At 39.5% G+C, this 127,330-nt stretch overlaps 6 protein-coding genes and 1 non-coding gene across 7 annotated transcripts; all 7 read right to left on the reverse strand.

The window, feature by feature from the left end:
• Nucleotides 1-31,029: 31,029 nt before the first annotated feature.
• asb13a.2 (ankyrin repeat and SOCS box containing 13a, tandem duplicate 2) lies at nt 31,030-35,175 on the reverse strand. Its single transcript, XM_056748043.1, has 6 exons — nt 35,039-35,175; nt 34,386-34,573; nt 34,136-34,292; nt 33,893-34,027; nt 33,474-33,665; nt 31,030-32,605 (listed from the first exon to the last, which is right to left on the reverse strand). Exons 1-6 carry the CDS (start codon nt 35,079-35,081, stop codon nt 32,478-32,480), a joined length of 843 nt encoding a protein of 280 aa, XP_056604021.1. The 5' UTR covers nt 35,082-35,175; the 3' UTR covers nt 31,030-32,477.
• A 694-nt stretch (nt 35,176-35,869) lies between these two features.
• asb13a.1 (ankyrin repeat and SOCS box containing 13a, tandem duplicate 1) lies at nt 35,870-37,492 on the reverse strand. The gene is made up of 5 exons (XM_056748042.1): nt 37,243-37,492; nt 36,893-37,080; nt 36,432-36,723; nt 36,122-36,313; nt 35,870-36,015 (listed from the first exon to the last, which is right to left on the reverse strand). The coding sequence occupies exons 1-5, from the start codon at nt 37,283-37,285 to the stop codon at nt 35,885-35,887; spliced, it is 846 nt and encodes a 281-aa protein (XP_056604020.1). The 5' UTR covers nt 37,286-37,492; the 3' UTR covers nt 35,870-35,884.
• A 273-nt stretch (nt 37,493-37,765) lies between these two features.
• gdi2 (GDP dissociation inhibitor 2) lies at nt 37,766-45,562 on the reverse strand. Its single transcript, XM_056748041.1, has 11 exons — nt 45,405-45,562; nt 41,924-42,031; nt 41,346-41,445; nt 40,953-41,087; nt 40,484-40,682; nt 40,208-40,339; nt 39,997-40,096; nt 39,747-39,918; nt 39,502-39,646; nt 39,345-39,399; nt 37,766-39,016 (listed from the first exon to the last, which is right to left on the reverse strand). The coding sequence occupies exons 1-11, from the start codon at nt 45,447-45,449 to the stop codon at nt 38,861-38,863; spliced, it is 1,347 nt and encodes a 448-aa protein (XP_056604019.1). The 5' UTR covers nt 45,450-45,562; the 3' UTR covers nt 37,766-38,860.
• Nucleotides 45,563-46,006: 444 nt separating this feature from the next.
• On the reverse strand, nt 46,007-48,127 carry ankrd16 (ankyrin repeat domain 16). The gene is made up of 7 exons (XM_056748805.1): nt 47,706-48,127; nt 47,104-47,324; nt 46,962-47,004; nt 46,793-46,901; nt 46,551-46,712; nt 46,383-46,461; nt 46,007-46,284 (listed from the first exon to the last, which is right to left on the reverse strand). Exons 1-7 carry the CDS (start codon nt 48,038-48,040, stop codon nt 46,130-46,132), a joined length of 1,104 nt encoding a protein of 367 aa, XP_056604783.1. The 5' UTR covers nt 48,041-48,127; the 3' UTR covers nt 46,007-46,129.
• Nucleotides 47,540-47,627, reverse strand: trnay-gua (transfer RNA tyrosine (anticodon GUA)). Its single transcript is given in 2 exon segments — nt 47,540-47,575; nt 47,591-47,627. It is a non-coding gene; the product is annotated as a tRNA-Tyr (tRNA).
• A 317-nt stretch (nt 48,128-48,444) lies between the features above and the next one.
• On the reverse strand, nt 48,445-93,163 carry pcloa (piccolo presynaptic cytomatrix protein a). Its single transcript, XM_056747816.1, has 27 exons — nt 92,826-93,163; nt 90,391-91,327; nt 88,046-89,134; nt 76,971-77,282; nt 70,320-74,526; nt 68,502-70,048; nt 65,898-67,920; nt 64,603-64,671; nt 63,468-63,556; nt 63,209-63,284; nt 61,577-61,702; nt 59,951-60,059; nt 59,755-59,816; nt 59,475-59,662; nt 59,334-59,384; nt 58,780-58,910; nt 58,151-58,177; nt 57,737-57,830; nt 56,925-56,996; nt 56,477-56,726; nt 55,185-55,370; nt 53,790-53,951; nt 52,909-53,050; nt 52,658-52,713; nt 52,026-52,160; nt 51,703-51,848; nt 48,445-51,303 (listed from the first exon to the last, which is right to left on the reverse strand). Exons 1-27 carry the CDS (start codon nt 93,005-93,007, stop codon nt 51,160-51,162), a joined length of 12,612 nt encoding a protein of 4,203 aa, XP_056603794.1. The 5' UTR covers nt 93,008-93,163; the 3' UTR covers nt 48,445-51,159.
• An 8,292-nt stretch (nt 93,164-101,455) lies between these two features.
• On the reverse strand, nt 101,456-119,937 carry LOC130420893 (semaphorin-3aa-like). The gene is given in 17 exon segments (XM_056748423.1): nt 101,456-103,920; nt 105,209-105,354; nt 105,440-105,507; nt 107,021-107,178; nt 107,297-107,338; nt 107,499-107,590; nt 107,841-108,060; nt 108,518-108,662; nt 110,558-110,627; nt 110,733-110,847; nt 111,218-111,360; nt 112,566-112,685; nt 112,775-112,873; nt 113,927-114,041; nt 117,955-118,017; nt 119,780-119,844; nt 119,847-119,937. Coding segments are annotated over 17 exon segments (2,511 nt in total). The 3' UTR covers nt 101,456-103,161.
• Between the last annotated feature and the right edge of the window lie 7,393 nt (nt 119,938-127,330).

Here is a 127,330-nt window from a genome sequence, read left to right on the forward strand (position 1 = left end):
GATGCGTTTACTCTTTTGGGCAACAAAGATACATCACTACTGTCAATCCACAATCTTTTTTTACGGTTGTGGAAACAATACACATTTTTGCATTAATTTCTCATGAGAATATGCATTGTGGTCATTAAATAACGGTTTGGCTATGTCTTCTGACATCCGTTTTATATATTCATCCATAAAAGATCTCAAAATAGGAAAATATAATTGAGTCAAATTACTGATGGGCTGACACATGCTTACATGCACTCACTCAGTGACAGGCATGTTTTTTCTCTACATAAAGACTTAAAATAAGGGGCACACAAGGGGAGCCGCTTTAAAACGTTTCTGTAAATAGAATGAAACTTTATTAACCGAGACGCGCCATCGAAAATAATAGCTTGATGAGAAAAACTATAGCTTCCTTGCTGAAGTTTAGAAGTGTTGAGATGTTTCAGAGGAGCTATAAATCACATACTAACAGTGAAAGATTAAGACGCTCTCTCTTAAATGTAATGTTCACCCTTCTCTACTCTATTAGTTGAATAAAGAGGCAAAACATTTGACATTTTCCTTTTCAATTTTAGACTTCATTCCGTCTCTCATTTTGTTACCAACTATTTGGTGTCAGGAGGGCACTGACCTCCCACCCTTCTGTAACTCAAACTTGTTACATGTCAATCATACAACCAGATTTATCTAGACTAAGAGTCAGATCACCGTGAAGGGTCTCTGAAAAGATTGAATGGAGATTCTTATCAGATGTATTCTATTTGAAACAAGTTGTTCCCAAATTTCCCATATTGCAGAAATGTAATATTCATTTACGGGTTGTGTTGACCAACAAAGAGAAGTTCACACAGAGAGTGAATTTTTCAGTTTATGCAATAAGATCTAATCCTGACAGGAGAATTTACGGTCAACACTGTCAGCGAGGGGAACACATTTGTCAGAAATCCAGGGAATCTCGTTTTTTTTTATTCTGTTTTTTAAACGATTACAAAACTGCACATGGGTTTCTTATGTGCTAAACCCTCATACTGGATTACTTCATTTGGCTACTTTCAGTTCTGTGTGTCTCTAATGCATACTGCACAAGAAAACTAAAACCACACCCACCGTGCTTGCAACACACATCTAGATGAATAAGGCCATTGTAATGTAATAGTCACCGTAAAAACTCAACAGTAAATATGTGCATGTTAGCTAGCCAATCTCACACACGTAGGCCCGGTTTCACAGACACGGCTTATCTTAAACCAGGACTACGCCTTAGTTGAATTAAGATATTTATGACGCTTTTATAAAAATGCCTTTTACATTAATGGTTTGCATCTTGAGACAAAACAAAAGCAGTCATATATTTTAAGATATTTCTGGGCAACTTATATTCAGTTAACCGGGGCCTTAGTCCCCTAATGAATGTGCATGTAGATACACGATTTGTAAAGATGTGAAACCGAGCAGTTTGCCGGACAGTTAAGGGATGAGTTTCGCTTGACAATTTGAAATGTGTTAAATGTGTCATATCAATTTATGCCAATGAAAGTGCTTTTGAGTTGATGAAACATTTGTTTTGACATTTAGTTTATTTTATTTAGAGGTAAAATAATTACTTTCAAACTTTAACAAGTGAGATTTTTGTATGAACAAGGACAGTAGATGTTATGACCCACACAGAAACGAAAAGACAACTTATTATTCGCAGCAACAACTCCAAGATTCCCGGAGATCTCTTTATTCAATCAGTCCACCGTTTTCCCAATTGAGGCGTCCTCACAGATATGGAAACACAATAACATATTTCCATTTGAAAAGGATTTTATTACCAATTGAGATTTTTTCCCTCTATTCTTCTCCAACATGTCAAAAGTTTTCATAAGAGAGATAACTTTTTTAATAAAGCAAATATCATTGACTCCATGTTGGAAAACACATGTACGCTCACAAAATACAACAGACTTGACCATTACGGTTAGTTTAAACAGAGTTGACGTATTATTCAAAATGATATATTGAAATGACATGAAATACTTTCAAGAAACGTTATAGCAAAAAATGCGTTCTAGTTGTGATTTAATTAAAGCATAAATACCATTTAACCAAAAGAAATCTCCTCCGACTCAAAATTCCTGCTTTAATAGGTAATACATTAGCGCAGAATATAAACTGCTCATCGAGCCATTACAAAGGGTCTTGAAACCATTCCCCAGATACATTTTGATTGATACTATGAACTGAAACATACTGATGTAACTTGTATAAAATAAATCTTTGTGATGTCATGCTACTAAAATTGCTTCAACCAGAACAAAATTCATTTTCTCTCAGCTTAACACTAAACACAATGTTCTGTCGTTTCTGTCGAGTGAATTATGGCTTTTATTGCAAAAGAAACCAGGCAAAGCTGTGTTTTCCTTTCCTCCCTGCAGGCCTAAAGGCTATCGGCCAAAGATAAAGCCCAATACTGATGCTGTCCCTTTAAATTTTCTGTGTTGTTTTCATTAAACATCAGAGATCTGAGGATGACTAACGCTCTCAATCCAGGACAACAGAACCTGCACGTAGCACCCGTTCTGCGCACCACATCTTCCTGACTGTCAGCCTTACCTTTAACGTGCCGTGTGCGTTTGGATTGCGTTACCTTTTTAACAAACTGATGTGTGGGTAGACCATTTGCGCACATACATAAAATATATACAAAATATAACAACGCTTTTGTGAAATAAAATTGATCTGAGGTGATCTTGGACTGTAAACAAAGACCGTATTGGCGTGGACAAGTGAAAATCTATGCAAAGCGTGGGTTAAAAGTACATCTTGTAGGTGAAAGTCACAACGCTGTTTTGTTGTTTTCTACTATTTAAACATACATACGTATTGATGGATAAAATGGGCTATTGACTTTAGGCCTTTACTGCTATCTGTGCAAGATTTCTGGGTAGCTTGAGACAAACTCTCCACATGTTCAATAAGTGTCTCAACTAGACTTTCACTTCTTAGAAAAGACATTTTGATCTGGCCATCAACGAGTAACTTTGTGGTTCTCTGATGCTAGTGTTTACCTGAATTCTTTCTTAAATAAATAAAAATTGTGCGTAAAAGTGAATGCACTAAACAACAGAAATCCTGTGTGCGTTTGTGCACATGGAAAGAGTTTGATGCAAGCGATTTCTTGATTGTTTAAATTTAAGAAAGGATTTCAAAGCATCAATTTATAAACAAGAGATCAATCCCATTTGCAGCTGTAGCCTTTTTGCGTCTCCTAAATGCACATCTGGCACAAAAAACATGCACACAAATCCCCTACGATACACAGTTTCTTAAACATCCTCGGCAAGCCAAAAAACTTCTACTTGCATCCGATGTTTACTCTCCAAAAGTATGCACGTGATGCCAAGATCACTGCTGGACCACCCATCCTTGTTCCTGTATTCCTTAATATTCACAACTAAGAATACTTTCATGAATTGAAATTAAAGCCAAATATAGAAAACGAAGATGAAGCACTTGAGATTGTTGTTGTGTATGGTAATGTGGGGGAACCAGCGGCAGGGTGGAGCTGGATTGGGAGATAGTTGTTGAGTCAACCAGGTCCAAACCAAACACACGCAGCACTGGGGGGTCTGTTTTCCCAGTAAGAGAATCATTTTCTCTTCCTGTTGAAACAGATTTAAAGCTTTAGATAGTGATGAAGGCCACTGGTCTATTGTTCTCCTGCGACCCCGGTGTCCATCGACTCCATACTGTCTGTTCCGAGGCCCTCAGGGGCCCGCAAAATCCCAGAAAATGAAGATCTCGCACAGAGAACCGTACGCAGTCTGGGAGTTTTTCCGTGAAGGTAGACGGATAGCAACCTCAAAGGAAACTCTTTTAAAGCCGTTCCCCCACTAAGGAAAGGTGCGTTACACAAATTATCTGAAGCCTCTTCCAGGCCAGCGCTTTCAATCTGCATCTCTCGGAGAACATCAAAGAGGGAAGAATTAGTCTTGAAGCTCAAATTATGTGTTTCTGACATGAGCGCGGTACACAGACAAGAGTCTACATCTCTAAATAGTTTTGGCCCTGCTGTGTCTCAATGTCATTCTCTGCTCTTCATATTTCTACTTTATCGAACATTCTTTTCAATCATAAATCTAATGAGATTCAAATCTCTAACATCTTCAAATATTTACACCCTGAAAAAATCTTCAGCATCTTCTCATGGTATTGAATTTCATTCTTTGTAAACGAAATACTCCGTATCAAGTACGTAATGGAAAACCTGATGCTACCGGATATGTTCTTGCTGAATCTCTTCATTTATCTTCACCAAAATGCTATCTTTTATTTAAAATCTCAATGCTGACTTATTTAATTTTTGTGGCCTCAGCATTGGTAGTCCAGCTCAATATTTCTCTCTGTATGTGTGTGTATGGAATGGGAAGAGAGAAACGGTGTGTTCATCTGTCAGTGTGCTGAGGTGTGGACTCATTTTATCATTGTGTTGATGTATTTGTGTGAAAGTGAGTATTGTTCGAGGTTGTGGTCAACGGTCGGCGAGAGCTGACGTGCAGACTTATTTGCTGTCCTCTGAAAAGGTTGTGGCCTACAGCAGTGATTCCCAGAAAACCTCCCATTATGCATTACTGTATGATTGGGAAGGCAGATAAGATTTGAGATTTATGTTCCTGGATCACCATAAAAGAGAAGTGAAAGAGTGACTAAAGATAACAGAGAAACGCACAGAGACAATACGGTAATAATGACAATATAGAAAAGCAGAAGAATTGTATGACAAAGTGGAGGTATCACAGAAATAGGCAAATCAGTGAATGTACAAATGTGGAAATAACAGTAAACGCACCTTGTCAATAATAATAATAACAATAATATACACGGTTATAATAATGTAATCATTTAAAAAATATGTTTAAATAATGTTTTATTTCAGACTAAAAGACATTTCTGATAACTATGCAATAAAAAATAAATTAATACTAATAATAAATAAATAATCAAATAGCCTAAACAAACAAATAAACAAATAAATAATTTCAACAAACTAAACAAATCAAGAACAAACATATATTATAATCAATAGTTATGTTATTCTTAAGTTACATTTTATGTTTTTCATTGTTATATTCTTTTGTAAATTTGCCTCCAGAGAACGTTATGCTTTTTGAACACAAGTACAGTAAAAATAAAGGTGCTTAAAAGGTTCTTTTAAGAGCCATCTCTTTCTTACGGTTTTTTAATCTGAAGAACCTTCTTTGTCACAAAGAACCTTTTGTGAAACAGAAAGGTTCTTTGGATGTTAAAGGTACTTCATGGAACCATTGGCACCTTTATTTTGAAGAGTGTAAGGGAGTTTCCATCTATGCTGGCCTCTTATTAGCTGCCCGTGTCATCAGTTTATAAAAATGTTTTAAATGTTTTATTATTTTTTATTATTTTAGTTTAGTTTTTTATAAAATGAATTATTTTTTTCTGAACTTAATTTGTCCCCTTAGATCAAAGGATTTAAGTATCATGAGAAACATCAGTCGAGATCTAAACACTATCTCTCTGGTTTTTATCTCTGCTGGTTAAAACGTCACGCAAGGGAAGAACAGCGTTGTACAAAACTGCATCATACACTAGTGCTGCTCTACATTGTTGCGTGTGAAAGGTCCCCCTCACTGGACCGCTGCCATGGCCTGCGGCTCAATTCAGCCTTACTCACCTGTTGAGTCAGCCAGCCAGCCACCCTGAATCTCCAATTTCACCGCACACTGACACCAGACAGAAGAAAAACAGACACACAGAGAGAGAGACACAGAGAGGGAGAGACAAAGAGAGAGAGACATGAGTGAGCTGACGCAAAAGAGTGTGAAAGTTTAAGGAAGAGTGACTCTGCTTTAGGGAGCAAGCTTAGAAAACCGGTAGATAATCACGGCCGAACTATAAAACCGTTGCGTAACGCCTTCAACGGTCATACACACGTGGCAACGCATGCAAACAGTTTACACAAACTCTCCATCATGTCTGCACAGTAGTGCTTAGCGTAAACTTCTGCAGAAGAGCGTGTTATCTAACTCCTACAAAAACAACGTCCATCTCTGCCGTTCCAACAACATGACAGAGACCTTCTCTGCAACCTTCGGATGTTAGCAGACGCCAAAACAGTCTGGAAGGCAACAAACCATCTGTGCTTTCTCTGGGAAAAAAACATGTTTGTGAAGACCTTTAGCATGCTAATGTCATGACACGTGAGCAGTGGCCTTTATAAAACATCACCTGGAGATGATTACTGGAAAAAACTGCTTCAGACTGCCTGAAATTGTTTGTGTCCCAGATAGGCCAAGCAGGTTACCCAAACAATCTCATAACCGCAACCGCTAACCAGCTCCTAAAACCAGCAAACAAGAACTAGCAATCGCCTTTAGTCTGGTCTAAGCTGACACACAACAGTCATTTCAGACTTTTTCAGTTCTTATTTTTTTCTGTCAAATTCCCTATTTTGTTGGCTTCAGTTACAGGGATAGTTCACCCAAAATGGATCATTCTGTCATGAATTACTCTCTCTCTAGTTGTGCCAAACTTCTGTAAATGTCCTTGTTTGGTTGAACACATAAAAATATTTGCTTGTAACCAAACAGTTATTGGACCCCATTGACTAGCATAATAGGAAAAAATAACAAAGGTCCCCCTAAACTGTTTGCTGTCTTACATTCAACAACTTAAAGATCAGTAAATGACAGAATTTTTTGTTTTTGGGGAACTGTTCCTTTAATAATGCAGCCGTTTTGCTTTCACATGGAGCACAGAATGAGGTTATATGACATCAGCTCTATTGTAAACACAGAGGGCTTTTGCACAGGCCACGCTGCTGAACTATCCACATAACAGTAGCCATGACATTGAGAATTATTCCCACCTGTAAGTTTAGTCGGGTGTAATTTCAGCTGAAGGGACTTTTACCCTGCGTGCTAACAGGGCTTTGACCCTCATTCGCAGAGAACAGACCGCGGATGCTTTGACCTGATTTCTCTGCTCTCAGTTTCAAGAGCGATTGCACAACTTGAACTGATTTCAGGTTTGTTTGTGCAGCAAAGTGACCCTTTGTGTCTTCACGATGCAGCGTCTGTAAGATCTCACAAATTTGTAAACAACCGTCTTCTGTCAACAACAATCTGTTATGGTCTGTTACAACAAAAGTTTAGAAAACCCTTGTGTCTCATCAATAAGAGGTTCATTTTAACCGGGTGATATTTCACAATGTGACTTCGGATGAAAGACATTTACATTTAGCAGACGCTTTTATCCAAAACAATTTACAGAGAGTGCAGGGAGCAATAAGCGATAAGGAGCCATAATACAAAGTTAATAGTTTCAACAAATGCTAGCACACTACCTAATAAAAGACTACCGAAGACTCCCACATCGGATGGACATCGTTTTTCTCAGGAATACAACATATCAGTGCACAAACCGTAAATGCTTATGGTGATTCATGAAAGAGATCCCTATCGGTTTGAAGAATTCTTTATCGTAATTGACCAAGTGAAGTTCCTCCGAAACGAGAAAACCAAACCAGTGTTGACATCCCAAATAGCAACAATGTTTAAATATTGTAGCCTGGCTGTTTTTAGCCAAGCTGATTGTATCTGTTGACAACAGATCTGCCACTTGCTTCCTGCGTGTCCACTTCGATGTTTAGACTTGCTTCCGTATTTTACTCACTAAACTAAACAAAAACTAGATGAAATCTAGACGAAAACAGAAAAAGGGAGGATGTTTCCGTTTATAAAAAGCTATAAATGTATTAAAAGTTGTGTGTATCAGAAAATGCAGAAAAAAGACAAGCACATTTTATGTTGTATAACCCCAGTAAGTATCTGCATTTTACAAACCAGCAACATAAGAATACATGAAATTGATTAAAAGATTAATATTGACAAAATGGGTAATGAACCCCAAAAAAAATCAAAGGTCTCAAGTTGAGTTCCAAGTAGCGACCCAAAAACTAAAAACAAACGCCTACAAAATAATCTACGAATGATTAACTTAGATAAAAAATGGTCTGTTTAACTAAAAGTATGTTTAAATAACATAAGGCCCTGTGCAGATAACTCGTTCTTCCCGCAAACACATATGTAAACACCTGGAACAATACGTCAGTCTCTGGGCGTTCAGACTTATCAGAGTTTCAATAATCTAAAGTTTAAACAGCCTTCCACTGTCCTTGATGGGTGCAACACTTTGCCCTGTGCTAGTTGAATAAAAACAATAACAATGTGTCACCATGGACACCAGACTAACAATGGAGACGTCCTCCATGAGTCACACATTTTTAGAAAGGTCCTTGCATTACAAACACGTACATACCTTTGCAATCTCGGTGTCGATCATTCATTATCAATACCTTTAGTGAAGACGTGGAGGAGATTTTTAAGAGTTTGATACAAATTATCAAGTTGGTGATCAAGTTTTGATCTTGGGTCTTTGGGTTTGAGACCTCGCTGGACCATATAAACAATAATTGGTCTGAATCTCATTACTCAGTGACCGGTTTCAGCATTAAAACATACATTTTGGGTTAGGTCTTGGTGTACAGTCTCTGACAAGACCACAGGCCATTTCCAATGTATTTAAGGTTATTACCTCCAAAACCAGTCAGCATGTTTTTTTGACCCAAGTCATGGGAAGAAAGTTATACTCCTGATATCCATTTTCTGTTCATTAGGAACATTTTACATTGCCAATAAAAACTCTGTTTTCAGAATAAGGGGAAACGTCAAAATTGAGGAAATTGTGCATTGAATCAATCACGTTCCTGAACCAACAAGTCTTGGTTTGGGTCTAGACATTGAGGCATTTAGTGTTGGTCTGGCATTTATTCCAATGATCTATCTATGTGATGTAGTGCCTAAAGCTATTTATTTATTATTTTTGAATGAGTTTTATATTTATTTTTTATTTAATGCTATGTATTTTTTATTTACAATGGTTTAACTATAGTAACCATTTGTATGTGGTAAAACCAAGGTTAATTTTGGTAAGGGGTGGGTAGATTCAGAAAATGTCCACTAAATGACTGCTTGTACATTGAAACCTGAAGCATTAAAATTATGCTAAATTTAGAAACCAATACGTTGCATTCATTACCATTTGTTTGAATATCTGAAAGAAAATCGCACCATTCCCCATCTTTGTAATCTCGTTCAACCAGTTTAAGAAAATTCAACTGTTTGCGACCTGGGTGTGGAACTCAAAACGTTGACAAAAACAACCCACTTTTACCATTTCACCATCTTGCCATACCTTTAACTAAAAACAACACAACCACAGATTCACTTAATAGGACTAGTTGTTATGAAGCCACTATTTCAGAAATAATAAACGATCAAGCATTCGGGTACACATAATTACAATCATTACCACAGAAGGGTGATTATGATGTATCTAGATTTAAAAATCTTGTATCGGTTTCAACATTCAGGCAGTCAGGAGCGGTGGATCACTATCATTAAGATAACAATGGATGGATGAGTAACGCCATCTTTAAACATCTCCACAGACGTTGCCAAGACTGAGAAGTCTGAACATCATGCAGCAATAATGACAGAGAGCATAGTATAAACCCTCCAGCGGTTTATAGTGGGAGTCAATGTCTCTCACACACACACTCAACCCCCTCACACACACTTCATCTGGTTCCAGCTGTTGCAAGAACAGCTGCAGAGTGCATTACTGCCTTCACAGACACAACAAGCCTCTCACAGTGAGCCATACAGGAACCTCTTGATTAAAGCACTTCCTGTCTCGCTGCCCGGAGCACGAGGGAGCATTGTGGTATCTGTGGTGTCGTTTTTCTTCATGTGTGTGAGCGTATCACCACATCACCATCCTGATGTAGTTTATTAGCAGAATACGAAACCAGTGTTGCTTAGACCAGGGGTTCTTAAAACTGGGTTTCGGGGACCCCAGGGGGGCTGCAAGGGAGTGAAAGGGGGTCAACGGAAAAGTTTAGAGAACAACTGAGTATGTACAAAAAGGCATAAATAAACAAAGATTGAAACAGAAAAGTAAATAAATTAGATTAAAATGTAATAATTAAAATCAATTATTATTAATCTATTGAATAGATTACATTATGTTACATTTATTAATATGGACTAAAGTGTTGAGGAGTTTTAATGTAGTTTTATAGACAAAAATTAATCATATAGAGGTTGAGTAGTTTTAATGTAATTTAATAAACAAAATATGAGTGTAAAATATATTCATAGAAATTAAATCTAAAACAAATTATATTGTGCACAGGCATGTGTCTGATAAAACCGCCTATAATTAAAAAGATATACACAAGTTATACATTTAATAGTACATTATTACAATGAGAAGAACATTTATTAAAAATGATAAAATCATTAAAAAAAACATTTATATTACATTTTCAGTATTTACATTTGGAGTTTTAAAAAATGAAATGCCTATTACATTTTAGAATGGGGACCCTCTCAAGAGGGATCATACTTGGGGGTCCATGGCATCTAAAAGATTGCAAACCCCTGGCTTAGACCACAAAGCAGCAGTCACAGATACACTGAGTTTGTTCATAGAATCAGAGAACAATTTCAAGCAAATATCTTCTCTGAAGGTCTCAGAAGTATATAGTCAGAATTTGTTGCTCCGGGTTTTGAATAGCTGCCAATGTGCGTCTACACTATTTTGTTGACTGTACGGTGAGAACATTCACAGATTCTCTGTCTGGTCTCTTGATAGGCACGTCTGTTTTAAATCGAGTCACGCTGGGATTAGCCGCAGATGTTCTCGCAGCAGCAGTGACTCAAAATCTATATCATAACGTCTGCCAGGCCGGAAAACTCCTTCGATTTTACACGAAAAGGAAGAGTCACGGATGAAATGACTTATCCCCGTCTCTCTCTCCTTCAACACATTATATGCAGACGGCGGATGACACAGCGTGTGACTGTACAAAGCTCATGAATATTTAATGAAGCGAGCACAGTTTACGATTGGTTGTCTGTTGAACAATGGATATTTGATGTGGTTAAATTTGTGAAATTGTGTGCAAATCTGATGTGATTTCATAACTTATGTTTCACAGAGGTTCCAATCATCTTTTAACAAAAATAAACCTTACCCATGGCTAAAAGTTACTTTAGATTAATGTTTAAAAAGTGCAGTGTAAAAAGACATGACATAAGGGTAGGCAGTATAAATATTGACAATGCTGGAACACAAAAGCCCAGCCTGTCAGAACCAGACCGCCGGCTATGCCTTTGACTGTTTTTGTGCACTTGTGCTTAACAGGACTCAAACGCTGTTGATTAATAGATCTAACCCCGAGGATCCAGAGCGCAGTGTACTAGATCCTTTTCATACCCTTCCTGCGCAGAGAGAGAGAGAAGGATGGAATTTGCCCGAAAGAAACAAAAATATTGATGTATTGGTATTTCGAGCGGTCTCGTATTGGATATGAGGTCACATTTATATTTTTAGACGTGCATTACATGACCATGTCTGACTCTGTGGCGGGATGCGCCAAAGGCCTAATTGTAGCCGTCCGAACAGCGCAGTACGTCATCTAAGGTGAATCAAAAATACGTTCCGAACCAATCCCAGGGCTCACCCTAAACTTGGCGTGGATCTCCAAGCAGGCAGCCCTCAAGGGAAAAAAGTTACCCAATGAGAATAGATTTGATATTTTTAGAGTAGCAATGGGCAACCTGGGGACAAGTGCTTTATCTATTTTGACAGTTCGGCTGTCGATGACATCACAGGTTGTTCTCGGCCAGCCGGGTCACCCGACAGGATGTACTACTGGATTTTCCTTTCAACTTGTTAGTCTTTCTGTCTATTTACTATCGCTGAATCTTTCTGCTGTCTGGCAAACTACAATGAGCTGTTCTTGTCTGTATATTCGCACATGCCAGCGGGCAGACCCGTGCCTCGCTTTGTTTTAGGTTTAACCCCCATTATTGCACGTTCAAAAAGATACAACGAACAATAGGGCTAGTTGGAGTACAGATTGACTATTGTAAACTAGTCTAGGAGACATTTGTTCGATTATGATGGTTAGATACTGCGCTGACTGAAGTGTACAAACGGTAACTGTTTTACAACCTGCTTTGCCTGTTTGGGGTACGCTGATAAGCCTGAAGAAACTAAGTTACATGTTTGTCTACGCTTGGTTTCTAGGGCGGTGAAACCCACTCTTAAAAAAGATGCTTAAAAGGTTCTTCACAGAGATGCCATAGAAGAACCACGTTTGGTTCCACAAAGAACCATTCAGTCAAAGTTTCTTTAAAGAACCATCTCTTTCTTACTTTTTAAGAACCTTTTTTAATAGAAAGAACTGTTCAGATGTTGAAGGTTCTTTGTGGAATCAAGACATTCTTCTATGGCATCAAATAAACTTTTGAAGCACCTTTTGTATAAAGCGCACCTAGCAGCTAAGGTTGACATGACAATTTTCCAGCTTTACTAAAAAACGCATGTTTTGTCTTGTGCTTTTGTTGCACGACTTGCGATACAACAACAGAATAACACGTTCTTACAAACATAAATAGCAGTGAATAAAAACATTTGCGCATGTTATTACTATTTGAAAAATGGCGATCCCCAAACTGCCTGTTATGTCAAGCCATCTAAAGGTGCAAAGCTACTTGTGTACGAAACAGCACAACACATGAACTGAACCGCAGTTTTACTATGTCAAAATTATCTCCATAATGTTTGAATACATCTGTTGTGGTCATACAATGTTATGTAGTGTACACATGGAGTGAAAAGAGAACAATTGTGGGTTGTTTACTGGGCTGGAACATACTGTAATATAAAGAGTGTGTTGTTAGCTCAGGTGAGACAACATGGACACAATAGCCAGGGCCAAAGGAAAGACTTATGAAGGAGAGTTTAGATATGAAGCGGACAAAAGACCGAGCTGTGTAGCGGTTTGTTGCCATGTGACGGTCATGTGATGAGTTGGAGTTTACAGTAACCGCAGAGTACACACTCGCAGCTATTTCAATGAACACACAGGTTCATTTTCGGTTTATCTTCAATCCTTTTTATTTACTAAAAATCACGTGTTGTCAAACCTGTCCGCATGCATACAAATAATCACTGACACATCTGGGAGACTCGGTGCATTTAAGCTGTGCATTTTTTAATAAGTTCATGTAATTCCTGGAAATCAAAACCACAATTTTTTTGCGCTTCTTATGCAATGCATGAACAGCTGAGCTTGAACACAAGAACAGGAACTATCATGTATTGCAGAACACATACGCGGCTCTAATATCCAGAAAAGGCCATAAAAATACGCGCGCGTACACACAGCAAACATTTGAAAAGAAGTTGAATTGACAAAAGCAAAGTGATTATGTTTGCGGTTAGACATCATCAGAGCTCAGATCACAAGTGTCACCCGCTGTGAAACACTACAGTCATACGGATCACAGATCTCGTGTTTGCCCCAGCCACCCTGTCGTCAGAAACCCAATCCATCCACTGGTCTGCATATGGAAAACACACATGCCAGACATCTGAATGTTTGCCTTTCATCTTTTGTGCATTTGTTTGTCAGGATGCTGTTCGTGCACAAATGTTTTGGTTACACCATTCTCCGTACACTTTTGAAATCATAGCAGGAAATGGAGAGAAAATTGAATATTTTAGAAAAAAAGGGTTTTCATATGGATCGGTTATATGTATTTGTATGCGCAGTTGCGCTTTAAGACCTGATTCTCGGGTCGACAGCAGTATTGAGTAATGGAAGACCTACTTGCGTATAATTTGTGAAATAGAGAATACAGTCAAGATGAAGTAAAAGTTTTCAAATCTCAGAAGAATATTCGATACCCATTGAGGTATGGCTTTAGTCCATCGGGTCACACACACAGACCCACACATACACAGAAAGGGTTTAATCCTGATTCGCTGCAGTCACACTCATAAGAATGATGTCATTCACGTGTGGTGTGTGTTTACTGGAACAAAGCCCCTTTTGTGCTTCTGCAAAACACACACTCGCTTTGAAAGTTCACGTGGGCAAAGACAAGAATAAAGAAGTGTTCAAATCAAAACAAGAGTTTTTATTACTTCATGAGGAACTTTAGAGTGTTTTATTTCCTACATTCTTCGTTTTATGATCATAGTTTATCAATTAATTTTAAAGCCGTTATTGTAACTAGATCCTGATACATTCAAGAATTTGTTGTACTTTCATCCAAAGCATCACAAGGTGTCCTTTAAATGATAACTATATCATATTTTAATAATGATTATGCCTGTGATGATGATGTATGTAAATATACAGTCATGCTAAATAATTGTATCATGTTTTATTTTTCAAGTGTCGATAGTAGAAAAACTTGAAATACTTGTTTTTTGAAGAAACACTCTGACAATGATGCAAGTTCAAGTGCACACTATCATTAAAGCAACACAGTAACGTTTCAATGACCGTCCTCAGACTTTTGGAGCCTATTGTATACAAACACACACATGTCTTCATACCATTGTAAGTCGCCCAGCTTCCAACCTCTAACCTACTTCACAGCACTCAGCTCATGTGTAAATCTGCGATTCACTTTGGCGTTATCATCATAAAGCAGAGCGATATCTTGATTATTGCGTACTCTGTGTTACGTGACCTCAAGCACACAGAAACTCAATGTATCCGGGTATTTGTTTTAACACACTGATTCATCATGTGTTGTACTGGTTCTAGAAGTCACTTCAGATAAGTGCAGAAAGAACGTTCCAGAATATGAAGTGAAGTAGTGAGGTGCATGATTGTTATAGGATGTGCTTCTCGGTTTAAATTCTGTAAGGTTATTAAAACAACACTTACGAGGTAAGATGTGAAGTCTCCTCGCATGTGAAACAAACACTGTGTTACTACACCAACACTTACCAGAGCCGTCTATAGGAGGGGCAACTGGAAACAATATCCTCGGCCCCATCAAAACAAATCTGATGCCAACCACCTTATTCTCACTACGGGATGATTTCATTATATCCCAATGTCATTTAATTGTATTCTTTTGTAAACAGATGAGAACATGAACTTCGAGGGAGATTGGATGCAGTACAGCGTTGTGTACAGATATTTCCAGCATTACCTTATGAGGCCTCCTAAAAGGAACACATCATGTCATAGCTGTCGCGGCTTCGGGAGAACAAGACCGAGGCGGCGTCGCTGTGTGAGAATGTGAAAGTGCATGCGTGTCAAACTGTGTAAATCAAGACGAGATTACCCAGGCTTCATTGCATGCTCATTTAACCTAACCTGCAGCTCGGGCGAGGACGGAAGTGAGCTGTAGGAAGTAAACTAAGACTAGATGCATTGTACACCTTTATGAAATGGGCCAAGGTGAAATTCAAACTATTGTTTAGTTTATCTACAATGGTTATACAAAACACTCCTTTGTTTTTCTTAAAAGCGTGCAATGGGTTCAAACCCGAACAAATAATAATTTAAAAAGTTGATCAGAAACATTTTGTTTTTTCCCCTCAATTTGAATGGCTATATGCTGATCTACGCTGCATGTACACGTATAACAACAGCTTTTCTAGTAAACACTACGATAGTAAACACTAACATTATATTAAAAACCAACATCCTCTTGAGTCTGAACCGCAATAACATGAGTGCCACTGTTTCTTTAAGGGTAAGATGATGTCACAGAATTACCCAAACAACCTCAAACATCTGACACTGAGATCATTTGTTTACAAACGGATTGTTTATTAACTCGACATATTTACACGCCCACATTAAGCGTGACACACCGGCCACAGATCCTCACTCAAATCATCAGTCACCTCTAAAACCACATCCCATACAGACACATTTTTTTGGCATGATCACAGGCATCATTTTCTTTTTATCAATTACAATATTTGTATATAAAAGATTTTATGGCTATGCTTGTTTTGAAGCCATAAACATTTTATGACTTTCAGAGTGTCCTCACATCTCCTGTACATATTTTGTCATAAATGGGACATCAATAGCACCATGAAAGTGTGTGCAAGCGGCTCAGGGGCACTAAAAGCATAGGTCGTCTCCAAATAAGAACGGCCTGTTTGTCAGCAGACCAAAACTGTAAGCTATTCACAGACAAGTCTTCAAAGCAAAGTGGTTTGCCTTGAGGCGAGAGAATAAATTGCCATTTAACTCTAACCTTAAACTACAGTTCTACTTCACCCAACCAACAACCAACATGTGACTTCTAAACAAATTGATCACCGCTCGCAAGGAATCATGGGAGATGCACGTCTAAATGCGTGTCCTGACAGCAGTGGGAACTGTGCGTGTGATGGACTATGTGCTTATTTAGGTGTCATATCGTATTGCTGTCGCTTACCGTTTTTAGGGTTCCCCTGGCGCTCCTCTTAAGCCTGCTCTTTGTCATGTCCGGCAGCACCGCCTCCAACGGAACACCCCTTCCGTCCCTCGTGTTCAGAGTCTAAACAGGGACGATATAGAGAGAAGCAGAAAGGAGATTTTCATGTTAAACCTTTGAAACTCAAGCTCCCCTTGAGGCACAAGGCCAGACTCAACTGCGGCTGAATTTAAACATCGCGTTTTTGTTTTCTGTCAAGTACAAAGCCACCCGTAAAGCACGGCTTACTTTGGGTTAATCATAAAGACAGGCGATCGAATGCTTCTTTTTAGATCCACTTCTGCTCACGAAACAGACCAGACGCTGTCACGAGAAGAGTTTTTATATTTTAGTGTTTTCTGTCAAAAGAACAAGACCACTGGCCAAACAGTATGAAGATTTCCTTCTGTTTTTTGTTGTGCTACAATATTTCACACTTTTACACAAAATGACTTCAGATTTGATGCGGCATTCTAGATTTAACCAGAATTTGACCATTCAGATGGCCCAGATTTGGGCCATCTGAAACATCAGGAGGAAAAACGTTTTCCTTCACGAGTCGAAAAAAAAGTATGCTGAAGCTGAACTGTAGGAAAACTCTCCTCAGCCATCTTTACAACTCCCATTCTCCCACAAACGCTCTCGTATTTTCTGTCGTTCTTCCTAACATACTGTACATAAATCTCACAGGTTTGCAGTAACCTGCCTTTATTTCAACCTCCAGATACATTCGCAGTAGAGGTTAAGAGCTGATGAAGCGTTTCATGAGGAAAAGGCCCATCCCTCTGCAACCCATCTGTCACGGCCACTATTAACACTTCATCTCTGTCCTCTGCCCTCGTTCTTTCATTCCCTCGTTCAGCAGTCTTTTCCCTTAACTGAGCCGTTTCCTCAGGATAGGAGGGGTGAGTTTTTTCCCCACTTTCTTTCCTGGCACGTTAATGAGGCTATATGAGGCCCGAGTACTCTTCTTAGATTACGATATTCCAGACAGACCCAATACTGGCCAGACAGAGAACCACTTCTTTTGAAAGAATAATCTTTTTTTATTTCAATGTGTCGCACTCGTTTTTTTTTACTGTCAGAACTAAACATTACGTTTCATATTTCTTCCTTTGTTATTTTATTTGTCAACCGCTTACATCACCAAATAGGAAAGATAATGATTGTTTTGACACGTTTAAGATTCAATCTGCTATTGGTCAGCCCTACAAATTGTCCCATCGCCAAATGCCAGCCATTGGTCGAGTAAACTTTGCTTTGACAGACTCATTGGGATGCTCAAACATGACAATGTTTTGCTGAAAACAGAGACCCAGTGATTACACGTCTTAGGGGAGTCAACCCTCAAATCGCTTACTTGGCAGTCTGTGTATATTAAGCTGGAATACTAAAAAGTACTTTGGCATCAAAAAAATTGCACACTTCAGCTTCTCTCAAAACATGTCAACACGTTTCTGCTTATTCTCGTCCATTACGTAGCTCATGGAAACTGCGTTTAATCTCCGTTCATAATGTGCTTTCTTTTAAAGACTGAAACACGTGTTTTATGCAGTCTGTGACCTCATGCTCGATACTTCATTTATAAATGCGAAGGTTGTGACCTTTTATGTATTCTTTTAATGATGCCTGGATAATCTCTGATGCCATTTAAAGTAGGATGATATGAACAGTCAACGTTGTACAGCCGTGCCGATCAGACCTGTAGGACAGGAATGAGGTCTGATCATAACGTCATTCTCCGCTCCGTTGGCCATAAGTGTAATTGCCTGTCAATCAAACGCCAAACTCTGTTTCGCTTAATCTAACACACACGCATGCGATTTCAGTATTTAATGGGATCGCTGACATGCATTTTTTCAGATGTTCTTTTTAAAAGAAAGTATTTGTGGCCGGATTACTGCGCCCTGTAATGCTCGATTTGATTTCCATGTCGAGAATCAATGTCAGACATTAACAGATGTCCATATCAGTCCTGGTTTCTTATTAGGTAAAGGTGCGCAACATCAAAACCATAGGTTTGCTTAATAACATGCAGCTTATCTCTTGCAGAGTGGTTTGCTGCCATTCAAAAACTTGGCAAAACTTCATGCGACTTCTGAGAACAACCCGCATGTCAAACATACTTGACAAAACATCAAAACGGTGCAAAAACACATTGCAAACAACGTGTAAAATTACTTTTAGATGCATGGAATCGATCTCATGAGCATGCTGTTGAAAGCATTTTATCCATTACCAGTACCATCAAAAAACTGTGAACTAACATAAAGGGTGTGCATTACGTAAATTTAAAGGGACAGTTCACTCAAAAATTAAAATCTGGGTATGACGTTTGTTCTTCTATAGAACACAAAAGAAGATATTTTGAAGAACGTTGTAACCGAACAGTGGTACCCATTGACTTGAATTGGTTTGGTGTCCACATGGAAGTCAATGGGAGCCATTGTTGTTCGGTTGCCAACATTCTTCAAAATGTCTTTTGTGGTCTGCAGAAGACAAGAGGGTGAGTGAATGAGAACACAATTTTCATTTTGGGGGAACTATCCCTTTAAAGTGTAAAACTCTTTCATTGACTTGCATCTGAAGCTGTTTTGTTTAAAACCCCATTAAAACTACTTTCTGAATCACCCTTCCTACAGCAATAGTCTTTCGTTCTATATCATCACACCTTCAGTAAAAAGTTCACCCGAATACCATTGGCTTTATGCCCAGTCCCCTGCTGTACAGCTCATGGAACAATAACTGGCCTCCATCTCTCTCTCGTTTATTGGACCCGACGCTAACCGGGTGTGAAACGTGTCTACAGGCACTCCAAGGCTACCGTTTACTGCCGTCCAGACAGGAAACAGGAGGCTTTGGTGAGAAAAGAATGGAAAATAGTCCAACAGCCTCCCGCAGCTAATGTTAATGAACAGGCTTATAATGATCACGCCGGCACGCCATTCACACATAAGGCTTGGATTTTAACATCTGCACGGACAGAGAAAGTAAAATGTCTGAATATAACATGCACACACAGATGCACACGGGTTTCTGTATGCTGGTTGGTTTAGTTCTGCAGCCGCTGGGCCGCTCGGTTTGATTGGCGGGTTGCCTGAGCGTTGTGCTGTGTTTGCCGCTGATGGCTGCAGTTTTTCCCAGCGTGCTTTGTTTTCTTTAGCACCGATTCACCCGCTGTGCAAACAACACTAACACGGCCCACTTTAATTACTCCTCATTTCCTCTGCTGCACCCACAAAAGAGATTCATCCTGTTTATGAACACAGACACACAAACTTGTACACAAATATATTTGTGGGGACCTCACATAGACTTCCTATCTTTTATATGGAAATTTTTTCACCTAAACAACATACTTGTAGAATTTTCCAATTTTATCACGGGAACTCAAATGTGGAACTAAGTGAGGATTTGAGCTCATTGTCTGCAATGAAAAGTCAAAAATGTGAAAATTTGTCATTATTTATTCACCATCATGTCATTCATGACTTTCTGTCGTCTGCAGATCACAAAGTAAGATATTTTGAAGAACATTTGACCCTATTTCTTCCATTGACTGGACACAAGACAATTCTCTAAATATCTTCTTTTGCGTTCCACAGAAGAAGAGTCATATACTGGTTTTGAACAACATGGGAGTGAAAAATGACAGAAGATAAAATTTTAGGTTCGTAAAAAAAATTGTGCCTGTGCATACACATACGATTTTCTCATTAAGACGCAGCCATTACATACGTGTTCTGAACATGAGATAGTGGCATCACCTAGCTCAAGTCTGTAATGTGTCTAACAGACCCTTTTTAAATTGTAGCCACAAGTGGTTTGGCCTTACGGGCAGACATTAAAAGAGCGATCCAAGAGAACGCTCGGTTTTCCGGCCTGCTCTCCTCATACAGGCAAAGACGGGTAACTGGGCTCTGTGCGCTGGCACATCAAGCGGGCTGATCAGCTCCCTCCCCTCTTAACAGCGTCCATCATGTTCCCTTCTCTTCCATATTTTCCGAGAAGCGGTTAACCCCAGACTGTTGGCCCAGGAGTGTTTCTTCCTTTGAGCGGCTTGGATTTAGACCTCCGAAGGCTCACGTGCACGCTTGTGCTCGGCCGGTGAGCAGACCTGCTCTTTCTTCTGATCTGTTTTTTTACTCTTTATTCTGACATTTCTAAAACGTTCATGTTTCACGCAAACTCGCCAGTTGACCAAGGTACAAAAAGCAAGGTGTTTTGAGAAACTGAGTTTTATACTTTGTTCCTATAGATCGTGTTGAATAAGATAAATAGGGCGGGAAAAAGAGTGCCACTTTGTTTCAATTGATCTTGGGTTCTGTTAATGGTTAACTGGTACGTCTACATTCTTCTGGCAATGCAAACATGGGATTAAACACTATTAAAATACTTTGACAGTGTCCCTTGAACTTCTGTATTAATACATGGCGTAGATAAAAAAACAATTCACAACTGTAATGATTTTTAGGTTGAGCTTTTGGGTACGATTTCACAGTTTGACATCATTTGGCTTCAACACACACAAAAAACCTGGAATTTTGGGACGGAAGTTATGAATTGCAGCTTTAAAAAAGAAAATTAGGCTAAATATGTAGTTAGTATTTGTTTTTTTAGTTTAGCATTTCGTTTTTGTTTGTTCATATAACTACGACTAACTATTTCTCAAACAAGAATAGGAACAGATACAGTGAACAGATTCAGAATTAAAAGAGTTTTTATAATTCCCATTCTTGTATGTCAAAACTCTGTCTATCGAGACAATACCATACTAGTCTTTAACTTCTAGACTTATTTGCAGTTATTTCCTAAAGTCATTCTTACATATACAGCTCTTGCTGTACCCAACACAACTGAAAAACGTGTCTAGAATGACCCTGAGATGATGGGGCCTTTGGTCTCTACCGATTTCAGTTTATGAGGCCAAAGAGAGTCTGGCAGTCAGAACTTAATGCTGATGTCACACTCAAAGGCTTCTTTGTCTGAAAACTGCCGACGTAGGAGCCCCGACATGGAGTTTGGTCTGAGTGCATGTGTGTGACGCAATGGCTGAAATTGAACGTCTAGCCACAGCAGATGTCAGAAGTAAAACGCAAGCGGTTCAGCCATAAATCAAGTAAATTAGAGTCTACTGGGACACTTTAGAGTAAACTGAAGGTAATGTATTTTTACCACAGATGCTGTGATATAGACGTTTTTCCTCATAACCCATTTAGCGGATTTATTAGGGCCAACGATTATATCATTTAGTTTACTTACACACAAGTATTGTTTAGTAATAGTGTATTTTTGCCTCCGACCAAGTCAAAGACCTCTATTGACAAAACCGTTGAATGGAATTTTAATGTATTTTCCCTGAAAGAAAATGTTGTGCGAGATATCAACAGCCAATAAGCAACAGTTATACAAAAGGGGGAGGGATGGTTTTACTTGAGTGAATGTGATTGGAGAGAATTCTGTGTAGTACAACATGAGTCATGTCATCTATATTTTTATTACTAAAAGACAAATGGGCACGCACAGACTAAAAGCCATTTAAATTCCATGGGTCTTAATTATCTAGAATGATCACATTTTTGTCTTGTTGGATAGACATGTTGTTATTTATTGCTGCACTTTCAAGGCTCTATGTGAATTTACAAGAGTGTATTTCTCAACATGTTATTGACCATCTTAGTGTCGTTTCTGCACTCACTGATGAATTGTATATGTCAAACTAGTAGTGTCTAGATGCATTTGTCGACGTCTGCGTTTGTAAAGATTAAATCCAGGTTGTCTTTTGTTAATAAGGGTAGTCATTAAAATTCAGTACAGAACACGCAGACCGTTTCCGGCTGAATCAGAAGGACATTAAATCTACATTTAAGGGTTCCTGGAGTTCCCTCAAAAATATGCAAATGTTCCGCACTATTAAAGGAACACAAAGTGCAAGAATGTGGTGGCTCATCGAAATGACAGACTTTCCCATTTGAACTGCTACATAAGATCCACCAGAATCCTAGAAGAACATTCTTCACCACAACTTCCAGATTCATCAGCCGATCTTTTTATAAACTTTATTTAGCTTTGCGTCACAATTTCACATTTTTGTCTGGAACAGTCATTTAAAGACAAGTGGCCGCCATCAAATCACAAATGAAATCACTTCTGTTTCCCAGTAAAATATAACAAATCGTATCATGTTTATTAACAATTTTTTCATTTTCTTTAAAAAGTCTTAATTTTCTGTCAATTTGATTTGCTTATTGCTATATCTTGTCTAATGATTTTATACACTAATGCATTTTTTAAGGATTTCTTGCATTGTGTTGCGTTGCAAATAAATAAATTACGATTCTTGATCTCGTTTTAATTATTGCGTTAAATAAAGTACATGGATGGCTTTACAGGTTATTTTGAATCAAAATAATCCAGAAACTCTTTGTGCAGATAGATGATTTAAAAAGCAAGCAGGGAATACAACACAAACCACAAGCCTGCAAAGCATAACCGGTAAGTATTTGACGGTTGACGTTATTAGATTCGCAGCTAGACAGGTGTTTTACATTAGTATTAATTTAACTCTAGCAATAGGAACATTACAGCTAACCATTTTATTACATTGCATAGGACTGAATATTTCTGCAAAAAACACCTGCTGAATTCATCTGTTAAGCGTCAGGTGAAACATCAGAAGTAATCCTCTCAAAAGACTATACAGCAGTTGCTACCGACTGACACAAAGTAGTATGATGATCACACAAAGAGAGAAAACAGACAGGAAGATTGAGTGGACCTGGACTCAGACATGCTGCGACTGATAGTCCAATATCTTGATCTTACCTGAAATCTAGACGCTTGGTTTGCATTAGTGGAAACAGAGCGTTACATAATACGAAGACCAAAGGAGACAAAGTCTAAAAACAATGTGCCATTCTCATCAGCAGTGAAAACTGAGCTGTGAGCGTTAAACCATTCCTGGCTTAAAACAACAGTGAGAAATGAGGGAAGGAAAATACATTAATCAAAGCTTCTTTTCATAAAACATTAAATCTGATAATTTGTTATAGTAAATAACTTTAATAGCTGCATTAAAAGCCAGATTATAGAGATCGGGTCAGGACATTAAATATTTAAGGTCTTTTTTTAAGGTGAGTTAAATGCAAAAAAAATCCCTCATTGCGTCTAAAAAAAAGAGCACATTATATTTCCATCTGTTGCATTTATTTTAATTTGATCATAAATTGAATATTGTCACATGACCGCTTTAAGCCCCTTTGATTTGCTGTACTTGTCATTTTTTTGTTGCGGTGCAAATGACTTTATAATACCACAATCCATTATTTCCATTAAAGTTTCACTTAAGTTTCAATTAGCATTTTCAGAACCGATTTGATCAAAAACAGTTAAAGGAGAGCGTACACTTTTTTGGGCCCGCAGACATTTTTGTAAAGTGCAATGGTTGCATCTTCAAACCTGCAGCTGAAGCGGCCGCACACCTGACCGCTTACTCGTGCTCAGCCTCTGACCTTTCCGGTACCATTTCAGAATCATTAAAACTCACACCTGCCATCGTTTCAAGGCCGTGTGCCCACCCACGTGAACACACAGGTTTTCAGACTATCTCTGTCATCAGTATCATTGTGTGTGAGCGAGTACAGCTTCAGGGTTAAAAAAGAAAAACACTCATGAACACACACACTATGTCAGAACTATTTTAACAGTCTTATAAATATCCATAGTGGGGTTCCCTCCTAAAAAAATGAAGATTCGTCATGGAAGCCTAATAATGAGATTTAAAACAGCTGACTGACCCGCTTTTCCTGACTGTTATTATACCAAGCGAATTATGTATTCTATTCACTAACCGCACACCTTAACTTAATCCTCACAAGAAACATTCTTACATTTTAATCAAGACATTAATATGTGTATTAAACTTATGCAGGTATGTGCACACACAAACTTAAAGCTGCTCAAACAAATATCTTATTGAAGTGGTAGCAACGTGACATGCTCAGCTGACAGCAGGCAAAGAGCCCATCTTGGAAAAGAAGTATTCGGTTTAAAAAAAAAGTCAAACTCTGAATCCAGAGAATTTGACTCCGGTTGGTTTTTATGACATTTATTTAGCATATTCTACCCAACCACAACAAGAGCATCCCAGACATTACGTAAGAGAGCGCCTTCTACCCAAAGAAGCCATGGTGAAAACCAGCCAACCTGTCATTTAAACCTGCGGTTTGAGATTTTTCTTCAACAGTTTGTCCATGACAGCCAAATGGTGATGTCTTTAGTTTGTGTATTTGAAATAGGTTACTAAGTGTGAAAGAATTTGTTTTTTTTCTGTGTATTAAGGTAGACTTCCCCCTTTAAAGTAGCATACATTTCTATATGTTGGTTAAAATAAAACCTACTCTAGAAATAGAAGTTCCTAAATCTATTAATGTTGTCCAAACCGTTTCCTTTTGTGAAACAACAAGGCAGATTGTGTCACTGGCCGGATCTTTTTTCTATACAATGAAAGTGAATGGTGACCAAGACTGTCACTTCCTATAACTTGCAAATAAACATCTCTTTTTGTGCTCAATGGGAGCAAGTAAATCATACAGATTTGAGACAACTTGAGGGTGAGTACAGTACAAAACAAAACTTTTGGATGCACTGTCCCTTTAAGATACAAACGCACAACTTGCTCTTCACAACCTATGACATTGGGGTCAGTGCTGTTTGAGTGAAGCCTTACCTACAATGGACGCTGTTAAGAGGGGAGGGAGCTGATCAGCCCGCTTGATGTGCCTGTATGAGGAGAGCAGGCCAGAATGCGTGCTTCAAGTTTATGTGATAACATAAAAAATGATAAGTACTAAGCCTAAACTACATTTCTACTTCACGCAAACAATAACTTTTTTTATTGGGATCTTTAAAGGGCCACAACTGTTCATCGTGAACTCAGATCTCACAGAGAAATCTTCCCCCTCTTCAAAGCGAAAAGAAAAAGCTGTGGTTTGATAGTATGCCCAACCTTCAACAAGAACATTTTAAATTGATGTCATCTGCATCCTTTACTAATGCTTAGGCCCCTACACATGGGGTCCGATGAGTAAACAGGTTTATAAGGGTCATGTCCTTGCGGTATGTGCTGGGTGACCTCAAAGCCATTGTGTGACTTCAGAAATTGAAAGAATGCGGGGAGGTGTCCTGTAGCATGACGGGTCGGGCAGTGATGGACAAAGCAGCTGAGGTCAGCAGGCATCTTTACCCAAATCCATTTTTTTTAACCACAGCCTGCTGGACATTATCATTACGATGTTTTGCTGAATTCATGGTTACCAAGATTAAAAGTCAAACAAGCTTTCAGCAGTAGGAGGTCTGTATACAAAACCAGTATCTCAACCGAGATACCTTGATGGAAGAATAAATCTCGCCATTACTAAGAACAGAGGAAGTATATGAGGCGTGGGGTCTTCCGGGGGTCAAACCTGAAATTGAACAGATCCAGCGAGCTTCAAAAAGAAGGCACTTAAACGACTGAATATTGCACTAAAAGCAATGCCAAGACCTGCAACGCAAACAAAGCTCCAGCTAAACCCTGACAAATGACTTCTATAATGCACGTGAGGCACTTAAATAAAGATACAAACACGTGCCCTCCTGACTTTAACAAATCTAGACAGCACCGCGGCACACTTACAAAGCGGCCAAGGGACACAAACGTTTTATTCACAATCATGCGGAAATTAGCCCTATAACCTCAACGCACGCTAGATGATCACGCTTGATTCCGCCCGGCCTAAACTGTGAACATAAAAGCCAAAGAAGAAAGGTGATCTGCGAGTTAAAGAATGTATGCAATGAAATCTGGATTTACCATCTCAGAATAAATCAACTGCACCAATGGCATATGTACAAAACATTCATATATATTCATATACACACGCTCGACTCTGTAACTCCATCAGACTGGATGACTAGCTCATACGAAGACTATGTTGAGGTTTAAAAGGAGCTCTCAGGTGGACATTTTTCATGCCAGCTTGGCAGCAGGCAACATTTCAGAGCGGCCTATCTTATCGCAGCGCTAATCCAACCTTTAAACAGCCCTGTGCTTTGGATACAGCGTGATCGTGATTTATGCCAACTTGGTTTATGTGAGATCAACTCGGTGAGGTTGTGTTTGGTGGCAAAGCTTACACATGAAATATAGTGCAAACATTGAGATAGAAAGAGACTATCAAACACTGTCTCGGACTGATTTTATCTTCATAGTTCTTCAGAAATGCACACATTTACAAATCATTTGTTTGAGATCAAGATATCACCATAACAACATAAACTTAATAAAAAGGTGGTTTAGTGTCATTTTTACCTTGAGGTTTTGCTTTTGTTTGACCAAGAGAAACCAACAGCATGCAGCATGTTCCATGTCCTATCAACACCTGATTGAAATGAGCATGATTCTCTCAACCAATCATCATTGGCCAAGTGAAAAAGAAACATGTGAATCTATGGAAAACTAGCTTACTGCATACTATTTTCAGACTTTTAAGCAAACATTTCCTACATTGCAAAAAAAATCTTGCAAAATTACATAAATTGTTGAGTCTTGCTTTCTAAAATAAAGTCTGAATTAAGAGAGTTTATGCTAAAAACAAGCAATAATGTTGTAAGGAAGAATGTAGCAAGTAAATGTATAAAAATTCTAAATAAAATTCTTCATTAATACAAATTATTAATTTCCTTACAACCTTTCCGTTTATTTTTTATTTACTTGTTTCAAGCATAAACATTTTCAATTTTCTTGTAATGTTTCTTGATTTTAAAACAAAAAAATGTCATGTTGGTAAACAAGACAGAACAATGCATAATTTTTTTTGCAGTCTAACTTGGAAGTCCAAACATGCTAATTGATTAAAAAACACACATTGAGAGTGTTGCATTATGGGATTTTGTGTGTGTTATGTTGTATGCTTAACAGAAAAATGCTCTCAGACATGCTAAGATAGCAAAAAATCTGAAAAACAACATTCTGCATCAAAATCATTATGCTATCCACATTCATTTTGTAGTGCTCTACTCTTACTATTCATCCATTGATGTATCTGTTTCTACTCCCTATAAGACATTTTAAGAGAACCATTATCTTCACAGCCATTAAAGAGAAAGCTTTTAGCAATAAAACTTTCCTCTAAGCAACTATTCGTTTCTCTAGGTTCCTGCACTTCTTTGAACCTCCTAAAGGTATATATGACACCTTGTACATATCCACGAACACCATCAAGTTAGACAAACACATAAAAGTGTTTAATTCCACCAATTTTTGTAACAGGTAACAAAAAGATGTTACATAAGGCCGGTCCAGCAAGGTCGGCCCTCCCTAACATCTCCTCCTTCTCATTGACATCCCAGGATGAACTTGTAAAGCTAGATCTGGAGGGCAGATGGCTGCAGGCGAGAGCAGTCTTTCATAAGCGCAGAACAAATCTCCAACTTCAAAAATACTCACTACTGACACACCTTGTCATTAACACAGTGGGTAATTGTTGGTTTGAACGAGCAAGAAGAAGCCACCTGGAGCACATACTGTTCTTGTTTTGACTTTCTGCAGGCAATCCACAGCTCAGTTGGTGGCACATGACGACCTCGTACTACATTATACAACCAAACAGTTTTGTTCCATGGTGGGTACAGGGGCGGCAATGTATTCTGCTATCATTCCTTAACAGTCACAAAAAAATTCCCCTTGAAGCGCACAAACATAACTGGTTCAGAAAACCGCATGTTATTCAAGAAGGTTGAAACACGCATTTTTACATTTTGATGTGCGCTAAATGACTTTGCGTGCACAGAGAACAAAACGTTAAACAGGTAAGTGGTGCATGGGGCATGTCTTTGTAGATGGTAACGGTGTCGTAATTTCACACCTCGAGGAAAACCCCCAGAAATTTGTTTACTGCGAAGCAGGCATGTAATTGAGGGTTGATCCCAAAATGATAGAGTGAGATTCAGCCCACATATGTAAACAAGAATAAAGACAAAAGCTTTAAAGCCACGGTCAACAACTCACACAAAGAAATACATTATGCCAAATAAGATTATAATAAAGTGATTTTTCAATTTAGATTAAAGAAGAATTTGTCAGGTGACTGTTTGCAAGTTATTTCGTTTTAAGCTCGATTCATTTCCTAGAAAAGATGAAAGGGATGTGTATGCCTGTGAGACACCTTTGTTCTCAGTGTTTGACATGTGCTGTGACCCGGGCAGCCGCGTGCAAAAACAAAATCACATTTACGTAATGGAGCCGCACTACTGTTTTCACTACTACCTGCATTGTAAATTTCAACATGTCGCTTCTGAAATACACAAAACAAGTTCTACCGGTCTAGCTGTTTACCATTCAAACCAAATTGATTTTAAGTTTGGATGTTATTTCAATAAGATGTGAACACTGTTATGTTGGTTCCATATCCACCAACAGCATGCACCAAACCTACAGAGACCATTAGTTTCCATTAAAGGAGCAATGTGGAGATTTTAGAAAACCCATCCCATTTGAAGCACTATGGTGGCTGACACAGGACAAAGATGGTTTTCACTTCTTTGCCGAAGGAGATAACGTATTTAGGAAATGTGCTCTGTGCAGTCTGTCTGTTAAGGGCTACTGTAGAAACAACACGGCGAATTCCATGTAAGGGGACCCACGGTGTATGAAGACAGAAATAACTCATTCTAAGATAAGAAAAACATGACGCTTCATTATTTAAACAGCACTGAAGACATAGTTATGTATATTATATTGCATTTCTGTCAATAGAGCCTCATTATTTTTCCACACTGTACCTTAAAACACATTTCTGTTAAGGTTTCCGTTTTTCAGCAGTGATGTGAAAAGTAAGAAAAACTTTAAGGATTATAGTTTTTGTTCTGAAAACCGTTCATTCTGTAAACGTGAACCATAACAGATGATGATTTCTCCATAGAATAAAATAAAGTGTGCGAATACGCTGCATTCCTTTGTCGACGTAGCCTTTTGTCACAATATTTTTGGAAAGTCTAGAGTGCGCTTCAATGATCACAATCGTGTAGCAACAGAGACGGCTAAAATGGAAAGTTGCTGAGGTCACAATGTGGTGTGTTGCCTGAATACCCAATAGAGGGACTCCCTTTAGGAAAAAAACACACACAGATGGTAGGATCATTTTTCGAGTGAGCAAAAGCAAAGACAGATGACTGTGTATGTGTGTAGTCTAGCCTGTGCTAGTGTCAGCCGAACAAACACACACATGTCTGACTAGACTTCTTTAAGTTTTTTCTATTGTCTCAGCTCCTTTGTTTTGGGGATGGCGGTGATTGTAAACTAGTGGTTTTTGTTTGACTTGTGGAACAATTCTAATGTTGTCTGTATATTGCCTAAGTTAGCACTATACAAATAAAGTTAAGTTACACAAACACAATGCCAAAGTTCGTCTTAAAGGGATAGTTCACTCAAAAATGAAGATTTTTCATCATATACTCACCCCCGTGTCATTCCAAACCTGCAGAACACAAAAAAAGATATTTTGAAGAATGTTGGTAACCAAACAACATTGGTCCCCATTGGCTTCCATTGTATTGTCAAAACCACCCAGACATTTCTTCAAATATCTTCTTTTGTGTTCCACATATGAATGACTCCTAAACAGGTTTTGATCGACGTGAGGGTGAATAAATGATTTTTCTTTAAAACAGTTTGTCAGTGTACGAGGTTGCAGAACAGTCCAGTGTGCAATTTTGAGCCGATTTGGCCTTTGTGGCAGCGCTTCATACGCACACATCTGTTTCTCATCGAGTCAGAATTCCAGAGTGGATTTGAGGAAATTTGTGCTTGGGATGTTCTAAAGACAAGCAGCGGACCATCTCACAAGCGGAATCTGCTTCATCTGTCTCCCGCAACTTCAGGTCACGATCTTTTCCTCCGAGAGCATCGTTTACAACTATCTGTAACCATCTAAAGCTGTTCTCCGTCAGATATTTGCACCGGCACGAAAGCCTTGATTGTGTAATCAGATGAGCTTTTATACTTGCACGGAAAGGTTCAATGTCAATCAATTGATGAATGTGTAGTAGTAACAGCAGCGTTACAGTGTGTGAAGATTTTTTGTGTGTGGACTGTTTCACGTCCTGGTAGTAGAGGACCTATTGCTTTCAAAACAGCCGAGGCCATCAGCTTCTGTTGAAAAAAGATGTAAAACTGAAGAGGTCAAAGGTCAGGGGGACACTCACTGTAGTGAGGTCAGGCAGAATGGCAATGTTGGTTCTAGGCTAACAAAACCAGGGATTAGTTTCTGAGGAACAGCGCTCTCGTTGACCAGTGCTTTCATGAAAGCAAAAAGCTTTGCATCACGTGACCGGTGCTTGCCAAATGAGTAACTGCAAAAAAGAACAGCAGATGAATTGTGTGATATATTTTTTTAAATACAAGCGTGACATTAAAAAAACTGAAAACTTATGATTTACAACCTGCAGAGCCCCCTAGAGGTAAATCTAAAGCCAGCAAAATAACTCCATTGGATGGTCCAGGAAGGCCAAACCTTTAACAGCCGCAAGTCAACGTTTCAATTTCATGCTGTTAACATGTTAAATATCCCTTGATTTCTAACTGAGGATTCTTCCCATGGTTCTGACAAACAAAACAGTCTGGTTGAACTTAAAATAAGCCTCATGACTTTAAATCATTTATTAATTTAACATTTTTAACAACATCACACATGTATAGCACTCTAATAATTCCTGAAGAAGCTTGTGTGAAAAGTATTTATGCCTCAACAAACAAACGAACATCAAAACCAGCACCAATCTGACCATTCCTGCCATTTCAACATCTGCAAAGTATAAAACATGCAAGAATTTGGTTCAAACAATATATACAAAAATCCAATCCTTTAAAGGCTACTTTTAAGATGAGCGCTGGATGAAGAGAAAAAAGCAGCATTCTTTTAATAGCAGCTGTCGTATCTCAGTAAGCTTAATTTCAAAACAAGGCTCTACTAACAACATTCCTGGACTCTCTCTCTCTCTCTCTCTCTGTTTTGAAGCCGGATGGGCTCTGCATAAGTGCACATACAGAGGAACTCATTTCTCCAGCTCACACAGAAACGCTGGACACTGGATCCTATTTTTGAGCGTCCTGCTATTTATAGAAACTTCTGTACTTTATAAGAAGGAGGAAATGGCATGTGCAGGAGGATCAGATGGATCCAGTTGTGTCAAACTCGTTTAAAGAAATATTTTGCTGGGCAGTTTATGGAAAAATAATAAGAGAGGAACATATTTTGAGGAGGGCATAATAACACAGCATTTTGGGGGCATTTCATTACCATTAATGTTCTCTCACAGAGATAACAGCAAAGCAAATCTTGATATATGTTCCTGTTCTTAATTCATTACAGTGTTTGTCATTCTATCCTCCACGAAAGCACAATCTTGTCTGCCAGGAGCTACAACACAGTCCAACATAAATAGGAATCAAGTATACATTCAAGTCCCATCCGTTTTCCTATTTAGATTAGAAAAACTTGGCATCAAACACAAACAATAAAATCACATTACTTAATATGAGCAGTCGAATATCACCTATTGCACCGTTTAGTCTGTGTTATAAATCTGCATTGAAGATATATTTTTTAGGGAACAGTTGAGTGCATATAATGCATATCCATCTTCTTAAGTTCTTGTTTAAATTCACCTTAGTGACGATGCATTAAGACAACATATTTCACAGCAAGTGCCAAAGTCCTCTGTTGGAAAGTGCTACAGGAAGTGAAGGAAATGTAATGCTCACTATTTAGTCTACTATGCTTCTACACTTATAGGTGATGCGTGTCATTTTTGCAAATGCTAATGGCACCGAATGGATTCGAGACTAAACATTCTTACCATTTGCCATTGGCGGGCCAACAGGTAGTTTATGCCCTCAAACTCACGCCATTGGCTGAAACCTGAAAATGACACACTTAACCTTTAATGCTGTACAGTGGAAATCTAACTAGCATTGGTTGTAGGAGAGATCAAGTTTTTGTGCAGTTGAGGTAAAGAAAACCTCTTCCAGAGGTCCAGTTTTACGTTCTCCGTGTAAGTCTGTGAAGGGATTCATTGGTATAAGAGATAACTGATAATACGGTTTGGAATATCCAGTTTGGTGATCAGGTCCACAGCTCTGGTACCCAGCACAGTCCTCAACGTGATACGGCTGAGCTGCTGCAGAGACAAAGGGTTGCCTACAGAAACACAGATCAGCGTGAATGATTCATACACTTCGATGTGATTCATACAGATTTGTATCAGACATATCCAAACATAATTCCTCACATTGGACCTCCTACGTGAATAAAGAAACACAATGTCCTCTATTTTGACATCACCCTCCAAGGCAACCAAATAAAGATACAAAAATTAGCAATAAAACAGCATTCCAGAAGATAAAATGCATTTGTTTAATAAAGCTACATTAAAAACTGTCGCGATAGACTAAAAGCGAATTCATTCTGGAACGGGATTACCATGCAAATATTTATGAGCTCCTTGGTCACCGTTTCTTATTAATGTCGTTTACATTCTAGAGAGGGTGGCACTTGTTGCGCTGAGACAGAGTCGCCAATGTGTCTTGCGGATGAGACTTGTGACAGAATCCAGACATGACCTGACTTAACTAGAATTTAACCTTAGATCTCATCATCATAAACTTCCAATGAATGCTCACAACATCACACTGAAAACATCCTGAGCAGTACCAGGGAACTGTAAGTCTCAGTTTCGTACACCACAATATAAACGGTGTCGAAATGAGTGACAACATCAAAATAAGTCACTAATTGTTTTATTTTATGTAAAGAAGATATTGAACCGATATGATGTAAATTCATTATATTATTTGTGAAATGTAACATGTTAAGTTAAAGTTGTTATTTAGGTATCAACCATAAAAACAAATGGTGAAGGCTACAACGAGAACATCTATCCATGAGCCCCATCTAGTGGACTCTTTCTGTACTAAAATCTCAGGAACTGTTTCACAAACCCTATGAAGGAAACCAAGAAAAGCAACAGAGCTTGTAAAGATTTCATGAGATTTTGAATTAGACTCACTGTCACAAAGCTGAAGGCAGTGTGCTGCGGGTGTGTCCGGTCTCGTGTAGTTGACTGGCTTCTTATCGTGCTTGTCTCTGGCGTTAATGTTAGCCCCGAACTCCACCAACAGCTCGATCATGTCTAGATTGTTGGCCTTAGCTGCATGATGTAGGGCTGTCTCGTGTAACCTGGAGGCATTTACTTGTGCACCTTCACACAGAAAATAACACAAACATTTTTTTTATATTTAGTAAACAGCTTTAACTGATAAGCAAGCTTTGTTGATTTTAGAAACATGCTTTGATTTTATTATACAAATAAAAAAAATGTAAACGCTTTGTTTTATTGTTTGCGTGGTAGTTGTTTACACTGCTCCCAAGTTATATTCAGCTAATAAAATATTATTGCTTTTCTTGGTGAATGAACTTTGAGTCTACCTGCATTTAGGAGCACCTTGACACAGTCCAGATGTTGGTTGGCACATGTCACATGTAGCGGAGTACCATGGTACAGATCATAAGCCTCAAGACTTGCTCCTTTAGCGATCACCAACTTCACACAGTCTGCATTACCTGCAGTCACAAAAACAAAAGTTGAATTCAAATAAAATGTATGTCTGATAAGATTACATTTTAAAACATGATACTAGATTTCATAAAAGGGCGTCCATCAAAACACACCTCCCATGCAGGCTTCATGAAGTGGGGAGGTGGTCCGGGAGGTAAGAGTGGGGTTGACTTTTGCTCCGTGCTCTAGAAGGAGACTCACACACTCAAAGTTCCCGATGGAGCATGCCTCACACAGCGGGGTGCTTCCGTCTACGTTCCTCGCGTCCACCTGTAACTCCAAGAGACCATATTTATTAGATAACTTCATATATCAATACAAACTGCATCATTTGAGACAACTGTGTGTGTGCATCACTGGTACCTGAGCCCCAGCGTCCAGCAGCAGTCTCACACACTGCGTTTGTCCCCGTGTAGCAGCCTCGTGGAGGGGTGTGATGGAATCCACAGCCACAATATTGACAGAAGCTCCATTCTGGATCAAACCTTGCAGCACAGACACCTGACCCTGATACGCAGCTTTATGAACCTCTGTTCTCTCCGCCCAGAAACCTAAACATGAAGTCATATATAGAAATGCATTGCTTACTGTAATAAGCAGAGATTGCAAAATGCTAAAGTAATAGTTAAGGCATACACTGCAACACTTTGTAATGTTTACACTTATCAATTAATAATTCACAAGTTATATATCGCAATAAATAGGTGTATAAGACAATTATAGAATGAATATAATAAAAAATAACACCTGATGAAAAAATGACATCACTTTGAACCATCTGTTGTGTCATCAAAATCAAGTTGATACCAACAGAGATCATTTGCCGTTAAAATCAAAAGCATATATTTATAGCAAGTTAATTAAATAAAATTAGGGTTTTTACATTCATTTATCAAGACTGTATGATCTGCTTAGATGGCATTTGCATATTGTTGTTGACTTGCTCGTTCTGGCACAGAGTATCGTTACAGCGGCACTGCGGCAAACAAATACACTGTTTATAAACCTGAACTTACCGATGTCACCGAAAAAATAAGGTCGTGCTGTTTCCACCTCCATTTCTGTTTCCCTTCAAAAGGCTTTACATTAAAACAGAATACTAAACAAAGACCAAGAAAGGAAGAATTTTGCCGTGTTTATATTGTGCGGCGTGTGCTGTAGGTCACGTGGGCGCACCTATTTCATAACCAATCACGTTTTTCTGTGAATGCTGGGAGTTGTAGTTTCCAGTTCAATATTTTTACTTCAGGGTCAAATATAATTTAAAAAGCACAATTAACATTCACATGTTATAGCAACAATTAAATACATACATATTTTGCATTGACAAATGTGACTCTGGACAACGAAACCAGTCTTATAGGTACATTTACATAATCTGAATAAATAAACTTTCGAATAATGTATGAGTTGTTAGAATAGGACAATATCTGGCTGAGATACAACCGTTTAAAACTCAGGATTCTGAGGATGCAAAAAACAAAATATTGAGAAAATTTCCTTTTGAAGTTGTGAATCGGGGGCACTGTGGCAGACCATCCACTCACAAAAATAAAGTTTTTATATATTTAAGGTAGGAAATTCACAAAATATCTGCATTGAACATGATCTTTACTTAATATCCTAATGATTTTAGGCATAAAAGAAAAAATTATAATTTGACCCATACATTTTATATTTTTGTCTTTTCCTAAAAAAGTTCCCGTGCTACTTAAGGCTGGTTTTGTCATCCAGGGACACAAATTAATTATTGCAAATTTAGGGCTCTTACTGAATAAATAACATGTCATTTAGTTCGTAAACATAATACAACAAATAAGACACCAAGTGATGTCTATTTTTGATTGATTTTCCTAAATAAGTCAAGATTTATATGTGAGGTAATCAATGATGCGATGTGAAATGTCCAGTTTTGGCACCACCGCCAGAGCTCTGGTGCCCAATACAGTCCTCAGGACAATACGGCAAAGCTGCTGAAGAGACAACGGGTTACCTGCACAAACACATTCAAATACACAGCCTCAAATACTGTCGAACATGTGATCATCTATCAGATGCCAATAGTCAAACTGCAAAAAACTGCAAAAAATCGAACATACTCTCATAGTGCAACAGACATCCATAGGCAGGAGAACCAAGTTTCGTGTAGTCTCTGGGCTTGTTACCCATGTTATCGGATATATTGACATCTCCACCAAACTCCACCAGCAGCTCCACCAAATCGCCCCTCTCCTCTCTCGCTGCATGGTGCATCGCCGTCTCGTGGAACTTTGTAGCATTCACTTTAGCACCTTTGAGATATCACAGAGAAAATATAATTACATTTTAATAGGTACTGTTCATTTCAGAACAGAAGTGCATTGCACGATTACTTCAGCTTTTGAATTTCTAAAGAGGCCTTCCTCCCACCTGCATTGAGCAGCAGTAGGGCGCATTCAAAGTGAGCTTTGGCACAGGCAGCGTGTAAGGGGGTCCCAAAGTAAATGTCAAAGGCCTCCAGCAGCGCTCCTTTAGCGATCATGAGCTTCACACACTCGGGGTTACCCCTTATGCAGGCCTCGTGGAGGGGTGAAGCAGTAAGGGCGGTCAGGGAAGGGTTGATCGATGCTCCATGATCCACCAGCAGCTTGACACTTGCTAGGCAGCCAGCAGCACAGGCGTGACAAAGAGGAGTGCTGCCATGAATGGTGCGTACATCTACCTGTTCATACAAAGCCAAGAGTTGGTAGTGCTGCCCAGTAATCGAACACATGACATCTGCCCTGCTTAATAAAATATACAAATTCTCATAGTTTCCAAGAGACCTACCACTTAAACCAGCTTTTGTGTTTTGAATTCCCAGCAAATCCAGATTTTTTTCAGTGACTCACCTGCGCTCCTGCCTCCAGGAGTATTTTAACACAGTTGGGGTGGCCCTGGATGCAGGCATCATGCAGAGGAGTGAAGTTGTCCACGGTCACTATATTAACAGACGCTCCATCCTCTATCAGCTGTTTTAACTGGAGAGCTCGACCCAGAGACGCAGCTTCATGCAGAGGAGTCCGATCAGCCCAGTGTCCTACATATTAACTTTTTTATAGTGTTGATGCAGCACACCAAAAATATAATAATACACCTCCACTACATAGTGTACACATTAGGCAAATACATTGCATTGAATGTGTTATTAGTAAGATTTAATGTTAAAAAAACACAACTCATATTCAATATACTATACAACCTATGTCTCCATAAAACGTTGACCTGGCTGCGGTGACATCCATAATTTGATATACCAGTTTTTACTGTATTTTAGCAAAAAAAAGCACGGGTAAGGCAAACTTGTTGTGAAAGTCGCGCGCGCGGTTTGTTATTATTTGCGACACTAGGGACAGAATACGGCCAAACGCGCGAGCAGGATTGTGGGAAATGACGTTTTAGTGCAGTGAGCTAACTGTCAATATTCTTTTTTAACGAAATCCCTGTTGCACTGTGTTTGGAATATAAATGTGCACAATAATTGTTGCATATACATCTCACAACAACGCACTTATAAGTGGACTACAAATGATTAGAGATACACAGCAGATGCTCATCAAACTCAGAAAAAGTATTTATCTAAAATCATAATTTATCCTCTACACCAAACACTGTTTTAAAACATAGTAAAATGCCAACAACATTTTATTAAAATTTAAATTTTCTCTGTAGTGTGCTGTATGGCTAGTCTTTTGAGCGAGTTGAAAGAAATGAGAAACACCCAGTTTTCCACAAGTTAACATTTTTACTTTGCAGTACAGAAATCATTTGAGCCCCGTCCGTTCAGCATTTGTTTAAAACATTGGTGACATTTTTGCACAGGGCCATGGTCATGTCAATACTGCCAGACATTTTGGTCCATTCTAACATGGCAGATACTACCTGCTTCTCTGTGCGATCTGAGGTGAGGGAGAAGGCGAGCTCCAACACACACTAGACAAGCAGATTCCAGACTTACAGTTAAGCGGCTTTTCCCATTGACGTGTGATAACCTTCCTGTTTAGTGGCCTTAAAATCACGCATTACCCATCAGAAAAGAGATGCAAGACAAAGCTGAAGAAAACACCATCGAACACCTAGCCTTCCAACAAGTAGCACAATTTACAGCTAATAGGGGGACTGTTGTCGAATCACATCAGCGTATTGCAAATGAATACTGCATGGTTGGACACAGATTACATGAACTATTACCTAAACTGTGTGTGCTTGATGCTTCCCTTCGAAGTGTAAACGCAAGAATAGGAGATATATTGAGATTCGTAACTACTTGAAGCACCAGTTGTAATTTGTAGGAAAATAGTATGCCTCCCTGGAAGTTATCTTCAAAGTAGATAGTTTAGTCTGTAAATAAACTTGAGAAAAAACATGTGCTGTTAACCTGACAGAACTCAACCGATCATATCACTTTTTTTACCAGTCCTCTGCTGCTTTAGAATGTTCAAAGAAAACACCAATTTTTTAAAATACAGATTTCTTCATATCACTTGAATACATCTGATCATTTGGCATATTTGGACTTAACAAATACCATGTCTAAGCACGCTGAGATAAAAACCTCATGATGGTAACCGAATATAGGGCATTGATATACAATCGGTGCAACATATATCTCATTTCCTGATTATAAAAAGCAGACTGGCAGAACCTTCTCCCCCTCTCCCCTTGAAAATGCTAAATTTGTAACGGTTTACAGGAAATTCCATTATGGGCAAAACATACACTTGGATAGCCAGTTTGCCCGCTTTTCTTTTTTTTTCTTTTTTTTACATTAAGATTATGATCGTCTGAAAATGTGATATTCAAGAGCAGCTGGAGCTGGTTTACTGGTCGGCCGCGTCTCCAAAGATGTCATTCTTCTTGCGTTCCATTTCGGCAAAGTCAAACTCTGTGCCCGTCATTCGCTTGTAGATGTCTTTGATGTCATCACAGGTTGTTTCGAAGTGGGTTGTGGCATCATAGGAGCGAGAAATAAAGATCTAGGAATAGATAAAAACATGAAATTGACCAAAATACTAGACACTGTTATTATGGGGAACGATCATCATAGGTGAAAAATTTGCCTTATCTTTCAAGACTAAAACGTACGTAATTTCTGAAACAGTCTTTCACTATGAAACATTTCACGATAGGGACGTAAATACGTTACAAAGGGGTTCTATGTTGACTGTAAAACACTTTATATATCAAGTGAACGCAATGCAGAATTGCAGAAACTTAACTGTTTAAATCTCAAATTGAGAGGAACTATAAACACAAGTTGTTTCCTATTGCTTTCAATAACCGTGTTGCATTCTGAGGACCTACCTGACTGTCGGATCCCATGTCAGTTGGTGCGTACATGTCACTAATGCTCACAAACCTGCAGAAATATAATACGTGGTGAGCTAACCTTCTATATCTGATGACATCAAAGTATGTTTCAGATATCAGAAAGCACACACACAGACAAACACAAACGTACTTCTGCTCAACCGGTTCCAGAAGGTCTAGGGCTGGTTTGATCTCTTTCTCAGGGTCATTGGTTTCCACAGTGGTGCTGATAATGGCCACATATTTACCCTGTGCTGCCACATTGTGTGCGTAGGAGATCATGCACACGTAGATGTCTGAAAAAAAATAAAAAAACACCATTTTTATTTAAACCCTACAGCGCATTTACATTTGCAAGTTTGGCAAAAGCATAATGTGGTTTCCTGTCAAACTAACCGTGCTTCCTGTTGACCTGATTTTGAGGGATGATGATCTGGCAGGAATTGGCATCGCTGGTGTTCTTGATAGGGTGGCTCATGATGCAGATAACTCGAATGACCTGACCAACCTTCTTGGCTTGGTCCTTGATGTAGCTTGGGTCGCAAATCAGCTGCTTACAGCGTGCAATCTGACCATTAAGAAGAATGATAGAGAATGAGATTTGGTGTCATGCTTTGATTTCACAACTTGCACCTCTACAACTCACCTCTCCCTCCGATTTGACGCCCACCACTTTGCCGTTCTCTATGACAATCTCCTCTATGGGCTTGTTTAGCATGTATGTTCCTCCATAAATGGCACTTAATCTGCAAGTGACAAAAACAACTTAATGAAGCATTGCAAGTCAAGCACATACAGGCTTAATGTGATGTGAAACTGAATGTAACGATGAAAGGAAGTATGTGGTGAAAACTCACCTGGCGAAGCCTTGGGGCAGCTCTCCCAGGCCATAGAGAGGGTACAAATATGGACTCTTTCCATACCTCGCCAAAGACTCGCTATAGAGTTTAATCCTGTTTATCGACTCCATGCAGGGCTGATCCAGGTAGCTGGATGGACACATGCAAACAGGGTTAACTTCACATGACAAACATGTTATATTTTTTGATTTTGCAACATTTTGTTACCTTCCTGCAAAGTACAGTGGACTAAATACGAAAAGTGGAGGTTAAAATAAAAAAAAATGGACCTACTCATCTGTGCGGTACAGAGCGAGAGCATGGCCTGTGAAGTCCACGACATCCTGCCCGAGGTCAAACTTTTTGTACACATCTCGCATGGTGGTCTTGTTGGGGTCCACACCTTCCAGGGTCTTGGGGTCATTCTGATCAAAGTTGGCAATAAACACAAGGAACTTCCTGAAACGTCTTTTCTCGAAAAGTCCCATGAGGCCTGAAACAAAATGAACACATTAAAATAAATTTTAAAGCATCAGCTTTAATGTCATAAACTTCACTATTCAGTTATATGCTGCATTTCTCATTTAGCATGCAAGCATAAAAGAGGAACTTCAAAACTGCTTTACATGCCACACTCCACTATAAAGTTCATCAAAAAGGAAGCAATGTAGGATGTCTAAAATCATTCTTCCTTTTTAAACCACACTTAAACTCCAATCAAATGTAATGTGGAACAAAGTCTCAACCCTCAAATGTCACTTACTGGATGCCAGTGCTTCCGTCTCAGTGGAGGGCACTTTGTAGATGCTGCCCTTTTTGTAGACGAAGCTGCCCTCGATCACTTTGAAGTCCAGGTATCGCGTCACCTGTGTGATCAGCAACATACGAACCAGCTGACCTATGACAAAAAGGTGAAATACGTTCTAAGATCCTTTTAAAGAAAGCATGAATTAAATTGGGGGCAAATGAAATCTATATTTCCGAGTGTAAAAGAAAACCGCCAAGTAATAAGTGTAACTGTGGAATCCAGCAGTTTCTGGTGCTGAGCTTTCCAAAACATGCTGTGTTTTTGACATTATCTTTGGCTTGAATTTTAGTTTCCAGGAAGTTATGACAGAAGTGTAAATAGACAGAGTGGGATGATGTTGCTTTGTACCGTTGGCCATTAGAAATTTTGGAATGAGGTCCACGTTCCAGTCGCGACCTTTCCCCATGGAATCAGGAGGGCTGCCTGGAAGGCTGAAACGCTTGAACAACTGTGAACAGACGGAGAGAGGGCGTTAGTGTGGGATGATCACAGGCTTGACATTCACTATCAAACCAAGCTGTTCAAAAACCATGTAAATCCTATGCGGCGTGGGCCACACAATTGTGCTTAGCACAGGAAGCTTGATTTCACTATCATTGTATACACAGCATATGCATTTCTCTTGCTTCATCTGCGATCTTTGATTAAGGTTTCACTGCGCTCAGCGCAATGTATTGCTTTACCTGCAATACAAGCTATCGGGGAAGCATAAAAACCTTTTGGGAACAGCCATAGATGTCTTAAAAATGCTGACTACATAGGCACTAGTGTTTGGAAAATAATCCAATTCTGCACAATATCCAAATATTTCCCCAAATGAGACATTCAAAGCAGTATATACAGCTGTCATCTCCCTTCATGCTACTTTTCCTCCTAATGGAGGTTTAAAGAAGAGCTGTAGGGTCAGAGGTCAACAGGAGACTTACATCCTCCAGAGGGGTGATGGAGGCGCTCTCCCCGCCATAGTATGAGTTCCTGTCCATGTGCAGCACCTTCTTCCCCTTCACGGACATGATCCCAGACAGGATGCATTCCTGCAGGATACACAGCAGAGCAGCGTTAATAAAATCTCAGATACAGGCAGCAAGGCCTCATGTCAGACTGAAAATCCTATTACATTACAAAAAAATTACGGAATGTTAATGTGGCTGGTTGGTATTTTGGAAACACATATATAGATTATTGAATAAAAGCATCTAACAAATATAAAAGTAATGCTCCGCTACATGTATTAAAATGTCATTTTCCAGCGTTCTCAAACAAATCTTGCATTATTAACAGGCCATTACTTTACACAAATTTCACAGCCAAAACCGAGAGCTCTCCGTAATGTAGCCTGTTTATTATTGCAGCTGTAAAAAATAACCAGCTGAACGAATAAAAGACATAAGCTGAACAGCTACCTTGCCAAGGATGATTGAATTAAGGCCATTAATCAAGACTTTGAATACCACCAAAAATGATATAAGCTTTGCGTCACACTGGTGAGCAACAACTACATATAATCGTGGCAAAAGCTGTTTTGTAATTGTGCATTAAGACTCCAAAGAGCAATAAATAAGAAATCGGTATTAAAGACATGTTAAGAGTTTAGAATGCTTGCTAAATCAACTCCAGATTCACATTACGCCCCATTTCAAAGTTGGAATTTGACAAGACTGAACCGTTCATTCTTCTCTCCTCACATGACATAATAAAACAACAGATCATGTGATAAGTGAACTTTACATGCAACGCAGCCTTCAAAACACCACCATCCACAAAAACACATTCTAAGTGACATTAACAACAGTAACTCTTTAGCTTTTTCTCATTGTGGGCTGGGCTCACATATCAAATCACTTAATAGGGTTTGCAAGCATGAGCAACAAAAAACGAAAAAGGAAAATGACTCCTTTGTATCAGAAGGATCGAGACCTTTGGCAGTCAGCAACATTACTGTAATTTATGCTCATGATAACAGCAGGATCCATATTTCTGATATTTAACACAAAGCTATTAAATGAGACACTCTATCAGCAAAAATATGCAGTTTAACCCCCCCCAGTCTGTGATTGATTTTGTTGTGTCCAAGCCATCCTAAGCAAAACCCAAACTAGCATATAAAAACAGCACCTAAGCTTTGGATTTGTGTAAGCCAAACAGTGGTTTAAGGACTTTTCAGCCTTTTTAGGTGTCTGAGGATTGAAAACCTGCTGGTCTTCACTATAAAAATTAAATGTCTCATGCCAACACTGGGCAAAATCAAAGTCCCCACAAATGTCCATGACTCAACATGAAAACCATCTCTTGGCTCAAATAAGGGGACCGCCTAGGGAAAATGCCACAGGAAGAGTGATTTTTAAAAGAAAGATTTTTACGTGACTATGGATTTAAGTCAAAAACCTTCTTTAACAGCAATATGGGTTAAACGTTAACTTTCTAAACTTGACGGAATAAAGTCAGGCTATGACATTTCTTTAGCTCTTTCAAGGTCTTCGACACCTGCGGTGATCTTGAGATTTGGCTTCATATGATTTGAGAATGTCACCACGTAATTTCAACAAACCATCAAGCTGCTTGACACTCTGCTTTCCTTTTCTTCCCTTTGCATTTTGACTTCAACTGCATTCCGCAAGCTGGATCATCCTACAGCCTATTTGATTTGCCTGTTGTCTTTTATCAATGCCTGTCAATTCATTATGAATGATTCACCACATTATGCAGTAAATTAGTGGCATGTACACAATAAGAGACGAGCCAAACACACATTATAAAAGGCCAATACAAAGAAAGCTGCCACATTTTACAAAAATGTTTACATTCAGCCTAAAAGGATTATGCAATAAGCCATGTGACATCAAAGCTGTACTACGTTCGAAGGAACATGGATTCAGGAACTGTGAGGAATTCCTCATAAAAATCCAAAAGGAGACATGTTGCTCATTCATCGTGCTCATATCACCACCATAAAGCAGTTTACCATTTTTGTCTGATTTGCAGAAGTAAACATAAGATGTCACTCTCGGTTCCTCAGCAAGAGGTAGGCCTACGCCTTTTAGCCAAATGCACTCGTTCAAAACATGTCTTTGGTTATCTTTCTATGTTAAATAAACAAACTTCATCAATTCATACAAAAGTGCATCCTAAACATCCAAAACCAGTAAGCCTTTGAAAGTAAACTTCATAGTGAAAATATTACTATTTTAAATCCTTGCTATCAAAACGTATGTAGCAATAAATTAACTCCGTTTACGTATCTGAAGAAGGTCTAGAAGGGTGATGAGCAATAGACAAAACTGTGGACTTGATCCTACTATGACGACTGTTAGAGGGAAGATATTCAAGGATGGTCCCACAAAATAAATTACGACGTCTGTAATGCAAAGTATAGTTCTAATTCTCATCACGGGTTTTTCCTGTCATGCTAGATGTATAATCTCTATGTAAAGATTGACATGCCACAGTCGGAAATGGAGGATAATTCCATTCTAAGAGGCCAAAGGATATAGGTTATTTATAAACATTTAACTTGTTTTGTAAACACAACACAAGATATGTTGTGTTTTGAAAAACTGTTTGAAACTTGAACTATTATAAGACAAGCTATTACTTTAAATGTTAACGGACTGAAGCGATGAGGATTCTGTCTGTTTTGAGGGTGTGGTTGTTTACCGACCTTTATAAGTGAAAAGAGTCATTTCAAAACTGGTAAGAACACTACTTCGCATTTCGTTTTAAAGAAACAAGATGAATTTAACTCTCCACCCATAAAATAACGATTAAGTCATCCTCTTGTTGACCCCCTTGGTTACGTTAACACAGATCGTTCACCACTTTCATGTATATATATTAATATGTAACATTACGTATAAAAAATGATTTTGTTTAATCCTATTTTTAATAAGCAATTCGTAATCATTTATAAGTCGATCTCAAACAGACCCCATGCTAAATTACGTTAGCACTGTCAAACCTGCGGAAAGCAAGAAAGCTTATTTACAGGAATAAAAACCACATATCGAGATAACAAAACGACATTCAAACAAAAGATTTGTAACAATAATTATATAATGATTAAAATGCTTTAGGACAAAAGCCTTGCGTGGTCATAAAATAGGGTAGAATTTGAAAGCGAGGCCTGCAAGACAGCGTTAGCTGCAGCACTGAGCGCCAGCGGCTAGCTTCATTAGCACTGATGCTAGTTAGCACATACGCTAATTAACACATCCCATATAGAGTAAGAATCGACGCGGATTAGCATGTCGCTAAAATGAGTTTTTTCATGAATAGCCTTGCTAGACTGAGCAGTCCGTTCACAGCACCGCCTAGCAAGACCGAAGCACACTCTGACTGCATATTGTGCAGTTACAACCTATTCAAGCATGTGTAACGGGTTACAAAATATCGTATTCATAAATTAGATACCGTTAGCCCGGTTCCGAGCACGATAACATCGTATTCTTCATTCATTTTTCCTCGTCTTTAATCCCCTATTCCAGTGCGTAGGGCCGAAGAAAATGGAGATCTTGCAAAGCTGGAAATGAAAGAAGTGCACTGTCACGTCACCCTAGTGGGTGTGGCGGGAGTGGAAAGGGTGAAGACGTTGTTCTTTTTCTGAGACACGATTGGTAGACTGTTCTGTCTATCACTGGAATCATTGAAGGGGGAGGAACTCATCAAATGTGGAACGAAACAAGTGGTGCTCGCTGGAGCAGGGCGCGCAGAGCCGATTCATTGGCGAAAACCCAGCCGCGACACCGTTTGAGTGTTCTTTTGTAACAGAAAACTGTATTTGTTATTCTTACTATTGCTTCTATTAACGAAGAACATGTACAACATATTTATTTGCGGTAAATACAGATTTTTTTTATTCTGGAGAAATGCACGTTCCTTAATAAATACGATTTTTTTAATCATAATACAACTTTGTCGTACGGCTTTAGAATCGAAAACTAAACTGTAACTAGTATAAAGCCATTCTTATAATAATCGAAAGGCTATATTTTAATTTAATCACAGCTATTTGCCTTAGAAAAAATCAAGTGGATAGAGACTTTAAATATGTAAAGGCACAAAAAATGAGAATTTTCTTTTATTTTGCACATGATTTAAAGCAATAATTTATTCATAGCATTAGATCTTGTCAAAATTTACATTTCAAGACTTTCAAACACCTTTCTTATGTCAGGTTTTTTGGCATACTGTCTGGCTGTATTGCCGGTGTTGTCTTTGGTATCTGAAAGTCCCAGTTGTAGAAGCGTCCTAACAGTTTCTGCATGCTGGCCAATGCTTGCCATGTGTAGAGCTGCAAAACAGACACAAAAAGTAATATCCAATTCAAGATTTTTACAATTAGGTAAGAAATGCAGTATTGCGAAACCATACAGTGTACAGTAGTTTTACCTGATCTTTCTTTAGTGTCTCTAGCATGCAGATCGGCACCAAGGGCAAGCAGGTTTTTTATAGTACCAGTGTGACCTTCCTGAACAATGAATAATGAGAATTAAAAAAGATGAAAGAGGTCTATCCATCTTTACTGTCCTTTAATAGAATGTTATATGTGCAATTGACCTTAGCAGCATAGTGCAGTGCTGTCAACTCCAGCTTTGTGGCTCTTGCGTTTACATCGATACTAAGATTGCGCACAAGAAAAGACAGGGCCGCTTCTTGAGCTGTCACAGAGGCTTGATGCAAGGGCTGGGCTCCGAGAACATCAACCTCAGAGGCAGATGCCTATACACATCCATAAACAGAAATATAAGCCGTCTACCTGCCCTCAAGGCTTATATATACATATATAGTCTCTTCCTTACTTTGTGATTCTCAAGTAGCAATTTAGCTACAGCTATATGTCCATTCCTTATGGCGTCCATAAATGGTGTGACTCCACAACTATCTTTCTCATCAGGCTTATAGGAGCACCTAACATGAAAACAGCATTAGTAATATGAAAATGGATACTACTGTATATATGCAAGTTACCTCTCAAGCAGAATCTTAACTGAATCCTCACAGCCATGCAGAGCTAGGAACAGATATGACAGATGATAAATAAACGCATGACACGCCAACACAGAAGTCTGAAAATAACAAGGTCTTTCTATTCATTCCTGTTGTTGCTTACCAGCAGTGTGGAGAGGTGTCCTGCCAGTTTTACTCGTTGTAGTCCACACCTCAGGTTTGGCCACTAGGAGGTGCTGTATGATCTCTGGATCTCCTTCTCTGCATGCGATGTGGAATGCGTTCCACCCATCCTTGTTCTGTAACATTGGGTCCGCACCATGATCCAGAAGCTCGGAGACGACGTCAAGGTTCCGTCGGGTACAGGCCATCATAAGAGGAGTCCTAATTTTTCATATGTGACATTTATTACACGTGCAGAATCGCAGTGCATTTATATGTAAATGGCCCATAGGAATCAACAAAATCGTCTTTGAATTGAATTTGCTCAAATGTTAAATTACTGAACAACAGCTTTACAAATAATGATCAATGATATTATTAAAACTCGCAGTAATATATTACATTGACAAACAACATCGATTGTTGATGAAAAAATTTCCTTCGAGCCGGATTCGAACCAGCGACCTAAGGATGACAGTGTACAACCTCTACAGTCCTCCGCTCTACCAACTGAGCTATCGAAGGCGTTGCAGTCACCAAAGCATCCTTCTGACATAACCTTTCATAATTTACTTGTAAACCCAGATAGACTTTCTTACGTACCAGTCTGCTTTCTTTAAACTGTCTATTTTCGTTCCTTTGGCAATGAGATATCTCACGCACTCATAATGACCCATGGAAGAAGCCTCATGCAAAGCTCTTTTGTAGTCGTTGTTGTACACCTCAATGTCCATGTTCAACTCGTCTACCAGATAACGCAAAATGTCCAAATGTCCGTATCTCGCAGCATAGTGCAATAAAGTATCTCCAGATGTCCCAAAATGTGTATATATGACAGACTGCTTGTTGGCGTGATCATTGAGTTGGTGTTTAACTGTGCACAGCTCTCCGTGTTGAATTGCTTTGATTAAATGCTTTAATGTGCTTTCTTTCTCCATTTAGTTGAATATAAGAACGATAAACAAAGCACATTTAATAGAAATAAACACACTGCATGTAGCACCTAAACAGAGGAAGCGAGGAGCACGAACCATAGCTAAACACTCTTCAAAATAAAAGCCCCATTATTGTAATTTTAGAAAATACGTTAATTTAAATATATAGATAGACAGTTAGATGTTCACAAAATAATTAACCTCTGAAGGAGTTTTACATTATTTCATATTTAGACTCATGGCAATAGCCTTTCTTTAAGGGTTCACGGGCCATAGAAAGAACTCTCTTCAAAATAAAAGTCGCATTATTTTAATTTTAAAAATAGATAGCTAGATCGACCGACGGACAGGCAAACATACTGACAAACAGATAAATACGTGTTTACAAAATAATTAACCTCTAGGAAAATGTTTACATATATTATTTAATATTTATACTTATGGCAATAGCTTTTTATTACAGCACAATTTGCATAATTTATCAATACCGTTTGTGTACAACCACAAAAACCATGACAGTTAATTTTTTTTCATCAGTTTACATTGAGTGGAAAACCAGACAGATTATACAAGCATATCTTTGTACAGTCAGCATACATATTTAGGTCAGATTTTTTATCTGTTTGTAAATAGAATCTGGACACAAAAATAGTATGAACAAACCAACAACAAAACATGCAACATCCAAAGTGAAAACACCATACGTTTCCTGATTCTACTTGAGCCATTAAGGTCAGCTTCTGTTCTTTATTATACATGGTTACATTTGTGTCTGTTGTGCGGGTCAAGTCCAGTTCATCGAGACTAGTATGGGGAAAGCTTTTACCATAGTGCATGTACAACATGTAACACACAGATCAATTCACAATCGCTCTGTTCCTTTCCCCACACAAATGCTTTTTTTTTTAACCACAAAACTAATTGAAGATCCTATTTGTACAAAAAAAATCTTTTATTTACATGGCTTTTTAATTCTTTTTTAGGAGTGAGAGATTTGGTGTGGTGAAGTGAGAGTTGAGCATGCTTCGATTATAAGAAAGCGGCCGTGTTTATTACAATGAATGAAGTCATATTTGTTCAAATGACCACTTGTTATATGATGCTTTGATCTCATCTAATTTATGAACATAAAAATGAATAAAACACATTCTGGGAGATCAGAATATATAGTGAAAGCTGAGCATTTCTGTAGCTAGTGCAATGAGTAAACTAAGATAGCTTGTTCCTCCAGACTGCAATGGCCCATGACGAACACAACATGACTAGTCTGCTATGATCTTGTAAACACTAATTTTTTATGTACATTGAAATTCACAAAACTGGCGGATAAATAGTTAGGCCTACGTTTGGTAGGTTAACATCAGCTTTTCTTTTTTGCAAAATTATTGTTACATGATCAAAATTGATAAAACAAGCATCAAGCAAAAGACACAACCAAATATATAAAAACAAACACTATTTTTCACGTGGAAAAACATACAAAAATAAAAAAAAGTTCATAATGCTGTTCTCTGACCACTACATGATCGGTACACCAGATGTCTTCTAAATTGCATAGAATAACACATACAGAACCTGTGGATTTTGGTAGTTTGGAAAAGGTTGTATCCGCACTAATTTTTAATTATTTTTAAAAAACAATACAACAATAATGGCAATGGATTTAAGGTATTAAGAGATGGTGTGCTCAGCATTTAAATGGAATCTGTGCTTTTAAATTAAAAACATGTAAACTAAATACATAACTGCAGTTATCCATAATAATTTGTTAAACTTAAAAATGAACATATTGTGATGTCATCACCCTGATGCTCATTGTTATCGCACGTGATATACGCATCATGCCTTTAAGAATAAAGATCAGCCTGCTTAGACCATAGATCAGCCAATAACATTAAAGTATTACAAGGCTATTCACAAAAACCTGAGTGTTTAAGATTCTGTTTTATAATAAAACAATAGAAATATTGTACAAGACATATGAGAAAACAATTCTATATCCAGACAGACACCACATTAGCCCATTAATTCTAAACTTTTTGAACCAAGAGGGACTGATGGGTATTCATTTGTGTTTTGTGTATAGACCGAAATAAACTCTTCTTTTTTTGAGCAAAACCACTACATTCTTTATCTGCTAAACATGAAGTGCAACTCATATAACAAAACATTTTAACCGATGCTGCGAATTGGAGATATGCCGTCACATTCATCAAATGAATTAACAAATCAAACCATTTAGCAAACAGGCTTATTTAACAATTTCTTTCAATTAATCCTATTCATTTCCCACAATGTACCATCTTTAGCTCAGCAGAATAAAAGAGAGTTTGTTTGACATTTCATGGATTAGGTATCACACAAACAAGGAATAATTCTTCTGTGAGTTTAAAGGATGAATTACCATACCAGCACAACGAAATCATCACAACACCCAATAAATCATATTTCATTCATTTATATCTGTCTATAATATACCATAAATTTTCTTCTAGACCAATAATAATATTCTTTAAATATCTGTTCTGTCAACACATAGTAACATCTGAGAGAAAGCAACGATAAATATCTAAAACTGAATTTGTCTGTGTCTTACAAAAATAATGTATATGATATCTGTCATCTGTAAATAATCACAATTATAACATCCTCATATGATTGATACACAAACATTAGACTTGTTTCCACAAGTCAAAGAATAAAAGGTACATATTACTAGAAATGAATGGTTAAACTTTCATTCTAGCATCTGTCTTTTGTGCCCCGATTTAAACATTATTATACAATTATATAATACGTGTACATAAAAGTGTGAGTAAGTGCGATTGTGGGAAAAAGTATTCTTGTTAATGTGGTCTAGAAATACGCTTGTGAACGCACACACTGGATACGATTTTCACCTGTGAGAGCGTTTTCTACCTTTCACTTGTTTCTTCTAACCCATGGTTTACTCTCCTGTAAACACTGTTATTCATCTGTTTCTTCATGGCTTGGGTTAACACAAGCACACGTGCCTGTGCAACCGAGAAGCCAAGTCTCTACCTACAAATTCAACAAGACTATGGTGGAGATAAGCGACTCCACGTCCTTGTCTGTCCTCAAGCCGCATCCACCCGTCTTCTCTAGGAGTGGATCTGAGCTGTGCTGGCCAGCAGCTTGTGCCAGCTCACCACCCGTTTACGCAGGTCCACCTTATCCAGCCACACGTATGCCTCGCCGATCAGGGTCTTCTTTACGAACTTGCCGCCGTTTGAAACCAGAAAGAGCTGCGGGGATAGGAATCGCATGTTTGAATGCATATCAAGTCAGGACATGAAAGGAACAGGCCCTTAATGGATAGTTCATCCAAAAATGACAATTCTTTCATTATTTATTCAGTCTCTCTCTGTATGACATTCTTTTTTCTGCAGAACACAAAAGATGATATTTTCAAGAATGTTAAACCACATTGGACCCCATTGATTTCCATTACATGGACACAAAACTACAGAGACATTTCAAAACATCTTTTGTGTTGCACAGAAGAAAAAGTCATATACAAGTTTTGAATGATATGAGGGTGATTAAAGGATGACAGATTTTTTTGTGGGGCAAACCATCCTTTCAATGGCTATATGTGTAACCTTTGGTGGACAGTTAGCATTATTTTATGCGACATTACATACTTGAATGGAATGACCAGTTGGATTCATGCAGAAGCGAAAGGTTTCGTTGAAAGAAGGTTCGCGATCATGTCGACACACTCTGGTCTTCTTCTTGATTATTCTCTTCTGAGTGGCCACATTTACCACATACAGCTTCACATACAGGTCTGTAAAACATATCATTAAATGAAAGTCATATTCAATGTACGATGTATGTTCAACATATGCGAACACATGAGTTTAAACTCCTTTTGAAAGCACTAACATACCGTTACCGCGTTTAACTGCCTGACAATTTGAAATCTGCTATTATAAGTAAGTGTATATGTCTTGTGTCTTGTTACCTGGGAGGTGGTCGGGAGACTTGAATTTATAGGTGATGTTTCTGCACTGTAAGATCTCAAGCACCAGGTGTTCACCTTCTGTTTTCATCTCCTTTTTTAGGGCGATCTTGATCTCCCCCATCACCTGAGTTTTACCTGAAACACACACAGAAACATCTTGATATCTCAAAGTCAGAGTCAAAAATGCTTTACTCACTACAGCTTTTACAATACTGTACTAACATTTAGACAGTACTCGGATTCTACAAGCACAATTCACTTTGGAAATCCAGCTGTCTGTGTACCATTGTGTGTTTAAATAATACCCTCTTGTTCAATTTATTTATTGCAACGTCCACTCATTTACATTGATATGACATCCACACAAAATAGTCGCTGTCCTTCTGAAACCTTGGATGTCCAAATTCGCTGTTTTTCAGGAAATGGAACAAACTTTAGAAAGGATTAAATACTGTGTTGTCAAAGTTAACAAGCACTTTTTAATACTTTATTTTGGTCAGATATTTAGAAAACCCAGTGACAAACAAAAAGGAATAATAATGATTTATGCCCAAAAATAAAAAAAATATAATAATGTGATACAAGGTTTCAGAAGGACAGCAGCGAAATGTAAAAAGTCAAGCAAATATTACCATCTGACTCGCCATGAGCAGATATCACTGCATCCGTGCCGTTTGGGATCTTTCCACTAAAAAATAAAATGACATCGGGTTTCCATAAGAATGCCACAAAATAAGGACAATGGAAAATGTAAGAACAAATCATTTTACAAATGAATAAATGTTTATCTACATACCAGCACCTTAACCAGAGTGAAGAAAATAAAATCTTAAATTGAACAATTTTATAAACGTATATTAACAAAAAAGAATAAAGCACTTACAATCTAGGAACCTGGAAAATGGCACTATCCACCGCATTGGTCACGCCCTCTTCATCCAACAGGCTAAAGGCACTGCCGCTCAGACCGCTGTCCAATGATGCTGCAGTAACAGGAGCATCACCAGATCGATGGCTGCGGGATGCTGTTTTTGAAGTGGACTATATGAGTTGCTCGAGTCATGTTCACTATTGACACAACTGTGTTGCCTGTCAACTAATGTTTTATAGGAAGCCAAGGGGCAGGGGTTGATCTCCATGCATTCAACCCATCAAACACACAGAAATATAGATACTAGCGTTGCTGGCAACATTAAAAGAAAGCATGACAGTACACCATAAATGAATTGAAATATCACAGCACAGAGATATGCTAAGCACACGACAGAAGCTGAAGCTTAGAAAGACAGAACACATTTTTAAAATGTTTATTAGTAGTTTGCATGTTTGTGCCCGAGTAATTAAATAACGCTAATTCTGTTATAGTTTTATTTTAAAATTTAAAAGTGGAACTACTTATATTCGAGCAACTCTGAATTTTAATTTGTTTTTATAATGTTGATGCATTTGGTGATGAGTGATGATTGGATGTGAGATGCGTGACATTTCAGCACGTAATTCATGCACACAGTCTTTCCAAACAGACTCGGCAACACTAAAACCATGCGACACACTAAACTATCTTAGCGGTAATAGAGTTAAGCATTAATGTTTGGTCATGGTTTTAGCACGTTGCGAGCCTGTTGAACCAGACTGAGTCTCGCTGCATGAATTTCCTGTGAAGTGGGAAGATTGTCCTCGCTAGTTCCGCTACAGATGTGCGTTAGTAACTCAACATCCTCTCTCTCTCCCACATCGGCAATCATACGAGACGTCAACTCTCACCTCCGTCCGGCTGCGGCCTCTCTTCCGACAAGGCTTTCCTGAGGGTCAGGTGACGGCCGCCTGGGATCTCATTGGCCGGCGACTCGGACGGGGCTCTCTGAATGGTGAGTACACCGGGTACGCTGTGCCTGTGTTGCCTCGGGTCGAGGCGGTCGTTTTGGGCTGGGGTCGTATACCAGCCACAGTGAGGGGGTGGTCAGGAGAAGTTTGGAGAGGGGAGAAGGGGGACGAAATGGAGACTCAGAGTATGAACTCGTCACAACATGGACACCACCAGCTTTTACTGTAGGTCAGAGTCACATGCAGCCGCAGCACGCACACCCGGGCTTGGGCTCAGTGCGTCCACTGAGGTGCAGTGTAGGCCAGCGAGAGCTGCAGAGAGGGTGGAGGCAGGGTGGGATGGGGCAGGCGGAGGCCACATGCACGGCCGTCTCGGTGGGCAGAGGAGCAGCTGCTGAAAAGCCGGCCACTTGGGATAGAACACAACTCAATTGGACAAATAAGGAGGTGTTAAAAAGAGAACGGGGGGCTGTCCTTAGGGGCCCAGGTGGGGTTAGGCTGCGGTGGGTAAAACTTAATGCTAAATGTGCTGACAGGGGATGTCTTATTCTGGTCTTTAAATTTTAATAATGTGATAACCTGAGCTGTTCTTACTTCAACAGTAGGAAATGCACAAGTTGTCGATTTCGGCACGACTAGGTGTCGAGTTTGATCTTCTCACAGCGTTTGAGAGGCTTTACTTTGTTTGAATAAGATCTCAAATCAGAATGTTATTTTGAGGACAGTTAAGGTCAAAACTGTTTATACCATTTATTGATATTTAATAACTACTAAGACTAACACCACATTCAAGATGGATTTTATCACCTTGTGTCTTTCCTGGGTATCGAACTAAATACCTTACCAGTTGATAAATATTTAGTTGTTTCCGAAGTCAAATAATGCTAAAGGATGCTTTAAAACTGCAAAAATCTGTATTGTATTTTATAAATTTATTCACAATTATAAATTAAAAATCAATTAAAAATAGACAGATCTTTTGGAGACATAATAAAGATCTTCTCTGTTACTTCAATGATATTATTATATATATATATTTTTTCAAATATTTTATTTATTTATTAGCCAGACTACAAATATATTTCAAATATATTTAAATATGGCTTCTCAGTTATAACTACTGAAAAGCATGCTAAAACGTAATAAAAGGAACAGGATTGATCTGTATGAGTGTTTACCGGTAGGGAGGATGTGACGTGAACAGACTGTGACCATACAGGGGAAATATCAAAGGGAGAAAACAGAAGGAAAAAAGAGGAGATGAAAACAAAAAGGAGGAGGAACAGATGAGTGCGGAGGCAGCCATGCCGTGGAGGTTTTATTTGCGTTGTTTACTTGGTTGCTGGCGAGGCTGCTGGCCAGCAGCTTCGGATGATGCTGCATTGTCAAGGTGTGCCCGGGCCGTGCCGCTTTTGCCGTGAGTACGGGGGCCTCCATGGGGACGGGCTTGGCCCTCGGAGAGGGGCGGCTTCGATGTGCTGGGGCTACTGTGAGATTTCTCAATAGTGGGGACCTGCGTGTCTAAAACAACCAGAACCCAATTACACAAGGGCTGTTTCATTCTCTACTTTAGATATATTGCTGCTTTACTTTATCTGTTTATATTCTACATGAAGTACAAGTATTATTTCTTTAGGTTATTTGAAATGATTGAGTCTCCATGTACACTTGAGGTCATCTACGGTGTCCTAGTTAGCATCTGAACAGGCTGTTTCTTGTCTAAGTGGCCCTGTCACACCCTGCGTGAGGTGGCTGAAGTGAAGCGCTGGTGAGCTCAGCGCTTTTGTGAACTGAACACATGTATATGGAGAGCAGGAAGCCAAAGCTAGGAAGCTTGAGTAATATATAATGGAAAGATCACGTGAAGGATAGAATAAGAGAAGAGAGAATGGATAGAAATGACAGCAGTAGAGGGATGAAGACAGCGCAGAAGACAAAGAGAGGAAAACATCACAACTGAAAGAGTGCAAAAAAAGTGTTTTTCTTGATCAGTATTTTTCTCTTGATTTTCAGTAAAAATATTCCTTAAACATCCTTTAAATAAAGTTATATTAGAATGAAAATTAATTAAGACAGTGAAACTTTACATTACCTTAGATCAGAGGTTAGAGAACCAATCTTGATAAGGTCGTCATGAAACAACTCTGATTTATTCATGCAAATGAACTTTCTAAGAATTTTTGGGCTATGTTTTAAAGAAAGTGAATGAGAAACGGGACTGTTCATCTCGAAAAATGGTCCAAATGATTATGTAGTGTGTTTCAAGTCTTCTCTAGTCATATAGTAGCACATGTGAGGGCAAAACCAAAGTTAGTAAGAGATGAAAGTACTTTTGTTATCTTTCAAAGCTAGAATCCATAATCCGATCACTAAGCAAATAAAAAATCTGTGTACCTTGATTTATAACAGTAAGCTTATAATGATATATAATTTAATTGTCGGGTTTGTGTTCAACCCACGATTTGGATAAATTTGCCAGTGGGCTTAGAAAAACGTAACTTTATTAAAGTTTAATCAACCTTGTATTGTGTTTAAGGATGTTTAGATTTTTGTAAATACTGATTATGAAAAAGATTTTCCTGCGGTGAAAGAGTGAGACGTTGATGGCATGCCACGTTCGTTCCTACCCTTGGAAGGGTCGGGGAAGATTCCGTGACTTCGGCTCTTGATGACGGATGATCTGGGCGACTCGTCTTTGCTGTGACTGGAGGTTTTTGGCGAGTGCTGGCTTCCATGTCCTCCGTGAGGTTTGGGCGAGTGTTGGCGACCGTGTCCCGAGTGAGAACGGCGATGATGCTCACCGTCGCTCTGATCCTTCAGAGGCAGCCATCGGGGGACGTTGTCCAGGTGAGACGTGTTTGACAGATCAATCAGTACCTATAGACACACAAAGTTTCGGGAAATGAAACAATGCATTTATAAAAACTCAAATTATTTTTTATATTAAAGACTATAGATAACGTATTTAATTGTAAAATGTAATTTCTAAGGCATTCTTTTTACGTTTTTGCCCCCATTTTTTTTCTACTACAATGAACCAGATATGACTTGTAGTTTGTTTAAAAAGTCTCTCACCTCTCCAAGAAAGTCGTTGGATGAGCTTTTGTCATAGTCCCACACACTGACCTCCAACGTCTTCTTCCTCAGCTAACCACACACAACACATAATCAGCATCGTATTTTTGTAGCGTTTCCTAAAAAGATCTTTTAAACAAGATAAACTAAGATACAAATATTTAGAATATACAGTAGACAAAAAATTATTTGATCAATATCATTTTTTTCATATTAAATATAAGATCCAAAAACACAACTAGATACACAAGTTTAATCTGTGTGTCTTTTGGGAATACAGTTAGTCTTCCTACTGTCCTCTATCTCAATTAAAACCCATTCGCCTCGCATCAATAGTGCAGATAAAACATATCAATCACATCTGTCAGCGGACGCCTTAGAGATCTGAAGACACTGAAGGAGATCTTTGGTCTTAATTAGGCGTAAATACGTCTGTGAGACTGAAGACTTTTCTTTGTTTGCACCAAAGCCTTGGATTCTCTCTGAGGAGTCTGACATAATTGAAACCTCAAAACCGATTCGGAGTTTTGACAGTAAAAAACATCTCCCATCAAAGTCAAATCGGATTTCTCTTCGCTTTTCTGACATCTGATATGATGAAAGTGCAATGTTTACGGGAACAACGTATTGTTGTAAAGGTAATGCAAAATAAAAACGTCAATACTTGGCCAGAAAGAAGTGAACATTTGTCTTTTCTTGAATCTCTGCATAAACTGGTGATAAAATTACAATATACTTTGCAATAAACAGTAATTGTATTACATCATATTACATTATAGGATGTTTAATAGCTAATAGGAGTCAGAAGTCACCTGTTCCAGGTGTATATTTTTGTAGATGACAGTTTGGTTCCACTCCGGGTTAAGACTCTTCTGGGCGTGTTTGGACCTTCTTTTATTCTCGGCACTGCAATTGTATAACACACCACAAGAGGTCATCCTGATGCACGAGTAGAAGACCACAGACAGGTTTTATCTGTCAACTAAACACTCTTCACCCCCACAATGATGGTAAATGTTTGCTGTCTATGGAAAATGGTTTGCACAATGGAAGAATCCTAGTATAAGCCCACTTGTGTTGCAGGGACCTTATACTACATTGAGAAAATGATCAAATGTGTAATGATGAAAAAAAAAGGCAAAATAAGTGATATCATTCAGCCATTCTTGTTTGAGCACGGCCGAGTCCTGTATAAAATGCTGGTACTATAGTAGAGAATCACATACCTGGCATTCTGCACAACCATGACCTGACTGTGAAGATCCAGCATGCAGCAAAAACAGACAACAACCAGTAGTGAGTGAAAGCCTGTAAGTGTGTGTATGTGTGTGTAGCTCATGCATTCATGCCCTTATGGAGCAGAGAAATGGACAGCTCCTGTTCCCCAAGATTCAATCCAGGTACTGCATGAACAGATGAGTGCCAAGAAATGGTCCAATGCACACATACACAAACACACACAACCATGGCTATCATTTTACACACAAACAGATCTGGCATTGATTTTCTCTACTGCTGACTCACTGCACACACAAACATGGGGACGGACACACACACACATATTTGAAAGATGCTCACAGCTAGGACAGATACCGCTAATTTTACAGACTTTGTGCTCATTTGAATTTTAAGAAAGTCACATTAGTGTTTAAAGAAATCTGAGGTTAATTTATTATGTTCGAATCAAACATCTAAAAACCTAACTAACGTCAGCTCCTAAATACATCTTATTCTAACCAAGGACCACCCAGAAAGAAGACGGACAAACCGGTAAAGTTAACTTTTTTAAGCCATGATGTTTAAAGGTTGGGTCACTCTGAAAAGTGAACGTTTGAAGTTAAATTGAACAACTTACCCTCTACCTGGCAGCAGGTAAACTTTAACAAATGGATCGGAGTAGCCGTTATTGTCCCGGGGTGCCAGATTTCGCGCTTGAAGAACGTGGACGATGAGATTGCCCAGCTGTTTGTCATAATTTATCTGAAGCTGCAAAATGAAATCATCCAAGTATGAAAAATGTGTTCTATGATGTCACTAATAAGATGTGTTAGGAGCATATCGCCAGAAATATGGAGATACAAGTCCATCTGACAGTGTTGATGTTTTTTTTTACGCTTATATATTTCATATATAAATTAAGAGTTCCTTAGCAAAAACAGATGTATTAATTTACTAAATGATATTAATTTTCATAAATAGTGTTTTATTGTGTTAGTTATCTGTATTTTTGAGTTGTTATTACTTAACAAAAACAACCCAACTGCAATTTAATTGATATTATTTGAAATGCACGATAGAAAAACATGACTATTTTAACGCTTTTGCAAATAAACTCTTAAAATGTTTCTATAGCCAAAAAATCTTTCAAAACTAAAAAACAGCATACAGGTATTTGTAAGACATTTCTACCTGGATCTCTCCTGATACTGGGTGGGACTGAGTTTTTGCCACCTCAGAGCTCTAAAAAAGCAAAATCTCACAATTATATTTAATATAAGCATCAAACGAAAATATACGCATGTTTGCATGTTTCATATTAGATCGCCGGACCTTGCTGAGGCGTTTCTTGCTCACAGAAGGAGACCCTGGTTGGCCTGGGCTCGGTACTGCACTGGACCCGGTTGATGCTGATGGCTTTTCCAGCGCTGATGAGGACGGCACCTGCTGCTGTGACACTTTCTGCAGCTCTGCAGCCAGCTGCTTAGGGTCCACACCTGGGGAGCGCGGAGGTCTGTCACCTATATATTTAAAAGAGCAAATCATTGGTTTAGCAAATATAGAGCCATTGAGGTTAACCAAGACATTGACGTCCGATGTGGTGTGTTCTCACCTTTGGTCTGATCTTGAAGGTCGAGGTGTGAGCTTTCAGGATCAGACAGCATGTTTAGGTCTCTAGAGATGGAGAAGAGAAGATTTAGAGAAAAACTAAACAAGGCGTTCAATTCAATCAATGACAATGCAATTTGACATTATAATGGAGAAATTGCAACATTTAGAACAATTAGAAATGTGAATCCAACACTCACAGTCTGATACAAATCTCTGCCTCTCCGACCTGATGACCTACCAGACCCTGGACTTCCTCGTACGTCTTACCGGTCAAGGAAATGCCGTTCCACTCCAGAACTTGCATTCCTACGCAAACAAACAAGAAGGTATAAAAATCAGCCATGGAAGGCGTTTCATTCTCCGCCAGCTGGAGGACAAACTGTTCTACACACTGCAACGCCACACTTTCGACTCTAAAAATAAAACTTGTTATTTCCTAAAAACCCCTGTGAGAAAGGAAGAGAAACGCTCACGGCAAACTCAAACTCATGCCCAAACCACTCCGATGATGCACTTACACAGATGAAAGCGTGTCTTCAGGAAGGCCAGGTAAGCTCTCTTTGGACGTTTTAAAGCTCCCGCTTTACGGTTGATGCTTTGGGTCCCTGGAGGTCAATGTTTATGGCGTGTGTTATTTACATATGTGTGTTATTTGTATGCACTTAACGTTAATCTAGATCGACGTTATAGTGTAACTGTGCTGACCGTATGTACACACTTTAAGCATGAAGAAACATTAAACATTTAACTGCTTCAGAACAGACAGGACAAGAAAGAAGACAAGAGTAGGCATGAGAAGATGAGCTACATTTAAATGAATGAAAAAAAGAAACAGATATGAGAAAACTAGGAAAGATATGATAAGACGAGAAGATGAAGCCAGAGGAAAAGAAGGAATAAGAAGCAATATCTGACTGGGAGGAAGGGGGAGGATGACAGATGAGAAGTGTCGGTCACAGTCAAAGCTCACAATGTTCTCCCACAATGCCCAGCTGATGTATATGGCCTCATAAATAAGCTTCTGTACGGACAGTCACTCCACTCCCCCCAGCTTCACTTTCTCATTCGCCATCCATCCCATAAATTCCCACCTGCAGAAAGCACAAAAACTGGAGCCAAGCAGACCTAATTTACAACGCACTCTCACCCTCTGGGGAAAGCAAGCGTTAATGTCTTAGTCACAACTGAGATCAATAGATCTTGTAAAATTCAGCTCTATCAAAATGGCTGAAACAGTCTATCAAAACGTCCACAGCAATCATGCGACTGTGAAAGTCTGTGCGAGGTTTCTTCCAATTCGATGAGAAAGTTCAGCCGTCAGCCATCATTGGGTGAAATTGTCACAATGGGGTCGATTCCAACTAGGTACAATTACATAACCGTGTTTTAAAATATACCATTAAACCACAAAACTGCTTCAGACAATTTCAGTGCAACTCTTCAGAGGCATCGCAGTCCAAGTCTCGATATAAATATAACACTCAACTCCCTTACTGGCATCTTCACTATCATTTGATCCCTAAAACACCTACACTGAAAACACACACCGTGTAGGAAACACAGTCATGAACCTTCAACTTGATTTTATTTTCTCTCTTTATCTCTCTCATCACGATCACAAATGAGTCATTCATGAAGCCCAGAGGTAAGGAATCGTGTGGAACCGCATCGTTTGTTTCTCGTGTCTCCTACTCTGAAACATCACATCACATCGTGACCCTGCTTGCTTCTCTCCCTCGACAAGTCTGTGAATTGATACGGCTCTGCAGCTCAAGCAAAACCAATGAACCCAGAAAAAGAAAGGTTTTCAGAGGCTCGCTTACCTTCAACCATTTTTCCTGTCTGCTCTGCAGCTCCTCCAGGTAGTATTTTGGCTACGTACGCACCAATGTCACCGCTGCTTGCCGGCACCTCTTTTCCTCCAACTATGCGGATTCCCAATCCGTTACCTGTAAAGAAAAAGCATTCAAGCTAAACCAAGAAATAAACACAAGCTAATTTATAAATCTCGGTTAGTTGGCTGTAATTGGCGAAGTACATTCAGTAAAAAAAAATTATAAGATATTTAAAGGGAAAGTTTACACAAAAATTATTTCACCATTTATTCACCCTCACTTCATTCAAAACTTGTATTTGACTCTTTCTTATGAGGAAGACAAAAGAAGAAATTTTGAAAAATGTCACGGTGGTTTTGTGTCCATACAATGGAACTCAATGGAGCCAATGTTGTTTGGTTACCAACGTTCGGCAAACAAATGCCGAAATTCATAAATAAATGCAGGAATATGTAGAGATGTAGAAATAAATGTAGAATTACACAAATTGATATTTTTGAGTTTATTTCAGCATGAATTTATTTATTAATTTATTAATGTACTTATTAATGTATTTTTTTAAACTTATGCATGTATTTATTTATTTATTTATATTCTTATGCATGTGTTTATTTATTTATTTGTACATGTATTAATCATATATTAATCATATTATATAATGCCTTTTTCGACATGAGGGTTAGTAAAAGATGAAATATTCAATTTTGGGTCACCTATCCCTTAAAAGTATTTAAAATATAAAAAACATTTTGGAAATGCATCTTTAAAATACTGATTGCCTACTTGTAATAAAAATTGTGAAAATCCTTGGGATCAACAGATAACTGTGCAAACATCTCAAAAAAAATGCAGAAGGTTTGGAATTCATTGTTCTGTGCTGACTTTTCCTAGACGTTAAATTTTGTAACATTATACAACGAGAACCCCGTTTGCTGTGTGACAAGCATCCTGCACTTCACAATCCCAGTCCAAGAGCCCTGCATCAGACTAATTATCAATGTACACATTACCTTAATTACAGTGCCACAAATGTTCCAGTCACTGCTCACTTGCTTAGCGTTTCATCTCGTTTCTTAAGGCGCCTGTTTGTGCGACGGTTCCTAATTACGAGGATAATCCGATGTGGGCATTACACGCCATTTTGAGCTTTGATGACTGATGGAGGTGGAGGAATGCCAATCTGCCACATCGCTGTAATGTCTGCCCTGTTCTAATGCTTCCAGCAAAGAGAACACATGGGAGAACCACACCTACATGACTGTCTAAAATACCAAAGCATAAGGAGGGGTTGTTTCCTTGCCGTTTTGCTCAGCTGTTGACATCGCGTGTGTAATGATGTGGCAAAGCATTGCACCACAAGAGGACGCTGAAGGCAAATTGGAACAGTGCTAATGTGTCATTTAGTAGTAGCCATAAAATGACTGTGCCAACATAATCTCAGCATGTTGAATCTGATATTTGAGTAGACATAAGCCTCGGGCGTCTCTCCATGCGGGCCTGGTAGGCGAACAGATTCTCTTTCATCAGGGGCAGTGGCCCCAAATGTCTGTCTGCTTTGTCCGAGCATGTCGGTAAACCAAGCCGCACAGCATTTTGGGATGGATTGGTTGCACATCTTACCTGATACGCTACGATCTTTAGGATCCTTCTGTAGTTTTATTTTAGTGTGAGGAAATGGGTAGTGTGAAGCCTTTCCCTAAAGGGACAACAAAAGACAGTCACACCAAATAAACCAGATTAGTTACCAGAAGTTACTTAAACTCAAGATCTAATAACATGCAACTGATATCCACATTTAGAGTATTTGCATGTAACAGGATTTTATATTTTACATTTTGGGGTTCGCATTGCATGCTTACAACCAAATGCGATTATTCACCTGTCTTCGATCCACCCCTTGTCCGTTCTCTGCGCGTCCATCTCGAGGTTTGTCAAACCAGTCCGTCTCCTCTCGGCGCAGGTGGTACGCTTCAGAAAACAGATGGAAATTATAACTCTACAGTCGTGCCCGGCAGTCTGTTAAAACTCTAAACGCCCTTCAGTTTTGTGATGTAATATCAGCTACCAGAGACAGCGAAGTTAAACAAATGTACAAGTTTCAAGCATGCTGGAAGACCAAACAACGTAAAGCTATCTGGGGCAAGACAGGAATAGTTCTACAAACTAGAGCAGTTATTTTTATGTGCAAACTTAATCAAAATAAAGCCTGAGGATACAAGATTTAGATTATATTGTTATGTGTTTTATAGAATTCCCCATGCAACTTCTGTAAGATTTAAAGAAAAGTCAACATGATCTGTAACGGTACCATCCTATCAGAATTTTCAGTTTTTGTGAATGCTTAAAACCGACAGAAGGTCTGAAGATAACTTGGCATGCCTGACACGTATCTCTCATCAACAGTGTGGGAGAAGGGAGTTTAGGGTAATTGCCGATCTTATTATGTAACATTAATTAATTGAACATCAACAAAAATCTAATGTGTACTTGACTTTTATATTTATTTTAATTCATCCTTTAATTCTCTTCTTGACATTTATTTGTTTATAACAAACAACTTTAATATTGACAGACCTTACATTCAGATGTAAAATGACGTGACAGATGAAAATTCTATTACTGTATATGCAATGTGGACACTAATTCTTACAAATATTTTTTCATCAAGACGTCTGTACTTGTAATAGATTTGATATGCAAAGTTATGACTAGATTTACAGGAATGCTGTTCTGTTTGTTGAATCGCAACAGCTGAGAAGGCAAGTTATTTTTAAAGAGAAAGCAGCCTGAAATTCCAATTTAATCGCAGATGCGAGGGCTGCATTCACTAACGCAGCATTACATCAGCGTGCAAATTCATCACACTTTCTGCAACATGTTGTTATGGAGATGAATTTGCGCTCGATTCGGTTGCCTAACGGCTCATGGGTGATTGGCAGGTGAGTGGTCATGGGAGCGGGAGGTGTGGGGGAGGACGGGAGGCGTGCAGGAGGTCTAAGGTGGTTATACTCTACCGTTGGCGACATTCTCATGTGAGTTTCCTGGATCGTCTCTGTTCAAACCCATCAGGGATTCACTTAGTGCTGTAACCAAGGCAAATGCATTTACTTCCAGGTGGCACATATGATGAGCGCATCATATGCTGCTAAATGTATGGGGACAGTTACTTTATAAATGAAAACAAAAATACATGTTATTTCGAGTTTGAGCTTCAGGTTGTGTGGCTTTGGATTCTTGTAACAACTACAATAAGCATGTGTTTTGTAACACATAGAAGTAATGATTATATTTCTCATGCACTTTTATGAGGGGACAAGCCATGCATTGGCTGCCATGTTACATACACATTCAAATCTAACGTACACTCTAAAATTCATGATTTATTTTATACTGAGCAAAACCATAGCCCATTCTATCTGAAGGCATTTAATATAGTTCGTGAAAGCGCAAAAGCAAGCAGAAGAACATGGAGGAAATGAAACATTTATTTAAACAGATAGGAAGACACGTGCACATCACTGAACATTTAATAAACATCAAACTTGCAAGCAGAAACAGAACATGCAATAATTATTATTGACACACATGAACAGACCATTTACTGGCTTCGTAAATTTTGTCAATGCGCTATAACATTTCCCTTTGGAAGGGAACTTAACTATCTTTCAATAAATCGTTTCTATATCACTATAAAATAATATCTGGCCTTACATAGAACACATTAAAATATCTAAATAATACAGGTCACGTTGTGTATTTTTATGGAATATAATTCATTAAAACTATAAAACAATTTTAAAGATTGTGTAGTTTTAATAGATCCATAACCATACTGAGATGAATATGCCAAAAGGCACTTTATGATAACTAAAAGGTGGCTAATCAACAATATATGCTGCTCTATTGTTTAAAACCAGCTTGACTAGCAACTTTTAGGGTTTTTAAGCTATTATTATGCTACTGACAACAGTAATAGTACACAGCCAGCATAATCATGCGTTTTGTCAGTTATCCCATACAGAAAGCATATGCAATGTTAGCTTAACATGCAGAGACTGAAAGCATGCAGTACAATTGTGCGCAAAGAAGAAAATGGCAGTCAGCAAAGAAATCACATGCAAAATAGTGTTAGAAGAAAAAGCTGTTGGAATGAATTCTTAACCCATTATTGTAGAATAGAATATCAAATCCAAAGAACTGATGCGTGCACATTGTCATGAGCAAGCACTTACAAGATGAGACATACATGGATACAAATCTGTGTATGAAGTGTCACTCCAAAATGACAATCTGTGGACAAACAAATTACCTTCGCTATCTGACATGTTGCCCTGCAGATCGTCCATTAGCACATAGCTACGTACTCTTGACGGATCGTCTCTGAGATGTTGCTGTTGAGAATCCTGGAGAGAGAGGCATGATCCAAACTGATCACGGGAGTCTGCCGATATGGGAGGGAGAGGACCTGCGGATGCTCGTGCCATTCCCATCGGCTGACCCACTGGACTAAGCGGGCTCTCTTCCTCTGAGTTTTGTGCCACGATTGGGATACGTCCACGTCCACCCTGTCCAATGGGCAAGCTTGTAGGTTTTGACCTGCCTGATGGAGTCTGAAAAGCTGAGGTCTCTGAGGAGGGGTCACCTTCTGCTTTGAGTCTCAACGAGGAGCTGGACGTGTCTCTTTTAAGGGAAAGGTCAAGGCCATACACAGAAGATGGTCTAGAAGAAGGACGTGATCTGCTTCCACTGGGATAAGCGGAGTCTTCTCCCAAAGACCTCATACCTGGGTTCATATTGAGTGATCCTGCCAAATTGGCCCCAAGTGTGGACCCCAGGTATTTCTGCTGTTCAGCTATATTCTTTCGTAAACCAAAAGTGATCTCATCCTGTAGAAGTCTGCCTGATCTTGGAGAAGAACTACTGGACCCCAAGTAGCTACTATAGTCTGTTTCTAGACCTCTGCTATCCTGGATGGAGGAATATTTGCCTATGTTGCTGGTGTTTTTGTGTTTCTGATAGAGCACAGATGTCGGGAGTTGCTTGGCAGCCTGCTTTTCTAAAGTCAATCTACTGATGCTGTACTTTTCTGTTTTAGGAAAGGCTCTGTAGGCTCCACTGGACACTCCAGTGCTCGATGTATAAGAATGGGAGAGCCCAGCTAGTTGTTCCAAGCTTTCAGTGCCCCCTGTGCTTCTTCTAAACTCTTGCTTCAGTTGCTGCTTCAAAAGCTTAAGTTCAAAAGGTTCTTCCATTGGGTCATCTTCATCTTGGGCTTTACCATAGGAGTGAATTCTGGAAGAGGTGCCAAGGTAGTCCGTACCAACATCTGCAGCAGTACGTCTCAAAAGTCGCTCCGCTTTGGCCAGCTCTCTCTCATAGCTGGTGGATGAAAGGCTACCAGTGCTCTTTGCAAGTTCCGCTGTGTCCTCCAACAGCATATAGCTCCTTGATGTTTGATTATGTTGATCCAAGTCCGCATAGAAGGAGTCTGCAGACACATTGGACATTGGACTGACTGCCATGCTTCCAGCACTGTCCTCTAAGCTACGCAGGTCAAGGTGGTTGCCATATTTTCCTCCCAAGTAAGATGAGCTCTCATAGTTTGTGGCAATTTTAGTGGAATCAAGTTCAGAGAGAAGAGCAGCTTGTTGCCTGGCTTTCTGTTGCAACAGGAGCATTTGGTGGTAGCTCTGTTGTTGTGAGGCAGTTAGAGAGGGAACAGAAGAGTACATGGACTGGGATTGGTATGGCAACTGAGGCTGGTACAGAGACTGCTGGTACTGTGGGTACTGGAACTGGGAATATTTTCCGTACTCATGTTTGGTCTGTGGGGGAACAAAGTCATCAAGTTCTGACTGGGGTGCAGTACGAGGTCTCTCAAGCCCATGTCCACCAACTTCCTCTCCACCTCTTGTCTCACGAATGTTACTCACCTCACTGTCAGACATGTAGTCACGGTCCTCTGCAACACTTTGTAGATAGGCTCTTTCTCTCTTCTCCCTTTCTTTGAGCAATGCATCCTTTCGCCGGTTAATTCCCATTTCCAGGTAACGCAGCTTGGCATCAATCTCCTTTTCCTCTTCATCCAGTTCAGCTTGCTTTTTACGCAGTTTTGAGGATTCTCTTTCAACAAGGTCCAGCTCACGGTCAATATCCTGAAGGATCTTTGCACGTGCCATGTTAGTGTTCCGACAGAGGCGCCGACGAGCTGAGCCAGTGCTGTAGGCTGTTTGGCCAGCATTAGTGGCTTCTTCCTCTGAGGGTGGGTTGGGAAGTGTCCTCTTAACTTTCTTTTGGGTGCCAGATGGAGTTCCGGTAGGAGAACCCTTTGCCTTTGAAAACATAAATAAAAAAAATCAGTAACAATGATAACAAGATGACAATTTCCATAAATAAAGAATCCCCCTAAAAAACAATAAAAATTTGGCCTTAAGAATAAGTAATCAATTAATTAATCGGTTTTACAGAAGCACTTCTAACAAAAATCCTAAAGTTTCTCCAGTTTAACTGACAAGAAATGAAAATAGGAAGAAAGTCTCAAGTGGATTCTGCACACTCATGAGACAAACTCTATATAAAAAAAACACACTCTGTTTCAGCTGTGCTGTTGCAACTCCTCTAGAAAAGCAATCAATAAGCATAGCAAATCTTAAACAAAACCGCAAGCATCTAAATGAAACCAGGCCATTGACAACATTAGAAAAACTTAAGAGAAATGTTGTATTTTTATCAAAAAGAGAGTAGTACCACTAGAGTGGTACTTTTTATAAAAAATCTTATTTTTTTTTAAATGAACCTAAACATTACAGACGATGTTAAAAACGTAAATGCATAACTGACTTCAAATTGGCATGTAATGTATGTAATGAATTATGGCATAAACATAACACTTAGAAAGATTTCGAATACTCACAGAATAGCTCTCAGAATACTGGAAATTTTCTGAAGCCCTTTCTTCTGCAGTTGGGCTCATGGGTTTGGGGTCAGACATTGATCTCTGTATGACCTTGGGAGCCCTAGGACTTGGTTGGCCTTTGGAAAGATCTGTGGCAGAGGGTATTCTTTGTGGGCTTGTCTCTCCAAGGGATTTGTCATAAGACAGATATTCAAGGGACTTGCTAGGGGACACACAAGGGGAAATGGGAGAGTAAAGTACTTTTGGGGATTTGGGTGGACCTGGGGCAACCTGAAGAGTAGAGACATCTGCTTTGAGGTGAGGGGACTGGCCTATATCAAGTGGAGTAGGGCGTCTCTTTGGAGAGGATGTTCTGTCAGAATCAGGATAATCTACTCTAGCGTCTACCTGCACAGAGTGCCCTCTAAGTGTTCCCAAGGAGTCTGTTTGTACAGATATTTCAGTAAGGGCCTGAACTGAAACCCCTCCTCTTTCCCCCATGCCATTTTTACTACCCCGTGCTCTACTACGCCTGCCTCGAGCTGGAACTTCCCATTCATCCTGGTCCTCGTCATCCGTCTGTACACAGCTATCAACACTTTTCTTTGCACTTTTCTTTTTCCTTCCTGCAGTGTAAGCCTTTTCAGTCTCATCCTCCTCATCGGTCTGGCAGCCACTGTCCATCTTTCTTTCTCCTACAACAAGAGCCTCTGGCAAGATCTCCCCTGGATACATCTGCCTGAACTTCTGTTCTTCCAGCTGTTGTCTGAGCTGCTCTTGAAGCCGCTGGATCTGCTCTAATTGCTCCTGCTGCTGAGCGTAAGTCTCTTTTTGCATTAGGAGGTGGACCTGTCTCTCATCTTCTTGCTGACATAATATTTGTTGTTTCATGGCCTGAAGTTCCTCCAGCTCTTTCTGCACCAGAAGCTGTTCTTGCTCACGGAACCTCTGAATCTCCTGCCTCTCCCACTCAAGTTCTTCAGCAAAACGTTGCTGTTTCATCTTCTCTAGTTCAAGAAGCTCACGCTGCACCTGGTATTGTCCATCTCCTGGAACCATTGGTGAAGACAAGGCCTCTAAGGAGGCTGCAATTGCCTCTAATGAAGCATTTGTGTAAGCATCTAGTCCTGCCACTGTGGTGGCAGTAGAAACTACATCTGAGAGAGATGCGGAAAGGCCAGCCTTTGCAACACCAGCCTCTAGATTCAAGGGCAAGTTGTTTGGTTCCACTGCTGTGGTTACAGCAATGGTTGACAGAAAACTGTGAGATCTAGTGAGAGGCTGATTCTGTAAAGTTGACAATGATGGCATAGTATCACTTTGGTGCATACTCGACAGAGAATTGTAAGATGTACTGAAGATAGAACCAGGCTGGGTGGTTATGGCATATGTTGAAGGGACGGGTGCTACTACAGAAGAATACACAACACCATTTGAACATCGTAGGACACTGGAAACCCCATAGTGGGTTCCAGCTGCTGAAGTAATCCTGGCTTGTGTGTATTGTGGAACTGTCATTGCAGAGCACACTCCTGTTGCTTTGTTCGAGTAATCCACAGCTTCACCTGTTAAAAGTTCATTCTGTGAGATCATCAGAACATAAAAGTAGTGCAATGTTAACAACATCAAGAGCCATGCACCATCCAAAGGATAAAAAACCAAAACGATCAAAATACCATTGAAAGGCATGCAGAGACATGCATACACATCCAAAAAAAGAATAAAAAGGGCATGCAAAACCAACATAGAAAACACATAAAAAGAAAAATTAGCTTTGAATAAGCAGAGGTAACTCATATTGATATCGACGAGAAAGATCTTCAATCTCATACTGACCTGACATTTTTCCAGATGTCAGATCTACAGCACCTTCTGTGGCCTCCTTGTAATCATAACTATGCTTACTTTTATACAGGAAAAGACCAGCCTCAGCCAAGTTTGTGTCAGACATTGATGGTTTAATTCCACCGAGACCTCTCATGCCATTAGGAGTACGGTCATATTGATAGTGGTCATCCCTGTAGCCGAAACGATCCTCTGGTAAAGGGGCTGAGGGCTGCTGAGTTGCACAGCTCCCTGCAAAAGGAAGCTTATATACTACATCACAGCAGACAGCAGTTCTTCCTGCTGTCAGATCTACTGGTTTACCATCATCCTCGGTAATTACCGCAGTAACCATCTCTGCAGTGGAGCCGTTCATTGTAACTATCGTCTGGGCAGGTTTAACAGTGGTGAGGTCAACTGCACCTGATAAGCCTATTTCTACTCCAGGGGTTATTTTTGTATTAATGCCATTGCTTGTAATTGTAGGAGCTATTGTTACAGGAGTGTGAGTCTTACCCACTGTTGTGGAGAGATTTATAGGTTTCTCTGGCTGAGAGTCAACAGGCTTGTATATAATTTGAGATACAGGCTCAAAGGATTTAACTGTGGTAAGTTGGAGAGGCATTGATGTGGAATGAGATGTTTCATTGCCATAAGCTACAGTGGCTGTGCATGTAAGGATGGTGATGCTGTCGGTAACTACAGATACTGAGGAGGTATCAGTGCTTAGGTTTACAACGGATGACTGCACCGCACTTTGCTGACGTACAACAGCATCAATAGCAAGGGACTGTCGTCTTGACTCTGATGAAGACAGATCCACACCCTTCATGGATGTCTCTGAATCTATTTTTGGGGTTCGAAGATCCACCACCTCACCAGGATGATACACATGGCCATTCTGTACTTGAACTGGTTCAGGTTTCATGCTTTCTTGAACGACAGGGACATCAGTGGGTCTTGGAGCAAGACGTGGAGGTGGTGTTCTTTCATGCACAACAGACACTGTTGTCCTTTGGACCTCAGTTGTAACTACCTGAACATCAACATGGGGGATTATCGATTGAGGCTGTGTTGTGGCTGAAATAACCTCACAGACGTGGCTCATGCTAGACACAACCTTTTCTGGGCCACATATTTCTTGACTTTCAATGGATTTAGTAATTCTTGTGAATGCCAATGGTACTCTGGTTGTTTGTGGCTGTTGAGGTGGTTGAGTTTGGTGATGTGAGGAAGGCTGTTTCTGTGGTGACTCTTGACCAGGACTTGGGGCTTGGGTGGTAATGGTGTCTGTAGGTGAACCAGGCTGAGATGGCAAAGTAATAACAACATATGTATCACGTAAAACCTTGGCAAACCTGGGTGACGAGGGGGACCTGAGTGGAGATGTGGTTCCTGTCTTGCTCTCAGCAGAAGGACTAAGATTAAGGGCACTGTCTGCACCGCCTGTACCAAGTATTATAGGTCTTACTGGAGGATGGGTTGTAAAAGATGGTTGAGAACCAGATATAGGTTTTGGGGCTATAGGTGGTTTTACAGTTTCCCCTGGTTTGTGACTGAAGGTCAGGCCTGCAGGTATGGAGGATGGCTTTGGTGGTACAGGAGGAGGAACATGGGGTTTGTAGTTTGAAACAACAGGCTGTCTTACTGGTACACTGTCCACTGAGGTTGACATTCCGACTGGAGAAGTTCTTGGAGGGACCTGTGGTGGAGTCTTTTTGGGATACACAGAGGGTTTTGGTAGTGTTGGAGGGGGTAACGGTGGAGGAACTGGAATGTCTGTTTTTTCCAGAGATGCACCTCTACGCATAACTGCAGGTTTAGGAGGGACAGGTGGAGCAGTTGACACAACACTAGGTGCAGTAGATACTATATACTGAGGTAGAGTGGGCAAAGGAGATACACTTACAACTACTGTTGGTGATGGTCTTGAAATTACACTAGGAACTGGTGTGGAAAAAGAGTCAATTTGACTTGAGGCTGATGATTTGGACAAGTCAACAATACCAGCTTTGTCAACATCTTGATTTGTCTCTGTGGCATTTTGCAAGTTAGATGATACTGCAGGTGAAGCTGTGTCTTTTTGCAGTGACACATCTTCTAGACCTGACTCAGAGGTTAAACCTGGGGGTAATGTTTGCTGGAAGTCTTCATCAACAAGTTGCTTTGTAGCTGAAGATGTAGTAGTCTCGTATTCCTGTGCCTGGTCAGTAATGCTCTCTTCACCAGACTCCTCTTCACCTGAAGAGCACTGTGTCACTCTCAGATCAGGTATAGAAAGTATTCTTCGTGGAGGTGCTGTCTCTGTTCTCTCAACTTGGGCATCTTTTGTTTCTTGTGTTACGCCACTTAGATCAGGGCCTGCTTGAGTTGGACTGGTTCCTGGAGTTAGCACTGCTCTTTGTTTTTTCATAAGATCTTCATAAGCTGCCTCTGCATCTAATAGCGGTCTTCCATCCTTACCAGACCGTCCGGTGACAACTAATGAGATGTCCTTACTTGAGTCAGTAGAAGGGAACAAGATTTCTGGTTTAGGAATATCCTCTTTTGGCTTGTCATGTGTTCGTTCTTGTTCTTTAAGCATTATCTCTTTTTTCTTTTGCATCATGTCTTCATAAACTTCATCTGGAGATCGCAAAGGCTTTTTAGGCTTCTCGGATACAAGCAGATTTTCTGGTACCTTCTCATAGGATCCATCATCAACAAGAGATTCATATGCATAATCTTCTATTAGCATGCCACCGTAAAGAGATTCTTTCCCAGGTGGAGTTTCCTTTACGTCACTAGTTGGAGATTTGGCCTTAAGCATGATTTCTTCATATGCCTCATCTGCACTTTTCAATGAACGCTTTCCCTTTTCTTTGGGATGAACTTCATTATGCTGCTCATCTGTTGGAGAATAAAGGGACACTGATGTTGGTAACTGATAGACTTTTTGGACAGCAACAATTTTCTCTGGAAGTATTTCAAAGCTCTCTGTTTCCGAATCCATGCTTGGGGAGAGATCGGAGCATGAAGACCTGCGGAATTCTTCCATCTCTGCTTCCTGCCTAAGCTCTTCTGTGGGAGATGCATCCTCGATTGGTGAGAGGTTGCTTGGTGGAGTTTTGGGCCTTTCTCTCCTTCTCTGTGCCCGTATCTCCTCTTTGTCCTTCTTTGACTTTTTCCCTGAGCCCTTCTGTTTCTCCTGTTCTCTCAGTAGCTCCTCTTCCTCTCGCAGCTCGTCTTCCTCAGACGAATCCTCAATAGTGGGAAGCATCTGGCCTTGTTGCCGGTGCTTTGCTTTCCTGTGCTGCTTGCCCTCACCACTAGATCGAACATTACTGGGGCTGCTGCTGTCACTGTCTTCATCAAGAGAAGACAAAGATGTTGGAGATGTTCCTGGTGTAAAACTGGATGCATGCAAGCTAGAAGAACCTTCACCCCTAGACCTATCATCAGGAGAGTCTGTAAGACTCTCCAGTTCACAATCATCAGATGTCTGGCGTACAGTCGCTGAACTGTTAAATTCAATTGTCTTAAAATGGCGAATGCCGGTTCCACTGTCTAATGAAGGTTGTTCACCTTTAGCCAGTTCCTCAATTTTTGTGACAGAAATAATGCTCTTTCGCTCTGGTTCATCTTCTGGACTGATGCTGCTCTTTTTGAGAAGCCGTCTTGACTTGACTGACTCACTGTTGTCCTTACCATCTCTCTTCTTCTCATGATCTTTGATTTTCTGTCTGACTAGGTTTTCTTCATCAGACAGTGATGCATCCTCATCTGCACTCATATCGATGATCTGCTTTCGAATGAACTCTTCATCCAAAGAGGATGGACTCTCTATTTCTACTTCTTTTTCTCCAACAGTCTTGTTCCCCTGAAGTTCAGGTGAAGGTGCTCCATCACTACTGTCTTCAAAAAAATCTCCTTGGATATCTGTAGGAACAAGAAGTTTTTTCCTCTCTTTTTTTGTAGCATCATTATTTTGATCATTAGTTTCATGTTGGTCTTCCTCTGAACTGGGTTCTGGAGACGTTGGGAGGACCTCCAGTCGGCGCTTGACCTTGAAAGTTTCAGGTGTTGGTTTCTCTTCGGTCGTTGCTTGAGCTTCTAGTATCGGAAGGACGGTTCTTTCCAACTTGGCAAGGGCTGTGGGACTTGAGGGGCTGCTCTCTTTCTCACTAGGTTCTCTCAATAGCAGATTGTCTTTTAATGGAAAAGAAGGCTCATCCATTTTCTGCAAAAATAAAATTTGAATTTATTAGAATTATGAACAGAAATAAAATACATAATCAGGAACATATATATAAACTCTAGACTGCAGTACGGTAGTGATCATCTTAATATCTACTAGAATAGGAGTACCTCTTCCGCTACATCTACAGTTACCTCTTTAGATTCATCAACTTTATAAGACTTTATCAATGGCTGTAGCATGTCATCCTTTTTCTCTTGTGTTTCAGAGGTCAGCATCCCCTCCTCTGAATTCTTTATTTCCTGTTGGCTAAATGGAGTGTGTGGGGAAGCTAGTTCTACAAAATGGTCTAGGCTAGGGGGAAGGCGTTTGAATGCGCATTCATTTCCAGCATTTTGGGTGATTTCTAGGTCAGCTACAACTGGTGGTTTTATCATCAGCTCTTCCTCATCTAATTTATCTCTCCCTCTAGATATGGGGGATGCTACAGCAGGGGAGTTTTTTGGAGTGTCTTGTTGAGATGGTTGTATCATTTGAGGCACAATTTTGGTCCCTGTTTGTATATCTTCACACTTACTAGTTAAAGGATGTGAAGAGATTTCTATTTTCTGGACGGCAAGACCTGATAAAGACGGTTCTAAAGCCTTTTCTGTCACAACATCAGGTATTTGCCTGATTTCTTTCTTTACTAATGACATATTTTCTACCGTCTCTGGAACTTTGTTATTAACAACAGAAGAGAATGAGTCATCTTGACTGACTAGACATTTAGTCTTTTCAATAACAGCCCCTGACTCTCCTATCTGCTTAGAGACATTTTCTTTCTTTCTTTCTTCACTTTCTTCAGAGGGTAATGAAATCTCATCAGACTTTTTTTTGGATTCAACCATTACTGGCATATCTGCCACAACTTCTGTTTCTGGTTTGACCGTGTCTAATTTATCTGCTAAATTTAAATGTTTTGCAGAAAATGCTTCTTCCACATTCTCCTCTATTTCAGAACTGTTCAATACAACTTCCTCAACATATATTTTCTCAGCTTCTACATGCTCATTGATTTGCTTTTCTGTAGTTGAATCTCTCTCTTTCAAACAGTCTTTGACTGGTTCAAAATTTTCTGTCAATGTTTTCTCTGTTTTAGGAGCAGCCTCTAAAATAGCTGGAATGTCTGCATACTCCTTTTTCTCTTCTGCATCTAGATTAACCTCTTGGTCGGACAAAGTCCTATCAGAAAGAAATTTAGCATTTTTGAAGTCAGGCAGAGTTTCAAGAGTAACCCTCGGTTCTGTTGTCTTAAAAATCGCATCATTTCCACCTTGGTTTACTTGATCTGACAAACTATTTCCAATGTCTGTTTTATCTGTGCATATGTTCTCCTCTGCCACTGAATTATCCTCTTTTTCCTCGCACAGCTCTGTACTCAACTGCTTTTTTGAATTATATATAACTTTTCCATCTTCATTCTCCACTGTTTTTTCTGTGGACACAAGCTCAATACTTGGATCGAGTGGCAGTGATGAGGGCATGTCTAATTGTTTCTGTGACGTTGACTCTTCAGTTTCACTCTTTTCAGAGTTTTCTTCTTTGTTTTCTATAGACACAGCATTTGCTATGAGATTAGAGTATTCGCAAGTGACCTCTGACTTTTCTACAACAAGGTCCCGTGTCTCACAAACATCTAACTTATTTTTTGGGAAAAACTGCATAGATTCTGTAACCTGTATTTCCTCTGAGCCACTCTCGACAAGGACCTCTTCTATGATGTCATTTTCCTCAATTTGATCTGCATGATCTTCTAATCTCAAAGAAACCTCCAGATCAATATTATGAGATGGCTGATCATTTCCTGACTCAGCAAGGGTTGGAGCCTCAATTTGTACAGTGGACTCAGGTTTCTCCTCTGGCACATTCCCTATGCTACTCTGATCGGGATCAGTAGTATCTGTCTTGATAGAGTTTTCCCTTACAGGTTTTTTATCTACTGCATCTACATTAGAGGTGAGTGAGATCTCCTCAGAACGTTTTTCAGTAGCATGACTGTCTGGTTCATTGCTTATAGGAGTAGAGCCAGCACTGGGCTTTGTAATTTCAACCTGCCTATCTGGCTCTGTTGTTTCAGTGGATTGTGACTCTACATCTTCTGGAACAGCTTTTATGTTACTAGCCACATGGGCCTCAGTATGTTTTTTATCAGCGGTGTCTGGTATAGATGCTTCTTTTGTAGTTTCAGGTTCTTTTATAAAAGTGTTAACATATTTTTGGTCTATTCCCTGGCACTGCTCTATCTCAGTTATCTCAGCTTTTTGCACTTCTGCAGGTGCCTCAATTTTTTCTCTACTTTCTCTTTTAACATTGGTTGTCACCTCTGAAACATGATGTGAGGCAGAGGTATCTTCCATTACCGTTTGCTCAGGTAACGTTGATACACCCTCTGCGTTTTCAATATGGGTGTCAGGGGAATGTTCTGCACCCCCTTCTGGTTGTACCTGCATGCTGTCTGCTGTGACCTCCTTAACTGCGTCTGTAATTTTGACATCTTTAGCATCAACTTTGGCTGAGACGGGTTCAGCCTTGTCAGCTGAAGCCCGAGTTATACTGGCCATCCGCATTAGCCCTTTGGCAGGGGTGGCAGTGGGTGAAGAAGAGGATGGGGTGGAGGATGCAGCGTGGGCTGGGGAGGAGGGAGGGGTGGGTTCGTGTTTGGCTGGCAGCTTGGTTGGAGAGGGTGGAGGTTGCATATCCCCAAGTTGCCCAGAAAGAGCCCTTTGAGTCTGGCAGTTTAAGCAGAGCCATTCTTTCTGTAAAACATAAGAGTGAATACCTTTATCATTTAGAAGTCTTGAACGATGAGGTTGCATTATTAATCAAAATATCAAACCATTATAAATGTGCATGTTGAATTTCGTTCAACACAATTAGTTTCAATGCTAAAGCTAAATAATAACAGAGTATCTGGAGTGCTTTTCATTTATGTAACTTTGTTATCAATTTATCATCAATATGATATATAACAGAATCAAGCTTCACTGGTTTGGTGTCAGAAAGATTTGGATGTGCAAAATGTCCCTCAACTACAATTTAAACATGCTGTTGGTGATGGGTGTGTTGTTTGTGTTTTTATAAATGTCCATTGTTAATAGTATAGTACAGCCAACATGTTGCTTCTATGGTGTCAATTAAGCAGTTTAAGCCATTGTTTATGTTATTTCTCCAACTTTACAAAAGGCAAACTGAACCAAGCTGATGCTTCTAGCTGATGGGTATCGCATATTCTCACAGTAGAGTGAGCTAAGCTCGTCTATTTATAGCCAATTAAAACTGTTGGCAAACACATCGGCCAGTGCAATAAAGGAACTGCTGTCTTTAGCTGTTTGTGTGGACTAGGATCCTTCCACCATAATTTACTTTGACCAAATGGAAAAAACTACCACTGCACATTGAAGTTGTCATATAAAGATCGCTCAATTAAAACACAAAAACAACTGTTCATAATGTCATATTTTAAGCCCACTAGAATGCATTTCTTTAAGTTTCAAAGTTATCATTTATCAAAACAACTAAGAGATACAAATGATCTTCATGTCGCCAAGTAGATACTAGCCTGAGTGCGCCACAAACGGTGGCGTAGGAGATGAATATTACATGTTTGTGGGGGGATGTGAATGTCACATGCAGGCGGACCTCTCAAGAGGAATCATGCCCCACTGGCTGACGTAAATCCAGAGCGATCTATGTTAGGCTTCAGTGCTGAGGCATGCCTGTGTACATTCTGTTCCCATGGTTCATCCATGACTGAGCTGCAGGGCTTAGTCTAAACCTAGAGGCGGCATGGGATCCCTATGTCATAAGTGGCAAGACACATCAAGAAACACATATTTTACAGCACACATAATGGTGTGTATAGTGGAATCAGATATGTATTTTGTGAGGGTAGATCAAGGACAAAGACAAACAATCCTAATGACCTACCATATGAGATGAGATGTAAGATGTAGAAGTAAGTTAATGTAACCTTAAGAAAGTATTTCAGTAGTATTAAGTGAGATATAGTACGCAAAAAGAAATGGAAATATTATCATACCGCCTGGTTAAAAGACCCTGTTTACTAACATTCAAATGTTGTTATTTTCAGGACAACATCAACAAACCAGAACAAGTGAAAATGTCAACCTTACCAAAAAGCAGACATTTTTACCAACATTTTTGACTATGGTGGTTATAATACCCATGTGAGATCTCTCTTCAAATTTGTAAAGCATTTGTTTTATTTTTAGTGCATGATTTTTCATGAGATTGTCAGATCCATAATGCTACATATTCCTCATAAATGGACACACAAAAAATGAATATAAAGTAACTATTTAATGTTCTATAAAGAGTTATTCCTTCTCCCTTCATGGGGTATTGTTGCTTCAGGATTGTGCATTTTATTTCACAGAAATCCTACAAAGTTTGTCGTCTCCCAAAAAATGCTTCCTTTGTCACATCCATTACGCATTTATATTTCCCTTTTTTAAATAAAAAAAATTAGTTTATAGGCTGACTTTTTAATGTTTAGTCTCTGTTACGTATATATTGAACCATCTGTTTATATTCCCTTGTTGATAAATTCATTCTTTGAGCATTTTTATGTTACGTCCATAATGCAAAATGTCACATCCATAACGTTGGAATTGCCCAAATATTGTTTATATGTTTCTTACTTGCTAATGGTATTTAAAGCATTGAGATTTAAAACAGGGAAAATGTTTTAAATAATAAAAACATATTTGCACTAAAGTCAGTAATGCTCTCCAAATTACATAATGCATCAGATAAATTCTTCATAATGATGTGTGCCATCACATTTGACTAAATGTTAAATGCTCTCTCCTTTGTAAGTGGATAAAACCGCCTTCTAATAAAAAAATGCAAATTTAAATGTAATTACAATGCAGCATGCAAATAAGACACATTTATAATTCAAAAGCAATAAAAACAAGTTACTAAAAAGCAACAAAGGTGCATGTGCAAAATGAAATTTTGTTATCAGATGTGGAACATTTTGACATAGAACAAAAATGCATCTGTTTGACTTGAAGGACATAGAATTGCAACATCAATTCTGAGTCATTTTCTTCAATCTCTGGCAAATAACAAAATCCACCCCTGCATGACAAAGCTTGAGCACTCATGTGCCAAATGCATTTGGTTTACTAGCCAAACTGAGGTGTTAAATCCAACAGCCTGAGAGTTGGAGAGATTGTAACTTATGCGAAATAACTAGAACTTAGTCAGTTACATGATTTGAGTCTCAGGCTATAACAAGTGCTTGTCTTCGGCCGCTCGTTCTTTCATATTTGCAGAGTCAGCAGACGGGGAAAACAGACACGGCTACATAAAGCTCTTTTATGAGTGCTCATATATAATATAAAGTCAGACATTTTCAAAGCGTCTCAGGGGAAATTCTTTAAACAGAGTCCCCATTTTTGGGCACGTTAATTTAGCACACAAACCTGCATCCTCTTGAAATGCCCATAACCCAGATGCAAATTGAATATAGCACCGTTTCATTTGGGTGTGACTGCATTGTGGTCTGATTTGCATAATTCCTTTAGCAGATCGGATGATCAAACAATGCAGGACGAGCAAATAAACACTGTCAGTAGGTACAGCTAAATCCTGAACAGACAAATGATTGCGCCTGAGATTTATTAAAGATTATTTACAAGCTAAGATGTACAGTACAAAACGCATCAAAATGCTTCAAAGCAATGTCTCTTCCACACTCGCCGTGTTTGTAAATAGCACCCGAGGCTCATTTTGGATACAAAGTGAGTCATGGGCTGTGCAAACAATAGTCTTCTCTAAGGATGTGTGTTCTAGAAACAAATACAATTTACCGCTAATGCCACCAGAGTCTGTAATTTTGGCATTCATGTCCGTCGTCCAAGTTGGTTCTAACTATCCTAAATTGAGGAGTAATTGCAAATGGGATTCACTTTTATTTATGCGTAAAAAACACTTACATGCTGTACATGTTACGCACAAAAGCATGAATGAGTAGTGAATGAGAACTGCTATCCTTAAGTGGACAGTATTTACAGAGATCAAACTCTCATTTTCAATGTGATGCCCCATTCAGAAAGATTTTCACTGGCTTCCTCTTTCTATGACACTAGAAATCGTAAAGTCAACCCTACATAACTGAAGGAAACCATCTACTCGCAACTCAAATCAAAACAAGGCTGTATAGCAATGTATGCGACTGTCCTTGAAAATTCTCAACCAATTTGGTGTGAGAGCACAGGATAGGTGGGTTTACAGTCTCAATGTGCTAAATCTGTCAATAAAGGTGCGATACAGAGCTAAAATTGTTTAAGTCCACAAAGACTACATTATTTTGCAAATGCAATCCACTACCTTGCAAAAATTAATTGCTACAAATAGTTCCTGCCAAAATGCTTACTACTGTTATAACTTTACAGGAGCACAATATGTTAGTATGGAACCACCATCTGTAGAGATCTTTTATTTTGAATGATCAAAATACCATTATCAAATTGTAGTAGAAGCAATAACACTTCAAGTGGCCTCAAAAATGGATTTGAAACCTTTGGAACACAATAATTGTAATAAAATATATTATGGCCCAAATACGTTTACATTTCAAAATGATACACATGTTGTTCAAAAACAAATGTATTTGTACACTTTCTGGTTAGTGGAACATGCCATTAGATAATATGATTCACCACACCTTTGGTAAGTATAAAAGGTCATCTGTGTGAACACGCACAAAAACTGAGTACCACTATTGACCTTAAGAAGCTGGGAAGAGTAGTTGCAAGATGTGAAAGCTAACAAAGTGTAAAAAGAAAATTTCTGAGAAAAGGTCAAGCATCTGCAGACTGTTATCTACTCCAATAACATTTATGGACTTCCAAGTACACCTTACTTGTCCAAATACTTTTAGGGGTCACTGTTCACATTTTTTGTTATACAATTTATTGATTTTTAAGGACTAATAAAGCCAATATTATGCTACATATTTTGTGGATTTTACATAATACCTATTCTCTACATTAAATTTGGATCAAAACCTATGCGTTTTCACTCATTTGTACGTCTATTGTAAAAAAAACTTTTTTTTTCTGAATCAATGACCTTTCCTCAGATTTCCTCCTCTCAGATCTAATATCATCTCCACCTCCTCTCTGAATCTCAACTCTTTATTTCTCTCCTCCTCTCACATCCGCCACCCTCGTCCTCTCCTTATTATCTAGCTGCAGTAGGTCTGTGTGGGGCTGAGACTTCCTGTAAGTCTGTGTATTGGCACCATACTGACTCCCTGGTGCTGCTTGCTTGGCTCAAATGTACCACTAAACGTACAAAACAGAAGCTGAGACACTTGGCTTAGAAACCTCCTTTGTAGTTTTGAGGTCATTTATAGGCTGGTCAGCTATATTTTGCTTAGCCATGAGCAACTTTTTGACCAATAAAATGTTGGAAGGTCAATGTCCTTTGCCCCTAATAGCATGTGTAGCAGACTAGCAATAAGCAAGCAGAATGTTATGATCTCCGACATAAACTGACACAAATAAAACAAATCATGTTTGTATTCGTGCTCACATCGACAGGAATACCTGTAAGACCTGAAATAAAAGAAAATACAAATGTATTTCACAGTCATAAAAATATATGTAAACGTTTTTTAAAATAGCTTGATTTAAATAAAAGGGAGCCTAGTCAATATTCAATTTTTATTATTTGATCAAAAATTTTAAAATAGAATAAAATAAAATAAAGTGTGATGTTCAGTATGTAGTGCAACTTAAAGTGGTTTATAATACATGTAAATATATAATATATCTCTGTCTCACACAAACACACACACACCTTTGCCACATCTAAGAATATGACTGCTTCAAAACATCAGGGAAAGTATAGAATGTAGTGGTTGCTGCAGGAGTGTTTCTGGCTTAAAAGACAGGCTTTTGAGCTCAAAGGAAAAATGCACACACATCCACACCAATAAAAGCTCGCTGCCACAAAGAGAACCATCTCCTGTAATGCAGCCTGCAGACATTTTTGGCTCTGCCTCTACCACTTTGGCTATTTCTGAGTCAATGCATCAGAGACTACTGAGAAGCGGCTTTGTCTGCAAAACAGACAAACCAAAGAAAAGTCTATAAGCCATAAGTTAGCATTCCCATTCATCTCAATGGAAGTTTCTCCATTTGTGCCAAATCTGTCGCCATTTTTTTCGGCACGGTTTCAGCCAATCATGTGACCAATCATCTACAGTTTGCAAAACGACTGACTGATGGCAGAAAATAAAGAAAATGGTTTGTTATGGACATTCTCCATTGTATTGACTGACTTCAATGGAGAAAGATGCTATGAAGAACCAGATGGTGAAGATACGGCATCTACCAGCATGACGATAAGAAGACGATGCCAACCAGCCAAACCATGACCCAGTGAGATAGACAAACAGACCGCAGACAGGATGGACAAAACATACACTTCAATTAAATTCAAATGATCGTACCTGGTAGAAATTACAAATACAAAGACGAGGACAAAATGCAGAACAAATGAGCAGACCATTATGCAAGCGGGCAATTGGACAGGTAGTCCTGTCGATGAAGAGAGCCAGAGGTATCAATGATAATATTAAAAAATGCTGTCTAGCAATCAGAAAGCAGTTCAAGATAAACACAGCAAACATCATAATCAAACAGACAGGTGGACAGATCTCCATGGCGATGGAAGGCACACAGCACGTCTTTACTCTGTACACATATAAAGTGATCAGACAGATTGGGAGGCAGCGGCGTAACTATGGGAACAGAACACACATACTGAGGACGATATGAGCACTTCATCAAGATGGATTGTCAGTTTTATGCTGAAATATTACGGATCATTTCCCTTCAGGGGAAGACGTTTAATTTTTCAGCCAAAATGTACACATACTGCCAAAAAGGTGTTTCTTTAGAAGACATAAGCAACACTGGGCCCAACCAAGTCCGCAAGATCTTCATGTTTGAGTTTTTTTAACACAGCACAAACATTTTAACAAAATATACCCAACATTTATACCTGATTTAAAATGTTAAATGGCTATCTTTAAAATTGAATTATACATGTAAGATTAAACAGAAAAGTTAAACTGGAAGTCCGTCTGAACCAGTGTTAATGTTTTGCGAAGTCCTTGAGACAGAACGCCTAAATTAACATTGCAAAGTTTTGATAGTGCCATAGACTTTCGCCCTTTCCTCAAAATCAACCTTATTATAGGCTCAACATATTAAGTTGTGATAACATATTAAGTTGTGACAATATTAAACACAAAATGCGATTGAGCCTGCACTACACTGATAGGGAGACAATAAAACAGAATAAAGCCAAACTCTGATTCAGGGAGGTGGTGGATTATGTGAAATCCGAGTTCTGTTCTGAGGGAGGCCAAGCAATGCTGTATTTGACCCGGAGGCAGATATTCTGAGGATGGGGGAGTCAGCTAAATGTATCAGGCAACTGGAGTGGGAGGTGGATGGGTCATAGTGGGAGTGAGAATGTGGGCGTAACCCTAGAGAATAGAGACATGACACGACCAGATACAGAGTCTGCATCATGTAAGCAAAAAACATGGAAGTGAAATCAAAACCTTTGTATTATCATTGTGCGAGTGGATTTTTTGGGCTGTTACTGTATGCATGGAATGAGCAGATTATGTTTTGAGGAGAGAGCACACTTTAGGGAGTTACGACACATCAGGTGGCCGGTAAGTGACTCAAAGCCTGAGGCAGATGGCCAACCAAAAAAACCAAGCGTGTGAAATCTAATCCATGGTCCAGTTCTCTGTGGGACTGCTGTGAAACTGTCAGCGCGGTGCCACATGGAAAAAGCGTCACACCTGATTTGTCCAACAACGGTTTTCTCATTAGCCAAAAGAGAAAAGGTTACATCTGATTGGTTAACAGGGTGTTGCGCAACCAAGAGCAGCCTTGCCAATGACGAGTTCCGTACAGTAAAAACATTCTGATGACTGAATGGGAATACGGAGCAAAGACCATTCAAGAAAAGTCTCTACACTTGGCAGCAATATTTGCATTGCCTCTGGGCAGCTTTGTCAGTCATACAAGACTAAGTCCTATATGGGTTAAGGCTCATTACTTGTGAAAATGTGAAACGACAGGCAGCACATTTTTCGAAAAGCAAGGCCATACAAAAAACAAAAGATTTTGAATTGCTGGTCAAACTGTTCCTGTAAGCATTGATTCACAGATTGTAATGCCTGGGGAGAATTTCAAACCTCTAAATAACGAACAGCGAGGAAAGGCGAGAATTGAATAGGAATGAAGAAAATGACTTTTTCAGAGAAAAGGGATAAAATGGGAGTTATGGGAGATAATAATTCAAGTCATAAATCCATGGAGAGAGAACAAACGAGGTGGTGATACACCACAACAAGGAATAAACTGCACTCGGGTTAAGTGGAAAAACCCCATGGAGAAGCTGCGTTGCTACTGCTGAGACAGAAGAAAGAAAACAGAGAAGATAATCTTAGAAAGTGTTATAATAAAACTAAGTAAATATTGAACGATTTCAAGATATGGCTCTCAAATGGCCTACGGACAAAAACTCAGCTGTTCTCCTTTACATCCTGTTAGCAAAAAAAGATTACTACACACAAACGCGTACTCAAAGATGCACACTCGCATGGACGCTTGTCCCATGTTGTCACGGCAGCACACGCGGCCTTGAAAGCTAGCAGTCTGAGGGACTAAATCTATCTCCAGTGAGGATGTTCTTCAAGTGGACGGACTTTAGCACGGTTCCTGACAACACAATGGTGTATAGCCCTTAGTTTTGTTGATCGGACCCATCTAACCTTTAAACAGTTTGCAACAAAGGCACACAGTCAAAACAGTAGACATCAACAATAGCAAAAGAGGCTGTTCTGAGAAGAAATGACAGGATTTCCAGTCGGGACGAGTGGGTGGTACATGCCGCAGGTTGCAGCCAATGTGCAGATTTTTGGAGCTGACAGATTTAAAAGAAAATCACATTGTATGATGTGCAGAGAGCTAGTTGCGCGATTTCATTTAGATGGAGGACATTAAACATGTTTGGTGTTCTGTGCCAAATTTAGTTTGAATCTCATAATCTAAGTCATAAAGTATAACCACTAGAAATCGTGTGAACTCACAAAACTCCAAACAAGCCTAAAACATGAGAATGTTTTTTATGCAAGCCTGTTTTTTCCTACCAACTTTTAAATGTCCATGCATCAGAAATAATAGCCATTTACAAAGTCTTGCAGTGTAATCCAGTCTTTAAGTCATTATACTATCAAGGAATCAAGTGTCTCAGTCCAAGATGGTGGACACAATGATCCCACTTGAGTTAAGTCATTGGCTGTACCATGTGAGATGAAAACAGACTCGCATGCTCACGCTAATCTGAAATAGACTAACTGGATTACAGACAGCAAGCACAAGCAACCTGGTGTAGCAGCCCATTATGAAACACACTAGGTGTTACACGTGAAGTGACATGAGTTCCATCAAATGTTGTGGTGCATGGGGCAGCAATGATCAGCTTAGCCCAACTCTTTCATTCATAGACAAACATGAGGCGAAGCAAGAAGCTTTGAAGAATCGTGTAATTAGCCAAAAGTTAATCTCTCGCATGGAACATCATATATACACTCACCTAAAGGATTATAGGAACACCTGTTCAATTTCTCATTAATACAATTATGGTGGTGGTGTAATGGTGTGGGGGATGTTTTCTTCGCACACTTTAGGCCCCTCAGTGCCAATTGGGCATTGTTTAAATGCCACGGCCTACCTGAGCATTGTTTCTGACCATGTCCATCCCTTTATGACCACCATGTACCCATCCTCTGATGGCTACTTCCTGCAGGATAATGCACCATGTCACAATGCTCAAATCATTTCAAATTGGTTTCTTGAACATGACAATGAGTTCACTGTACTAAAATGGCCCCCACAGTCACCATATGTCAACCCAATAGAGCATCTTTGGGATGTGGTGGAACGGGAGCTTCGTGCATTCCACAAATCTCCATAAACTGCAAGATGCTATCCTATCAATATGGGCCAACATTTCTAAAGAATGCTTTCAGCACCTTGTTGAATCAATGCCACAAAGAATTAAGGCAGTTCTGAATGCGAAAGGGGGTCAAACACAGTATTAGTATGGTGTTCCTAATAATCCTTTAGGTGAGTGTATATTAGTGCTGGCCAACGTTCATTTTTAAAACGCACTAGTCGCATGATTTTCTGTGATTAATTGCGATTAATCGCATAGTTAAGCGTAAAATTTAATAATTAATCCAAAAGTAATGCTATATGAACAAAAGTGCAATAAGATTTGGTTTGCAAACACTTTAAACAAAAAAAAACAAGTAAATAAACATATATATTAGGGGTGCACCAATATGTACATTTTGGCTGATAACGATACCCTATAGTTCTTTAACATTGGAAGCCGATAACCAATATATTTGCCGATATACATTCTCTAAATATTAATCTAAATTTTCTAACTGAAACAAAAGCCAACTGCTTTAATTTGAAAACATTTACTATAAATACATAAAGTGTTCATAATAGCCACAAGTCAAACAGGTCTCAAGACAGAAAGCATTCAGACAGCAGTCTGATTCAGAAAATATGCGTTTGTTCTCATTATTATAAGAAAATTCCTATACAAACGAATAAATCCATGCATAAAGGGTTATAATGGGACCACCCAAATTTAGTGATTTCTTTCTAAGTGATTTATTTTTGTATCGTCTGTGAGACTTCCTAGAGTTGTTCTAGATTTCTAATGATGATAATGACATCGTAAAGATACACAGATTTAGAAATGCATAGAAGTACTGAGGCTTGATACAACTCTATGGCAGATGTTGCTTTGTGTGTCTCTCGCTGTACTCTGTCGGGGAAGACCACTTTATGTCCCTCAGGAAACAATTATTAGCTCTTAGTCACACAGGCAGTTAACCTCAGTATACAGACTAATGATGATGTTAAATTTCTATTCATTTTAAACTAGAAGAAAAAGCAGAACAAGAAGGAACATAATATATCAAATTTTAGTAAAAATTAAAGTAACAAAAATCCAAGGCATGTATTCTTTAGCGAAACATCTGCAAAACCCCTTGCAATGATTTTTGGCTTTTCTTTTCCAGTGTCTGTACACGTCATTTCAATGTGAAAGAAGTAATTCATTACTGATTCATAGCATTTAAACAAAGTTTCTCACTCCAATTTTCGTTTCTACCTCCCTACCTTCCGTGTTCATTAAATAGCAAATGCTAATTTCCAAACAGAAAGCAGCCAGCTGGTGAGTCATCTGAGATGGGACCATGAGCCTCTCCCCTGTACTCATCACTCACACACAAACTCAGTCTCCAGAAGCCTCTAAGAACAGTACAGAGGAGATGTAACGGGCAGGATTTGATTTACGACCCTGTAAACTAACAATTTGCAGGTTTCAATCCCCATTAGCATAGAGGCATTCTCATTGAATTTCTTACCTCTGACAGATGTGGAGTGGGGTTAAATCCACACAGGTTGCACACAATCTTCTGGCACGCTGTACAGGTGCTGTAGTTGGGCGACTCTACTGATTCCACATTCAGCTGTGCTTTACAGAGCGGACAGCAGAACTGGGCATCAGAGCCTGAGACTTGAGTCAAAGGCTCCTCTGCTTTCGTTGATTTTGAAGATGTGTCTGGCGATTCTTTTCCCTCAGCAGCTGCAGGTTTTGGAGATGCTGGGTCTTTGGAATAAGCGGGTGGAGTTTCGGGTGGTGAGTCTGAGCCTGAGTCGGGGGGAGATCCAGGTGGGGATTCTGCACCGGACCCAACGGGGGAATCAGGGGGCGATCCTGGAGGAGATACAGGAGGAGACTTTGGTTCCTCCCCAGTGATGAGATTGGTGGCAGAGCTCAGGATGGACGAGCCAAAACCAAACATTTTTCCAGACACACTTTCAGATGACTGAGATGATGGTGGAGGCTTTGCCGTCTCTGTGAGCCCGGTAAACCCACTAAAAAGTTTCCCAGTGACCGACTCACTGGCCTGAGCTGTGGAGGCACCCTGAGGTTTGGATGCTCCACCGAAACCCCCAAAGAGTTTACCTGTGACTGATTCTGTGGCCTGATTACCTGCGGAAGGTTTTGTTACCTCTGTCAAACTCCCAAGACCAAACCCACCAAAAAAGCCCCCTCCGTCTTGTTTTGGGGTCGTTTTTGCAGGAGAAGGCTGCGGACTACCCTTTGTGCTTTGTACAGGTTTTTGAAGCGGAGGTGGCTGTCCACGCTTGGCCCCGTGTGGGCCAGGCTGGGGTCCCGGTGATGCCTGTTGAACCGCTGGTCCAGATTTTGGGGTTGCTGGAGGTGTAGATCCTTTCCCTGTGTCAGCAATACTCTGTTGTTTGGTTAGCATTGGGGGCTTCTTCCCTGGCTCACCCTTGGAAGGTGATTCAGACAGTGACTCTTTCCTTTGAGGGGAGGGAGGAGCTGAGCCCGGCTTGGGGGGCTGTTTCATCGTGGGAGGTCCAGGGGGCTCCATGCCACCCACTGCCCGCTGCATCTGACAGTTTAGACACAACCATTCCTTACCCTGTAAGAACAACATCACATATAAGTCATGCATCACAGAAACACATAATATTAGTTATGATTTATATTATACACATAATACACAAGTCATTACAAATATCTCAAAATGCTTCATGTTGGCGATTCTTCAGTTAGGGGCAAAACTGCAAAAAATGTAAGGTCTAATTATGTTTTACTGTATATACGTTTACAAATGTAAACAAATGTGCTATCCTGTCATATAATTTATAAAAATAAATGAAAAAACTTGTGAACCTACAGTATGATATTATAACTATGACTGTTTTTTTGTAGTTTTTTGGGTGGGATTTCAACGCTTTTAAAAAGTATAAAACTCTGTGCAGTAGCCAAGCCTGGAAACTTATTATTTCAATATGCTTGGAAAAATCAATAAAGAGTAATTAAAGAGATGCAGTAAAAACCCAGATTACACTCTACCCTGCAAAACCAAAATCATTTTCATAACTTTTAAATCCTTCAGTGTATACATCCCATATATCCCATATACAGTGTAACACTGAAGAAAAAACATCTAGACGAAGAAGCACAAATAACAAATAAATAATTATTTGCTGTGAACTTCCTGTTATTAAAAGCATTCATCACCGTTGGATAAAATTGCAATAACAACAGATTGACATTGTGAGCTACTTTATGGCTTAAATACTGGAATTTTGGTGCCCTTTTAGTGTATTGGGTTTAATTATGGTTGATTTACTTTCTACATCTATGAGCTTTAATCAAGGTAAGCTTTGCTGACTCTCAACACAGTGAAAAAAAATATGTTTCTGATGTGGGATGTTAGTGAACTCGATAAATGTCTGCCCTCTGCGGCAATACTTTCTCCAAATTTCAGAATGAGAGGAAACTACTGGAGGCTGTGTCTCAAGCAAAACCAATAAAAGGTTATTAACAAAACCCAGAATGGCTTTAAAACATCTTAATAGACAGATTTTAAATTTAGTTAGCAAGTCTTCCATTTTTAGTCCGATGGGATGTTTTGCTTTTTTCTTATTTCTCATTTGTTTTTATTTCCTCCAGAACTCTTGAACAAAAAAGTGATGAAAATGTATATTTGTCATAGCATTTGCAGTGATTGGAGAGATATAAAGAGCTGTGAAACATTTGTCTGAAAAGGAGAATCTTCTTTATATAAAAATAACTGTCATTTCATATCATTCTTAAAATGAATATCTGGACCATGCGCCTTCAGAAAGACAAGTGTAAGAACTATTAGTGATGACATATCTCTCTTACCTCAGAGTCTGGGGGACTGAATCCGCACAGGCTGCACACCTGCTGTTTGCATTGAGTGCAGGTGTTGTAGTTGGGTGGCTGGTCCTTGGCCTGCACATTCAGTTGTGTAGACTTACAAAGAGGACACATTGTCCCGCCAACTTTCCCCTGGACAGGCCCAGTTTTACCAGGTCCTTGTGTTTGAGTCCCTGGACCAGGTTTAACCTGCTGCTGAGATCCAAGTCCACTGGGTTTTCCTGGCCCCACTGTACCAGGTTTACCCGGCCCTTGTTGCTGATGTCCAGGCCCTCCAGGTTTAGGCCCTTGCTGTTGAGGTCCCGGCCCACCAGGTTTAGGCCCTTGCTGTTGAAGTCCCGGCCCACCAGGTTTAGGCCCTTGCTGTTGAGGTCCCGGCCCACCAGGTTTAGGCCCTTGCTGTTGAGGTCCCTGTCCACCAGGTTTAGGCCCTTGCTGTTGAGGTCCCTGTGCACCAGGTTTATGCCCTTGGTGTTGAGGTCCCTGTCCACCTGGTTTATGCTCTTGCTGTTCGGGACCAGGACCACCAGGCTTGCCTTGCTGAAGTGGCTTACCCCCTTGCTGTGGAGGACCCTTCCCGGCCCCAACCTGTGGACCAGGAGGCTTTCCATCCTTCTTGGATGCCCCATTCTCCTCATCATCCCCAAAGAGGCTAAATTTTGGGATGGTGGCAGAGGAGACCGCAGAAGAGACAGCACTTAGGGGATTGGCCCCACTCAGGAAGCCAGATGAAAACATGCCGGTTCGTGGGTGTTCTGGGTCTTTGGGCTCCTGGCGAAAACGTGATTCAAGGAGACTGAGAGAGGAGGGGCTCCGTCCAGGCTTTGGCTTTGGAGGCGGGCCCTCTCCAAATGCATCTACAGTCCGACTCTTACTGAGACCCGATGGGCCTCGGGTTCCACTAGCTTGAGTCTCTGGTGGTCTGTGGAGTAAACAGACATAGGGTTAATGTTTTAGTCAACCTAAGAAAAAAATCTCCATTGCACTTTTTACAGATAAATCAACCCAATTTAATTGTGCATTGCTACTCTGGATAAATTCCCAAAATAAGAGGCAAGGCAGACAAAGTTATCACGCAATCAATCAATAACTTAAAATTAAAAACAAATTTTATGTAAATCTTAAAAGACAACATGGCGAAAGCATTAATCAAACAAGCAACACACATATCCTCAATCTGATAACATATGCATTTTATTATAGCTGTCAACACCAGCTGATACATTTGACTACAGCAATAAATCGATTCAGACACATCACTAGTCCAAGGATTAATTTCAGCACAACAAACTCTAAACAGTTAATGCATGCAGTGGGTGTTATTTTACATTACTGTAAGTGTTCTGTATCATTTAACCTTTCAAAGAAGACCGTCACTTAATGTCGCAAAATACGTCTACCGAGTGTCGCTTTTCAGCACCGCGGAGATTTTCAGCACCACGGACAGCGAACAAATGCATTTTAATCGCATAAAATGGTCGGTCCTCGTTCTCAGGTGTAATCCTACACACGCAAGCCCACTTAAATAACCAAAGCATCAATGAGTACGATGGCATCTGTGCTTGTTATGCTATATATAGTCATATTAATATTTATACGCCCTTCCCCCATTTGCGCTTGGGTAATAATAACAAATTTACGCGTATGCAACTTGAAAGACACGATACAATTAGCTTTCAAATAGGCTCTGCTTATATTTTATGAAAGGGAATGTCGGTCGCGTGCTTTCACTGGATTTAATGTTCACACACTTGTTTAAAGGCTTGTTATTTTCAGGCAGCGCTCATGACATCACCTACACAGCCCATAGGAGGAAGATGGAGTGTGCATGGAAAACGCAATGGGTTAGTACAACACAGATCTGGATGCAAAGATGACGGATATGTAGCCGAGGGAACGAGAATCACTCATATTTTTAACAAGAAATCTACACTGCAGGCCATTTGATTCCTGCACATAACCTTGGAGTATTGTGGACGGAGAAATAATCAAGTAGCAATTTCAAGACAACAACATTGAGGAAATGCAATATGCACATCCACTGACCCTCCATAATAAATGTAATCCCCCCTCAATATGGACATTACGCATAGCTTCAATATAGAAGTGCAGGCAAGTGTTTACATTTGGAAGTACTATTTAATCAATCTGCAAAACTGGACTGCATTTCATCTGCTATTAAACGATGGTTCACACACAGCCGATCCACGCTCTCGATTACAATTGCGTGCGTGAATGGGTGTGATCCTTCTTTTGCATCGGTACGGCTGTCGTGATGTGCCATCCTGCAATGCCCCGATCACAACACACCTCTTTCAGCACAAGAACGAGCGCTCGGGCACTGAATGGATGGACATTATTATTACTGCATTCATTTATAAAACGCTGTTTTGCGCGCACCCCTACGCGCTTCAACTTGCCTGGACTGCGCTTTGGCCATTGCGGCCACGAGCTGCTTCCTCTCCTCCTCGGACAGACTGCTTAGGTCTGCCTCCACCCCTGAGGGCATCTGGATGAAGCCACCCTTCCCATCGGGTGCGAGTCCCGCGGGTAATCCAGCAAGCGCGCCGTCGCCACCTTCCGCGCTCCCTTCATTCCCCATGATCGAGCCCCTTCTCTTCACCCCAGCTAATTACGCTGCGATTTGGGTCTTAATGTCCGGATTAAGGCGACGGTCTCCGTGTCCGCGGTTGTTTTTAACGCTTGTCATTTTATTCCTCCATTTTAGTCGATGGTCTTTTTGGTGAAAAAGCGCATCCCGAGCGTAGAGCCTCTCTGTGCGGGTCTCTGTCTATAGTTGTACGCCTGCCTCCTCCATCCAACGCGCATGCCCCGCCCCTCACAGGTGATCGTAAGACGTCGCCGTTAAAAAAAGAATTAAAGGGGCAAACCGCCTTGAAATTAACAAATCTAATAATAACCCTATTTATTCGGCCTTCAAAGGTATAGCTAATAAAGTCAACTCAATAAGACCAAATGTGTTTGTTACATGGTTACAAAATGTTGTGTAATGTTACATTGCAACTTACCACGTTACACACATTCCCTTAAGTATACTTGCTGAAAGTAAATAACAACTATTACCAAATTATAATGACTCAAATGCAATAATATAAATTACATTGGTTTTAATGGACACTTAAATGGGCTCTTTGGGTCTCTCTATAGATCACAGGTGTCAAACTGCAGCTCTGCAAAGTTTAGCTCGAACCCTAATTTCAAACACACCTGATTCAGCTAATCAACATCTTCAGGATTACTAGAAACATCCAAACATGTGTGGTGTATAGCTGGTTGGAGCTAAACTGTGAAGTTTGACACCCCTGCTCTAGATAACGTGTTGGCTTTTAATGGTGGGATGTCATCTTGGAGATTGTAACTAAAACATTTACCATAAATAGAATAAGACCCATAACAATACTTAAGATTTTTTTCATATTTTAAGGAAAACATTAATTATAATACTATATCAACTGGTAATGCATGGTAAGGATTCCTGGATTTTATTCTGGCTCACACTTTTGGTCCACAAAAAATATTTAAAATCTTTGCTATACGGTCACTTCTAGAGAAGTTCCTTCCTTTTCAAGGCTTTAAAATGGTATAAATATTATACAATTTATGTTACATGTCCTATATAAAATAAAAGTAATTGTAGTTTAAAACTTAAAACAGCTTTTTTTAGTCCGGTTTTGTGTTTTAGAGCATCAAACCTGCCGATAGGTTTAGTCATCAAACCACTGCCTACAACGCACCCGCACACATCCATTGACAGACTCAGTCTGTGCGTATGTCTCCTGCTGAATAGGAGTCGTTAGTCACTGCATCAATATGTTCCATAAGACATCAATGTGTTATTGGCTCATCATAGCGTTGCCAAGGGCTATATAAGACAGAAGGAGACTCTTCATGGATTTTAACAGCAGCAGTTTGGGAGGACACACTGTTCCCAATGCACTGCAAACTGTTGTCAATCCAAAAAAAATCAACATCAGATGGTATAGAACCTTATTGTTTATGCCTCACAAAGAAAAATCATTTGGAAATATTGATGCTTACGTTATACTCATTTTGCTCTACGCTACATGTTATGAAGTAGGCCCTTTATAAACAAAACTGTGCACTTGTAACTGAAAGCCAGAAAGCCCCAGACATGCAACTTAATATTATTCTTAGTAGCCTTGAGGAATGACTAAAGAAAACCCAGTCTCCATTAGCAACCTTTATTGATTCCCACATTTATGCAGAGATCAAGCCGACTGTAGAATCACAATCAGTGTAACATCAACACACCTAACAAAAAAATATCCAAAACAAAACCCCTGTGATAAAATGATAGAAATGTCATACAGGCCTATAAACATATTTACTAAAGTATAACGGGTGACATTGGGTACCATAGTAGAGAAAGGGACAGTAAATAGTAGGAGAATCAGTACAATGCTTAAAAATACTTAAAAATGTAAGACATTTAGTTGAAATATGCAAGCGTCCTTCTGAATTTACAGCCCTGGGAGGTGACTTGTATTCATTTGACAGATTACAGGAAGGCCTACAAGTGTTAATTTTTGCTGCTTAATGATAAAGAGATGATTTTGCCTGACCTAATGATAATTATCAAGGACATCTCGTCTATATCCTCTAAATCTCAAATACAAGACCCCAGAGTCATAGTGGTTAACAAATAGGCATGTGACCTTGTGAGCCATGGTTGACCTGTGTGTTCGATTCCGGCTGGCTTCATTTTATGTCTGGTGTCTAGTGTGAAAGCAAAAGCGACACAGAGGCAGAGAAAATACATGAATAGCGTACTTGGGGTCTACCGGGTCTATTGGAAATTAAAGCAGGGTCGGAACCAAACTCTACAGTAAAGAAGATCGCCAGAAATAAATTTGAGCAACTGCTTGTGGATGTTTCCAGTATCACATATGGTTCAGTTCTGAAATACTCATACCAAAGAAAAAACGAAACAACCTTCACAGGGTTTAAAAGTTAAACGTGCTTAATCACAGCAGCCCAGAGCGTAGCTCTCCCGATTCAATGCCTGTGAATGTCTCTCACAGTGCGTGAAATTCCATGATGACGCTGTTTCTCAGCATCCATCGCCGTGTTAGCGGGAGCAACACATTCGTACACGCTTAGGCATCATTCGGCCCTTTCATATTGGTCTTGGTCAAGCACTGAGCGGTACACAAATCGAGTCATCCTACTGCATGCTATTCCTATAAGTGGATATCAGATTCCTCTAATGGGGTTTCTGGCTTCCTTATAACGGTGGAGGTTAAGCGTTATCCTCTCCGCCCTGCTTAACATCCCAGTGACGGCTGTGTGATGTGACAGTGGAGACTTATTCAGCCTAGTCCAGAGCTCCGGGGGGAATTTGTCCTCTGTGCGACCAGCTGGAGTCCCCAGGCTATATGGGAGATGGACTCTTATCAAGATCCACAGAGCCGTACCAATCTCTACACATCAATTAATGAGATCAAACAGCATTAGCAGTACGTTAAGCCCTATATTACTGCTATCTGCTGTTCGCACTACAATCACAAAATACAATGACAGACAAGTCACGGATTACCATTATGTCAGTTTGGGGATATTCTGTCCTTATTCCCTCTCTGCCGTCTACAGTGATAAAGGGCAACCCGGAACAGATATGTGGCTTTCCTCTCACAGGGCTGACCATTGAAGCATACACTAATGACCTTAACGCTCTGGAGCGGCAGTAAATCACACACACAAACATATAAAGTGACACACACATACATGTAGAGGGCACAGTGCTTAGACTTGTAAAGACGGCTTCAAAGCAACAACATAAATAAACGTTAGTGGGCTTGCACGCTTTTGTGCCCAAAACTTAACTTCCGGGGCACAGCCACAAAGAATAGAGTCCCTGTAGACAAAGTCCATTTAGGGAAGTCGTCCCACTCAGCAGCAATCTTTGTAACTTGCCTCCAGGCAGTTTTTATGTAATTCAAAGACGTGAATGGAAATACTGATATTTCTACAATCGCCAGCTAAAATCCGGACATGTATTAAAAATCAATATTTAAAAGTGATGTAAACTGTGCCATAACGTTTGTTTCCTATGGTCAAATTGCGTTTAAAAACATTATTTATCATGTTGCTTTAGATTCACTAGGGCGGCCATATTGAGTGTTGCGTTCACCCCCATTCATTTCAAATGGCAGTGACACATCTTGTTAATATTAATATTTTTGCTGTAGATTATTTCTGATAACAAGCAATGTAAATAAAAAGAAAATTACATTAGCTAGAAAGTTAAAAGTATGTCTAGCCAGTTTTAATTTGGTTGACTTGACAAAACTTTTAACTGTTAAAAGACCCTTTAATCAAATTTACATAATAAATAAACAAGTTTATTTACTGAAATTATCATTCATATTAATTTATACTAATATTTTATTGTATGTAAAGGACATCAAATATAAATAGTTATATTATTAGCCACTAGCTAGATGTACACAGAGCAGAAGTTCAGGTCCGATGAAACCGTCTATAGGTCAGACAGACCTTTTTTTAAGGTTTTACTGTCCTATTTACCGTATTATTATATACTATAAATAATTTAAATTTCAAGCTATTTTCTGTGTGGGCACATATCTAGACTACAGAATAGCGGAGCATAATTTTACACCATTTCGGGGCCTGATTTTATTAAGTTTACTCACTCACGTAAAGAAAAAAGATTTAAAACGATTGGAATTCAACAGGCTGTTTGAAACCAACATACGAAAGTACAGAAAACTCCAGAAAAACAACTTACTTTGAAAAATATCCTGGTCTGCCCTAGCCTATTTCCTACCAGACCCTATCATGTATGTTTAGTATGTATGCAAGTGTATGTGTGACTTACAGCGCACACAAAAGCAGGGAAGTGTAACTGAAGCCTGAAACCCAATCACACACACAGTGCGTCGCTCATTAAATTTGAATATGTGCTTCAATACAGAAAATATGGCTTGCATGACCCGGCAAATGTCTATAAGGGAGATAAAACATCTCCACATTAAAACCATTCACACTTTACGAGCCTCATATGAACGATGACTAGCCAAAAACAGCACAGACGTCTTCATACATAATCTGTAACAATGTTATCTGATGTTTCAGGCCACCTGTGAATACAATACTATGGCTGCAAAGGTGATATACGGCTCACTGGTAAAAGAACTGACTGCGCACCCTCGGACACAAAACAGGTGGTAAAGTTATACTGCAAGTTTTGCTAAGCTAAAAGAATTAAATAGAAAAGAGTGAGATTTTTTAAGCAATAAGATCACGTACCTTCTCTATAAGCTGAATGTCTGTTTGCTGTGGTACTTGAGAGTGGACAGGTACTGGCACCCTCTGTTCCCTCGGGACGCCGTTTCAATTGTGATGTATTAGTCACATCCTTCTTAGACAGCCTACATGTGCCTAATTCCTCCCTTAACACCCCGATTTCCCTCTCAATGAGCACATATAATTGCCCAGTTAAAAATACTCTCTTAAAGGGTTGGCGTTTCGCTCCTCTCTTGCTTTGCCTTGAATCTGCCTCGGTGGAAAGCACACCACCTTTAATTCTCTAGTACAAACGCACCTCTAATCAGCTTTCTTATGAGCCACCGGCCAATCAGAGAGTCTAGAATAAGACACACATAGAGCTGAAGTCACTACACGGTGCACTTTAAAAACACCAGCATGCATGAATAATAATATACAGAGAAAATTTAATGAAGCGAACTAAAAACATGTATAAATACAAATTAAAAAATGAAATATTTGATATGTTGTACAGATATAAATCAATTTAATTTGGGACCATTATGATTTTAATTAGATTTTTTTGACAATTTAAGGAATAGTTCACCCAAAAACGCTACCCTTTGACTTTGACATAGTAAAGTTTTATTCCTATGGAAAGTAAATAAGAACTATTTTTTTGTGAGCGAACCATTCCTTTAAGCACATTCCCTATTATTCTCAGTAAAGTGAAAATCATGTTCACCTTTATGTGTGTATATTTCATCAAATAAATTGTACCTTCAAACATTGATGCCAGGGTGAGCAGGACTGACAAGGCAAATCTGTATTCCCGAGTTCCTGTAATTCTAATGTTGTCATGTTCTTATACAACTGGCAACACAAATCGACACCTGACCGGTTGTACGAAATGTAATTTTGAGCTGACACTGTTAAGAGACATTTTACATTATGATAGTTTACCGTCTCTAAACTAATGGTCAGATTTGACAGAACATGCCCTTGCCAAATCCATTACATAATAAGGCTCCAAGTACCTCTTTCCTTGTGCGTGTAGACATTTATTCAGGCCAGAGTCAAACAAAGGTTAAAGTCTTTTGTTTTTAACGGACATGCTTTTCGTCACTTTCCTCTTGATGGTATCTGAAGGTCACTATGGTATCCAAGATCCTGACTTTCTTCGGTCACTACCAGCCTGCATCCTGCCTGCAAAGTTCTCACCTGTCAGTCAAACTGCTACTGTAAGATTACTCGTTTTTCCATGTTGCTTTGCATAGATTGTTCTCCTTTAAAAATATAATGATAATGTACCAGTTTTGTTGGATGGGGAATGGTTTACAGGAAGTTAAAGTTGATCCCCTCCAGCGCATGCTGTGAGAAGAAGAAAGGCATCACATACTAATGAATGCAAATTGTGGCGAGATCGCCTCTATACCGCTCCAAGGTCTATGCCTCAAAGCTCTAAATAACAGACTGAAAATAACAGAAGAGATTTGTGAAAGAGATGGAAAAGACGGGAAGAAATCAAGAAGGCAGGAAGAAAGGGGAAGGAGAGAAGGAAATCCATTTGGTGTGGTGAGTTGTACCATGTTCATTAAGGGCAGACCTCATTTTAACTCTATAATGAGCCTGAGATTAGGGGCTAAGGGGGGTGAGATGGGTGACCGGTTGCTGACTTCATTGTGTGTGCCGTGATGCTAAAAATAAATGTACTGCTTGAAACCTAGACAGGAGGGAGTCTAATTCATTATGGAGTAAGAATAAAAAAAGCACCTTGTCAGATACATTTTATGGCTTCCGTCACCTGATGATGATCGGGCCACTAGGGTACCTCCCTCAGGGATCCAGCGTTTCCATAGTAACAAAGCACTCCTGTCCACCTGGGGGATTGTAATTGGGGGTTGTTTAACTCACACTTCTCAGACAACTGCGGGGAAACATGCGGCTGATGTGGAGTTTGGATATAAGTATGACTTGGTCAACGTTCATTGTTAGGAGAAACGTGACACTATTTGTATCTTTCAGCAAACAATTTCATGACATAGAATGCATTTATATTTTAACTTTGTTATATAGAGACACTTTGACTGGGGTATGACACACATCATTTTTCTACAGACTCTTCAGGGCCATGATGTGTTCGAGTCAGACAATGTGAAGTGGCCTCTGATTCACATATAGACAAAACTCCTACAACAACACACTCACACATGTTTTGTACACTCGTAACTGTGTGCTTATAACACACACACACACCTGCTTTCCGAGGACGTGGGTGACATAAATGATGTGTTGAGGGCAGCCTGCTCTCCTACACAAACACACTCTCTTTATGTCAAGCATTCATAGCATTTAAAGAGTTTGTATACGAAATGATTACATACAAATATATTTGTTACGGTACGTCGTATACGATCGCTTTTTACACCATAAAAAGACGTCGCACGCCATCTAGTGCTAAACGTCGGAACTGCGTCCTTAAAGAAACGTCATTTTCATTCAATTAAATTTCTTTACAAAAACTAACGTGAAAAACATACTTTAGAAGTTTTAGTGTAATAACAGTATAAATTATTCTATCCAAGTAAACTATTATTTCTTTACCACTTCTACAAATGAAACCACACATACATCAGTAAATATCAGGTCACTACCAAAGCTGCTTGTCTTATTAATTCATTTTTAACATCACTTATCATATTATTTATGCCAAGCTACGTTGTATCATTTAATAAACAGAAATTTAACAAGTACTTAAAAATGTTTGTATACATTTTGCTTTGCATGGACGCTATTTCAAAACAGTCAAACGGCAAACAGAACATCAATAAAACATTTCAAAATAAATGAGTTGATCATTATAAACATTACACGAAGTAAAAAAGCAATATTTACTCGCCTCACTTAACTTCCACTGTATGTAAATAGGCCTATCTTTGCAATAACGGCGGTGTTAAACTCCAAACGTACCATAACATTAGTATTGTCCTCTAAAGACTTTATAGTGCTTTGGGTAAAAAACCGAGGAAATTTATATCTGCTAATTTTAGTCTGCAAACATAAGTTACTCCCACAGCGCACATCCGCCGTTTCAGGTGAAGACACACGTGAAAACACGTATGAGGGTTGTCGCTCCTCCTCTTTTTCTTTATATGGAAGCGAGCGTAGTGCGCTTCCGGTTGTGAGTATACAAAATACGCACTTAAGTCCCACGCAATTCTCTAAAATTTAACGACATAAAATAAAGACGTCTGCACACTTTGTTCAATAACTACGTACCTTTCAATATGTAGAGAAGTTTGATACGACCAAACTTTATTCAGCTGCTTTTGCCATGTTTCAGGAAGCTTTTTTATGGCGAAACCCTATTTTTGGCTCACAGCCTAAGAAACTGATTGTTTATTGGATGCAGCGTCACATTCCAAGTATGTGAGGCTTTTCACAGGTCAGGTCCAGCTTGGATCAAAGTATCTTTCATTTGCCCAAAAGATATTTTAGGAACAAAGTAGCTAAATAACTAACAGATGGGTGATTAAACGCATTCAGGGTTCTTACAGTGTTTTATTAATAAAACACTAATGCATATTACTTTATATAAAGAAATGTGTATTTGAAAACTTGCCAGTTGTCTACCTGAATAACGAGTGAAATAATCAGATAGTTACTGCATGTAATAGTGATGCGGACACTTTGAAAAGCGTCAACAACATTCAGAAATACATCTGTTCTCCAAATGTTGCCAAAACACAGACACATACAAATAATCCACCCAGGGCCACCCTGAAATTATAGAGGAAATATTTATTTAGACAACCACATGCATGCCAGAAACACCAATTTTACATAACTGACAGCTCCCTTCTGCTCCCTCCCCTTCTTGCGCCAACCAGCCCCAAATCAACTCCATCTGGAGCAGGGAGTGGATGGGAGCGCCATCTGGTGGATAAAACTCAGTATTGGATTTAAATGTAAATTTTGTCGAACAATGGGGGAAACCGTATGTGAAAACTACAATACTACATTAACGAGACAGGTTATGTTAGATGGAGGGATCTTTGCGAATAGCAAAAATCTCACATCTCATACATCTCGCATGGCACGTGAAGGACCCTTCACACAACATAATGGGAATAAAACATAAGATGGACAAATTCACATGCAGTGTGAAGACCTTACCCATACACTTTTAGTGAGATTCACAGCTAATTCTTGGAGATGATTTATTAAGTCTTGTTGGTTTTGCACAACGATTTACTGTTTTAACAAAAGATAAAGACCTGGCTATGGAGGAAAAGAAATGAAAGGCAAAAAGAAAAAACACAAACTCTAAGTATACTGCATCTGTTAAAGTTTAACAAGAATATTAGGGAAAAGAAAAAAACACTTGGTCCATCTAAGGGTATTGTGGCCTGTCAGTAACACGTTTACAACCGAATAGAAAAAATATCAAAAATAAATGCAACCCTTTGAACAATAAACAATAACCAGCAATAAATAATCACATAGAGTTCCGCTGTATATATGTACATATACTAGAGTTACTCTGCATTCAGCCTAACATAGACCGAGTTAGCAAATTAATGACGCGATTTGATGAAATAAGAGTAATAATAATTTAGAAATACACTACAGACATTATGGAACTATCTTAATAACATCCTTTAAAAAGATGCTGTGGTTTACGCAAGACATTCTTCCATTTTTAATGCAACCGACATTAAGAACTATCGCCTCGACTTGTGCGATCTGAAGATAGATCAACTACGTAACTGGCTTGGAAGAGCTTATTCATTCAACTCATGCACGTTGTATTTGCAACCTAACTTTGGGCAGAAAGGGTCACCAAAGTTGTTGACTTGTTAGTCAGTCAAGCCCACCTGATTATCTCAAACGTTATGAATGACACTAACATCAAAACTCTTCTGAGGATGAAAGCTTCGACAGGCGGTTACCGAGGCATGCCTAAAACCTTTCACCTTTCACCAGTCGTATCCATAATGTGTGGTTTTATATACAGTACAATGCTTGCTTCTATAGTGGCTATATTACAGTCCTTTACAAATGATGGTTCGCTCCGAAGCATCTCGTTCACATCCATATCCTGTCAACAAATACAGACAAGTACATTTGAGAAACAAACCCCCTCTGTTCGATACCAAAAAGCACATCGTATTCCATTGGCACCATCACATCTTGTCTCGGCGGTTTTGGCAAACGTCTCGGAAACGTCCTCGAAAAGGGCCTTGTGGATCGGCACGCGCTCGTATCCTATGAAGTTTGGACATTCACTAGTGAAAGAGGTCTTTGCTGTTATATCACAACAACAAGGTGAATGTGCTTTCCCGGCATGAACGTGATTCCAGTTAAATTCACTTTTATAATCTGTTCGCTAACGTATGAATGACTGATGCGGATGTCGTTGACTGTGTGTGCATGTGTATATTTAGGATCATGTCTGTCTGCTGTCAATCAACCAACGCGTCTCTCTCACACGCTGCGCGGTGGTCTCTGCTGTTCGTGGGTCCGACGATTGCGGCCCCTCTTGTTCTCCTGAAGCTGTTTCCATTTGGCTGTGTTTGGTGGACCTCTCTGGGGGGTCTGGCTACCTCTCTTCCCCTGGTTCTGTTGTGATCTTTGGCTCTCCGAAGCACTCGGGACCTTCTGCGTGCTCTGGGCGATCCCTCCGCTGTCGGGTTTGGTGGTCTGGCGCTCCGTGCTTACGGTACTTACTGGCATTTGACTCCGTTGTAGACCAGCTGACTTGGGCAGGACCTGAACGCTGGGATTGTTCGGCACCTTGGGCACGTTTTGGTTCCTCTGGCCATTATGATTCTGCACCGGGCTCTGTATGCTCTGAGCGGCGGTTTGGGGTGATTTATCAGCTTTCACGCCAGTGCCAGGTCCAGGGTTGTTTTTGGGCACTTTCTTTCCTTTCGGCTTTCTTTCTCGCTTCCAAACCCGCTCGCAGAACTCGTCCACGCTGTTGAGATCGGGATGCTCCAGGAGGCTCATGAAATCCCGGTACCACAGTTTGCGTTTGGGGGTGGGCTCTTTGTCGTTGGATGATGCTCGGAGAAGCATCTCACTCACGCGCTGAGAGGGGATGACCTGCAGGTTAATGCGACGCAGGGGCTGGATGAAGCCGTGCTCTACAGCGTGACAGTGGTAGACCCCCGAATCAGTTTGGGTTAGACTTCTGATCAACAAACCCTGGCCTGTAAGACTCATCCGCTCATCAAACATAATCTGAAACAGAGAGAAAGATAGAGAGAGAGTTAAACCCTATTTGGAAGTCACTAGTTCCCCAGAGGACTTGAGGTCAATTGGTAAATCACATACATACTTGAGGTTATAACCTCTTTTGATTTGGCAATATAAATCGTGACATATAATATTTCAGAGTGCATTTATATATTGAACCACTGACCTTTGGTAGGATTTTAATCACAGTAATTGAAATATAATGTAGAAAAGACGTCTATGAACACTGCTTTAAAGTGCAAACAGGTAAATTGTCTGTATGAATATAAATCTAAACTCTTTTTCTGTAACAATTATAAAACATTTGAATCTGAATAACAGGGGCCAGACCAGGAAATGACACACGAGGTCAAATGTGAGGTTATGGGATATACCAGAGCTCAGTTTGGAGGTTTTCTTACACAGAGGGAAGGCTGAAATGTGACCGTTATTAAATTAACAATGATGAACGTCTGGTGAAAGGCGTTACTTTTGCGCTATTTTGGTCTGATCGTATCTGAAAGAGAAACACAGCTGGTGTAAAGGAGCGTCTGTAGGTGGGTGGTAGGGGGTCATTATGTCATATCCTGTTCAGTAAAACACATAATGTGTTGGTAATAATATACCTCTTCACCTTTGATAAATAACTACATTTGACTAAATACGGATAATAAACGTAAATTGTCTAAATTTTGGATGTTACGTATTTTAAATATCACAATGGGGTTATGCAACTACTATATGAAGAATGTTTTGGTATGTAATCTCCCCAAGAAGAGCACATTTTGGTGTGTTTAACAGGTCAGAATCAGCAACGAGGGCTCAGCCACTGACATGTTCATAATGATGACTTCAATGTTAAATAAAAAAAATATTTTATGTTAACTATATTGAATAATTAAAAACATAAACATAATATATTAAATGCCATGTAAATGTATGTATAATATACTGCATTATTTTTCCAGTATATTCCCGTATATTTTTGGATATTATATTGCCTATTACAGACGCAATAACACTTCATTAAAATCAACTTGTAGCGCTAGACTGTTAAAACTTTCAGACTGCCAATATGAGGAAGCTTGTGCTCTAACGTGTGAAGAATCCGGAAAGCTCAAGTGGAACTGAGAAAAACATTTCACATATAATTACAGTGGCTATGACATGAGACCACATTGGTTTCTGGGTCTCTAAAATCTTATGTCTCAAAACATACTTCATTCAAAAACACGCTGTGCCAGACTATGTTATGTTATGCTATACATTCTCAAGTGTGCGCGTATGTGTGTACCTCAAGTTTATGTTTGTCGTTTGGTTTCTGGAGCTGCCAGTAGATTAACGCTCTCTGAGATTTTGGGCTGCATTCCAGAAACATACTGCTGTTCTCTACGCCATACACGCTTCTCTCCTCCACGCTGCTGAAACCCTCCAGATCATCTAACACACACACACACAGGCACATGTTGATAATGTTCAGTACTCATTCAACTATAGCAAGTGTATATTCATATATGTATATTACCATTGTGTTGTAAATCTGAGCACTGAGAAAGAGGATCTCCATTTCGGATGTCCTGGCGTCTCGTTCTCCTGTGGGGCAAAGAGTGGATTGGTTATATGTGCATGCTGTTTTGTAAATCTTATGATATACATTTACACATACACCAGACGCTTAAGACCGAAGCAAGGTATATGACGGATTCATTTGAACCTATGACCCTAGTGTTGCAATGATCTACCATTTGAGCTAATTCTGTAACACTACCTTATCAAAACCACTAGGGGGCGCTGTTGCTTCAATCACCGGACATACCATTGCTATTCCAGTCCTGGAGGGCCAGTGTTTAACTCTAATCAACCCAAATCAAACACACCTGAACCAGCTGATCAAGGTCTTCCGCATTACTTGAAAACTACAGACAGGTGTGTTTGATTTCGAGTCTGAACGAACCTCTTAAGGACAGCGGCCCTCCAGGACCAGAGTTCAGCAGCCCTGCCTTATGGACTTAAAGGTTATAAAGGTTATGCGTGTCATTTTTTTGACGGCAAAATACGTTTGCTTAACGTCAGTTTAACATACGGAGACAACTATACAAGTAAACCATTCACATAAGTGGATTTTCTGGAATTATTTTTCTCAAAATCCTGACATCTCAAGGGCGTGAGTTTGAAAACCGTGTGTCCAAATGATTGAAGACAGCTGAACGTTTTTACCTTATTTTTTTGCAAATCCGTTTCATGTCCCCAGAGGCGTAAAAATCACACACACTACACTCTTAAGAATGTCGGGGTACACTTGATATGTAACGGTGCCCCAGTTGGCGTTCAGAAATATGACTCAATGGGAAATATTCCATGAAGGCCGATATGGAATTCCATGCCTCAAAAGCATTCAATATCTCTTAATAACAGCCCTGCCAAGGCCAGCACTCGTATCCTTTCACAAATGTACTCAAAAGCTTAACAGATTGTGTTGAACTGAAAAACACTCCCAATCTGCTGTGAAGGTTGTCTGATGTCGAAAACGTTTCCCTGCAGTAGGTCTCGGGCAATAAATTTGAAAACCTGAGATTCTGTGTAAAACACCTTGTATTGTCATTTCCCATAATCCTCCACTTTTCCTGTTTTTTTGTTAATATTTTAGTGTTTCTTTGCACATCATTCATTATGTGGTTCGTTGGGTCTTCTCTTGTTTGCCTAAGGCACACACACGCATTCCTCGACTCTGGCCTTCTAGGCACGTGCGGTAGGTGCGGGTGAGACGTCTGCTTTGCATTTCAGGCACAGTGAAAATATTTGGAGTTGACCATCGTAGAGTCGTGGACTTGGAGGGCGTGTCAGGCTGCGGTTGAGCGGACACCGAGACCCACTTCTTACTTTGTGAAGGTGTAGCTGGCACAGTTTAATAACTAAAACAATGTGTGCTTTGTGTGAATGTGCACCAAATGTTTGCCATAATTTATGTAAAAATATAAGTTGAAGTGATGCATTTAACATAAGAAGGATCGGTTAAGATGACTTTGACTCGGATGGAAGACCAATCAGAATGAAGCATTCCAGAGAGCCGTGTCATAGTATATTACATATAATGGTATATGCTTACCTCTTAGCAGTTGGAAAATATCTAGAGCATTCGGTCCCGTCCCATGCACAATACGGATCCCTCGCCAGACAGCACTCCGCACACGCTTTTCCATACACCTCACAACGGTGCAAAGGCATCTGGGAAATCCCTAATTCCGACCCCAGGTACAGCTGTTGCTGTTGACAGATAAACAATTATGTCAATAAGAACAAATGAGCAGCACACAATTTATTCTCAGCGAACAGCTTGTGTACGGTAATTTGATAATTTATATGTAATCGCCAGCAGACGTACTTGTTTGGTGGAAAGCTCCATGGCTGTAATAGGTGTTGGCTCCTAGAACGGAAAACAGAGTTTAATCTTGATGGAAGATCCAGGGATGTAAGTTTAATGACATGCTACATCCATACAGATTTATGAGGGAGCAACTGAATGTACTTGAAGGGGCAAATTATAAGGATTTTGATTCTTATAGCAAGTGGAAAGGCAAAGCTACCCTGAACACAGTCATCTCCTCCAGCACGACTTCCTCCAGATCGTGCCAGCTTTCCCTGGGAATGGTCACCACCTTCAGCACAGTTCCTAAATCTGATTCAGAAACATATTTTCAGGATGAATACATGCAATCTATCTTCATCTCTTCAATTGGAAGGGCAGAGTTAATCCAAAAAATACAAGTCTGACAATATTTTCCCACGCATACGGTATTTTTTTCCATGGAGCAGAAACTAAAAGATTATTTATAATCTTGTATAAGAGAATGTAATGTCAGAACTAAAATTGTTGGGTTAATGTTTAATTGTTTTTTATTTCGCTTGTATTGGTAGGTTGTACTTGCCTGTGCCGATGAACATGACATCATACTGGCCGTCCTCCGCTTCCACGCGGTCCACCACCAGCTGACTGAACTGGTACTCGACGTTGGTGCGGACAACGATGGGCTTCCCTCCCATCGACTGCACAGGGTTGTACATGGCTGGGTGCAGGCGTGCAAATGTGATGACATCGTCCGGTAGGTCTTTGGTGGAGTCGAAGCCTCCGAATGTTTTGCTTGGACACTGGAAGAGAAGAGGGGGGTTTAAGTGATGCAGAAGTTAACGTTTTAGCCTGGCAGTCCTGTTATTTTATTGTGGTAATAAATTATGACAAATTAAGATTTTGTGGTCATTAAAATAATATTAAATACATACATATTTTAAGAGTGCAACACTATAAAATTATAAAATAGATGAACCATGTTTTTGAAAAAAGAAATGCACAGCTTTAATGCAGATTTATGTCTATCTACCATGTTGTTTAGACCACTGGACTATTACTCACCAGAAAATAACTGTTATAATAAATGACTATTACATATATAATGTGTTGTGTCATTTATAATAATAATTCAACAGTGTAAAAATAACATACCTCACTGCTTATTGCTTTGTTTTACTGTGCACAGATATAAAGCTGTAGTTTGTCAGAAAAATTCACAGTTTTTTTTTAATGCCAAATATATTTGCCGGTACTCACTGTGCCAGGACGGGGGTATGGCACTCGGCCCTGGAAGGGAACCCACTGGTAGTTTGGCCCATCCCTGTGGGCATATGGACCCAGAAATACCCTTCGGATGTCTGCCATACTATACATGCATATAGCGGATCCACGGAAGATATTACTGAAAGAAGAGATGGAAAATTTGAGTATTTTCCTTGATGAAATACATACAATTTTATACACTACATGACACGTTTTTAATAAAACATGCAAGTGAATAAAAAATATAGAAGTGTTTCAAGTCAATATAAAAACTCATTTTACATAACATCTGATGATTTGCAAATAGTATAATGAGGGGGAAAATGACGGGATGGCCTAAATTAGATTTTTAGTTTGTGACAGGATAATGAAAAAGCGGGAATGATGTGGCAGAATGGAGCCAGGTGGTTAAAAGGGAGGTGTCGAAAAATATGTGAGCTTGATGAGATCAGTTACAACATTTCCATCCATCCATCCATCCATCCATCCATTTTCTACCGCTTATCCGAACTACCTCGGGTCACGGGGAGCCTGTGCCTATCTCAGGAGTCATCGGGCATCAAGGCAGGATACACCCTGGATGGAGTGCCAACCCATCGCAGGGCACACACACTCACTCATTCACTCACACACTCACACCCTACGGACAATTTTTCCAGAGATGCCAATCAACCTACCATGCATGTCTTTGGACCAGGGGAGGAAACCGGAGTACCCGGAGGAAACCCCCGAGGCACGGGGAGAACATGCAAACTCCACACACACAAGTCGGAATCGAACCCCCAACCCTGGAGGTGTGAGGCGAATGTGCTAACCACTACGCCACCGTGCCCCCAAACATTTCCATCAAACCCCCATATTTTGGTTTGACACACAAACACAATAAGACAAGAAATTAATTTCATGTCAAAATTCATGTGCATTTGCTGATGTAAAACATTTGCATATGTATATCTTTCCGTGTCCAAGCATTTATTCTCTCTGAAACAGCCACAGGGCCAAACCCACTGCGGTGATCACCCCAAAGCATTTGTAAAATGTTAATTAGTAAGAAAATCAATTAACCACAGGGCACATGAATCCACTAATTCTCCATTACTCAGTCAGAGACTCACACACATGCCCAAACATGTGCTTACACACTCCAATACACACGCAGACTCCGAAACAGCGAGAGATAAAATAAAGATCCATCACTGCAGTGTTCAGGGCTCATTAAATGGCAATATTAAAAGCAAGTCCCAGAATGCACTTCTATTCATCTCTGAAACAGGGCACTTAGAAAACCAATTAAAGCCGTCTAATTCTTTAAAGCCCGTAATTGAATTTTCGAGTGTTGTGTTCTCTGCATGCATTAGGAAATCAGTGAGGTGGGAACAGACGAACGGGACAGGCTGGGTCCGCTTGTTGTGCCCCTCTCGGTTTATGACAGTGATTAATCGGGATGTGTTTGTCCTCTTTCACATCTCGTGTTTACAAGCGCACACATCTCCGAACACGCACACGGAGAGCTCATCCATCATTTTAAAAGTCCTTTTTGAATATCGTTTATCTGCTTTTGTTACTTCCACAGCCCCGCCCCTCCAGAAGGCCAAGCGAGAGGGTGTCTGGTTGGGGAGTGGGGTTCGAGTTACCACCTTAATCATATTTCCCCTAAGCCGAAGCTGAACGCTGAAGAAGGTAGAAGTGAGTAAAAAAGCAGGATGAGAAAGGAATTCCCATCCTGAGCATAGCGACGTAAATCGTCGATATGAGTCTAACCAGATTACTGGACTGCAAAGCCTCTTAAAAGGCCAAACATGTCACACATCCTAAAAATCACTTCACTTATAGGAGAAAAGACGGCAGACATGGAAGGAGTAAACAAACACGCAAAAGGAAAGGAAGGCACACACACACACAAAAGAAAGGAAGTAACCAACAAAACAAAGGAAGGAAGACAGGAAAGAATGGAAGAAACCGACAAAAAGGGAAGGAAGTACAGGAAGGAAAGAACAAACTAAGTAAGAAATTTGTCAATATACTGAGCACTACCTGGATGTAGTAAACAGAGCGTAGATGACAGGATTCTTTGGGTCTTTAGCACTCATTAGAAAGACGTCCTCTGCAAAACATACATTCTAACATAAAAATGTGCATTTTAAGCGTTTCATTATACGTGCATTCGATTTTAGATATTACAGAACACTTAAAACCACACAGTACTTACGCAGCTCATCAAAATGTGTGTCAATGCCGTTGAGTCCCGGCACAGAGCAGGTGAGCTTAGCTTTCAAGAAAGTCGTCCATTTGTTCACGAGACTCCTGTGTCCACCCATATCATTCTGAAGAAAACCCAAACAGTCAGAAAGAGATTTAGATTCAGATTCTCAATATGATGCAGAAACTATTTCACCCAAACATTCTGTCATCATTTACTCATCCTCTTGTCATTTCAAACCTGTATGACTTTCTGTCTTCTGCAGAACACAAAAGATATTGTGGTAACCCATGGACACAAAACCAGTGCAAGTCAATGGGTCCTGCAGTGGTTCTCCTACCAACGTTTTTCAAAATATCTTTGTTGGTTCTGCGGAACGATCAGGCGGAAATGATGACACAATATTACATTTTTGGTGAACTATCACTTTAAAATCTAAAGAACACGTATGTGATGATTTTGAGTGTGTCGTATGTTTCTGTGTGTGATGTTACCTTACACAGTTGTCCTATCCTGGAGATGGTAGCTTTGCCTGTGTGTTCACCATCCATGGCGTTTTCTTTGAAGAACAGGAAGATCTTATCATCTTCAGGATTATCGCTCTCGGGGATCAGGTGTATTCCAACAAACCTTGGGTCTGGAACACACACACATAGACTCAGAGCCCTGTTCAACCGCTCTGTCCTTTGAGGACAGCACTAAACAGAATACCAAAGAAATGTAGCCATACAAATTCACCCCGGAGCATCTTTGGAAGTTAAAACACATCAAAGGCTTGAATTAACCCATCATAGCTTTTCGAAACGAGCCAGGACCTCTGTATTGGCAGTTTAGGGGACCATTGTTATCCATCCGTGACTGCTTTCTCCCCGAAACGTTACTCGTCTCCCACCCACGCGGGCGGCACACGCGCGCAGCTACATGCGGTGCTACGTTACAGCGCAACTGACCCGACAGGATGTGAGGCCTAAACAGCGGAACGAACAGGCGGAACAGACATTTCCCGCTGGATGACTCCGTTTGAGACTATAGAGACTGATAAAGTTCCACCCAGACGGGGTTTGAGTCATTCAATACACTTGGTTCTGAAAGATCGCTTCATTCGGAGAAGCTTACCGATGAGATAGCTGAACATTTGTTTTGTAGAAGCTAAGCTTCTTTGAGGGGCTCACAAAATAACCATCAACGGCCATCCACCGCACTGTTTGAAGATACACAGAGGCCCGTGTGTCTATTGATAAGAGTTTCGCTAGAATATCCATGTGACTAATCCTCTGAATGACACTGTCTCTTTTGTGCCAGAAGAAGAGAGAGACATTCATAAAGGCAAAATGGAAGTAACGTCCAGTGTATCCCTGGCAACAGACGGCAAGGATTAAGGTGAGATGAACGTTTTCAAAAGCACCTTTCCTCATGAATACACGGGGGGTATTGACGGCGCGGGCGCTGACCCTGGGCATGAGGACTGAAACGAGAGCCGTTCGCGGGAACAGCTGAGACGGGATTAACTTCATGGGAAAACACCCAATGCTTCTTCGAGCTTTATATTGACCTTTTGTGTTCCATAAGTCCACAAAAATGCGGCCGGTATGTCAGAGGAAACACTCAACACCACAGTTGGGCTAATCTCTACTGCAGACATTCACAAAGAGGCCTTTTCCCACTCTCACACAAGTACGCATACACACATTCATGTGCACAGACATACACTTGTGATGGGAAATCCATGCATTTATATTTATTCAACACTTTTCTTGAACAATACTTTCTTAGACGTGTAAGAAATGGGTGCGATTTCTTTAGGAAGAATGCATCAGTATGCATCTATACTTCTCTATTTACCATTTAGCCATCTGGAGTCATGCTGCTCGGTCCTGATTGGATGATGTGATCCGAGCGTGCGGAAGATGGCAAAATCTCGACCCATAAAATCCGCTGATGTTCCAGAGTAGAGCTCACCATCTGTTAAGTGCATGAGAATGTCAGTCACCCGATCTCAAATTGGAACAGTCGACATCAATCAAACAAGATAAAACCAAAACAAAACTGACCAATCAGGAGGGAGGATGACAGCATCTTCTGATCATAGGGACTTTTCCCACGTCCGTTCTCAAAGTGGTTGACATCCAGTCTGAAGATATTGTCCTGAGAAAATGAATAACAAATTAAACATTCACAAGTCCTTTAGTGAAACAAGAGTTAAAACTAAGCAGACAGTGTGTGCGACCAACTGGCACATCTCCCCAATGGTAAACTAAGAGTGTGATTAACCATGAGGATCAAACGTAAAAAACTGCACTGACATTTTTTCATCACAGAAAGGCCATCTCATTTCCCCCAGTTCACGCATTTCTAAATAACACACTCGATGCTTTCCTACGTGCTCATTTTCTACTTCACTGGTTTAATATTGTTAACAGAGCAAACGTTAGCAGAACATCAACCACCATCAACTTTCTTTTCATTGCTTTAAATGCTTTTGTGGACATTGCCTTTGAGATGTGTGTGTGCGTGTTTGAAAATATGCTTTAGTCAAACTGGACTGTATGTGAATGTATGTGTGCTGAATGTGAGATTTTTATAAGTAGTATATCAAAGATCAATTTAACAATAAAAATAATGTCAGGTTTTGTGTTGGTCAGTGGTAAGGCGGTCACAATGGCGGATTTTCATTACGTGGTTATTGTGGCCAAAAGAATTAACAACAATATCCATCACGTTTTAAAAAAAAAAAAAAGGCGACAAAATAAAATACATCATTAATTTAGCTCATTTTGTGTGGGTTTTTTAGTCAATGAATCACAATAAAATATAAGTACAGGGATTGGAGAGTTTGTACCCATTGTGACTCATAAGGCATCATTTTAAATGAGTGCTGGAATTTACTATATTATCATATTTGTAACCATCACGAAATCAATAATCATGTTTTCTGTTTATGACTATCGTCTACATAGGTATAATACCTAAAATAAACTCTTTACATCTACATTAAATAAAGGCACAACATAAACTTGTTTTTAAGTAATGTATTTTATTGTGTAGCGAGCTGTATTTTTTTATGTACTATTATGTTATCAAATCAATTCAAATACAGTTTGATTGATATGACTTGGAATGCACAATAAGAAAAAAACATGTCATCTGTTTTTGCAAATTAACTCCGTCTAAACAAATGTGTTTGTGTGTGTTTATACCTCTGCCCCGTTTGCCCATCTCCAGGTAAGCACAGATAGGATGAAAAGCTCCAGTGCCACACACGTAAATATGCGTCTGGTTATAAGGCTGCAGTACGCGCACATAGTTTGAGCAATCTTTCTGAAAAATCAAAACACAAAACATCCTCAGTCAACCAGATAAAATATACTAAACATGGGATTTTATATTTGATTGACATTCAAGTCCGTTTGTAATGTGAATGGCACAGAAAAACTATTTCTGTTTATGAAAGACTAAAAGTCTCTGTTTAACTCATCTAATGCTATATACAACCTTCTGATGTGAGAATAGTTATAAGGAAAGTACATCTACTATAGACTGACCTTAGAACTGTAATGAAAAAGTAAACAAGACATTTAGATGCTCTGTTACTATAATATGGAAGCTCTAGGCATCATTAAAACCCCTTTGAGCTCCTGCAGGATAAATGATTATAACTCCACCGGTTTTATCCATCTTAATATCCTGTCAGACAACTCTTATTAGTATAGAAAGCATGTGTGTGTGTGTGTGTCTGGTTTCGATGATAGGTAAATGTATAGCACATGTGTCGGGCCCCGCAGCCTTCTTAGCGAGTTGGCGAGAGCCGATGAGTGAATTGCTTAATGTGAATGAATGCTCTTCAACTTCCTTTCATGATACGTGAGGGCCGGCTTCAGCAATAATAAACCTACACCGGCAATTACAAACACACACTCGCACACAATGGCGCATTCACGTGTACCTGCGCGCACACGCACGCACCTTTCCATAGCCATTGAGAAAATAAAGCGGGTCCATCTGTGTAAACACTGATGGTTTGGGCGGACGTGTGCTGTCCGCATGGGAGGTAATGCGAGTTGTCATTTAAGAGAACACAGGAAAGGGTGTTGCCATCTCGATGTGTGTTTTAACCACACACGCTTTTTGCTGCATGTGTGTGTGTGGAGAATAGATAAAAACAAGCCTGTTTCCCTAGATTACGTTTAGTTTGGTCCGGTTCGTACAGATCTTTACAAAATAGATAAATGTTTGCGGCGCACTCAGCATCAACAGATCTTGGCTTAACATTTAGTTTCTAGTAAATCTCATGAAACAAAGAAATGAATTAATTATGGTTACTTCTGTTTGCCATAAAAGCAGGACAGAACATCCAAAATAAAGTTGTGGGACACGATGTGTAAAATCCGCCATTCAATAAAAGCAAAACTCTGACTCTCTAAATTAAAATCAAATATCTTAAAGACCTAAACACATGTGTGTGACCCATTTTGGCCAAGCAACACAAAAGCACTTAAGTGTGTCAGCGTAATGGTTTTTCCAAGCTAAAGGCAACGTATGTATTCCTAACATAATCAGTCCACATGTGCTATAAAACTTCATCTCTCCGTGAACTGAGCGACATGTTTGTAATTTCCCACGACTGTTATTGTTTTAAAGGCCCTGTGCTTGCTTGGCAAGAGCCAAGTGCAGCGTTCACGTGAGAGAGAGGTGGCTGAACTGGCACTGTTTGCCGTTTACTATGTATACAAACCTCAAGTTGTAATAAGTGGGTGGCGTACAGTAATTACAGTGTAACTACTGTATAATTACACACATACAATGCCGCTGTTTTATCTTCATGGCCATAAAGGCGAAAAAAGAGCATACCCTATGTAAGTGTGAGCTATAAATAACACAGTATCATATGTAAGGTGTGAGGGGTTATGATTCAAAAGCCTATGTAATTATGTACATTATTAACAACAGAAGTATAAGTCGTGAAATGATAATAACAGTATAAACCTGCGTCAATTTACAAACATGAAACTGAAATGTAACTGCCATATGCTTGATGAAGGTATAGAGATTGTGTATAAATAATGCATAAAAGTGTACAAATGGTTTCTAGACACAGTAGCTTGTCATTTATTTTATAACAGTTCTCTGTGGTGTTATTGTATATGATATGCATTATAATTCCATTGGGTGTTGATTGTTAATATTTAAAACGGAGCATTAAATATATATTTGTCTAATATATAGTTATTTTTTTTTTCTTGTTTGCAATGATCATGTATAGCTACATGACTTTGGGGCCATTATGTCCATTATACCGCAATCTTGTCTTACAACAACATCTGTATGTTACTTAAACAAACATAAACAACATAAACGTTATGTGGCCCTAACTTAACTTCCAGTAGACCACCGCAAATAATCTTTAACTGATGAGTAGTTTTAATTAAATTCAATTAATATACTAATATTCAATTAATATTAATCAATATTATTTTAAACTAAACATATAATAATTATGGTTGTTATATTACAACCATACATAGGATTTTTTTTTTCAGGCCATGCGCCTGATGAAACTATCTATAACACACAAATCTCTTTATATAGTTTAAATAATTAAAAACATATGAAATAATACAAATAAATGTTTTTTTATCTTCTTGTAAAATAAAACTTTTCACAAAGCAAAAATTAAAAATGGCACACTTGTTGTGCAAAAAGACATGTATGTCAAAAGAGATATAAAAAACAGCTGCTTTAGTGGAACATGTTTTTTTTTGGCAGTTTTGGGTCCTCCATCTTCATAAAAACCCACACGTTACTGTAGGCATGTAATTTTGTTGCAGGAATCATGGTCATGTTGTCTAGAGGTATTCATGTCCAACAGCAGGTCAAATGTATTTAAATAAATCCTTAGCAGTGCCTTTCATAATTCTGTCCATTCTAAGACGTCCAAAACCTCTAAATTTCACATGAAACGCACCAAGAGTTCATACCAGCTGTCGTTCTGGGCTTGTTTTTGCTTCGCCCAGCCAAGCCAAATGCGAGAACGAAGAGATTTATAGTTGCGGAGGGGAAAACGTGTTGGTAATACCCTGATCAAGCATTCATGCTCACCCGCTAGCAGCTTTCAAGAACTCCAGAACAAACATTTTCACAGCATGCAAGAGCCTAAATCAGGACTGGGAGAGGTTGGTGTGTGCATGAAATGTCATACAAATAACACACTATGTGTACCTATGGCTGTTAGGGGTGATTCACATTTCGCATCTTTTGCGCTTTCAAGTTGATTATTATAAATGTAGACATTATTATAAATGTAGACAAGTGAAGCGGTCGGACGCACATGAGGTGCGCACATTTTTCTAGGCGCTGCTTCGAGATGCCTTGTTTTCTGTGCGGTTTTAGACGCGAAATGTGAATCGGGGTTTACTGTGCTTTTCAGCTTCATACTTTTAATGTGATTGTTTGCACTTAATTGCGATATATTCTGTATGGTGTCTGTATTTAACAGTGTGTGCCTCAGAGGTAGGTCTGGTGAATTATCTGTGATAATCCTGCTCCCCTTTCGCCCCCCATCTCAGCGGGAACCCAGCCGTGAAATTGCCATCAGATACACACACGCAACTCTCGCTCAAACACACATCTAACACAAACATGCACGCGCCCAGACATGCACACACATAGAGCGAGAGACTTCTGGGTTGATAAGTCAACTATTTCTCTCGCTCAGAAGGTCAAGGGTTGCATTCTAGGTATAAAAACTCTATATGAGGGCAATCTATAAACTATAAATATGTGCACCAGCAAAACTTAAATTACTAACCTTACATTATTAAAAGTTCAGTTTTTCAAGTTGTTAATGCTACATTGTTTGGATTTTAGATATAAAGAATTAGAGAATAAAAATATTTTGCAGAACTGTCAATTAGTAGAGAAACAAACCTGTGATATTACTCCGTAATTTGTATATAACAAATTGTTTACATTAGACCTACCATATGTTTGCACTTACAATTTAAGTTTTATTGATAAAGATATTTAACCTGGAACAACAATACACAATCTTGACAAGCACCACCAAATCCCTGCAGTATGTGTGTCCCCAGCAATGTCGCATGTCAAAATAACAATGATCTTTTTGACCCAAGTAACAACCAACCACTATGAGAGAGCCACACACTAAACATAAGCAAGTCATTTTAGGTGCATGTAGTGTTGGGATACAAAGAAGCAGTTTTCGGAAACTTACCCCTAAATCTTTTCCGGCCCATTTGCATTCATCACGTTTGGAAGGCGTGGCAGGCCAGGCGATCTATAAAACAGTGCAAGACAGAATGTGTGAGAATGTGCCGGGCGTACACATAGAACCGCACACGACTGACTATGACGCGCCGTGTGAAACCTGGCTGTAAAATAACCAACGACTGCTGCCTGTCGTCCTTCTGCTACCTCCATCTGTGACAAGGATGGTGAAAGAGGATAAAAACTACCATTCGCTTTATCACAGGAAAGGCTGTGAATCGATTACACATACTGTATATGCTGTACACGGGTGGCTGACATGAGATACTTCTGGGAAGTTCACGTCCCGTGGTGTGACACAATTATACGCCATCTAAAACTACATGCTTCAGGTTCAAAAGAACAGAGTAATTTATCAATAGTATATGTGGCTTTTATGACCTCATATGAATGAAGAAATAACATTGAATATATACAACCCGCTTCATCACCTTAAGTGACATCGACTAACAGTAAAACACATCGAGTTGTATGAACTACAGAAATTTTTTAAAGGAAACATTTTAAATACTACATCTGTGCAAGATTATAATAATATAAAGCTGATCTATTTTGATATGGTACAAAAAGACTTTAGCGGCATCTAGCTGTAAGGTTGGGAATTGCAACCAACGGCTCTCTCCACCCTTCCTCCCTCCCTTCCAAAGCACTATGATGGCTGACACAAGCTAAAATGTTGTCATGTTTTCGATTCTTAGAAGAATCGAAAACCTTCTCCGAAGGAGATTATGTATTTTACGAAACACGATCTGTAGAGGAGTTTATCTGAAGACATTGTTATGTATATTACATTGTGCAATTCAAGAATTTATTTACAGAAATGCACTGGTCCTTTAAGGAGAACACTTAATTTCTTTCCTCTATCTTACAAATTCATATAAACTTTAACCTTAAAACTTCGAGAACATGTTATGCCTCAACTTGCCAGATACAAATGTGTTTTTATTCTTTATTATCTTTCTCCATGATCAGCCAAGGTATTCTGTGAAGTAATTGGGTTAATTACGATAATTTGCCAAACCACTAGTTCCAGTTTCTTATCTTTAAATGATGCCATTGTTCAGTATGTGTGCGTGTATGTCATTTCGATAGCCATATTTAACCCTCCCGGGGCAAGCTGATAGAGTTATATGGCAAAGGGTCTGCAGCCCCTATAGGACAAAGACAGAATTATAGAGAGGAAAGCAAAGTAATAGAATCCAGAGAAAGAAAAGAGAGAATGATGAGATATGATCAGAGAATCAGAAACAGGCAGTCTGAGATCAAATAGAGAGATGGAAAGAAGAGGAAAAAAGAATGCAGATTTGGGTTGTGCAGAAAGTAAAAGTACGATGGAGATCTCACTTGACCCCTATAAAATCACTCCCTTATAACTCCAATTCAGACAATAAGCACAAGCAAAGTGCTCAAAACAAACAAAGATAAAGTGGTAGTCTCATACAAAAGCATGATGTTTTATATGAAGAAAATATAAAGCAAGTAAGTTTTATTTAAGCAATATCCATTTCTGGCTAAATTTTGTATTTTTTTTACAAAAACTGAAACCAAAGGACGAAGCATAATGTTTTGACAAGACAACAGCAACAAAAAATTAAAAGACTGGTAGTACCGCCTTCAAGTCATTACATAGAAAGGCAGATTGGTATAATCGTAATCTGAAAGTAAAATTGATCATTCCTAAAAAACTGCTAGTCAGTGAGACTCGTTGTCAAGACACAGTCTTAACTTGGCGGCTATGTTTATGCAACTGTCCCGTGTTGTGTATAAGTCACCTGCTTGAGATCTCTGTTAATGTTGACCAGGTCGAAAGAGAAGATGTGGTCCTCCGCTCCAACCATAATCTCCCTCTCTCCTCATCCAATAGGAACGTGTCATAACCTGAACTGTTTGCAAAGCCGGTGAAAGTCAGTAGATTTCCAGATTCTAGCATTTCTGAAAGACAGAAAAAGGCACATAAATCCACCAATCATAAAAGTTTTCTACTTATTGAACTTGTTTGCAGACATTCATTGACAATACTTTTACAGTATATGTACATATATATACAGACCACTAGCGAAGAGTTGGAATATGTGCAGTGAAGAATGTTGCAAAATATAATCACACTGTAGCAAATTATTTATTTGAGGTTAAGACATGGCGGGTAATCCTTAATAACACCTAATCACGCTGGTTTTCAAGTCCCTGTTGTTTTTTTCAGTCTGAATAAAGTCACCGCAGCACATTTTGGTAAATAAAAGGAGACGACCATTCAAAGTTAAGCTATGAGAAGGCAAACTCAAGAATCGCGTACTGTATCACAAACCAGATATCAATTTATAATAAAATGACCGTATCCCATACTGTACCTAGAGGCCACTAATTTACCACAAGTAAATCTGCAGTGTTGACAGTCTTCCTGATAAATACAGAATCTGCCAAACAGCGATAGATTACACTGTAAAAACATAATAGCCTGAGAAACAAAGACTGCCAGATCTGTCACCATCCCAGTAAGGAAACAAGTCTCACAACCATACGCAGAATACAGTACACGTGAAGATGAGATGAAGTGAGAATGATAAGAATGACTTTGGAAATGGCTTGCAGAAGCCACAGGCCAGAACATCTGCACATGGGAGAAGGTGGGGTCAACATTTCTGCAACGTTTCTGAAACACGCGTACGAGAGGTAATCGACAGTGACAGGCAGAGACTTCATTCTCTCTCTGGAGTCCAGATCAATCCATTCCTATAGTAGCCATCTGCGTTCCTCTCCGCTAAGATTCAGGACATCTGTGCACTTGTGTGAGCGAGAGAGCAAGCGGGCGAGAGAAAGTGTTAAAGAGAAACAGACCATCCTTCCTTTGCCTGTATCAACAACACCACATACTTACTGTATCAAATGTAGAACTGTATTCCCACAAGAATAACTGCACAATGGGCACAGCTCAGATTGTCCATTTCCACAGCTTTTATTCTCGGCTTTAAAAACAAGAGCTATATTAACCATTGACTAAAATAATAACCAGATATATGGATTGTCGGGCTCAATGAGTGAAAAATTATTTTGAGAATATTTGTTCTCTTCCAGGTCAGACTGACTTGATGTTGGTAACACTTATTGCACTAATATATGCAACAAAATAAAAAAGGAAAAAAGCCAATGCAAGTTTTTATGTTATGTGCAAGAACAATGTCTTTAAGAGACATGAAAAGGAAAATCAGCTTCATGCAAAATGGTAAATTACATCGTTCAACAGCGAGTATATAAAAAAATACATTTAGGATTGCAATGATTGATCAAGAAGAAGTTTGAGACAGATGTAAATTAAGTATTAATGTTGAATTTTTTTTAGATAATGAAAACCACATTTAACCAGTACCAAAAATGTTGAATCAAATAAGAACATTATAAACAAAGCACAGCACCTTATGGTCAAAAGGTTTTTATCATGTGATGTTATAGGAGAACTTTGTAAAGTTTTTTTATACGTTTTTTTTATTTACTGAATAGTACAAAGACAGAAAAGGCATAAGAAATTCACATGTGCTAAAAACATATAAACATATGATCACATGTGCGTCCTGTGGTGATCCATTATTCACACGTGATGTTTTTCATGTGTAATCCCATGGGGTTTTCCACACAGGAATGTACATGCGATTCACACAAAAGTGTTCTAAAACCACATGTTTAACATATGATTACATGTGTTTTTACATTTTGTTTTACAAATTCATGTGGCTTTTCTTAAAGATAAAGTCTACGGTAAGAGAAAAGGAACGTAATCTGTTGAAGTCACAAAAATCACACCGATTTCCTCCTGCCACTCTTTATGGACAATGGAGAGAACGTCATGTAAAGATAATTCATACCTTCTCTCTCTCATTCTTTCCTCCCCTGTATTCACTTCATCTTCATCCATCATACTCATTCAGCCCTTCTTTGCATCGTATGTGCCAAATTTTCCTATTCTTAGTCTCCTTCCTTTCTTCTCTGTCAGTGAGTCCATTACGGCTGCTAGGTGAAGTTCTCCACACCCTCACTCTCCTGCCATTCTGGCTCAAGATCTGACAGACGCGTCTGGCAGTTATGCTATTCTCCATTTGAAAGTGAGCGACTGGTGCTTGAACTCCGAAGACCAGGCATTTTTTCTTAAATTGCTGCCTTGGCAAGACCCCCACAAAAACTGGCCTTCATATGGTCTGCGATCACACAAACACATACGCACTTTATCTGGGGCTACATCTCTGGGTAAGAGTTTAAAGCAAATGGAGTGTGAGTGGTAAAGGAGCAGAAAGCTAAACAAAAGTCTTTCTTTTTTTACTCTCTCTTTTCTAAGGACATTGTCTACATAAGTTAAATGCTATTGAAATTAAGCAGTGCAGGTTTCTCAAATACAATTCACAAACAAAAATATTTTTCTTTAATCTTGCTTTGCAAGCTTAACAGGAACCAAAACCACACAAAGCTTGCGGATGGACCTAAACCTTGGTGTTGCAAGTGCATGTTCTCCGCTTGAGCTACAGGAACACTGCACCGAGTACCTATAGCTGTGTATGCGAGTTTGAGGCGCGTGGTGTATGCGTGTGTGCATGCTGCCGCCGTGCTTCAGCTCTGCCTCGGGCTACTTACCATCCCAGGAGAGCAGGGGAAGTGAGGAAAGAAGGAATAAAAAGTGAAAGAGTACTGCAGATGGTTTTGGGCGCTACCTGTTTATTTAAGTCAGAACAATAGCGTGCTTCAAAACACACGTCGTCTACCATGACACGGTTTTGGCAAAAGTTCTCCGTCTCTCGTGCTCTCAATGGACTAAGTGTGTGGCTCGCTCTTGTCGGTTTTGAGCATGAGAGAACTTTGATTTTAGAAACAGAGATTTGCTTAACACGCTGTTTCGGTTGTTGCTTTAGGCCCTTGGATGTGAATAAGCCCCTAGTTTTGCTTCATTTTAACTCGCTCTCGCATGCAACCGGCTGCAGGTTTTGGTAAGTTGCCCCGGTAACCGCGCTGGGTCTCAGCCAATGAGAGCTCGGTCTGGTGCGAGCGTTCGATTGACAGCTCGAGAAAGGCTGTCGAGAGAGGGTCGACACCCACGGGGACGTTTCATTCCCAGCGACACCAACAGGAAACATAATAACTGTGTCAAATCACTTTACGCTCATTAGGTTTATTAAAAAGACACGTCTAAGAATGGATGATTTATGACACGTGGTTTGAACGTCAAGGTTCCATTCATAAGGATAATGGATGAACAAAATACACATGCCTGGCTACCAAAAGGCACACTTCAAGATGTTTTTACTAGACTGTCATATACACAAGAATTGATAAGAACGCAATTTCAGATATTTTTTTATTTTGAGGAATTAAAAAATAATAAAATATTAAACATGACAAATCTTAAATGTGGGAAAGGTCACAAACAAAAAATGTAAGTGTATTGTCTATAGTTTTAAAGTTTCATGTACTTCAAGTGCATTTGTTGCTCAGCTAAAAACCCAGCGCTCTCCTTTCACAGTCTGCAACGCAATATTTGCATGCAACCGCTCAAGATTCCAGAATTGCCCTGATCCACAGAGAGAAGAGAGAGTATGTGGAACCATTTAATTACCCCTGAAACTGCTCGCGACATGACGGGTGAACCGCACAGTCTGTTTAAAGCTGGCCCCCGGCCACAGGCTGTGTGGCCAGACACAGCTAAAACACAATCCTCTCAGCAGCGCTCCAGATGACACAGAAACACAGCTGACGTACAGACAGCGAGAGATTTCAAAACATTATATGCAAACTTGATTATAGAACCAGAGTCAAACTTCATTATATCAGACAAATTATATATAAGGATATATAAACACAATATGTAAATAAGGATCTAACTCCTATTGTTTGTAAATAAGGAGAAATATAGTTACAACACCTTAACCTAACATTTCTTTGTAGATTTAAATGTAGACATTTATTATAGATCTGTCTGTATATCTTTGTTTGTAAGTAGGACAACGTTTTCTAAACAATTTTCCTGTGTTTTTATATTAAGTAAACTATAAACAATAATATTTTCAAAATTACCTAAATATCCCTAAAACAATCAACATTGTTCTTGCTTAAAGCAAAAACAACTTACCATAAATCTATGCAAAATTCCATCTTGGGTAATTTTATTCTGCTCAACAAATTTCTCATAAAAGACAAAACACAATGGCCTCAAAAGCCGACTGTTTTCCAGTAAATTTGAGAGGAAGTTTGTATGACTCTATTGTTTGTGAAGTTGCTTATAAAACTTAATCAATAGTGAAAAGCACTTCAGAAGTAAAACAGATCAACGAAATAAAAAGTTTGACAGAAATATTGCCACACAGACGACACACTTGATATAATGTTCACATCTACTCAGTCATACGAAATCTGACTCATCTGGAAGTGCCCGTCTAAGGACGCTATTAAGATTGGACAACAGGTGCACCACTTTCCTAAACACTGGACCCAATATCCACTCAGTAATCTAATACACAACATATGAAACACCGGTGTAAACCCACGCTGCATCAGAATAATCAAACACATAGTTTATTGATAACTACACAATGAGAGGAAGCTATAGGAAATGAATAAATTCATGAAGTGTGCTGAAGATATTAAAGAAGCTATAGAGCGGGACTAACTGAAGGCCGTTCACACTAGACTAAACACAACAGGACAGGTTGATAGGAAAAAAGGTCAATAAGAACAAACCCTTGCCACTGCGAGTATATAATTCATGCCACAGAAACACTTCACGTGACCTTGAAGATTATAACAGTTTGTGAGCTGAAGAGAAACTGAACAGGAAAGGGGAAATGGAAACGGAAAGCACAGACAGCAAAAATAACAGATAACATTATAGTCGAGTATAGAAGTATTGATGCTACTGATATCTTTATTTATTCAGTATAAAACATCCCAGTTTTATCTCTTTTATAAAAGTAGCTGAGGCACAGCAATTTAGAAAAAACTAAATATTGACATTATAACAATTGTGCATAATAATAATAAATGATTATTAATAATAATAATAACAACAACATTTTATATTTTATATTATATATTTATATAAAAGTTTTTTTATTTTATTTATTGGCTTTTACATTCAAATTGATCTGCTGAAATTCAATATCAGCCTATTTGAGGCCCTTATATTTCTTTGCCAAATAAATAAAAACTGCTTGGGTAAAAGCCTAGTAAAGATGAAATTAGAGACAGAACTATCATTTGAGAGAGGGAGAGAGAGACTGTGAAGAGACAGCTCTCTGAACAGATGAGCCTGTGAAGGAGAGAGAGGAACCGACATCACTCTCAGCCTCCATATAATCATTCCCATCCTCCTCAAATCCTGGCCCGTCGCCAACTTGCACTTCACCCGGCAGCCAGCGACCAGTCCGCTATTATGGGATGCCTCCAGTCTGCGTCCAGTGCGGTCGGGCGAGCAGTGTCTATTTCGGAAGATTTAGGCTGAATTCCGACGACTCGAGTCTCTTTTCTTCCCAGCGTCGCCCATCCCAATCAATCCCAGAAGGCTTTGGGGTAGGGTAATGAAACTGGAAGCCTGGTAATTATGCTGTAGTGGGTAATTATCAGGTTGTTTCACAAGCACTTTAAAGTCCCCCATGCACCATCTTACCAGCGGGTTACCCGGGATTGTTTTTATAAAGGGACCCCCCTCTATCAGAGCCACGCGCCCGCACATTCCACCTGCAGGGGGCACTATCTTCATGTTCACCGACCACCGCCACCCCAATCTTTCAATAAGAGACATCTCAGCTGGTTTTTATGACTTTTTGGGAACACATGGAGCGTTTAAACCCTACCACTAATCCTACAGTGTGAACTGGCAACCTCGTAACCACAGGTTCGAGATCCCGAAGGCAGTTTTTTATTTCGTGCCAACAGCATGTGACGAGCATGTGAAGGCCCATCCCGCAGGCATCCTCGACACGCTGACAGACGAACGAGCCCGTTGATAGCCCTGACAAGAGCAATTTTCGCCGACGGTAGTTTAAAGCAGGCAGCAGGAGGAATAAAAAGACGACGTGGTGGCATTATAATTACAGGGAAGAGAAACGAAGAGGAAAATCTATCGTGCCGTCGTTTAACAACTGTGCTCCGCTTAGATGGATCTTTCCTCCTGCGAACGCCCGACCGGTCTCCCAAGAGGCAACATGGCCACAAGCGCCCCTCATTCGCAGACTACAACTTGTGATCGATCAATGTGCATGTGTGAGAAAACGATAGCGTCCCCTCGGGTGAGCGTTCTCTCCACCCTCGCTGGAGTGCCCGTCCCCGGAGAGCGTGTCTGCGCGTTTATTTGGCTTAATTACTATGCTGCATTCACAGGGGGAGTGAATGAATGACACTTCACTTAACGACTATCCTCTTCTGGCCAACTACTGCTGTCTGCCCACCGCCTTCATTAAAACACCCCCCCCTCGCACTTTCCCTCCATCCTTTCTGCTCTTGCTCTCTGGGTTTTAACACTCAGACGCTGTGTGGGTGTGAACAGCGATCTGTGATACAGCACAGCATCAAAAGAGCCATCAGACACCTGTGGACTTGACTCTCTCTCTCTCCATCACACACAGCTCTATCACCACAGCCAGGTGTCTAATTATCCAAGCCTGCCTTCATTCTCACACATACTGCTGGCCAAAACACATTAGACACAATCTCTGTCTCACACACACAAATTGAGACTCGCATGTATAATTTCACAATTTTATTCTGATGGGAAATTGTTTTATTGTGACTATATGCTGTTGTTGGGGATGATTTATACTAAGGGTATTAAAAATCTAATAAGACGTTTATTAGGTAACATAGCTTGCACAGAAGTCGTAACCCTTTTTTTTTGCAGAAAACGATTTCTCCAAATGCAAAAATACATTTTTCAAGGCGCTTTAGGAAACATTTCAGTATGCAAAGTATCCATAAAATAAATGTGCCCGAGAGCTAAACTACTACTCTGTTATGAATTTGTACCGTATACTTTAGAACGGATTTCTTTTGGACCAGTCACAGTTTAGGGATGGGACTTCATTATTGCTTTATTCTAAAAACATACGTACGAAATTCATACAAAAATCAGGTGGGTCAGTTCTCTTCCGTCCGGAGAAGATGAATAAAGCAGATTATATAAATCACCGAATTACATTAATTTTACAATAAACATTACAAACTAAAATATGAAATCTAAGAGTTGTGCATTCACAAATAACAGAGTCTTAAGAGGTCAATACTCTCTTATTGAGCAAGCAAAGGCGACAGTGAAAAAGAACCAAAATCTCAAAATATATTCCCCAAAATAAGAG

Source organism: Triplophysa dalaica, chromosome 5 (genome assembly GCF_015846415.1).
Source record: "Triplophysa dalaica isolate WHDGS20190420 chromosome 5, ASM1584641v1, whole genome shotgun sequence".
Taxonomy (NCBI): domain Eukaryota; kingdom Metazoa; phylum Chordata; class Actinopteri; order Cypriniformes; family Nemacheilidae; genus Triplophysa; species Triplophysa dalaica.

Bases quoted from the DNA above. Each gene is read 5' to 3' on its own strand.
- asb13a.2 (XM_056748043.1), bottom strand. From the start codon at position 35,081: ATGGAGGTGGAAACAGCACGACCTTATTTTTTCGGTGACATCG. The intron at 34,574-35,038 runs GTAAGTTCAGGT...CTTCATGTTTAG, and splicing joins TTATTTTTTCGGTGACATCG to GTTTCTGGGCGGAGAGAACA. The intron at 34,028-34,135 runs GTGTGTTTTGAT...TTGTGACTGCAG, and splicing joins TCATGAAGCCTGCATGGGAG to GTAATGCAGACTGTGTGAAG.
- asb13a.1 (XM_056748042.1), bottom strand. From the start codon at position 37,285: ATGGATGTCACCGCAGCCAGGTCAACGTTTTATGGAGACATAG. The intron at 36,724-36,892 runs GTGAGTCACTGA...TTGTATGAACAG, and splicing joins TCCTGGAGGCAGGAGCGCAG to GTAGATGTACGCACCATTCA. The intron at 36,016-36,121 runs GTATGTTCGATT...GTGTTTGTGCAG, and splicing joins ATGTCTGTTGCACTATGAGA to GTAACCCGTTGTCTCTTCAG.
- gdi2 (XM_056748041.1), bottom strand. From the start codon at position 45,449: ATGAATGAAGAATACGATGTTATCGTGCTCGGAACCGGGCTAACG. The intron at 40,683-40,952 runs GTAAGTGACATT...ATTTTGTTTCAG, and splicing joins GACGGAAGCACTGGCATCCA to GCCTCATGGGACTTTTCGAG. The intron at 39,017-39,344 runs GTAGGTCCTCAG...ATCTATTCCTAG, and splicing joins ACATGGGATCCGACAGTCAG to ATCTTTATTTCTCGCTCCTA.
- ankrd16 (XM_056748805.1), bottom strand. From the start codon at position 48,040: ATGGAGAAAGAAAGCACATTAAAGCATTTAATCAAAGCAATTCAACAC. The intron at 47,325-47,705 runs GTACGTAAGAAA...ATGAAAAATTAG, and splicing joins AGTTTAAAGAAAGCAGACTG to GACTCCTCTTATGATGGCCT. The intron at 47,005-47,103 runs GTAAGCAACAAC...ATCTGTTCCTAG, and splicing joins GACACCTCTCCACACTGCTG to CTCTGCATGGCTGTGAGGAT.
- pcloa (XM_056747816.1), bottom strand. From the start codon at position 93,007: ATGGGGAATGAAGGGAGCGCGGAAGGTGGCGACGGCGCGCTTGCTGGA. The intron at 56,727-56,924 runs GTGAGAGACTTT...GTGTGTCTATAG, and splicing joins CCAACGACTTTCTTGGAGAG to GTACTGATTGATCTGTCAAA. The intron at 51,304-51,702 runs GTATGTAATGTC...CTATCCCCGCAG, and splicing joins CAACTGGTCATTCCATTCAA to CTCTTTCTGGTTTCAAACGG.